General features: G+C 45.9%; 9 protein-coding genes and 1 long non-coding RNA gene across 21 annotated transcripts; 6 read left to right on the top strand and 4 right to left on the bottom strand.

Annotated features, from left to right (window-relative positions):
• Window positions 1-23,897: 23,897 nt before the first annotated feature.
• LOC102080683 (hepatitis A virus cellular receptor 2 homolog) lies at window positions 23,898-30,803 on the top strand. Of its 2 annotated transcripts, XM_013265243.3 has the most exons (8): window positions 23,898-24,083; window positions 26,118-26,170; window positions 27,854-28,055; window positions 28,143-28,285; window positions 28,364-28,435; window positions 29,237-29,310; window positions 29,386-29,488; window positions 30,108-30,802. In XM_013265243.3, exons 2-8 carry the CDS (start codon window positions 26,134-26,136, stop codon window positions 30,182-30,184), a joined length of 708 nt encoding a protein of 235 aa, XP_013120697.1. In that variant the 5' UTR covers window positions 23,898-24,083; window positions 26,118-26,133; the 3' UTR covers window positions 30,185-30,802. The 2 variants fall into 2 exon arrangements, with proteins under 2 accessions (XP_013120697.1, XP_025766889.1); XM_025911104.1 differs by lacking the exons at window positions 23,898-24,083; window positions 26,118-26,170 and adding an exon at window positions 26,741-26,979 and having other exon boundaries at window positions 30,108-30,803.
• A 6,947-nt stretch (window positions 30,804-37,750) lies between these two features.
• Window positions 37,751-42,346, top strand: LOC100692755 (hepatitis A virus cellular receptor 1 homolog). 2 transcript variants are annotated; one of them, XM_005461781.4, is made up of 7 exons: window positions 37,771-37,903; window positions 38,330-38,689; window positions 38,892-38,960; window positions 39,328-39,389; window positions 39,992-40,073; window positions 40,280-40,307; window positions 41,590-42,346. In XM_005461781.4, the coding sequence occupies exons 1-7, from the start codon at window positions 37,870-37,872 to the stop codon at window positions 41,798-41,800; spliced, it is 846 nt and encodes a 281-aa protein (XP_005461838.1). In that variant the 5' UTR covers window positions 37,771-37,869; the 3' UTR covers window positions 41,801-42,346. The 2 variants fall into 2 exon arrangements, with proteins under 2 accessions (XP_025766622.1, XP_005461838.1); XM_025910837.1 differs by lacking the exon at window positions 40,280-40,307 and having other exon boundaries at window positions 37,751-37,903.
• Window positions 42,347-44,461: 2,115 nt separating this feature from the next.
• On the top strand, window positions 44,462-57,615 carry LOC100693028 (hepatitis A virus cellular receptor 1 homolog). The gene is made up of 7 exons (XM_005461782.4): window positions 44,462-44,590; window positions 48,869-49,210; window positions 49,617-49,685; window positions 49,994-50,055; window positions 52,251-52,335; window positions 54,002-54,029; window positions 56,788-57,615. The coding sequence occupies exons 1-7, from the start codon at window positions 44,557-44,559 to the stop codon at window positions 56,930-56,932; spliced, it is 765 nt and encodes a 254-aa protein (XP_005461839.1). The 5' UTR covers window positions 44,462-44,556; the 3' UTR covers window positions 56,933-57,615.
• A 6,338-nt stretch (window positions 57,616-63,953) lies between these two features.
• On the top strand, window positions 63,954-73,011 carry LOC100693296 (hepatitis A virus cellular receptor 1 homolog). The gene is made up of 8 exons (XM_005461786.4): window positions 63,954-64,049; window positions 64,621-64,962; window positions 65,096-65,158; window positions 65,476-65,513; window positions 70,591-70,614; window positions 71,340-71,412; window positions 72,046-72,073; window positions 72,608-73,011. Exons 1-8 carry the CDS (start codon window positions 64,016-64,018, stop codon window positions 72,795-72,797), a joined length of 792 nt encoding a protein of 263 aa, XP_005461843.1. The 5' UTR covers window positions 63,954-64,015; the 3' UTR covers window positions 72,798-73,011.
• On the bottom strand, window positions 70,591-74,286 carry LOC102081225 (uncharacterized). The gene is made up of 3 exons (XR_267467.4): window positions 73,623-74,286; window positions 71,702-71,926; window positions 70,591-70,624 (listed from the first exon to the last, which is right to left on the bottom strand). It is a non-coding gene; the product is annotated as an uncharacterized LOC102081225 (long non-coding RNA).
• A 152-nt stretch (window positions 74,287-74,438) lies between these two features.
• Window positions 74,439-77,848, top strand: LOC100697831 (cornifelin homolog B). 4 transcript variants are annotated; one of them, XM_003457020.4, is made up of 4 exons: window positions 74,439-74,571; window positions 76,176-76,285; window positions 77,036-77,190; window positions 77,302-77,848. In XM_003457020.4, exons 2-4 carry the CDS (start codon window positions 76,183-76,185, stop codon window positions 77,422-77,424), a joined length of 381 nt encoding a protein of 126 aa, XP_003457068.1. In that variant the 5' UTR covers window positions 74,439-74,571; window positions 76,176-76,182; the 3' UTR covers window positions 77,425-77,848. The 4 variants fall into 4 exon arrangements, with proteins under 4 accessions (XP_003457068.1, XP_005461842.1, XP_005461840.1 ...); XM_005461785.3 differs by having other exon boundaries at window positions 77,036-77,203; XM_005461783.4 differs by lacking the exon at window positions 74,439-74,571 and adding an exon at window positions 75,096-75,331.
• Window positions 77,849-78,389: 541 nt separating this feature from the next.
• nhp2 (NHP2 ribonucleoprotein homolog (yeast)) lies at window positions 78,390-81,641 on the top strand. Its single transcript, XM_003457021.4, has 4 exons — window positions 78,390-78,694; window positions 79,315-79,384; window positions 79,483-79,588; window positions 81,248-81,641. Exons 1-4 carry the CDS (start codon window positions 78,532-78,534, stop codon window positions 81,371-81,373), a joined length of 465 nt encoding a protein of 154 aa, XP_003457069.1. The 5' UTR covers window positions 78,390-78,531; the 3' UTR covers window positions 81,374-81,641.
• A 19,350-nt stretch (window positions 81,642-100,991) lies between these two features.
• On the bottom strand, window positions 100,992-104,513 carry LOC100693567 (forkhead box protein I2-like). Its single transcript, XM_005461788.4, has 2 exons — window positions 101,890-104,513; window positions 100,992-101,708 (listed from the first exon to the last, which is right to left on the bottom strand). The coding sequence occupies exons 1-2, from the start codon at window positions 102,410-102,412 to the stop codon at window positions 101,077-101,079; spliced, it is 1,155 nt and encodes a 384-aa protein (XP_005461845.3). The 5' UTR covers window positions 102,413-104,513; the 3' UTR covers window positions 100,992-101,076.
• A 1,225-nt stretch (window positions 104,514-105,738) lies between these two features.
• lcp2a (lymphocyte cytosolic protein 2a) lies at window positions 105,739-118,535 on the bottom strand. Of its 7 annotated transcripts, none has more exons than XM_005461790.4 (21): window positions 117,775-118,535; window positions 115,653-115,715; window positions 115,526-115,572; window positions 115,230-115,295; window positions 114,190-114,212; window positions 113,663-113,703; window positions 113,350-113,443; window positions 113,013-113,086; window positions 112,850-112,910; window positions 112,669-112,746; window positions 112,460-112,485; window positions 112,276-112,295; window positions 110,719-110,814; window positions 110,563-110,581; window positions 110,287-110,302; window positions 110,080-110,161; window positions 109,874-109,926; window positions 108,327-108,385; window positions 107,763-107,837; window positions 107,480-107,629; window positions 105,739-106,374 (listed from the first exon to the last, which is right to left on the bottom strand). In XM_005461790.4, exons 1-21 carry the CDS (start codon window positions 117,850-117,852, stop codon window positions 106,225-106,227), a joined length of 1,371 nt encoding a protein of 456 aa, XP_005461847.1. In that variant the 5' UTR covers window positions 117,853-118,535; the 3' UTR covers window positions 105,739-106,224. The 7 variants fall into 7 exon arrangements, with proteins under 7 accessions (XP_005461847.1, XP_013120696.1, XP_003457053.2 ...); XM_013265242.3 differs by having other exon boundaries at window positions 112,850-112,907; window positions 117,775-118,534; XM_003457005.5 differs by having other exon boundaries at window positions 113,263-113,443; window positions 117,775-118,532.
• A 4,180-nt stretch (window positions 118,536-122,715) lies between these two features.
• zmat2 (zinc finger, matrin-type 2) lies at window positions 122,716-125,596 on the bottom strand. The gene is made up of 6 exons (XM_003457022.4): window positions 125,486-125,596; window positions 124,397-124,496; window positions 124,160-124,283; window positions 123,715-123,788; window positions 123,407-123,552; window positions 122,716-123,326 (listed from the first exon to the last, which is right to left on the bottom strand). The coding sequence occupies exons 1-6, from the start codon at window positions 125,501-125,503 to the stop codon at window positions 123,183-123,185; spliced, it is 606 nt and encodes a 201-aa protein (XP_003457070.1). The 5' UTR covers window positions 125,504-125,596; the 3' UTR covers window positions 122,716-123,182.
• Window positions 125,597-136,535: the final 10,939 nt, after the last annotated feature.

Here is a 136,535-nt window from a genome sequence, read left to right as displayed (position 1 = left end):
AATATTTATTTCCCATAATAAGTTCAACAGGGCAGATGTACTTAAGGAACATGAGACTTCAGTTTCAGATAAATAAAGGCAAATATTGCAAACTACACAAAAGGCAGCCGCTAAAGCGTTTAAGTTTCAAAATACAACAAACAAAACAGACTAAATTGTCAATTCCACTTAGAAACAAAATATTAATTCTAAAAATAAATCTTAGTTTGTTTTACAGAAGAACAGACAAAATTGACTAACTTTTGTCAATATCAAATAAACTGAGAACTAAAAGGAAATTCTCAGTCTCTCCTTGTTGTATAGCTTAGCTTTTCAAACAGTTTTAACAGTTACTTTAGTCTGACAAAAGCCGAATGACGAATCAGCGCTTTCAGTCAGAGACTGAGCATGCACCGCTTTATTGTATTTCCAGGTGGCGCTGTCACTTGGTGTTCGCTCGCTTTGTGGTAGAGTATCACTTCCTGTTCCTGCTCAAACACAGTGGTGTTTCTGAGTAGCTTTTCTGCTTAGCAATTTAATTTAAATCTTTTGATACATCCCTTTTTCATAGTATAATCTTAACGTGCTTCATCTGAATCACCCTTTCTGTGTACTCACTACCTAATTTATAGCCAAAGTATTCACTCACTGTCTCTTTACTGTTTCGCTAGCTTAGCTTAGCTCGTAGCCGACTCGTTAGCACCATGGCTACTTCACCTGTCCCTCCTGCACTTTCCTGCTCATTGTGTCAGATGTTTAGTTACTCCTCGGCCTCCTTTAGCAGTAATGATACCTGTAACAAATGTAGTATATTTGCAGCTCTGGAGGCCAGGATTACTGAATTGGAGACTCATGAAATATTTCGGCTTCGCACCCTTCATTCACCCGTAGCTAGCCAGGCCCCTGTAGCTGGTGCAGCCGAAGATAGCGTAGGCCCCGCTAGCTGTTCCCCGGCAGACCCCAAGCAGCTGGGGAAAGAGGGCGGCTGGGTGACGGTGAGGAGGAAGCATAGTCTTAAACTGAAGCCCCAGGTACACCACCAACCTGTTCATGTGTCTGACCGTTTTTCCCCACTCGGCGACACACCCGCCAGGGGTCAAACTCTGGTAATTGGTGATTCTGTTCTCAGACATGTGAAGCTAGAGACACCGGCAACCATAGTCAATTGTCTTCCAGGGGCCAGAGCAGGCGACATTGAAGGAAATTTAAAACTGCTGGCTAAGGGTAAACGTAAATACAGTAAGATCATAATTCACGTCGGCAGTAATGACACCCGGTTACGCCAATCGGAGGTCACTAAAATCAATATTGAATCGGTGTGTAACTTTGCCAAAACAATGTGGGACTCTGTAGTTTTCTCTGGTCCCCTCCCCAATCAGACCAGGAGTGACATGTTTAGCCGCATGTTCTCCTTAAATTGCTGGCTGTCTGAGTGGTGTCCCAGAAACGATGTGGGCTTCATAGATAATTGGCAAACCTTCTGGAGGAAACCTGGTCTTGTTAGGAGAGACGGCATCCATCCCACTTTGGATGGAGCAGCTCTCATTTCTAGAAATATGGACCAATTTATTAAACCCCCCAAAATATGACTATCCAGAGTTGGGACCAGGAAGCAGAGTTGCAGTCTTACACGCCTCTCTGCAGCTTCTCTCCTCCTGCTACCCCCCCAAAAACCCATCTCCATTGAGACTGTGTCAGCTCCCAAACAGACAAAAAACAAACCAAAAACCAGCAATAAACAACTTAAACATAAAAAATCACAAAGAAAGAACAATACAGTATCCACATCTGAACCAAAGAGTAAAACAGTGAAATGTGGATTATTAAATATTAGGTCTCTCTCCTCCAAGTCTCTGTTAGTACATGATTTAATAATTGATCAACAAATCGATTTACTCTGCCTTACAGAAACCTGGTTGCAGCAGGATGAGTATGTTAGTTTAAATGAATCAACACCCCCGAGTCATTCTAACTACCAGAAATCTCGAAGCACAGGCCGAGGGGGCGGTGTGGCAGCAATTTTTCACACCAGCCTATTAATCAACCAAAGACCCAGACAGACTTTTAATTCATTTGAAAGCCTGATGCTTAACCTCGTCCACCCCAGCTGTAAAACTCAGAAACCAGTCTTACTTGTTATCATCTATCGTCCACCTGGGCCTTACACAGAGTTTCTCTCTGATTTCTCAGACTTTTTATCTGATTTAGTGCTCAGCTCAGATAAAATAATTATTGTGGGTGATTTTAACATCCATGTAGATGCTAAAAATGACAGCCTCAACATGGCATTTAATCTGTTATTAGACTCAATTGGCTTCTCTCAAAATGTAAAAGAACCCACCCACCACTTTAATCACACTCTAGATCTTGTTTTAACATATGGCATAGAAACTGAACATTTAAGTGTTTCCTGAAAACCCTCTGCTGTCTGATCATTTCCTGATAACATTTACATTTACAATAATTGATTACACAGCAGCGGAGAGTAGACTTTATCAAAGTAGATGTCTTTCTGAAAGTGCTGTAACTAAGTTTAAGAATATAATCCACCCACTGTTATCATCTTCAATGGCCTGTACCAACATAGAGCAGAGCAGCTATCTGAACGCTACTCCAACAGAGGTCGATTATCTTGTTAATAATTTTACCTCCTCACTACGTACGACTCTGGATACTGTAGCTCCTGTGAAAACTAAGGCCTCAAATCCAAAGTACCTGACTCCGTGGTATAATTCTCAAACACGTAGCCTAAAGCAGATAACTCGTAAGCTGGAGAGGAAATGGCGTGTCACAAATTTAGAGGATCATCATTTAGCCTGGAGAAATAGTTTGCTGCTTTATAAGAAAGCCCTCCGCAAAGCCAGAACATCTTACTATTCATCACTGATTGAAGAAAATAAGAACAACCCCAGGTTTCTCTTCAGCACTGTAGCCAGGCTGACAAAAAGTCAGAGCTCTACTGAGCCAACAATCCCTTTAACGTTAACTAGTAATGACTTCATGAACTTCTTCACAAATAAAATTTTTATCATTAGAGAAAAAATTACCAATAATCATCCCACAGATGTAACATTATCTACAGCTACTTTTAGTACCATCAATGTTAAGTTAGACTCTTTTTCTCCAATTGATCTTTCTGAGTTAACTTCAATAATTAATTCCTCCAAACCATCAACGTGTCTTTTAGACCCCATTCCTACAAAACTGCTCAAAGAAGTCCTGCCATTAATTAATGCTTCAATCTTAAATATGATCAACCTATCTCTAATAATCGGCTATGTACCACAGGCCTTCAAGCTGGCTGTAGTTAAACCTTTACTTAAAAAGCCATCTCTAGACCCAGCTGTCTTAGCTAATTATAGGCCAATCTCCAACCTTCCTTTCATATCAAACATCCTTGAAAGAGTAGTTGTCAAACAGCTAACAGATCATCTGCAGAGGAATGGCTTATTTGAAGAGTTTCAGTCAGGTTTCAGAGCTCATCACAGCACAGAAACAGCTTTAGTGAAGGTTACAAATGATCTTCTTATGGCCTCTGACAGTGGACTCATCTCTGTGCTTGTCCTGCTAGACCTCAGTGCTGCGTTTGATACTGTTGACCATAATATCCTATTAGAGCGATTAGAACATGCTGTAGGTATTACAGGTACTGCACTGCAGTGGTTTGTATCATATCTATCTAATAGACTCCAATTTGTACATGTAAATGGAGAGTCCTCTTCACACACTAAGGTCAATTATGGAGTTCCACAGGGTTCAGTGCTAGGACCAATTCTGTTTACATTATACATGCTTCCCTTAGGCAGCATCATTAGAAGACATAGCATAAATTTTCACTGCTATGCAGATGACACGCAGCTCTATCTATCCATGAAGCCAGGTATCACAGACCAATTAGTTAAACTGCAGGAATGTCTTAAAGACATAAAGACCTGGATGGCCGCTAACTTTCTGCTTCTTAATTCAGATAAAACTGAGGTTATTGTACTCGGCCCTGAAAATCTTAGAAATATGGTATCTAAGCAGATTCTTACTCTGGATGGCATTACCTTGGCTTCCAGTAATGCTGTGAGGAACCTTGGAGTCATTTTTGACCAGGACATGTCCTTCAACGCACATATTAAACAAATATGTAAGACTGCTTTCTTCCATTTGTGCAACATCTCTAAAATTAGAAATATCCTGTCTCAGAGTGATGCTGAAAAACTAGTTCATGCATTTATTACTTCCAGGCTGGACTACTGTAATTCTTTATTATCAGGATGTCCTAAAAACTCGCTGAAAAGCCTTCAGCTAATCCAAAATGCTGCAGCAAGAGTCCTGACAGGGACTAGAAAGAGAGAGCATATTTCTCCTGTTTTGGCTTCCCTTCATTGGCTTCCTGTTAAATCCAGAATTGAATTCAAAATCCTGCTCCTCACATACAAGGTCTTAAATAATCAGGCCCCATCTTATCTTAATGACCTTGTAGTACCATATCACCCTATTAGAGCACTTCGCTCTTGCACTGCAGGCCTACTTGTTGTTCCTAGAGTATTTAAAAGTAGAATGGGAGGCAGAGCCTTCAGTTTTCAGGCCCCTCTTCTGTGGAACCAACTTCCAGTTTGGATTCGGGAGACAGACACTATCTCTACTTTCAAGATTAGGCTTAAAACTTTCCTTTTTGCTAAAGCATATAGTTAGGGCTGGACCAGGTGACCCTGAATCCTCCCTTAGTTATGCTGCAATAGACGTAGGCTGCCGGGGATTCCCATGATGCATTGAGTTTTTCCCTTCCAGTCACCTTTCTCACTCACTATGTGTTAATAGACCTCTCTGCATCGAATCATATCTGTTATTAATCTCTGTCTCTCTTCCACAGCATGTCTTTCATCCTGTTTTCCTTCTTTCACCCCAACCGGTCGCAGCAGATGGCCGCCCCTCCCTGAGCCTGGTTCTGCCAGAGGTTTCTTCCTGTTAAAAGGGAGTTTTTCCTTCCCACTGTCGCCAAAGTGCTTGCTCATAGGGGGTCATATGATTGTTGGGTTTTTCTCTGTATTTATTATTGTGCTATCTACTGTACAATATAAAGCGCCTTGAGGCGACTTTTGTTGTGATTTGGCGCTATATAAATAAAATTGAATTGAATTGAATTGAATTGAACTTGCTTTCGGCACAATTTACAGTGCGCGCTACTCTGTTTTTTGTCAGACTTGAAATAGCCGAAATACCTTCACACTACGGAACTTCTGTGGCCCTTCCGTTCGACAAGCTCTCCGGCATTGGAACCATCATCTGTTTTTTCTTCGGTAACCTTCGCTCACGCTCTCGGTTGATTTTTCTCTAGTCGGCAAACTCCTTTCCTTCATTACCCGGGCTGCACGGCTGCAAAAACAAATACACATGTGCGCCTTGGTGCTTGTGCTGCACGTAACAAGTCACGTGACGTGACGCTGCGGCTGTGATTGGTTCGGCTCTGCGCTACTTAATTTGGATTGGCTGTTCTGTTTTTCTTTTTTTCTTTTTTTTTTTAAGAGGACAAGAGAGATGAGGCCTATCGCAATAGTTTAATTTTTCTATCGAGAAAAAGTTATTTCGCAATACATATCGTTATCGTTCTATCGCCCAGCTCTAAGCACAGGTGAGACTGAGATCACACCTGAGTGACATCATCCTCCTGACAGCAGTTCAGGAGGATCAAACACAGCTTTAATAACGATGAAACGTTCAGTGTGAACTTCGTCTTCTTCCTTCTGCAGCTCCAAACATCCACCTGGGAATCGTTTTTATTTCCACCTTCATGTTCCTGACCTTTGACCCTCGGCTCTGAGGGACACGCCTCCTGTTTGATCAGCTGACGTGATCTCTGACTCGTCCTCAGGTGATGAAAATAACCTTTATTATTAACACTTTCCACTCAGTCGATCAGCAGGCGTGTTGCTGTGTCTGCGCTCGTCTCAGGACGCCATGAAAGCGATACGTGCGGCGAGGGGCCCACATTAAACCTCTGCCCCTCGGGAGGTTAAAGAGGCGGGACCACTCCGTTAATCGAAACTAAATGTGGACGAGCTGGAAGAGGAATAAATGATGTCAGATGTTCCCGGAGCCTCGCTGCAGAGAGGAACGATTGAGCTGCAGAAAATCTAAACCCCGCCTCCGCAGTGACTCGCCGGAGCGCGAGGACGGTATTAAACCATTCAAGGTCGGCCCGTTTCAGGTGGTATAAGTATCACGCGGGGAGGCTGCCGTCTATTTTCAGGGCGGCCAGAAATGTGCACCATGCCGTTGGCAGCGCAACAACAATAACCTCCTGCAGAGGTGCTGCTGCGTGCACAGCGCAGCAGCCAATCAGAGGCAGGGATGGGCGGGCAGCGACTCCCGGCTGACGTCTCTTTGAGTCCTTGTCTGAAATAAATCCCCCGGCAGGACGGCGTGTCCTCGGGTCGGCAGTCAGAGGGAATCACCTGCTGATCCCAGAGGTCAGAGGTCAAACTGGTTGGAGCTGATGGAGCCGACCTGTTGGGGGGCAGCGTTCCCGACGGCTGCAGGAATGATTTCCTGGACTTCACTGAGCAGCCGTCACTGCACGCAGCTTTATTAATGAAGTATCCGCTCCGTGTTCTGGGGTCGACTCTGGCCCCGCCTCACAGCTCAGCCCGTGCAGGAGGACGCGGAGCGGCTCGCCAACAGGAGAAGCTTTGTGTTTTAAGCACCGCCCCCTCGCTGTGACTCACCTCAGTGTTAACACAGCAGGTTAGACTGAGTGCATCTCTTAGCGTTCCTAATAAAGCGTCTCCGTGTGGAGAACATAAATGTGACAGGTCAAAGTTCACGGGTGTTTTTCTAACGCAAGGGCTGATGGGAGTTATTTAAGGCCAAAGTCGGCGCTGCTGTTTGTGCTGTCGGCGTGCTCGGTGAGGAATGTGAGTCGGAGCGAGGTGAGGCGGTGCCTGTAAACCGAGGGAGCACAGGGGCATGATGGGAAACAGATTTACAGGCCGTCCGTGCGTCACATTCAGATCGTCTTCATTTTACTTCCTGATCCATCAGACGGTTATTGATCCTCTGCTCTCGTATCTTTGATGACATCATTTCTAAGGAGGCGAGTCTGTGGCCAATCGGGGCTGATTTACAGTTTCAGGAGCGTTTTTTTATTCACAGGTCATCGATGAAGAGCGACGCAGCGAGCGCCTGCAGCTCTCTGCTTACTCAGTGCATGACGCAGTAAACACGCTGCAGCTGGTTGGAGCTGCTGGAGCTCATCCACCCTCCATCATCGAGGCTTTCTGAAAACATGACGGCTGTGCTGGCTGATCTCGGAGCAGTGAAACCAGAGCCAGCGGCGCCTCGCACGCTGGTGTCCCATCAGTCTGGATGTTTCTCCACACCCAGAGAAGGCGGCTGCTGTTCCAGCTGTTGTCAGCGCGCGGCGCGACCATGGTCGCTCTTTAATCATACAGTGACATCACCTTCAGTCTGTGTGCTGCTGACGAGGGTGCAGGAGGACGCGACAGCGTGATGATGAGGGTTCGAGTCCTGCTGTGTTTGTGACATCACTGGAAACACGGTGTGGGTCAAAGGGTCAAAGGTTAAAGATCATGCTGATACTCAGAGCTCATGTCGGCACATCGAAGCCATACATGCTCAGAGTTTCCGTCGGAGCTCCGGGTGGAAATTTGGCTCTTTAATGATCTGTTCCAGTATTTCTGATCCCTCACAACTTCCAAAGTATCGGAGATTTCCACGTGAAGTCTTCAGGGAAGCCGATACCATGAAGGCCAGAGCCTGTGAAGAGCAGCTAGCACCGAGTGTTCGTGGAACAGGAAGTTTACAGCTGAAGCTGGCGAGCGGCGGCGAGGAGGAGACGTGCTGTCCCCCGTCTGTATTTACACGACGCTCAGAGTTTATTATATGTTTAAAGTATGTTTGTATTCTGAGCCTCAGAGAAGCTCTTAAAGTCAGAAGCAGAACAGTTTTATAGAAGTATGGAAGCCTTTTAAAATAAAGTACAGCTTTTCAAATTAAAAGCTTTCATTTGTTGATGTCTTCTTCTGTGGTGTCTCAGTCCTGACTGGTACAGATGTTCTCAGGTGTGTGCTCCACCTGCAGCTCCACGACCTGCTCGCTCTGATGCACCGTGTGACTCACTGTGCGTGTGTGTGTGTGTGTGTGTGTGCTCACTGGTAGCTGCAGGCCGCTCTGAGTGTGAGCCAGCGCTCTGTCAGCAATAATAAAGGTTTGGACGCGGCTCATCTCTCAGCTGCAGGGCGACCTCACACACACACACACACACACACACACACACACACACACACACACACGCACACACACAGAGTCCACGCAGTGCGGTGGACGGCACTGCAGCAGAGGGAGGTGCGTGCTGTAACTGCAGCGGTGGAAAATGGAGCAGCTTCTTGGGGTCGACTCGTTCTTTCTCAAACGTCTCTCGATCCTTTAATCCGAAGCACAAATACATGCGATTATCCCAGTTTTAGGGGGACGGAGCACCGAGCCCTTCCCATGACCCCGAGGCCTTCGTGTTTCTAAAGTATGTCACGAAACGTCTCACGCCGCCGCGTTCGGATACAGTCTCATAACCATCAGCGCTGACCCCCTGAGGGGCCCCGGGCACTGGTTTGTTGTTGGGCCCCCACTGACCCCATTATCCATGTCAGTCTCTTTACCCAGAATCCTCTCTGCTCTCTGCAGGATTTTAACAAAGACGACAGACTAACATCAGTCTCAGAGCTCGAGAAACTCTGTGTCTATTCAATGACACAGACCCCACCCCCCTCGCAGCATCCGTGAGAAACACGAGTGAAATGTCCCTTTAAATAGCTCCTAAAATGAGGAGAGGAGGCTCTGAGTGAATGAAGGTCACGTCAGATTAAAAATACCCGAAAATTTCATCAGCGCTCCAGCTCTGCTTATTTCTCTGCTACAGCAGCTTAGCATGAGTTCATGCTCAGCACTGCTGTGACTGCAGCACAGCCTCCAACCTTTAAAGTTAGAGCTGTAAGTGTGAGTGGGTGAAGCAGACCTGCTGTGGGTGAAGCAGACCTGCTGTGGGTGAAGCAGACCTGCTGTGGTCTCCGTGAGGACTCACTGATCGTGTTGGTCTGCAGACGCTCGTATGGATCCTGCTGCTGTTTAACAGTTAGCACACACGACTCCATCGTTCATTAAAGCAGGATTACACAAACTGATTACCTGCTCTGTGCATGCACACACATTTATTACACGTTTATTACACGTATATCTGCTGTTATCTCATGTGTCTGTTATAATTCTTCTTCTTTGGCCTTAGAGGTCATCAGATGGGGCCGCATCCCAGCATCCTCCTCTTGTCCTCCTTCCTGGCAGCTCCATCTTCATCCTCCACCCTCCCTCCTCTGCACATGCTCAGACCGTCTGATGGACTCCTGACCATCTTCAGCTCAGCCTTCTGTGCTTTTGTTGCAGTTCTGCTTTAACTGAAATAAATTATTTATATTTCATTTTTAGGACAATTTCTGTGATGATACATGAAAGCATCCTTAAAACTACATACATGTTTGTATGTGCATGCATGAGCATGCATTAGGATGTATGTGCACAAGCATGTTTTTCACATGGAATACTTCGGGACAAAGCTTTAGTCGTTTGAGGTCTTTAAAAATCAAAGCAAAACGATCTGAAGTCAGATCACAGCTACATTATAAAGAATAACTGCGGTTATTAAAGTGCTGCAGGAAACAGAGCGTCTGTGAGCTGCTGTGTGAACAGCTGGATGAACAGCTGGACCCTCCTGAAGCTGCGTTTGCTTTAGATTCAAAGATCTGCGGCTAAAGTAAACGTACTCGGCTCGTGTTACCGCCGCTCTGAAACCAAAGTGAAATAAAAGGAGTCAGAAACTGTGGACGGCGCTCAGCTGAGTGAAGCTGTCTCATAAAACAGGAACGTCTGTTAAAATAAGACGCGTGTTCTCGTGCTTTAACCCTGTAAGCTTCCACTGTTTGTTGAGATTTCACCTCTAAAAATATCCGAGCCCACTAACAGCTCCACGGCTGCCGGCCCAAACAAACAGCCCTGGATCTGCGGCTCAGCCAGCGGGAGGAGCCTCCATCCTCGGCCCGAGGACGCGACGCTGAAGCTTTGCAGCTGGTCTGAGCAGTGAGGTCAGGAGCTGTGTGATGGAGGTGGAGGGCGGCGTGGAGGAAAGCATCACGCTCGGGCACAGCGTGGACTCTGAGGGCTGACGAGGTGAACGCCGCTTCCTCCCAGAGTTCAGGGGGCTGGGGATGAAGCCACCCAATCACAAGCAGTTTGGAGAAATGAGATGTGCTTAGGTGTCAGGAGGTGAAAGAGGGCGGAGCTAAAACAGCTGGTTTCAGACGAGGAGCTGAGCAGCAGCGCCGGACAAACAACGATACTGAAAGCTCTGAGCTGATGATAAACTGATCTTCACAGAGAGGAAAACTGCCTCTAATGGTGCTGACATCACACATCCAGGAGGAGGAGGGGCGGGGAGGCAGGGGGAGGGGGGGGTGGAGGATTAGAGACTCAGAAACTCATTTCAGTGTTGGTGTTTGAGGATGTTTGAGCTGCTGCAGCTTAAACCTCACTGTGTTTATGTGGTTTAAGGTTTCACGTTATTTCCTGGATCCGAAACTCTGAAGATCATCATCATCATCATCATCAGCTAGGGAGGAAGACCCTCCAGCTCAGCTCAGCCAAAACCAGCAAAGAAAAACCACAGCCTCATCTTCATCTTCCCCGAGTCTGATTTTCTCTGACTGTCAGCCTTACAGAGTCATGTGACCCAGGTTTACAGAGTCATGTGACCCAGGTTTTACTGTTTATCATATGAAACAATAACTGACGAATAATCTCAGTAAACGAACATAATCAGATTTTTATTTTTGTTAATTTACCATAAATTAAACATGAATTAATAAAATGATTTAAAGGCTGTTGGCTTTAAATCAAACACGTGGCTCCTGTGTTTAAAATATGAATACATAAAAAGTGTGTTTTCCCACACCTGAACTTCCATACCTGACATATTTGTTTTGTTCTTTATTTATTTATGTAATTATTGACTTGTTTGTTTGACCAGCTGCTCGTCCGTACATAAGTTGTTTATTTATTTATATAATAAAAACTCAGCTGTGGTTCTGACTGTATGAACTCCATCACCAGCATGTTAAACTGGGCCTCCATACTGGGGACAGTAAACAGGTTTTTTCTCTGTGGTAATAAAACATGGCTCCTCAGGCTCCTCCCGTGACCTTTGACCCTGAGAGTTTATTTGGCTGCTTTGCCGCTCGTACATTAGCGAAGCACACAGTAAACACATGAGCTCGCAGCAGCTTCAAACGCTCATTTGTTGTTGCAGAGAAATGAAACACCCACGATGCACTGGGACAGGAGGCGGGGGCAGAGGGTTCCCCACATGACCCGAATGTGCCGCGCGTCAGGACGTTTGTGACCTCACCGAGTCCGTCCTCAGACGCCACGGCGTGCTGAAACACAGTGAAACAGGGCGAGGGTGTGAAACGTGTGGTCTGGGGACCAGAAGATGATCATGTGACTGGAACAAGCTAGTCACATGACCCTTACAGGAAGTAATAAAACAATTAAACCTCCAGTTTCAGAAGCTTCACGTGTGAAGGGTGGGTTCAAATCTGGGCTCTGTGGCTGGCGTCCTCTGGATGATGGTTTCATCTGTTTTCTGGGCTCAGATGAACTTCCATAAACAAACTGTTTGTTCCAAAAATGCTTCGTTTGCATTTTTCTGGATCAGATTTCTCCTCTTTTCTTTTTTTGAAGCAGCTCCACAGACTCGTCCCAGAGGACATGATGACCATCAGTGCAGCTCTGTGCAGTTTGCTTCATGTCTGCAGGAAGCTTCAGTCAGCTGTTATCATCTCTGCAGCCAATCACAGCGCCGCGGCGCCACAGTGAGGACTCTTGTTTCAGCTCAGGAGGTTTCCTGACTCCGCCCACTGAGGATTGCTGTTATTGATTTTATCTGACCAATGACGACAGAGTGTCTGTGTGTGTGTTTGTGTGTGTGTGTGTGTGTGTCTGTGTGTGTGTTTGTGTGTTTGTGTGTGTCTGTGTGTGTGTCTGTCTGTGTGTGTGTGTGTGTGTCTGTGTGTGTGTTTGTGTGTTTGTGTGTGTCTGTGTGTGTGTCTGTCTGTGTGTGTGTGTCTGTGTGTGTGTTTGTGTGTTTGTGTGTGTCTGTGTGTGTGTGTCTGTGTGTGTGTTTGTGTGTTTGTGTGTCTCTGTGTGTGTGTTTGTGTGTGTGTGTCTGTGTGTCTGTGTGTGTGTCTGTGTGTGTGTGTGTGTGTGTCTGTGTGTGTGTTTGTGTGTTTGTGTGTCTCTGTGTGTGTGTTTGTGTGTGTGTGTCTGTGTGTCTGTGTGTGTGTCTGTGTGTGTGTGTCTGTGTGTGTGTCTGTGTGTGTGTGTGTGTGTGTGTGTCTGTGTGTGTGTGTGTGTGTGTGTGTGTGTGTCTGTGTGTGTGTTTGTGTGTTTGTGTGTGTCTGTGTGTGTGTCTGTCTGTGTGTGTGTGTGTGTGTGTGTGTTTGTGTGTTTGTGTGTCTCTGTGTGTGTGTTTGTGTGTGTGTGTCTGTGTGTCTGTGTGTGTGTCTGTGTCTGTGTGTGTGTTTGTGTGTGTGTGTCTGTGTGTGTGTGTGTGTGTGTGTGTCTGTGTGTGTGTGTGTGTCTGTGTGTGTGTGTGTGTGTGTGTCTGTGTGTGTCTGTGTGTGTGTGTGTGTGTGTGTGTGTGTGTGTGTGTCTGTGTGTGTCTGTGTGTGTGTGATGCAGCTGTGTGGCTGCTTGTAAATATAAGAATGTAGAAATTACAGATATAAAAAAACTGATTTTTGTTTGTGATGAAAAATAAATCAGAGAAAATAAAAATAAAATAAAATCTGTGTTTTTCTTTCCTGGCATGAACAAACTTCTGTACATCCGTCAGTCTGTGAACATGTCTTTAGACATAAAATCTCATCGTGAACATGAAACTGTTCAGACGGCGCCGTCTCTCACATCCAATCACAGAGCAGTGTTTCCACTGACTGAGCGAGGGCGCGTTCTCCTCGCCGTGGCGGTTTTTGGGAGTCTGAAGGATGAAGTTTGACTTCAGCAGGAAGATCATGGCGGCTGGAGCTCCGATCGATCATCATCATCTCAGTCACTAAAATAAACAAAACCTGTTTTTAAGACTTTTTGTGTCATCAGACATAAAACTGGAGAAACTGGACGTCCTGTTTTTCTGTTTTCAATGAGAGTGTCTGATGAATACAGCCCATCATAGTCACAGTCACATGTTTGTTCCCTGCCTGTTTAAAGCCTTTATACACAGCAGGTTCTCCAAAATAAATAACTGCTGTTTCTGAACCAATCAGAGCTCAGCCTGAGGCCCTCAAACAGGAAGCTGCTGCCGAGTGTTTCCTGTTAGGAGCTCTGTCACTTTATTTGTCATATTGCTCATTTTCGTCTGCTTTTCATATTTAATCAGCACGCTTTATAACAATTAGCATAGCATTAGCATTGCATTAGCATAACGCAGTATTTTTAGGTCATTTAATTTATTTTACTCTGGCGTTTCACTCGAGTGTGATTAGTTCATTCTTTAGGTTTATTTCGTGAGACGTCTTCACTCAGACTGTCTGGACACGCTTCCTCTCAGAGGCAGCGAGCGTTTCATCCGAGCACGTTCAAAGAGACGCTCTGAGGTCATCAGCGCTCTCTCTCCCAGGTGTGATGTTCACATCTGTCAGACTTTTAGAAATAAGTTCAAGAAGAGATTAAAGTGTGTGACAGCCGCCACTGAGTCGTGCTGCGTTGTGTTTTCAGCCTGTTTGTCTTCATCGTTCAGATCAGGAAGCTTCAGCTGGTCTCACAGTGTCACCACAGCAGACCATGTGTGTCTGCGGTCATGTGATCGTCTGAACAGCGGTAATTCCCCAGGAGCTCTGATCTATGTGGAAATGACATCATCACCCCACCTGAATGATGGTCGATGTGAAACTCGGGCTCCCTGCTTTAATGCAGCTGTGTGGATGTCTCTCCAGGTGAATCCTGTGACCTTTGACCTCCTGCTGACTCAGCCTGTTCTCAGACGTCCATCTGTCTCGGAGCTGCTCTGAGAGTACAGCATGTGAACGTTAGCATGTCAGCGCCATGCCCCCCGTCCACGCCGTGACCCCGAGTTATTAACTGCCCCGGCTAAAAATGGCAGCGCGTCCCTTTAAGTTTCACATTCCTGAGATTACAGCGAGAACCGTCAGCAGCTGCAGACGACCGCGCACTCACTCCTGATGCAGTCAGGGTCAGAGGCATGCTGGGTAACGGCGTGATCACCTCTGCCTGAGCGCAAACACAGGTTAGCACAGGGTTAAACGCTGAGCTGCACAGCAGTCAGGCCTCTAGATGGAAGACTCCTTCCTCCTCCTCCTCCTCCTCCCTCTGCTCTATCCATCAGCTGAAACTCGCACCAGCTGTACAAGCGGACGCCGCTCACCGCCATAACTCAGCTCCAGCTGGAGCGGAGGAGGACAAATCGCACCCGAGAGGAACCCTGACCAACGCTCTGAGTTTACTCGCAGAGCTGAGTCAGCCGACTTAACCTGATGGGACCCTGACCTTCACATCACAGGTGACATCACAGGTGACATCACTGGTGACATCAGCAGAGACCTGGAGTGCTGCTGCAGGTTAAATCAAACAGGAAGCAGGAAGTTTGGTTTGACAGGACAAACAGCCGATTAGATCACCTGTGCATGAAGGTGACACGCCCCAGCCCCCGGCACAGGCAGCTGTGTTTCACGCATTGTCATGACAACAGTGTGATACCACCACCATGAACATGAGCTCGTCACTGTCACCACAGGAGGAAACCAGCCCTGTCCTTCGTGTCCACACAGGAAGTGATTCACTCATCGCACACTGTGTTGACATTTTGTTGCCTCGGCAACCCTCCAATGCATCAGAGGCGTGTTTCCCTTATTGGCGGTCGCTTCAGTTGTTCACCACAAACTGAGCTCAGTGCACGTCATTAACTTTCTGCGGCCGCTGGTCGTTGTTGTCACTTCCTGTTTGGACGCCTTCCTGTTTGGAAGTTCTTTAGTCGCGTTTCCTCTCGATAAAAACATAAATAATCATTCCTATAATTGACAAATATTCATATTTTATCAAAATAACAACTGTGGTGTTTTTACCCATGATGCATTTCATCTGTCCTAACTGTCACCGTGACTGTAAAAGGAAGGAGTGTGATCTGTGGTGACATCACAGCGTCCATCACTTATATACAGTCTGTGTTTCCCGCTGTGAGTCCTGCAGAGTCTCGGAGCAGCGGTTTGATGATGACATGAACACAGACGGTAATTATGTTGTTCCAGACGCTCCGATTGAAATTCTGCTCATGCAAACAGCAGCAAAACAACCATTACACTGATCAGCGGCAGGAACATGAAGTCTGAGATTTAAACCCATCAGCCCTGTGTCTGTCTGAGAGGAGCCAACAGGCTGAACAGGCCTGCAAACATCATCCCTCCTGTCACACACAGTGTTACTACAAACAGTAACATCAGCAGGGCACAGCTTTACTCACAGTAACACACACAAGCAGCTTGATCACAGCTGTTATTATAGTGTTATAATAATTATACAGCGGCTATCGTATGCTAATCAAAGCTCAATGACACCTTGTTAAAGTGAAAGTCGTTAGCAACATATAACACAGCTAATCCAACCTTTAGAAAATAGACGCCATTCCTTATTCGATATGAAACGATGACTGAGCCCATAAACTCATCGTTAACATGCTCACAGATCTCTGACAGCTTCCTGTCAGAGTTATCGGACATAGTGGACACGAGATGACCGCAGGTTGTTGGAGGTCGCTGGCTGTCTCACGGTGAAGTCGGTTGAAACGAGGCGTCTGAAACCTTCCTGTGATTTCATTGGTCTGTTTCAGTCGTCTGTAGTTTGCACAGGACACGCTAACTTATCTGCAAACACTCGGATGGATGGAGGGATGGATGGATGGATGGATGGATGGATCGATGGGTGGAGGGATGGATGGATGGATGGATGGATGGATGGATGGATGGATGGGTGGATGGATGGATGGATGGATGGATGGAGGGATGGATGGATGGATGGATGGAGGGATGGATGGATGGATGGGTGGAGGGATGGATGGGTGGATGGAGGGATGAATGGATGGATGGATGGATGGATGGATGGATGGAGGGATGAATGGATGGATGGATGGGTGGATGGATGGATGGATGGATGGATGGATGGATGGATCGATGGGTGGAGGGATGGATGGATGGATGGATGGATGGATGGATGGGTGGATGGATGGATGGATGGATGGATGGATGGATGGATGGATGGGTGGATGGATGGATGGATGGATGGATGGATGGATGGCGGGATGGATGGATGGGTGGAGGATGGAGGGATGGATGGATGGAGCGATGGGTGTATGTGAGAGTTTTGTTCTGAGTTTTGTTCCTCTCAAAGTTGAGCAGACTGTCGTTACATAACCGGGTGATTCAGCAGAGAAACAGAGAACAGATTTAGTGAGGAAGATGAAGATGGTGGTGGTGAGCAGCAGGTGGAGTTCAGATGAAGAGGCAGAGGGTGAGCATGGTGATGAAGATGAGGTGCAGCTGGAGTCTGACAGCAGACGATAAATCTCTCTTTTTTCTCTTGATTCTTTGCAGACACAGATTTCTGCCTTTCTGTCTGTGAGGACCATCATGGCATTCCCAGCATTCCCAGCATTCCCAGACCCAAACCTGCAGCTGGGTCTTACAGAAGCCCTGAGCCATCAAACAGGTCGCTGAGGGTTTATCTCACAGTCAGGACCCAATGAAGCGTCATCACTGTCCACTCTGTGTCCTCACAACGTCGGACAGTGTACCAGGTCCTCACAAAGACAGTCATGCGAGCGCACACACACTCTGTGTTTATGGCCTCTGCAGACTATTTTTAATCCCTGCTGAGACGTTTGAGAACTTTACAGCGACGTGCCCTCCTTATCACTGCTCTGTAAATCATCTCAAACCGCTCCTTCTTAAAAACAAGCCCCGCCCCCGCTGCCTTTAAACGTGACATCACTGAATTATCCCCTGTTCTTTAAAAAATGAGCCCACAGTTTGTTCAGCGTGTTGTCAGAGACGCTTAGCGCCTCCTGTTGGTTGTGAGCAACGGGGGGGGAGGGGGGTGCTGCATGGTTATGAGCCGCCCTGCAGGCTGACAGCTGAGACCTCCGTCATTGGCTCATTGGTCATTGGCTCTCGACGTATGGCTGACAGCCAATAAACATGCACTTTGTCACTCGTCACAATTAGTTTGAAAACACCAAAAAACATCATTATGAGGGTTTAAAACAGGTCACGTAGTAACTACGCCCATGTCTTACACCACCCGTGGTCCTCCGTCTGCTTCCATGAAAGTCTGGGAACTGAATGAAAAACTGATGTCAGGAATGTCAGCAGTGTTGAAATGAGGTTATATTGTTTAAGGTAAAGAAAATCAAAAAGCCGGCCGTGCCGACAGAGTCCGACTGTGAACGTCGCACCAGGACTGGGATGAACGCTGGGAAGTGGAAGGAAGTGAGCCTCAGACAGAAACTTGTGTTTGTTGTTCTTCAAACTTGCATCGAATCAAAGCTGTGAGCGTTCGGGCCGACTGTGGTTTCAGGAATGAGTGGAGGTCTCTGAGGACCCCGCTGCCTGTCTGCACGTCTCAGCAGTTTGTCCTTCAAAGGAAAGTGAATGCAGAGAATGAAACAGCGTCTCTGTGGGTTTCACTTGGTCTCCAGCCAGAAACAAAGTGCTGACCAGCAAACCCAGAGACGGAGAGCGGCGGCGGCGGCGGGCTCCGACCTCAGAGGAGCTCTGATTGGAAACAACTGTGAGCTCCGTCCTCAGAGTGACGTCGATGTTTCTCAGCCAAACTCTGATGTTAATAAGCTCCGTCTGACAGACGGGCTCAGTTTGTTTATTGGCCACGACACGCTTTAACTCAGGCTGTGATTGGATGGAAACACACAGATTAACAAGGGACCTGTGGAACATCACGATGTTGCCAGGCAACAACGACACACTCAGACATCCAATCAATCGATGCGTTTGATATGAGCGCCGGGGCCTGACCCATCAGAGGGAGGCGGACCAGGAAGAGCAGGTAGACCGCCGTGACCTGTGTGAGTCCTCACAGGTGCCGACACACCTGAACACCACCCGAGTCTCAGGCAGCCATTGATGGAGGTCACCTGTAGTGTTGGTCAAGTTACTTGAAAGAAGTAATCAGTAACTAATTACTTATTTTCAAAAGAAATTAGTTATTTAGTTATTTAGTTACTTAGTTACTTTTTAAAACAGGATTTACAACCTGAACAGGTGACAAAGCGATAGATCTTTCAGCCCAATTCTACTTTTTCTGCATAATCCATCATATAAATGTAGTCAAATGAAAAAGTCTCTTTGTAAAAACAGTTTAATTAGTTTTAATCTTTTAACTTTATGCATCAAGCGAAAGTTAAACTATATGCAACATTCTCTGACTGGACAGGTGGAGGTTTGCCCTGGTGCAGGTGCCGCAGCCGTCAGTGGGAGGATCCGCGAGTTTCTCTGTGACTGTCACATTCCCGTGGTAGCACACTCGGTCCTTGCTCGGAGGTTTGGGGGGTTTTCGCTGTAAAAACAAGTTTTCTTCCCACGCAGAAGGACGCTACTGTTTTTGTCACTTTTTATGGAATCAAACTCAAAGTAATGTGATTACTTCCATGCTTTAAACGCTGCACGCTCATACTCTCTCCGCACTCGATATATTATCCATTGTTGATCTGCACACAGCTGTTGCCACAAACGTCGCACTCGCTTACATCACTGTCATGAGACATTGTCGCAAACGATATCACGGTTTAGTAATGCAGTAACGCAGCATACTCAGGGGAAAGTAACAGTAATCTAATTACCTCTTTTTTTGCAATAGTAATCTCTTACTTTACTCGTTACTTGAAAAAAGTAATCGGATTACATCTCTGGTCACCTGTAAGGGACAAGGCCACATGTGGTATCTGAAGCCCCACCCATGGGTCATGGTGTGCGGTCCAGGTGTCTCTCACCGAGCTGAGGTCCACGTCCTCCTCAGTGATGATATCACCCCAAGTCCAGACACAGGAAGTGCTGAGGGTGAAAATCTAACACAACATTGATGTAAAGGATCAAATATTTACATTTGTTTTATATATTTGGTTTTTGTTATCGACTAAAAAATGATTCTTATTTTGGGGGCGTGGCCTGTGGACCGCTCAGAGTCAGCTGATCCTGACACGTCTGTGTGCAGATGAATCCTCACGGCTCTGTGAGGTTAAACTGCAGAGCTTTTATTGTGGCAGCGTTGGAGGAAGCTTCCTGTTGCTCTGCATGTTTCACATTCTCTCAGTTATTTATCATTTTCCTACTTCAGATGCTTTCTCACATCTCGTATCCACTGTTCCTCTGCTCTGCTGCTGCTTCACCTGAGCAGGTGAGCGCAGACACGCCTCCACCCTGTGACCCGCCCTGATGTGAAACGTTCATCTCTGAGACGTCTTCGGAAAAAAGGGAAATTTTAACCACGTGTCAGTTTTTCCACATTATAAGGAAACAGCGCTGTGATGAAACCACAGCACATCCTCCACTGTAAGAAGTGAAGAACTTTTTTTACTGTGTGAAAAAAGAGAAAATCGTTTGTGTTACTGATGTGATTTAAACACTAAGAATCAGGTTCTGTGGGTTCACTCTCCATCGGCAAGGACCGCAAACTGCAGCTAAAGGTCCACGCCCACAACCAGTGTGTGTGTGTACCTGTTTAGACGTCTTTGTGGGGACCAAAAATTGTAGGTTTAATATACTCGTGAGGACCAACAGCCCGTCCCCATGAGTATGAAGACATGTTTGAGACTCATAATGTGGTTTTAGTGTCGGGGTTACTGCTGGGTCACGGTTAGGAAGCATTATGTCAATAAGATGTTCAGAACTCGTCAGCGGGCCTCGCGCTGCTTTATGTTTCATTTTAAATGAATTTGCTTTCAGAAACACAAAAACAATTAAGGAGGAAGTGAGACGTTTACAGGGAAGTTAAAGTTTGTGAGGATGGCGGGTATCCGCTGAGGTCAGAGGTCACAGACTGAGTCTGTGGATCATTCACAGTGACAGCAGAAACACTTTCTTTCTCCTCGTCTCACCTGCTCACAGTGATCTCCGTCTCATTTATTTATGTAGTTTTTGCTCATTTGTATAAAAATCAGTCCTGATTTAAGACCATGTGTAAAATGTCAAAAAATCCTGTTTTGCATGTTTGGATTTTAACAAGTTTCCAACTCGAGCTGCAACATGAAACAAGAAGAAACGAGAGTGAGACAGAGCAACGCTTAAACTGAAGCAGGCTGTTTTACAGCTGATCAGACGTTTAGGACCACACCTCCAAATAAACCCGTAAACCAAAACAGAAATCAAAGCTCCAAACATGAACTCAGTAACGAGGAGCTCCACATTATTGTTGACCACTGCGTTGCGGCATGCTCGATGCGAGCGTTTCCATGAGGTGATGGGAACATTTCTCCAAATGGTGAAGAGGGCTATCGTCCATTTCTGTAAACTTCCCTCACCATCCGTCCCCGAACGTTCTCAGTTGGATTTAGATCAGGGGAGCACGCAGGATGGTCCAACAGAGTGATGCTGTTCTCCTGGAAGACGTCGTAGCGTTGTCCTGTTGATAAACCCAGTGGTTACCACACAGACGAGGGCTCTCAGTCAGGAGGGATGCTCTCTGCAACATCTGGACACAGCCAGCAGCTGCAGCAGCACCCCTGCACCTCCTGATGTTCCACTGAAGGAAAAACCACCCCCTCCACTGTGGAGTGTAGAAAACACGCTCAAACAGGGAGCATCATGACAGTGTGACCACCTGACAGGAAAGGACAACGAAGCCACAGATGTGGCCTTTAAAGGCATCAGCTGTAAAACCACCTGTTTCAGGTGCTCTGTCTCTCCTTTCCTCTTCTTTCATGTTGCAGCTCCAGTTGGAAACTTGTTAAGATCCAAACATGCAAAACAGGATTTTTTGACATTTTCAGATGGTTTTAAACTTTTGATCGGGACTGTTTGATGACCGTCACACACTGATTCCAGTTAATGAGTAAAATCAGTGACTGATGTGTGTGCAGGGACAGCCTGAGTAAACAAACTTTATTACTATCAGATTATTTTTATTGAACCCGTCCAGCATTACTGTCTGTGTGTTTGCAGTACTCCTACTCTGTAGCAGGACATCTTCATCCTTCAGCGTGTGTGTGTGTGTGTGTGTGTGTGTGTGTGCGTGGGTTTGAATCGTGTTGCAGTCTTATCGCCCCCACCTGAAACACTCAAACCGCCCAACTCTCAAATGTTCCTGCAGGAAGTCTGTGGGTGAAGAGCGAAAAATAGAGACTCACCTTCTACATCCTGAAGCTGTTACCTCTTACAGCAGGCCTCTGATGTGTGTGTGTGTGTGTGTGTGTGTGTGTGTGTGTGTGTGTGTGTGTGTGTGTGAGTGAGCGTGTTTTCATATCTCTGTGGGGACCAGCAGTTTGACACTCAAACTGTGTTTTTAGTGTCGGGGTTACAGTCAGGTTCAGGGTCATGTCAGCTGTGACACGTGAACACGCCCGAGCGCCCGCAGAGAGCAGCTGTCAGAGGTGACTCCATGTTAGCAGCGCTCCACATCAGGGGCGGGACGAGGCTCATTATGGCAGCGCCGCCCTTTAGCTCTTAGCTCAGGAACATCCTGACTGGCTCTCTGGTCCCTGTAGCAGTGTGAGTGGGCGGGGCCTCCCCGTGCATGGTCACAGTGCAAACACGTGCATGCATCAACGACCTCATTAACGGGGGACGTTTGAGGTTTTACTGAAGTTCTGCTTCTGCCTCCTTCATCTTCTGTGCAGACGTTCACATCTTCATCCTCACGTCCAAACGATGCAGGAAGTGGAGTCGCGATCATCCCGTCAAAATAAAACTTTTATGAAAGAAGGCGGATGCTGCTCACGTCAGGGGACCACAAACAAACCCGCTGGGACCATCTGCAGCTCTGACCCCGGGAACGATCTGGCTCCACGTGAGGATGGAGAACGCCGAGCTCCACCTCCTGGTCCAGGAATACCAGGGCGAGGGCGGGAGAGCGTGGCTGCTCGCAGTGGAGGTGGATGTTTGTTCCCACATCCATCCATTTATAGTCTGCCTGGGCGAGGACTGCACCGTCCTGCATCACAGAGCGCACACCATCGCCTCCGAGAGGAGAGAACAACCGGACAGGTGGAGTAATGCAGCCTGTCCTCATCAGGGGTTATCAGTCTTACAGACAGAGCAGGAAGGGTCAGAGCCAGCTCACAGCTACCACAGACGTCACTGTTCAGAGTGTTTCTTTCATTTGCACTGTGGGAGCAGAGTGTAATCAGAGTATTCGGTGGGGTCGTGTTCACTGATTATGTGCTAACGGGGGTGAGGGTCCAGATCCATCCGACATAATGAGTGCGGCTGCACACTCTTCACACCTGCTGCCATAGAAACGCCTGACACAGACGCCGTGCTCACATTAGCACACGGCGTCGACGCCGATGCTAATCTCATGCTCATTAAGCTGAGAGCCTGCTCGTTGACGGGTCAGAGGCAGCTTTAACCTGAACACATGCGCAGCATTCGACTCTCAGTTTCCTTCATTTGGGATAAAAATTCAGGAAAATTGAGTTTAATTGAGGTTTTAAAGCTGATCAGCAGGAAGCTCAGTGTTTCAGGCACATTCATTCATCACAGTTTCATTCACTGTCTCTGCTTCCTGGTCTGGTCTTTGTGGTCGATGCAGGTTTCCTGCTCCAGGGTTCAGGCTGTGGTCGGGTTGTGGGTTTGAATCCCTCTCGGGTCGTGACCTTTGACACGATTCATATCAGATTAACTCTCTCACGCGTCACTTTTTGAGGTTAAAGAGTTCATTTGTTGTGCAAAGTGTTTGATTGGAGCTTTTTTAATGACATCACGTCCCAGTGCGTCTTCTTCTTTGGTGTTTAATAGCAGCAGCTGCAGAATCAGCAGGTCGGATGGAGACGGACGTGTCGTCTCCTCGTCTCAGACACTGAAAGAAACAAACATGCTGCTTCCATCATCGTCGCAGTCATGGCAACCACCAATAAAGTGACATCAGCGGGTAATGAGGTCGACCTGATTTCCCGCCGCCTCCGCCGGGTTAACGAGGCTCTGACCTCCCTCTCCTCCTCAGCAGGGGGCGTGTTGTTGTTGTTAACGTCTCGGCAGCATGAATTAAATCTGAGCTGCGGCTGAGTGCGAGAGGCGAGCCTCCACCTGCTGCGTAACACGGAGATGACTGCGGGCAGAGGAGGCGGGAGGCCGGGCGGGAGCGCATCGTCAATAAATCCTGCAGAGTTTGGAGTTCAGTGAACGTAACATCTGTGTTCATGAGCTCACACACGACCCTCACCCAGCACCTGTTTCTTGTCACCATGGTTACTGCGCTTACAGGACAGTGAGGTCACAGCGCGCTGCTTTAGTGTTTGCTCCTGTTTGGCTCTGCAGAGCAAAAACACAGCAGAGCTCCACTTTTCATCCCTGCTGCAGGGCGAGAGGCGGAGCACACCTGGACACGTCACCACATGAAGAAAACAGTAACAGGGAACTGTGAGAATTGAACCTGTGGTCACATGACTGCATGTGCAGCTACTTTACCCACTGAGCCACTGAAGACTTCAGTCCAGTCTGAACCTGAGCTAACAGCAGTGTGAACCACAGAGAGCTGCACAGCTGCACGTCACCTCAGAGGCTCTGATTGGTCCTCATATGAGCACCAAACATGAACTCCTCCTCCACAGGTGACGCAGCCTTCATGCTCAGTTTGTGTGCTGAGGCTTGTTTTCCTGCTCAGACTGTGTGCAGGTGTGCAGTGAAGGACCTGAGTCTGTTTTCTGCGTCAGGCTTCATCCTGCTGAGCACTCGTCAGCGCTGAAGATGGTCCACGAGGGAACAACACTACATCAAGCCCGGAGCGTCAGCATCACAGCGTGGGTTCGACTCCCACTGCAGGTATGTAACAACTCAAACCAACAAACTCCAACCTAAAAACCTTCAAACTAATAAACAAAACAAAATAAAAACTTAAACATCAACTGAACTAAAACAAACTCTAAAGCTCGCTGCGTCTCACTTGCGTTCGCTTCGTGGATTTGCGTTGTCATCGATTTGTGACTTCCTTCGCCTGGGACACACGAGACTGAAGGTAAGACAAGGTGTGCGGGCGAGCTAGCTTGGACAAAGCTAGCTAGCTCAAGAGCTTCTTCTTACTTTCCTTAATGCCAACATGTTAGCTGTTAGCGCATTAGCTTTCTAATGAATAGCTAAGCTAGCTGTGGAGCTTTGTTGTAAATCTGAGTCCATAACTCATCAGTTTATCAAAGATCTCCAGCATCACTGACTGAGCCTCCGCCGTCTCACAGGTGGACCTGCTGCTAACACTGAGCCTAAAGACCATTTAAAACTGGTTCTTTGCTCAAGAGCACAGAAAAGACAACCAAGTGTGGCTGCCATGAAGCAAAATGTAAAGGAATAAGTACAGGACATTACACCTGATGATGCTGCTCAGGTCTAAACGTTTAAAAAGAGCAGTTCCACCTTAAAAATAATTCACTGTTATTGATAGATTGATTATTGATCAACAGCAGCAGAAATAAACTGACAGGAAAAATCTTTAAACTCTAAACAGAATGTGAAACCAGGCCAGCAGAGTTACAGCTCACTGCAACCTCAATTCACAATATTTTACTGATATTGGCAACATAATGGAAAAAGCTGCTGATGCTGTCAAAGCTTTAATAATGATTCTGCAAATATTGGACCAAATCTGACATTCCTGAGTCACTGCCATCAGCAGAGAAATGCTCCTCACAGCAGTGGGAGAAGAAACCATTGAGACTGTAAACATGTAAATATAAAACATCCACAGACTGTAAAGAAGGAATCTCAGAGCCACTGACATACATCTGCAACTTACTGTTTCAGATCAGCAAAGTAACAAACACAGTGAGAAAATGTGCTGCTGTATAACACTGGGGATAGACACACCTCACAAACTACATGACTCTGACAGACGGTGTAAAGATGAGCATCACTGTCATTACCTCAATCAGACGACAGGAATGTTTTTGTTCTGGGGGGAATCTAAAGGATTCTGGATATGACAGGTGCAGAGGTTTGAGGCAAAACTGACAAATGTTCGCTATCATCAATCTTTATATTACAAAAAAAGGGCCATGAGGATAATCCCTAAAGCTGGTTACAGAGATCACACAAATCCACTGTTCTTAAAATCAAAAATACAAAAACTGACAGATCTGTTTCATTTTCTCACTGCAGGAACAGACAGAGTGAAGCTCAGGGAGGAGGGAGGGCTGTGGTCGGGTGGATCGACCACTATCTTCACAGTAGGGGTGTGTGTGTGTGTGTGTGTGTGTGTGTGTGTGTGCAAGTATGTTTATATGAGTATATATATCTGTAAGTTGTCTAAAATAAAAAATAAATAAATACATTTCTGATGGCCGTAACAGGAAGAAAAAGTGTCGACTACTACTTACTGTTGGTTACTGTTGGTTATTGTTAGTTACTGTTAGTTAATGTTAGTTACTGTTAGTTACTGTTGGTTAGGAAACAGGGGGATGGGATTAAATAAGCTGACGCTTCTTCCTGCTGAGTTGTTTGTGATTATTGTTTGACTTTGTTTGTTTGTCTCTTTTTCCTCTGTTGTTGTTCAGAATAAAGATACAAAAAACAAAACTGACATTTGTTTGATGAAAGGTGAAAGGTCATTGTCAGGTGAGCTTTAACCTGCTGACCATGCCGTCTGTAGTATTGCCGTGAGCAGGCGAGCTTCCCTGATGCTCTGACGTGGAGACGTCGGGTGGAGCGACGTGGAGCTCTGATGGTGCGACGGCTCATCTCAAACATGTTTGCTGACCTCCGGCCTGTTTTGTGCCGGCGAGCCGACTCTATGAATAACTGAGTGGAAAGAGGAAGTCAGAGCGACGACTGAGTCATCTGACTGCTCACCCATCTGTCTGTCACCAGCAGGAACAACACCGCCATGCTGCCGCCGCTGCACGCCGTCTGCGTCCTCTCAGGTGAGTGTAACCTGTAGCTCAGGGTCGCTCAGAGCTCCTTGGGGCTGTGGATGTTTGTCTGAGACTGTTGGACCTGGATCCTCACAGAAAAGTCAGAGACTGGAATTAAAGCAGCCGAGGAGAAAATCTGTCAGGATGAAACTTTTCATGTGTCCAATGCGACACGGACGCTTCTTGAAAGCAGTGAGTTTACAGACGGAGGCCACGGCAGTCATTTAAGGAGGACCTGGTGCTGTCAGGACTTTTGTTGTTTGGAAAACTTGAAGTGTTAAACTTTTACCAGGAGAAACTCCAGACTGTGAGAAAGATGAGACCCACAGACAGAGCGCTGAACGGACCAAAGACACCGCACACCTGCAGGTCGTCAGTGGACAACGCTTTAATCAGTTCAGTCCAACTTTATTTATACAGCACCAAATCACAACAGTCGCCTCAAGGTGCTTTATATTGTAAGGTCGACCCTACAATAATACATACAGAGAAACCCCAACAATCATATGACTCCCTATGAGCAAGCACTTTGGCGACAGTGGGAAGGAAAAACTCCCTTTTAACAGGAAGAAACCTCCAGCAGAACCAGGCTCAGGGAGGGGCGGGGCCATCTGCTGCGACCGGTTGGGGTGACAGAGCCAATGAAACCATTGATGATTTGGAGTGATCCCAAAGCTGTCATCGGATTGGTCAAATCAAACCTCTAAGTTTGTTATAGAAAAAAAAATCCTCCTGGATGTAAAGGGGCGTGGCTTCGCTGTCTGTGTTAAGCTCAAGTCAAGTCAAGTTGGCTTTATTGTCACTTCAACCATATACAGTTAAATATACAGTTAAAACGAAACAACGTTCCTCCAGAACCAAGGTGCTACATGCAACGTAAATTTACAGCATAAATTAACAGAAAACACTAAACTAGAGGCCTAGTTAGCTGGCTAGCAGAGACAAGACAGACTGACCTAACATAAATTACAACATAAATTAACAAAAACAAACTATCTACATTTACAGGTTGGTGTATGCGATAGTTTGGTGGTGTAGGTCAGTGTGTTTGCGCTTGTGTTGATTAGTCAGACCGACTGAGCTTAAATGTGTTCATGCTAACATCTCCTGCAAGTATGAAGTTATGAGTGATCAAAGTCAGGTTTCTCAGATCGACACGTTTGCATGTTTCTCCACAGCAGCCTCACGTTACCGTCAGCAGCCAGGAAACAGATTTCTGTCTCTGGGCTCAAAATGAGTGAAGCAGACAAATTAGACCACAAAGCTTTGAAAGGTCACGACCCCGCCTCCTCCGGTCGCTGTGAGGTCTTCGTATCTGCAGATGATCCTTTTTCTGTGTTTGCTTTAAAACGACTCCGTGATCATTACCTGACAGGAGAACGCTCGTTCCTCTTGCTTTGCCGCTGCGTGCTCTGAATATTCATGAATAAGAGTTCAAAATAAACACGACTCACATTCTTTCTTCCTGCTGTTCGTTTTTAAACCGTTTCTGATTTTTGGGGCTGACTTTCAGTGTTTGCAGCTCGTCTGGAAGCCTCGGCGCTCAGCGGTGAGCAGTACTTCTCTGACATCGTGTCTGCTGGAGCAGCAGCTTCAGTCAGACTGGTGATGATGGTTTCCAGCATCGGCTGTCCGCTCTGACATCATCAGGTGTTACTCTTTAACTCACTCCTGTGTTTGTCTTCCTGTCAGCGCTGACCTGTGTGTCAGCGGTTACCATGGAGACAGTGGTGGGCCACGTCGGGAGGAAGGTGATGCTGCCGTGTCGCACAGGGGCGGTCAAACAGGGCGGAGTGGAGGTGTGCTGGGGGCGGGGCAAACCTTCACTGTTCACCTGCCACAATGCTGTGATCAACAGCGCTGCAGCCGGCATCACCTACAGGAAGTCACACAGGTGAGCGCAGGTGTGCGTCCCATCAGAGCAGACTGTAGCTTCCTGTCAGCACGTGGAGTAAAGCCAGCCTTCGTCCCTCCTGTGCAGGTACTCTGTGTCTGCCTCCTCCTCCTCTCTGTCCATCTTCCACTCCCGGCCGTCAGACTCGGGTTTCTACCACTGCAGAGTTCAGGTGCCTGGACTCTTCAACGACCAGACCTTCACCGTCCACCTCATCATCCTCAGCAGCCGTACGTCCACACACGCCTGTTCAGAGCGCCGAAAACGAAATGAAAACCTCAAAGACTTTGTTTGTCTGTCGCCTGCAGCTCGCTCTGTGGCCGTGACAGAAAACTCTGAGCTCTCAGACGGGGACCTGAATGCACCGCACACCGCTGCAGGTACCGGGTTCTCTTTCTCACTGCATGTCTTTACACTCATAGAAGAGTCGCCCCCTGCTGGTCATTAATAATAATAATAATAATACATTTTATTTGAAAGCGCCTTTCAGCACTCACGGACACTGTACACAGTAGAAAAAAAAAAGAAACATAAAAGCAAACAGTTTACACAATCATAAAAGCACAAGACATAAAACAAATTTAACATAGCAGAGTGGAGAGATTATGTGGGATAAACTATTTTGAATAAGTGACTTTTGAGTTGGGACTTAAAGAGAGAGAAGGAAGAGATATTTCTTAAATCAGGAGGAAGGGAATTCCAGTCGAGCAGCTGAAGGACGGGGGAGGGGACAGAGAGAGAAAGAGAAAGAGAAGAAGAAGATCTGAGACATCGAGATGGGATGGTGATCTGAACCAGATCAGAGAGAGATGGAGGAGAGAGGTGATGAGCAGCCTTACATGTGTACAAGAGTAAGAATGCAGGTTTGTCACACATCGTCTTTTCTTTGTGGTTTTTATTTGAGTAAACTCAGCGTGCAGGTGAGGTACGCCCATCCTTTAGATTAGAAATGATATTTTCGTGTTGGTTTGGAGCTTCAGGAAGCTGCTCGCTGATGCTTCATGCTGTCAGTACAGGAAGCTGTTTGTGTGACGCGGCGTTACCCTGCACCTGCTACTAACGTGAGGTCACAGCCGTGACCCTGTGAGCTTCACACAAACACGTCATCATGTTCAGCATCTTTAAATCTGAACACAAAGTCCGGTCGAGTCAGACGTAAACAATCATCATCTGTTGGTCAGGTCACATCGCCCAGGAGGCAGGAAGTGATGTCACAGGAGACGACACCACACAGCCAGTGGTGGCTCTGGTTCAGGTACAAACACTTCCTGTTTATGTGTTGATGTGTCTCTTTGTTTGTTTTTATTCGTGTTTGTTTGTTTGTTGACAGTCAGCTGAGCGGCAGGTAAACGTTCTGCAGGCGTTTGTTGGAAACACAGTGAGAGCTTCCTCCCTCATCTTCATCCCAGCTCTGCTGCTGACCGCAGCTTACAGTCAGTGCACACACACACACACACACACACACACACACACACACACACACACACGCTCGCACACATTTAAAAACAGTTTTTTGTGTTTTTCTTTTTTCGTTTTTGTCGAACCTGTGAAACAGCGCCACTGTCCTATATCTTCACATGTTGTGGTTGAAAGCGGTACTGCAGCTGTGGTCACAATAAACCTGCACTGTGGAGGAGTGGTAAACAGCGCCACCCACATATATGCAGTCGTTTAGTGGTCACAGCTGGTACTGCACAGTATGAGTATCCACGGCGTGATGTTCTTCACCTCCATTATTGACACTTGTAGAATAAAACTGCTGATTTATCGAGACATGAGCATAGACACTTCTGTCTTCATGTCTCGGCTGACCGCAGGTTTCCAACATTATAAACACTCCATCTGCATAACGACTGAGGCTAACACTGGGTCCGCTCGGGCTCATCGTTGATAATTTACACACTGTCATACCTGTTCAGCCAATCACGTTCATTCAAGGCCTGAAAGCTGATAACCACCGCCCTGACCCCTGACCCCGTTATCTCTGACTGAGGTTTAGGTTTTGGGAGAAAGCCTGGATCTGTGACAGGAAGTGTGTTTATGTTCCTGCAGGAGTCTGGAGGTCCAAACAGGAAGCAAAGAGGAGGCCAGACCAATCAGAGGAGGAGGAGGAGAGCAGCGCCGTGTGAGACCGACCTGATTATGAAAGTGTTTGAATTCCCATCTGGAGCGTCTCGGAAAGCCTCAGTCCAACGTTCTCTGCACAAGAAGCAAAATAAATCTGCTGCACTCACCTCAGGAGTGATGTCACTCCTGGGTTCTGACATCAGAGGTGTCACACGCCACAACATGACATTAATCCAGGTGGACGCTCTTGTCCCTGAGTGACACGTGTCCTCTGTGAGCTGTGACAGGGCCGACGTTTGTTAATAAACTCCATCGTCAGACTGTGTTTAATGTGTTTAATAAAGTTTTCATGTAAACAGTGAAGCATTCACTCAGTGTAACTCAGGTAACTGACTCCACCTGTCTGACATCATCAACCACGTACCTTCAGTCAGTTTTTAGCCTCATGCTCGGTCTGCGCTCCAGCAGGTCGTCTCTACACGTCTGCATTCCTAAATGCTGTGAGCTGGCCTGTGATTGGCTGATTAACTATTTGGACTAATGGTGTACCCAATAAAGTGGCTGCTCTGCCTGTTTCCTTGTTCGTGTGCTTCCCACAGTTTGCAGAACTTTGTAAGGAAGCTGCTGATAACAGTAAAAACGTTGGCTCAGGTCTCACAACAACCACGCTGAGCTGCCACTTTATTAGGTACACCTGTCCCACATCAGCAGCAGCTCACAGCAACATGTGGAGCTCAGAGCGACCATCAGGACAAAGATGGCTGAACAGGTTTGTTGACGTCACGCAGGCTGCTGTGCTGGGATTTTCAGCTCCAGGGTTTACTGGGAATGGTCCAACATGAGGAAATCTCCAGTGAGCAGCAGCTCTCTGTGAGAGGAGAATGTCACAGCTGTGACTCCAATACCAGAGTGTGCAGGAGAGCCTCCTGAAAGCACAGCACGCATTGTCAGCATCAGCAGGACAGCTGCAGGTCAGTCAGAGGGGGTGGAGTGACATGTTTGAGGTGTCTGCCCCACACTCTGATCTCATATTATTTGAGGCTCTTAGCAGCACAGCTCTCAGCCTCGTGGCCGTGCAGCCTGCAGACACCTGTCCACGTCAGGCACGTGGTACAGAAAACCTTGAGACACCTGTTAGTTTTACAGGTTTTATTGTTTTTATTCACTTCCGTTATTTTTCTTATGAGGTTGCATGTTTGCTTTTTTGTTTTTGTTTGTTTGGTTTCTTAATAAGTGAAAAGACTTCTAAACTGTCGAAATGTTCCCTCCTGCTGTTATCAGCTGTAGTACTGCTGTCAGACAGCAGAGGGCAGGCTGCCATGGCAGTTATGTCATGGTCGCTTTCAGGTTGTGGATAAAAGGAGTACTGCAGGATTAGGAAAAGAATCACTCCTTGTTAGTATAGTGGTGAGTATCCCCACCTGTCAGCGGGAGACCGGGGTTCGATTCCCCGACGGGGAGAGAATCTTTTTCACTTCCGTGATTCACACATACAGACCACAACAGGCTCTTATTGTTATTGTACAAACACACAGTGGGAGCTCCACATAAGACAGCAGGAATAACCAGAAACACCAGGTGAAGAAAATAACATACAGTTAATTACTGAAATAAAATTCAGTGGAAAAATACTGTGTGAAAAACTATATTAGAATAAAGTGGCTTCACAGAGTAAAATAAATGAGTTCATTACAGTTTATAAGAATAATGAAACAAAATAAAAGTGAAACCAAATAAAAATCAGAATGAGGTCAAAATAATGATTGATCACAAACTCATCAACTAATAATTTCTTTATAATTTCAAGTCAAACTTTATTGTCATCTCTGCTATATCCATGTGCAGCACACAGAGAGACGAGACGACCAGGCTCCGGTTACATCAGGGCAAAAAACAACAATAAACAGAAATAAAACAAGTAAGAAAATAAATATACACTTCAGACTAAGAAGATCGAGAGAAATTACAATTTAAAATTTACAGTTTACAGTTTAGAGTGGTTTAAAGTGACCAGTGTAGCGGCTTGTAAACCTGGGCAGATTTTCTTGGGAGTAAAAATTGTCCATAGGGCAGCATTCGTCTTACAGAGGCAGTGGTGTGGAGCGCATAGACTCAGCTAACGGTCTGTGTGGGTGTGTGTGTGGTGGGGGGAGAAGGAGAGCTGGTAGTGAGTTCATGAGTCTGATGGCTTGTGGGAAAAGCTGTCTCGCAGTCTGGAGGATCGGGCCCTCTGGATGGGAGGAGGGAAAAGGGACCATGTGAGTGCTGTTAACTGTCTCTACGTGGAACCGTGGATGCTGAGCAGTGTGTGGGTGGAGCGAGGCTTTCTGAAGTTGACGATCATCTCCTTGGTTGTTTTTGCTGCACCAGAGCGCCAGCTGCTGAACCTCACATCTGTACGCTGGCTCGTCGTTGCTGCTGAGGAGTCCAACCACGGCTGTGTCGTCAGCGAACTTGATGATGTGGTTGGAGCTGTGTAGGGCGGTGCAGTCGAGGGTCAGGAGGGTGAACAACAGAGGGCTGAGAACACAGCCCTGAGGAGCTCCTGTGCTCAGCCTGATGATTCGGACGGACTGACGCCTCTCTGACAGGAAATCTAGTATCCAGTTGCAGACAGAGGTGCTCAGTCCCAACTTGCTGAGTTTGGCGAACGGTTTTTGTTGAATGCTGAGCTAAAGTCTATGAACAGCATTCTGACACAGGTGTCTTTCTTGTCCAGGTGAGAGAGGGAGAGGTGAAGTGCAGTGGAAACAGCATCCTCGGTCGATCTGTTCGTCCGGTATGCAAACTGCAGCGGGTCCAGTGAGCAGAGGAGGTTGCTCTTCATGTATGACAAGTGTCTCGAAGCACTTCATGATGATGGGGGACGGTAGTCATTCAGGCAGCATACAGAGGGTTTCTTTGGCAGTGTGATGATGGTGGTGGACTTGAAGCACGCTGGGACGATCATCTGGCTCAACGACGGGTTGAAAATGTCTGTGAAGACATCAGCCAGCTGATCAGCGCAGTCTCTCAGCACGCGACCTGGGATGTTGTCTGGTCCAGCAGCTTTCTGGACCACATCAGCTGCAGGCAGAGAGACGGTCTGGTCGGTGGTGGGGGGCGTGGCTTTCTTTGCTTGTGTGTTGTTCAGTCCATCAAACTGTGTGTAGAACTTGTTCAGCTCCTCAGGAAGTGTGGCATCTCCATCACAGCTGCTTGGTGCAGGCTTGTGCTGTGTGGCGGCCTGAATGCCATAAACTGCGAGAGTCCTTTGTTTGTGGAAGCTCTGGATCTTTTGTGCACGCAATTTCTTTTCTGTATGATTTGAAAATGATAAATTTAAGATTTCATTGGAGATTTTCAGTGTTTTCATTTGAGTCTTTTCAGATCAGGTGAACAGAGCGCGGCTGAAACTTTATGTATAAATTATGAAACTGCAGAATTTAAACAGTCGTTCAACCTTTTTTATTCAAAAGCCTGTCAAACAGCGCCACCGTCCTGTAGGGTTATATGTTGTGGTGGAAAGTGGAACTGCAGCTGTTGTGAAATGTAGACAAATGTGGAACAGCGCCACTCACACGTATACCGTGTTCAGTGGTCACAGGTGGTACTGCACGGTATCACAAATCTTCACCACCATTCTTCATTAGTATAGTGACAAACAATGTTCCCTCTAATATTTCATGTGTCTGAGCGAACACACAAACTCCCTGAGCGTCCCTTGGACCACTGTGAGCGACATCAGACGTGTGCACTGTGGTCACGCCAGCATCTAATCCATCCAAGTTACATGATTTATTAAAATAATCAAATTACAGCATTTACATTTATGTTAGACTACTTTTAATTAACTGCTTTAGCCCACTTACAATGAAAATGTAAAAAAAATCCTGTTCATGACCTGTGTAGTATGTTAACACTATTGGAAGTAAAAATAACTTGAACTCCAATTTTGAAAACACAACTTTCTTTTTTATACATATATATAAAGCTCTGACTTGTATTGTGAGTCTGTGGTCTGGGAGAGAGTCTGTAACTCTGTCTGCCAAATACAGTATATAATGACCAATGCTGGGCAATTAATTATATAGTTACTTCTTCAAAAAAGTAACTGAGTTTTGCAAACAACACAGTTTTTTGCAGCTGTTTACCTAAAAATGCAGCCAAAGCGTTTTTTTAAATAAACATTTCAAACTATTTACAGAACAATCAGCTGTTCTGCATCAAATCTGATGCCACACAAATTATTTGTGCCACTCCAAAAATAATTTCTGTCCACTATGAGATAAAGGAGAACAACAGCCTGATACCTGCAGGCCTGACAACAGGAGATGTATCACTGCTGTAACACCTGTAACATTCAGCAGCCGCCTCATTGTTCTGACACACACAACAAAACTATTGACTACACTACACACTAACTACACACTAACTACACACTAACTACACAAGACAACACACTAACTCTTACATCTCATAACACCGCCGTCACTCCTAAAACTTTGTCATTAACGTGGCTTCACTCCACGTCAGCCACGCCGCTTTGCTAGCTAAAACACCGGTGTCGGCACATAAGGACGCTGTCATAGCCTGTCAGCGACGTTGATTAGCTGCGTATATACGAATGTGAATCGCATTATTGGCTGGAGCAGCCAGTCACTTACTGACTCACACTGCAAAACAAAATTTTTACGTATTTATTTTAATTTCAATTCAGGTTAGATGTTTTTTGTGTGCGCAGAGACCATGCCAGCAGTGCGCGATTGCTATTGCGCGTGCGCGCAGCTTAGAGGGAACATTAGTGGTGAGTCTTCCTGCCAGTCATGTGGGAGACGGGAGTTTGATTCCCTGATTGTGTGGGAGTGGCCTGAGGGAAGAGGGCTACTCAGATTGATGGGTGGGCAGAGATGTCAAACGTACGGCCTGCGGGCTGAAGAAGGGACGGGGGCAGACGTTCTAAGACAGCAAAGGCTTTTTCCATCAGCACTTCTTGTGTAACGGAACGGAACGAGCATCAGGCTGCAAAGCTGAGTGCAGACTTTATAAAACCAGCAGCTGGATCAAGTCAGACCTGCTCTTATTGGCCAGACCTAAACCTTGTGTGTGTCATGCGGGAGACGGGGGTTCGATTCCCCGACAGGCAGCTGTGCAGGTTAGAATTTATCAGTGTTAGCCACGTCTCACATGAGTGATCCCTCTGTGTCAGATCTACATCGTAACTCAGTGACCAGAACACATTTTAGACCCAGACGTGAACCCGGGGCGGACCTGAGAAACGTAACATCACGTCAGGCCGTCACGACCATGGTGACTCGAATGGTGTTGTGGATGTTTCCTGTTACGATGTAAGCTGAGACGAGTTCTCACAGAAGTCTAAATCAAGCTTAAGTCTAAATCAAGCTTTATAAGACGAACCGTTATCAAAATGATAAAACAATAACTAAATAAAAATGTAACCATAACGTACACAAATCAGTCAGTGCTGTACAAACAGTATCAGCACAAATACAAACTTTACTACAAAGAATCTCAGATCGTGCTCGAACAGTGAAACAGCGCCGGGGTTCCCTGCTGTGGTCAAAGGTGGTACTGCAGTGTGTGAGACACTAAGACCTCCCACAGGAAAATGTTTTTATTTTACTGAAACATAAAAATGAAACAAATTATTTCCTTTTTTTTCATTTCTGGAGGCTGAAAAAATCTTTCTTTAAAATATTTGTCATGAATCCAGCTGCAGATATTTCTTACAGCGGGCTGTCAGAGATGAAACAGGGAAGTGAAAGTGTCCAGGGTGCAGTCGCAGGAAACAGCCTCCATCAGCTGGTGCAAACAGGAAGCCATGGTGACCGCTGCTCTCCAACCACGCCACAAACTGCTCTGTGGTGGATGCTGATGGTGTTCCCTCCCTCACACGTGTAGAAATGTGGGTCAGCCCAGGAAACTGTGAAAGAGAGATAGAAACTGACCCTCAGACCTCAGGTTGCATCACTTACAGTCACATCCTGGTATTTATTCTACACACTGTGTGATAACAACGCTGTCATGGCCGACATCACTGGTTCCATCCAAAGCTCTGTCACTTTCTCCTGACCTGCAGTGAAACAAACATCTGTCAGTGGTTTCTCCACCCAGCAGCAGGAAGTCAGACACAAGGAACAACACAGGATCAGGACCTTTCAAAATAAGAGAACCAGTGGCTGTAGTGTGGTACACAGTAACTCCACTGTGCTGATGATAAAACCAGACATCCCATGAAAGCACAAACACCCCGATGAGTCAGAATGCTGCCACCACCGGGCTTCACTGTGGGGGCGTGGCCTCTGCCGTCTTCCTCCAACCACAAGCAGCGTCTCAGCTCGTCTGACCAAAGAACGCTTCAGCCTGCAGGATCTTTGTCCAGGTCGTCCTTCGTACTTCAGTCTGGCTGCAGGCGTCTGTCCTGCACACCTGAGACCTCTCAGTTGGCTCCTGTCCACGGTTTAGTGATGGTCTTCTTTAGGACTAAACCTCCCACAAGTGTCTCTCCAGTAGTTCTGGACTGTTTGCAGACACTCTGTGGCAGAGGCTACGTCCACACTAATGCGTTTTCCTTTAAAAACTCATCGTTTTCTCTCCCGTCCACACTGAGACGGCGTTTTCCTCAAGGACACATGCAGCGTTTTGAAAACGCATACATTTCAAAACGGAGCTGTCCCGTCGCAGTGTGGTCACTCGAAAACGCAGACTTTCTAAAACGATGACGCATTTTAGTCATGTGATGCAGTCATGTGACCAATTAAACAAAGACAGTGGAGGGCATTATACAGCAGCTTTGACAGCCCTGTTAAAGATTAATATCAGTTTACATGCTGCAGAGAGCTTTTCTTCAAATTCTTTAATTCTCACTTGCTTTTGCGCAGGACTGGAACGTAAACGCTTTGGACCGTTTCAATGTGGACGCACACCTCTGTGAAAACGACTGAAAACGATAGTGTGGACGGCGAGCGTTTTCAGACGAAAACGCCATTTTCAAATGTATCCGGGCTGGTGTGGCCGTAGCCTCAGTGTGTAATCGTCCTGATCCTGTTACTGTGTGAACACAAATCACTCTCAAGGAAACTGGGATATTTCAAATTCTCTGTCATTACAATAACAGGTCACATCACTGATGACTCAGGCTGTTATATTTGATATGATATTAAACACTCCACTCTAACAGTAACTATGAACGTGATCAGTGATGAGTGACCTGCAGGAACAAACACTGAGCTGTGGGTTAAACTCTGTCGTCACTGAACCACCGCAGTTTACCTCCAAGCCCCGCCCACCGCGTGGAATCGTCATATCTGTAAAAGGTGAAGGTTTTTTAGGAAGGAGTCACTAAAGAGAGAATACGTGCTGCACGTTATTGATGATAAATAAATCAGAAACATTTCATTGAGTTATTATTTTAGTTCAGCCAATAAAAACATCATCAGGTTATAAAACAATAAAATAAACACGTGTCTGAGAAATCACAATAACTACAGTCATGTGATCATAAATCATCATATATAATCTGTGAAAACCAAAGTAGTGTAAGTAATCAGAGTAAAAACAGGCTCGTCTGACTGAACACAGTAAACAGAGAGCTGCTCTCTGATTGGTCCCTGTGCTGTGTGTGGGATGTTCCTGTCGCAGCAGCGTGTGCTGCTGGTTTTTACGCGTCACTTCATTTCTTGCAGCGTGCAGCTGTGGTGGCCGTCAGCAGCTGTTGGAGCTGCTCTGAGGCTCATTCAGCTCCGTCATGAAGCTCACGCTGCTGCTCGCTCTGCTCACAGGTAACTGCCGCCTCTCTTTCTCTGAAACTCTGTAAACACAGAAACTTTAGCCGCTCTGACATCACTGCTGCGTTCTTCTTCTGCACATTTGTAGCTTTAAACTGAGTTTGCATGATGAGTCTTGTTCAGACTGCAGCGAGTAAAGACGAGGAGCTGCTGTGGTTTATTACTTATGTCAGGGCTGAGTCTCTGTGGTAGAGACGTGCAGAGGTCTGAGGACGAGCTGCTGCTGCTGCAACAGCTGTAACAGCTGTAACAGCTGTAGCGTGGGCTCGTTCCCGCTGACCTCCTGCAGGGTTACAGGCTGAGGTCAGCGAGGGTCAGAGTTCAGGTCAGAGGTGACCTCTCTGATAGTCTGACCTGATCTGAGCCCTGAGCAGAGTTTGGATCTGATGTAACAAAGTTTTCCTGTGTTTCTGTTTCCAGTCTGTGAATGTGACAGCAGCAGGGTCAAAGGTCACACAGGTCAGGACGTCACTCTGCCCTGTAAATATGACAGGAAATACTATGGCGCTCTGTCAGCGTGCTGGCAGCGAGGAGAAATACCAACCAGAGGCTGCTCCAATCAACTGATCTCCACAGATGGACTCAGAGTGGAAACCAGAGCTTCCAGCAGGTATCAGCTGCTGGGCCGACTGGAGGACGGAGACGTCTCTCTGACCATCACGAACCTCACAGAGGGAGACGCTGGACGATACGGCTGCAGGGTGGAGATACCCGGCTGGTTCAACGATGACAAACATCACTTTGACCTGACTGTTGTTGACGACCCGAGCGGCACCACAGGTGAGTCTGCAGGTTCGACCGAGCTCACGTCGGGATCATCGTCCTGCACCATCAGCAGCTCTCTGAGGACGACTCACTCATGTCGCTGACAGCAGCTCAGAGAAACACATCTGTGAGATCCAGATGTTGATTCAAAGCTGATCAGACTCGGAGTCCGCTCTGATGCTCGTTGTGTTGATGTCGTGTCAATGATCTGTTTCAGACGCTCCCACATCCACGGCCTGGACGACAGACACGCCCACAGAGTCGACATCATCCTCTCAGACTGAAGGTGACCACAGAGCTGCCGTGAATCTGTTTGATGTAGCGACAGAATCTGAAAACAGGAGAAACGAGATTCAAATGAACTCAGATAATCCAGTCAGGAGGCTCTGAGGTGAACCGTGTCAGGTGTTATCAAGGTGATGATGATCTACAGAGACCAACAGCTTCTGTATCAGTCAGAGGAAGTGCAGCTTTAAAGTTTTCAGTTAACTTTATTGGACACTTGAACATCGACGACACCTCAGTGGACGACCTCTGTGTTTGTGTCTCGTGGGTTTCGTACAGTCAGAGGTGTCAGGGTCAGGTTCAAATGAGAGCGTTATGACATCATCCTGCTGCTGACATGCTGTCCTAAAAATGTCCTTGTCCCGCAGGTCATGTGACCTCCACAGAAAGCCCCCTGACGTCCTCCTCCAGTGTGAAGTTCATCAGCAAGGTGAGAAAACACTGTGAAACATGAGAGATGTGACGTCACCGCCTCGTAAACACTGAGTCTGTGTTTTAAGACGAAGCTCAGCACGAGCGTCACACTGATGTTCTAAACAATGAAAATATTATTTGAACATATTCGGTCATAAAAGGACTTTAAGAACTCCACCCTCGCTCACACGCTGTGATTGGTGGATCAATATCAGCTGATATCATCATGTCAACGATCGGAAAGAAGGAAAAGGACAGGAAGTTAAACAGGAAGTGAAGGACAGGAAGCTCACTCTGGAACAAGGATGGAGGAGAAACTAGAACAGGAAGTAAAACCAGACAGAGACCAAAATCTGTTTATAGACCCTGAGGATGATGATGATGATGATGATGATGATGATGATGATGATGATGAAGTCAGATTGTGTCTCCGTCTTGTTTTGAAGCCTCGGCTCAGCTGATCTCTCACTCTGATAGTTTCTTTGTACGTTTTGAACATTTGAACATCAGCCTGATGCATCACACAGACTCTGATCCGTGATTGGGTGTTTCTAATAAAGTGTCAGTGTTTGAGCAGACGGGTGGGCCTCGCTGTGACGGTGATGTCGTGTTTTTCAGGTTCCACAGACGATGGCGCCTCTGATCGCCGTCCTGCTGGTCTTGGTGTTTCTGCTCACGCTCGGCGGACTCGTCGTCGCCGGTGAGTACGAGAATGAGCCCGTCTGTTCTCACGGCCTCGAAACATCGAGGACGTCGACCAGCATCAGTGTGGCGGCGGGTTCTTAATCCGGCCCTGAGCGTCAGTGATGCAGGAAACATTTTTACGTGTTTGTGTTTGAACTGTGATTTTATTCCCTGTGACGCACGGCGAGCTCGCTCCTCATCACGTCGTTTGTGTCTCTGCAGTGAGAAGACTGAAGCAGCTCGTCAGCACGTGAGTGAACTTCCTGTTTTCTGAATAAACACCGTGTCGCTGATGAACTCTGAGTCAGGTTTGACCTTCGTGGGGTCTCGGCTCGCGGGCCTTCAGCGCGCTGCGATCACCACGGCAGCGTCTTCACACGACTGAGCGCGCTCAGACTGAAACTCACAGATAAAGAAAACCACAAACCACGCGGGCGATTTCAAACGAAGGCGAGCTGAACAGGAGGTTTCAGGTGGCGTTGAGATGCTGAGCCCGCTGACTCAGACCTGCTGAGAGCGAGAACGAAGCAGCCTGATCGTTAAAGGCCAGCACACAGGCCCACGGGCCCAGATGTTACGTGTCCGGCTGTCACAGCGCCGGAGCAGAAAGGCGGAGGGTCACGCCCGAGGCTGCGTGCAGCGGGCTGGCAGCCATGTTTCAGCGCAGTCACAGGGTCGCAGCAGAAAGAGGAACTCGAGGATGTTTTATGCACGTGTGAGAGTCATGAACAGTGACCGGACGACAGGAAACAGGAAGTTGAGGTTGTGGTCGTGCAGTCATAAAAAACTTTAAATAAACTTTAAATACGTCTAAGCGAGGCAGGTGGAGCACACAGCTGTGGCACATCTGCAGAACACCTGAGGTCATCGTTCATCATCGTTTCCATAGCAACGCTCTTCACATCTCATGAGGTCAGGGTGACGTACGACCAGCTTCAGGAGCTCCACTCGTGAGTCTGCTGCAGACTCCGCCCACCTACCGCGAGAGTTTCGATTCCCTGCAGCTCGGCTTACCAGAAGCTGCGAGCGAGGAGAGGAAGCTCTGAGGTTTACACCCTGCCTCCTCCTCATCCTCACCCGGCCGAGCGCTCACCGCTGAAATGTCACAGCTTGAATTAGAGGGTCACATGACAGCTCAGCCTGAGCCGCGGTGTAATCAGAGTCAGGGCTCGCCTTGGGAACAGGAAGTGACCTTTCAGAGTCTGCTGTGACTCATTTTTAAAGTTTGAGGCTTTTACTTTGGAAAATCAAACTCATGATAAAGCAGGAAACGGATCCATCCAGCAGAAATTTAAATGATCATCGTCAATAATGTCAGGTCATCAGTTTATGATCAAACATGACCGACACAGTCGATCGGCTGCCATGGTTACTTGGTAGGATTAGTCATCGTTTTTTATACAATTTCATCTCAAAGTTTTTAAACCATGACATGTCTAATGAGAAGCTTGGAGCTTCTCTACAGGAAGTCTTTTATTGTCTACAGGAAGTCACTGTGATGATGAAACTGATGCGTGGCTCTCGTGTCTCAGCCCTCAGGAGAAGGTCGGCCCAGGTCAGCAGGTCCAGTTCAGCTCCACGGCATCCACTCTGCACCTCCAGAGCTCCACCGTGGACAACATCTACCAGATGGAGAGTGACGGTGATGGTGGCGATGATGGCGATGGTGCCAATGGCAATGGCGGCGACGGCGGTGATAGAGGTAGAGGAGAAGACGGGGGAGACTATGAGTACTGCCCCTGACAGGAAGCAGGAGCGAGGAGTGTTTCAGGAAGATGGCTTTGCTCTCACACTTTGCTTTGAAAGCGTCCAATCAGAGAGCTCCAGGTGTGCTCCCATGTGACTAACAGCACCTTCAGATGGGAGGTTCTGTAGGCAGCCGGTGTTTAACAGACTCAGAGCTAACGTGTAAATAAAGCAAGCTTTTATTCTGAAAGGTTGTTTTTTTCAGATTTAACCTATAAGAATCCACGGAGACAGAGGTGACCCCGCCCCTTTAGACACCGACGAAAGTTCCTTTTAAAGTTTTAAAGTTTCATTTGAGTGACACCTGCTGAACAGCAGTCATGTGACAAGCGAGGGACTCGTGACAACACGTCCTGTCTGACACGTGACCTGAAGCTGTCAAACTGAAGACATTCGTCAGATTTTTATTGTGACAAACACACATAATGGAAAAGGTCATGTGACGTGTTTGTCACACAGCACCAATCATCTGTTTTCTTATTGATCAATGTTTCCTGTTGTTGGATTTGAAGCATGTTTAAACAATAAAAGCATGAAAAATGAGTGAAATCGTTCAGATGTGGCTGTTTCAGTCCCCGCTGGACCCAATCAGACGAAGCACGTCACGGATGGGCGGAGCTCCTCGTGATGTAAATCTGATGGTCAGTTTTCTGCAGCAGCTTGTTGAAGGTGCGTCAGGTATGAGTTTCACAGCGTGGACATCCAAGCGACGTGAACATGGCTTTCTAAATATGGAATACATTTCTCGTGTGTGTCTCATCTGTGACATCACTGACAGTGGGAGGGGCTATTTTTAATTAGGCTTCAGTCATGTGTTAAATAATCGTTTTCAACAGTACAAATGAGTCTGCTAATTTAATAAAATGTTTTAATCGTCGGTTTGAACTCAAACACTGTGAGTTCTTCTTGTGTTTCTCACACCTGTTTACTGCTCGTTGCCTCCACCGTGTGGCTGAACAGATGAACTGCAGCTGAACAGACTCAGCTGTGCTGTGGGGGAAAACTTCTCGTAGTCATCCTGCTGTCTGTGAGGTGGAAGTTTAATAACTTAATCATGAAAGTAGTGACTGCAGCTCAGCTCTGCCTGCTCAGCTGCAGAAACACTGAAAGATGCAAGAAAATACTGTAAATAAACAATAATTACGCATAAAATATTACAACTGTACACAGAATAAATGTTCTCTGTAGACAATAAAATAGTTTAATACACAGTAAATACTGCAGCTATTAATTAAATACTATAATATATGTTTTCTAATGACTGAAATATGATATTTAATGTTTTTCACATCAGTGGTTCACAAAGCGTGGCCTGCAGCCCCCTGGTGAGCTGTGAAGATGGGTCACGAGGTCATTTCTAGTAAATAGTTGTTTTTGATTAATCTAACTGAAATGATCCTGCTGGTTTAACGCTGAGGATTCAAAGCTTCAGTCTGGCGGCCTCGTGTTGATGTCACGTAGTTGTTAAGCTTCCTTAGTTGCCTCCTTAAGCAGAGGAGACACTGGAGCATTCTTTATAAAAGGAGAGGAGATAATGCCATCCCAGAATTCATAGTGACGGACCTTCTGACCATGACTGAGACGCCCTGCTGACAGCTGGACTCTGAACATCTGCTTCCTGTGCAGCTGTGTGACTCTGTAGTGGTGTCTGGTGTTGTGTTGCTGCCTTTGTGATCATCATGGACTCGTGTGTACTTCAGGTCAGCTGGGATAAATGAGGATGGGCTGTTCCTGTGGATGATCTCTGCAGCGGGAACAGACGAAAGCATCGTTCTGGGTCCGGCAGTCGCATGATGAAGCGCTCGTGAACAGATTTACTGTGGCAGATGCTTCAGTTTTCACAGATCTGAGAGCAGACAGAAGGAAAGCAAACGTCTGAGGTCAGCTTCATCTGAACAGCAGCACCACCCATCCTTCATGTTTACATCAACCTTCAGACGTTTGTTCTCTGTGCATAAGACGAGAGGGACGGACACAAAGACTCAGAACATAAACTGAATTCTGAACTCAAAACTATTTTTGTTTCTTTATTGTTGTTGTCTGTGACCGTTCTCAGCTCAGCTTTTTACCTGCACAGACCTGCAGGGGTCGCTGTGCTGCAAAACCACCATCTCTGCTCTATAATCTGCTCCTGACTGGTTAATCTGGTTAACAGCCCGGCCCAATAACAGTCCAACGAAGGCAACAAACTGAACCAAAGACTGAGGGAAGGACTATTTATACACCTGAGGTGATCAGAAGGGCAACAGGAAGTAAAACTAAGCACCAGACAGAAGAAAGCTAACTACCAAAATAAAACAGGAAATAACTCCAAGAATAAATACTACACAGGCTACACTGAATAGAGTGCATTAATCATAAACTCAAGTACAACAAGAACCACAGCGCTAAAAAAATGAGACCTCCAGCAAAAACCCAAACTATAAAACGTAAAGATGACAGAGAAAGAAAGAAAACGTGGTGCAGGAGGACACGAGGGGGTGAGGATGATAACCACATACTGAACCAGGACGGGAACCACAGAGGGAGCTAAATGTCAACAAAACACTGAAAAATAAAGGAAATAATCTGGAGTCAAACCAGTGGATTAACTGTTTGACTAAAAACTCAAACTGTGTCAGGAGCCCCGCCTCCGCTCTCTGTTTTCGTGGTTTCAGGATCATTTTTTGCAGCGGGCAGCTGTCATGACTCGCAGGCTGTCAGCAGCTGTTTAAACGTGTTGGCGAGCTCTGACGAGTCACTCAGGCTTCGTCATGAAGGTCGTGCTGCTGCTCGCTCTGCTCACAGGTAACCTTCACCTTTCCACTGTCTCTGATCCTGAGAGTTGTTTGTCTCGTGTCTTTAGTTAACCTTTATCCAGCACTGAGAGCGTGTGATCCACATCAGCTGTGCTGCTGGTGAAACTTTAATCTGTTGCTTTTTATCTTTCTGCCTCACACGGTGGACGTGATTTATAGTTGTGTGAAAACTCGACTGTTCCCTGTCAGCACAGCTGGGTTTCCTGAAGGTTTGGCTGGAGACTTGACTTCTGTAGAAACAACGAGAATGAGAACGTGTTAAAGGTCATGTTACCCAGCGATAACAGCTGGTTCACTGTGTGCTTCCTTTTAACCTCAGATGACCCCAAAGGTCATTTTTTTATTGAAACTGATCTCTGAAGTCTCTCCAGTGATGGACAAAAGCAGTGATTCTGTCACAAACTCGGGGTGACAGGGTCACCAGTGACGGTCTAAACCTCACTGCCATCCTCTCCACTGTGGATCCACTGTTACTGTGGATAAACGTCTTCTTCTCTCTGTCATATCTGTAGCTGTGTGAGAAATCATCTGAAAGGTCAAATCAAAGTGTGTCTGACGCTGAGCCTGGGTGAGCTGACAGAGAGCAAAGCTGGACGGAGCTTTGATTTCTAAAAAGTGAAGCCAGATGTGTCTTAAACCTGCATTCTTCTAATGACCAGCAGGGGGCCTGGGGCTGATACCTGACCTGATGAGTCTGAACTCAGTCACTGTTTTCATATTTAACCTAATGTAACATGTAGTTTGTATTTTTTTTATTCACTCCACGTGTCAGAGAGGAGGATTATCCTGGAAATGCTCATTGGCTAAAAACCTGTGACTGACAATTTGTTTCAGTCTCATCCACCTCCTGCTTCTCATGTCTGGTTTCCATGGTGACGATGGAAACGTTCATGTTGAGGCTTCACAAACACCGTCTGGGTTTGATATCCATGATTCTCATCCTTATGTGTTGTTTTTGAGTCTTGGAGGTCAAAGACAAAGTAACCTTTAATAACTCCAATAACACACAAAGAGTCAAAGGAGTTTGCAAAGAAAAGCGTCTGGACTTCTTTAAGTTGCTTGAAGACGTTTCACCTCTCATCCGAGAAGCTTCTTCAGTTCTAAGGTCAAATGGCCGAGAGTCCCAGATTTAAACCCAGTGGGAGTATCCCCCCAAGGAGGGACAAAGGACCCCCTGGTGATCCTCTAATCACATGAGCCAAGGTGTGAAAGTGGGTGTGGGACCTAATCAGCCAGAGATTCGGGTGAGCTCATTGTGAAACGTGGCCCCACCTTGTCATGTGAATTCCTGAGGTCAGATGGCCCAGGATGTGAGTGGGCGTTAAGGCGTCTGGGGAGGGAACTCAAAACTGGATTATAGATGGCAGACAGTTGGTGTCGTAAACCGCCGCCTCTGTTCAAAGATGGTCGCTCACAGTGGACATAGATGGCCTCTTTCACTCCTCTTTCAAACCATCTGTCCTCTCTGTCCAAAATGTGAACATTTGCATCCTCAAAGAGTGACCTTTGACCTTAAGATGCAGGTGGACTGCTGAGTCTTGTCCTGTGGAGGTGGCTCTTCTATGTTGTGCCATGCGCTTGTGAAGTGGCTGTTTGGTCTCGCCAATGTAGAGGTCTGGGCATTCCTCGCTGCACTGTACAGCATACACCACGTTGTTAAGTCTGTGTTTAGGAGTTTTGGAGTACAACATACTTCAAATACAACGAGGGTTTCTACAGACAAAAACATGGCTGTGCCATGGGCTCCCCCGTGTCACCTATTGTAGCCAACCTTTACATGGAGGAAGTGGAAAGAAAGGCTCTTGGCTCTTTTAAAGGGAGAGTACCCAGCCACTGGTACAGATATGTAGACGACACCTGGGTCAAAATCAAGACACAAGAAGTGGAATCCTTCACTGCGCACATTAACGCCGTGGATAAAAACATCAAGTTCACCAGGGAAGACACAAAGGACAACTGTTTGCCTTTCCTGGACTGCGCTGTGCACATTGAAGAGAACGGCAACCTCAACATTGAAGTTTACCGGAAGCCCACACACACGGACCAGTACCTCCTCTTTGACTCCCATCACCCTCTGGAACACAAACTTGGAGTAATCAGGACCCTACACCACCGGGCAGAACATGTTCCCTCCAAGCCTGAAGGGAAAAAGAAGGAACAAACTTTCCTTTTTGCTAAAGCATATAGTTAGGGCTGGACCAGGTGACCCTGAATCCTCCCTTAGTTATGCTGCAATAGACATAGGCTGCCGGGGATTCCCATGATGCATTGAGTTTTTCCTTTCCAGCCACTCACTATGTGTTAATAGACCTCTCTGCATCGAATCATATCTGTTATTAACCTCTGTCTCTCTTCCACAGCATGTCTTTCATCCTGTTTTCCTTCTCTCACCCCAACCGGTCGCAGCAGATGGCCCCGCCCCTCCCTGAGCCTGGTTCTGCCGGAGGTTTCTTCCTGTTAAAAGGGAGTTTTTCCTTCCCACTGTCACCAAAGTGCTTGCTCATAGGGGGTCATATGATTGTTGGGGTTTTCTTTGTATTTATTATTGTGCGATCTCTTGTACAATATAAAGCGCCTTGAGGCGACTTTTGTTGTGATTTGGTGCTATATAAATAAAATTGAATTGAATTGAATTGAATTGAACACACACACGTAAAGGAAGCACTGAAAACATGTGGTTATCCTAACTGGGCGTTCATAAAGTCAGCAAAGAGGCACAGAAAAGAAGATCAGACACCAGCGAGGGAGGATAAGAAAGACAGACGCAACAACATTGTCATCCCCTATGTAGCCGGTGTATCAGAGAAACTCAGGAGAGTTTTCTCCAAGCACGACATCCCAGTGTACTTCAGACCCAGCAACACACTCAGACACAAACTGGTTCACCCGAAAGACAAAACTCCAAAACACAGACTGAACAACGTGGTGTATGCTGTACAGTGCAGCGAGGAATGCCCAGACCTCTACATTGGAGAGACCAAACAGCCACTTCACAAGCGCATGGCACAACATAGAAGAGCCACCTCCACAGGACAAGACTCAGCAGTCCATCTGCATCTTAAGGTCAAAGGTCACTCTTTCGAGGATGCCAATGTTCACATTTTGGACAGAGAGGACAGATGGTTTGAAAGAGGAGTGAAAGAGGCCATCTATGTCCACTGTGAGCGACCATCTTTGAACAGAGGCGGTGGTTTACGACACCAACTGTCTGCCATCTACAATCCAGTTTTGAGTTCCCTCCCCAGACGCCTTAACGCCCACTCACATCCTGGGCCATCTGACCTCAGGAATTCACATGATAGGGTGGGGCCAGGTTTCACAATGAGCTCACCCGAAACCCTGGCTGATTAGGTCCCACACCCACTTTCACACCTTGGCGCATGTGATTAGAGGATCACCAGGGGGTCCTTTGTCCCTCCTTGGGGGGATACTCCCACTGGGTTTAAATCTGGGACTCTCGGCCATTTGACCTTAGAACTGAAGAAGCTTCTCGGATGAGAGGTGAAACGTCTTCAAGCAACTTAAAGAAGTCCAGACACTTTTCTTTGCAAACTCCTTTGACTACGATGACCTGGATGACTGAGAACCTTCACAGACAACACACAAAGAGCAGAGTCTAAATACCTAAAAACCGAAGGAACAAAGGGAACATACAAAGAACAGAAACAAACGGAAGCTTTAAATGGAAGCAGCAGGTGATCAGAGAGCATGGAAACATAAGGGTAACAAGACAGAGTTGAAAGTAATCAAGGACACTAAGATAAAGGAGGTAAAACTAAGGACAAGGACTCTAAATGAGTAACTGAACGTGACGCTCAGCTCAGAGACACAGATTGGACCACACAGCATGACAGGACACGGACCGACAAGTGAAAATATAAAACCTTGAAACTCTGACAGAAACCAGACTGAAAGTTTGACTAAGGTGACAGAAAAAAGACCGACAGGACGACAAACTCAGAGTGAAGTCGCTTTCACTTCCTCATTGTCTTTGTCATCAGTAAGTTTGCCGCAGCTTCTCTTTTAAACTTTGACATCAAACCACCGAACAAGCAGAATCTATAAAACCCATCAGGCACTGGTATCGATTAAAACGCCAGTTTAATAATGATAATGATGTATACTTTATTGATCCCCGTGGGGAAATTACTCTCTCAGACCCAGTTAAACCAGTAAAACCAGTGAAGATGATATGACATTGACCTGATCTGAGCCCTGAGCAGTTTGGATCTGATGTAACAAAGTTTTCCTGTGTTTCTGTTTCCAGTCTGTGAATGTGACAGCAGCAGGGTCAAAGGTCACACAGGTCAGGACGTCACTCTGCCCTGTAAATATGACAGGAAATATCACGGCGCTCTGTCAGTGTGCTGGCAGCGAGGAGAAATACCAACCAGAGGCTGCTCCAATCAGCTGATCTCCACAGATGGACTCAGAGTGGAAACCAGAGCTTCCAGCAGGTATCAGCTGCTGGGCCGACTGGAGGACGGAGACGTGTCTCTGACCATAAAAAGCCTGACAGAGGGAGACGCTGGACGATACGGCTGCAGGGTGCATATACCCGGCTGGTTCAACGATGACAAACATCACTTTGACCTGAGCGTCGTCACAGGTGAGGAATTATTACAACACCAGAACCATCAGACTCTGGTATCATAGCAACTACAGCTTCGTCCCAGAGAGAGTCTTCCTCACACATCTGTGAACACTGCATTCATTTTTCCTTTCTGAGTTTTCCTTGTTCAGAAATCAGCACGTCGACCGGGTCTAACCTCGGGGCTGTTTCCTTTTCCTCTTTTCATTTGCTGACATCACATCATGAAGTCGTGACTCGAGCGGGCCGCCTGTGTTTACATAAAGAAATCTCTGTTTAGCTTTAGTTCACTGATAATAGCATCAGGAGGAAGCTGCAGCTCTCTGAAGAGAGTCTGTTTATCTGCTCCCACCTGCTCATCCTCTCATTACAAAGACTCATCTGAAGCAGAGTGTGCTGATGTCATGTCAATGATCTGTTTCAGCGCCACAAACTCCCACATGGACGGCGCCAAACTCAGACACGCCCACAGAGCCGACGGCAGCCTCTGAAGGTGACCTGTGATTAATCTGCTGATGACAGCAATGAAGTGTAACACATGATTGTCAGGACTAAACACAGATGACAGGAAAGAGGATCGTTTACATTTCTGTGGAAGAAACTTTATTAGTCGTCACATATTTATAGCATCGCTTCCTGATTTTTGTCCAATCAGACTGAAAGTGACAGGAACTGTTTGATCTCAGACTCAGTGTGTTTCTGGAATAAAGGATCAGAAGCTAAAATTAAATCATCCTGACATCATGCTGCTGCTGACACAGCTGTCCTAAAATCTTCTGCTTTCGTTTCCTCATGCTGCAGGTCACATGACCTCTGCAGAAAGCCTCCTGACTTCGCCCTCCACCATGACGAGCAGCAGCGAGGTGAGGAAAGAAAAACAGCGTGAAAACATGAAGTCGCTGAGAGCGACCGAAGTCAGGGTGTCGGGACTTTCACATCCTTAAAGACACAGTTTCACATTAAAAACATTACAGTCACTGCTGTCTATAACTGTTCAAACTAATGGAGTTACGTCCTCCCTTAGCTGCCTCAAACCTGCTGCTGTTACCATGACCCCACATATTTCATATTGAGGATGTGAACAGTGAGACTCATCCAAACAATAATCCTGCAGGCTTCCAGCTGTTTGTAGAAGTCTTTCCTCTGAGTGTGTTAAATCCCTGCAGGTTCACAGAGGTACATCCAGCAGCAGGATCCATGTGAGCGACCCTCATCGAGTTACGTGAATAAACGGCTCCCAGGTGTCTGTGGGTCCTTACGTCTCACATTATATCTTAAAAAGCAGTAAATTGTATTTATTTCAGTTCGGAGGGTCTTAAATGTTTCTGATCACGTTATTTGGATTGTCTGCGCCTCACACTGCTGCTGACGCGGCCTCGTGTGATTGGACAGTCCAAACCAGAACCTGAGATAAAAAAGTATTTCTTGGTTCTTTATATATAAAATTCATTATTTTTTCCATACACACTGTATTTGTAAAAGTTAGAGCAACTTAAAGATGACTGACAAGCTGATAAAAACGATTTATACAGCCCCAAATCACAACAACAGTCACCTCAAGGCGCTTTATATTGTACAATAGATCGCACAATAATAGATACAGAGAAAAACCCAACAATCATATGACCCCCTATGAGCAAGCACTTTGGCGACAGTGGGAAGGAAAAACTCCCTTTTAACAGGAAGAAACCTCCGGCAGAACCAGGCTCAGGGAGGGGCGGGGCCATCTGCTGTGATTGGTTGGGGTGAGAGAAGGAAGACAGGATAAAGACATGCTGTGGAAGAGAGACAGAGATTAATAACAGATATGATTCGATGCAGAGAGGTCTGTTAGCACATAGTGAGTGAGAAAGGTGACTGGAAGGGAAAAACTCAATGCATCATGGGAATCTCCGGCAGCCTACGTCTATTGCAGCATAACTAAGGGAGGATTCAGGGTCACCTGGTCCAGCCCTAACTATATGCTTTAGCAAAAAGGAAAGTTTGAAGCCTAATCTTGAAAGTAGAGATAGTGTCTGTCTCCCGAATCCAAACTGGAAGCTGGTTCCACAGAAGAGGGGCCTGAAAACTGAAGGCTCTGCCTCCCATTCTACTTTTAAATACTCTAGGAACAACAAGTAGGCCTGCAGAGTGAGAGCGAAGTGCTCTAATAGGGTGATATGGTACTAACATGATGCATTGAGTTTTTCCCTTCCAGTCACCTTTCTCACTCACTATGTGTTAACAGACCTCTCTGCATCGAATCATATCTGTTATTAATCTCTGTCTCTCTTCCACAGCATGTCTTTATCCTGTCTTCCTTCTCTCACCCCAACCAATCACAGCAGATGGCCCCGCCCCTCCCTGAGCCTGGTTCTGCCGGAGGTTTCTTCCTGTTAAAAGGGAGTTTTTCCTTCCCACTGTCGCCAAAGTGCTTGCTCATAGGGGGTCATATGATTGTTGGGTTTTTCTCTGTACCTATGAAGCACCTTGAGGCGACTTTTGTTGTGATTTGGCGCTATATGAATAAAATTGAATTGAATTGAATTAATATGCAATGATTAGAATTGTAAAGTGAACAAGAGGAAACAAAACCAAATTAGACAACAAGAGAGTGAGACCAGAAAAGCACAGGAGGGCAAACAAGACCACACCACTGACCATCTGATAAACAGAGAAGCAGCAGGGCTATTTATACACCACAGATACTGAATAACACAACACAGGTGGAGACACACCTTTTACCACACCTGTCCAGGGGCAGCAGGTGGACATGAGCTTGTAGTGATTTTGTGCTCAGTCTCTGAGGGGTAAGGAGGCTAAATGGGAAATAGACTGAACTTTGTGCGTATCAATACGAGTTCATTGTGTTGTTGAACTTTTTAAAGCCATCGGACTGACTTCACTGTGGCAGCCAGATGCATGCTGGGAAAGGAGGCACCAAATATAAAAGTGTTATTTGAATAAATGCTGTGAGACCAAAGAGTAGAGTCTTTACAGACTAACTCTCTGCTGACTGCATTACAGAAGGTGAAGCTTCCCTGTAACAGAGCGATGTGGTGTTTTTCTGGGTTTACAGGGCGAGGACGGCGGTCAGCTGATAGTGGTGGTCGTCTGCGTCCTGCTGGGCCTGGTGTCTCTGCTCGCCATCGCAGGACTCCTGGGTGAGTTTAGTTAAACTGTCCTCACAGTGACAAGGTCAAGTTTGTTTATATAGCACATTTCCAGACAGCCCATGCTGCACAAAGTGCTTAACAATAAGGAAATGCCATTAAAACAGAAACAATGTAAAACAATAGTACAACAATAAACATAAAGGGACAACAAGAGAATTAAAACAAAAACTCAGACTATTGAATAAGACCAAAATGCTTTGGTCATAGTGTTAAAGGCCAGAGCATAAAAATTTGTCTTTAGAAGAGATTTAAATATTTAGGGGGAAAATATTCCAAAGTCTGGGACCTGCCAGAGAGAAGGCTCTATCGCCACGAGATTTGAGTTTAGTCCGAGGGATGGAGCGCATTCATTCTGAGCTGGACCTCGTGGTTTTTTCTGGAGCATGAACAGAAAGGAGCTCAGACAGGTACGAAGGGGCTCCGGTAAAAGTTTGAACTGGATCCTGTAGGAAACAGGAAGCCAGAGCAGAGAAGCACAAAGTAAAGGAGGACAAAGAGGAAGCTCCCCATCCATGATCTGGGAGAGTGTTTTTAGCTGAGCCAGACAGGAAACATGGAGGTCATGTGACGCAGCACGGTTTAATAAACCTGAACTTTGAATCGGGACAGTGAACAATGACGTAGGGTTTGATAACAGGGACACGTCCCGGTCAGGTCCTCTCAGATCAGCTGATTGTTTTTATTTTTGTACAATAATCGTTGGATATTTAATGGAGTTATGCAAAAGGACAAGAGGATGAAGAGTGGACAGGTGTATGTTTTCCTCGTGGCACACCTGTGCAGGTATGGAGATGTGCAGGAGACAGGAGAGTGCACTGAAACCAGACTGTTTAACACAAACATGGAGCTCGAATGAGAGGGAAGGTTAGAGACACCACAGCGCCCCCTGCAGGAGGTGAGACCACTGAGATGGTGCGGAGGCCGAGCTGAAGGTGTGAACATTTTAACAGTTTGTTTCCGAGCTTCACCTCTGCAGACAGGCCCGAGGAGCTCCGCCTTCTCCTGAGAACCAGATGTTCGGGTCTGTGTCACCGCAGAGCGAGCGCGTGGCCTGGATCGCTCATCATTACTGAGAATTGTGTGGTAGACCCTTGTGTTGACGTCAGCGCCCCCCGCTCTGTAGCAGCAGCTCTGATGGAAACGCTGAGCTGCATTAAGGAACACGTCTGTGTGACGTGACTCATCATTTCTGCAGTAAATCGTGTTAAAGTCCAGATGAAGGTGTGTCAGGGCCTCCTCCTCCCACGGGGCCGAAGCATCTGCTGCATGCATGAAGCCAGCTCCAGTCTGCTGCTGCTACGCATGCAAGACAGGAAACAATGTTAAAATAAAGAAACAAATAAGAAACTGAACAACGTTCTGAGCTCATTCAGCTCTTCATGAGCTGTAATCTGGACCCAACATGGCGTCTGCAGCGTTGACCTCGCCGCCCTCACAGAGCGACGGTGTCTGGATGTTTCAGGCGAGGTCATCGATCATCAGGAGCACCTCTCAGTGCGTTGGTCTCCGTGTTTCTCATGTTGGGCGGTCAGCACGTCGCTGTTTCGGGCTCGGTCGCTCGGTTCGGTGCTGATTTGTGTGATTTGTTCTTTTTATGTCACAAAGGTGAACGTCTCGTCATTAACATGGTTTCTGGTATTTTGTGTCTCTGCAGTGAGAAGACTGAAGCTCCTCGACACAGTGTGAGTGCACGATCTTTATCTTTGTGTTTCTGAGTAACTAACGCGTCTCCACACCTCGACCATCGAGGACGCTTCTGAGAAGTCGTGACTCATCATCTCTCAGCCTTCATCGCGTGTTCAGACTGAAACTGAGAGGTGAGAGAACCACAGAGTTAAACCAGGCAGAGGAAACTTCAAATCCAGCGGCGGCTCACTCGACCTTTAAGGCCCGTCAGAGTGGAATCATTAACGCTGACCCCTGTGTCAGAGCTCCATGTTCAGCCACAGTAGCACCAAGCACCACACCCTCCACCCCTCTGCTGCCTCCAGAAACACCGTCCATAAAAGCCCTGAACAGAGTCCACCATGATGGCGTCCAAACCCGCGAGAAAGAGTGCGACGCCACCAAAGCTCTGCCGTTTACAGGGACGGGTTGTTTTAATCTTTGGTTTGTGATTCAGTGACTGTGAGCTGAGTCCATCAGAGCCGCTCCAGCACGAGTGGGTGTGGTTGATCCACACCCTCAGTGTTTCCAGCTCCATCACTGCTGCACTGAAGCCTCAGAGCGAGGGGAGGAAGACTCTGATCCTTCATCATCATCATCATTAACACGACTGCTCGTTAATGCTTCATTTGAACTGCAGCATAATCAGAGTCACGAACAGGAAGTGACCTTTCACGCTGCTTTGAGTCAAGTTTGAGGCTTTTACTTTAGAAAATCTGAGTCATGATGAGGATGGAAGCAGGAAACAGATTCAATCAGCAGCTTAGAGTTTTAGATGTGTGGATAAAATAAAATCATAATTTTTAATATTCGGTCTATAATAAAATGTGACAATGTCACTACCCGATCAGTACCGGAAACCTGATCGGTACCACGCATGTGCGAAAGGTGTCTACTTCCACTCGAAGCATTTTACAACAGTTACAGGTCAGAGTGTCTGTTAAGATGTTAACAATAATAAGTATCTCTTAAAATGTTTGCAGTAATGAAACATTTCAATATAATGTAGACAAAAACGAAAAATAAAAAGATAGTTACGGATCAGGACTCCCCGATCCTTACTGCGCATGTGCAGATGTTTTCTTCTTCTTCTGTTTCATTTAATGGCAGTTTACTCCCCAGTGGTCGTGTCCAAATTCATGGGCTGCATCCTCCTGAGGACCCGGCCTTCGTGGTCTACGTGGGCCGGGTCCTCAGAAGGTCGGGTAGGCCGGAAGTAAACGGCTGTGAAATTGGACGGTCGAGCCTTCTGATTAACGTCACCGCTGTCTCGGTGGAGTTGAATAAACTCGACCGTCTGCTCCTTGCTATCTAAAATATAACAGGACACTGGCGTAAATTCTCGACCATCTCACACTTCTGTTTAATCAGTTTTCTGTTTGACGTTCATTCAGCTGTGTGAAAACCACCCGGGGGATTAATAAAGTTTTATTTTATCTAATCTAATCTAATAACTTTAATCTCAGCCAAACTGATTTACTCACGAACAAATAAAACACTGAAAAAAGCCAAACAATAACATTTTTAGGTTGTCTAAGTAACTTATATATTACATTTAACCTGAGTAGCGAAAGTCCGCGGTGATCTGAAAATGATGTGCCGGGAGTTGTGCCGTTCTCGGCGGCTTCAGTGAGCCTCGAGCTCTCGGCTAGCTATCAAGCTGGTGGGTAACAGACGTCTCCGAAAACGTCGAACCACTTTTGCAAATATGCGATACCTTGATAAACCGAGCAGATATTTGAAGTTTACACAGTTACTTTCTCGCCTGAAAATATGTTAAAAGTTTATTTTAGAATAGAATAGAATAATCCTTTAATTGTCCCACAAGGGGAAATTTGGTACCGAGAAAGATTAATAAGAGTAATTTTAAAACTTAGTAGCGGCCGCCATTGTTGGAAACTGGAGTTTGGCTGGGCCGCGCTATGAATTCTGGGATATGGTGGGCCACGAAGGACACACCCGACCCATCCTTCAAATTCGGGGAAAAGAAGGACGCATTTGTCGGCTGCATTCGGAGGAGTCTACGAATTTGGACAGCCTTTGGCGCGTCGCTGTGACGTAATCGGTCTACAAATGCGTCCTCAGGAGGATGCAGCCAAGAATTTGGACACGACCAGTGTACGAGGATACCGCCACCTGCTGACCGAGCGAATGAACCCTATTGTAAACTGAATTAGCGTCATTACAAACATGTGTTAATTTTGATTTAGTGATAGTCAGTGTGTTTATGGTTGTCTGTGCGGAGAGGATTGTTGGAATAGTGATGATGATGTCCGCTATCACTGTCAGTTGTCAGTAAACACTTAATCTGGCTGACGAATCTTCACGTGACATATTACAAAGTCAGTATTATTAAGTCTGTAATTAAGCGCCATTCTTCTTATTTTACGTCGCTGTTGTTCAATCGGGGGACGCTCTGTGTTGAGGAGAAAAGCATGAATTTGTTTGTATACGGATTGTCCATTGTTTAAATGTCCTGGTAGTCGAAAAGGAGGCAGAGCTGTTGAGAAATGCTAGGCGCTAACTGGGCGCTAACCGTATCATTCAAATACATTAACTGTCGCAATGTTGGCAAAGAGAGGAAGTGACATAAGATTTGCGCATGCGTTGTACTGATCGGGTTTCCGGTACGGATCGGGTAGTGACAGACAGAAGCAGCAAATCGTTTTATTTTGGAGTTTCTCTGCAGGATGTTATAATCTCCAGCAGTCGTAGTAATATTATTATAGCTAAAGGTCCTGACAGCTGACTAATGCTCTCGCTCTCGTGTCTCAGCCCTCGGCAGCAGCGGCAGATCAGCGGCTCAGTGCGGTTCAACCACACGTCGTCGACTCTGCAGCTGCACGCTCAGCCCGCCGCCGTGGACAACATCTACCAGATGGATGGTGGTGAGGGAGGCGTATACGAGAACTGCCCCTGAGCTCTAAGGCTCCACCCACTCATCTGCAGAGCCTGGAGGCGGGACGATGATGAGCTGTTCCGGACTTTGAGGAAACGTCGAGGACAGACGAGACAACAGCTTTGCCCTGAGAAGCGTCCAGTATTTTAAGAAGATGGCCTTGCTCTCAAGCTTTGCTTTGAAAGCGTCCAATCAGAGAGCTACAGCTGTGGTCCCAGCTGACTAACCCCGCCTTCAGGCTGGAGGTTTGCAGGCAGCAGGTGTTTAACAGACTCAGAGCTAACACGTAAATAAAGATGTAAAGAGCTTTTATTGTGAAAGGTTTGGAGAGGTTTCCTGTTTTTTCAGATTTAATTTAATAAAATGTTTGGAGGACTTTTAAAGGTTGGTTTGAACTCTTCTTCTCCTCCTTTAAACATGTTTACTTCTGACTGGTAACCTGGGTGCTCAGTTCTTCTTCTGCACGCTGCTTCCACCTGCTGGCCGGACAGATGACCTGCAGCTACACAGACTCAGCTGTGCTGTAAGCTCAGGCTGTTTGATGGATTGAATCCACACTATGATTAAAAAAAGACTCTGTAATATCTCTAATCACAGCCATGGGGGCGGAGTTACCTGTGAGAACCCCACACCTGTACTAGGGTACAGATGCACTTTAGTAAGATCGCTATGACGACAGTAATAAACATTATTTGTTCCTTTGATCCAGCTCAGATGTAACATCTTTGTTACTGAAAGGAAAAAAGAAAGTTGACATGTCAGAATAAAAGCACACGAGCTTTATTTCATCCATGATGGCGTTACACCAACATCACCATCATGGCGGCGTCCTCCCTCTGTCTCTCCTGTAAAGACTCTCTGCTCGAGCCCAGCAGCTCACTCAGGAAGTTCATCTCCAGCTCTCCTGCTCCACCCGCTCAGGTTGAGCTTAGGACGGAGACACCACAGCGCCCCCTGCAGGAGGAGAACGGCTCTGTACTGCTGGATTTATTCTTCCACTACCTCAGTGATCAGTTATCTTCAAAGATGTAGCCTCCTCCTCACATCACTGATTCTCTGAATATTAAGAGAGAAGATCCTGTGAAAGAACTACAACTCCCATCAGGCCACAGGCTCAAAACTACACCCCTCCCCCTTCCCCCAACCTCTTTGCAGTCTCAGAAGGTTCATGATCTGTGGGAAATCTTCAATGAGGAAAAATCACTCCTCCTTATCCTGCTCATCCACCCAGTGACCCCATCATTAACCTGCTCCCCTCCATGATGTGCTGCCTGCTGACCGTGACGTGATGGAGGCAGCTGGAGGACTCAGGTGCAGGTGTGTTTTGTGCGTACCTGATGTAGTAACGATGGCTCTCCTCTCCTCTGGTTGGCTCAGCACGTCCTCCTGACTGTGACACGTGGCGGTCGTGTAAGGATGAGCTGAAGCTTGTTTACCTGTTTAGAGCTGAGGCTCAGCAGCCTTACCTGTGTTGCTTTAACCCACCCTCACCTGTGCTGTGAGTCTACCTGCACTGCTGTTTACATCAATAACGAACTTGTGCTTAGTTAAAAAAAAATTAAGTAGACTAAACTTGAGTTGCTTAAATTAGAAGAACTAAGTAAGCTGGAAATTTAGCTTTTCAATGGTGGAAGGTAACTAAGTACATTTACTCTATACTGTACTAGGTTACAGCTCGTAGGTAGACTGCTTTACCTGAGCTTTTAGCTTCCTATATCTGACAGTTTATATTACTGTTGGACTTTTAAAACATTCGTTTTGTTTTTAGACAAAAACAAAAAAGTAGTTTGAGAGACTGAATCTTAGGTCATACAAAAACCTGCAAAATGTAAATAAAACCAGATGAAAAGCTCATTTTATTTTAATTATTTAATTATTGAATGATTTTGCAGAGAAACAGACAAAAAGCAGCCTTCCTTCGGTGGAAGGATAAAACAATATGGTTTGAGAATGCCACGTCACTACCTTCCTCCTCCCTCGCACAGATCAGTCCGCCTGTTCATGGGGCTCACAGATTTTTCTGGAATATTCTGAGCAAACCTGGAGAAGTTTCAGCTCATTGCTGTGATTCTGTTCGTGATACTCTGATTTAGAGACTAAATGTTGACTCTTATTCAAACTTTCTCAGTTTAGCACCAGGTTTATGAACATGCTAGCTAGCTAGTGTTAGTCTAGCTTGCTGCTGCCTCTCGGCTCATGTTACTTAAACATTAACCCACCGCTTTAAAAACCTAATATAAAAATCTCTCTGTGAAATTTTCTGTTGATTGTTTGAAATAGAAAAGTGAGCAGTTACTGTAATGTTCGAACTCTTATTTTGAAATCACCGGAAGTACACAGGTACGCCGGCTGTATGTGCGTGTGCTACCTTAGCAGTTGACAGTTACGTGGATGCGCTGATCCTTATGTACTGAATAAAGGAAACTGTATGACAACTCTGATGCAATTTCTTCATAAGTATTGAAGCCACAACATGGTGTCAGAGTGAGTAACTCCTGAGAAAGAACTCTATGCCGTCCTCTATGGCTGTAAAAGATTTCATGACTACATTTACGGACGTCATATTACAGCTGAGTAGGATCACAAGCCACTGGAAAGTATACTACGCAAACCACTAGCCTTGGCACCGCCCTGACTACAACGTATGCTGCTTGCTCTTCAGAAGTACAGCATAACACTTGTCCACAGGCCTGGAAAAGAGATCCCAGTAGCCGACACACTATCAAGAAAGTCAATAGACGACAGTGACAGCTCACTAAGTGAGGAAATGGAAACACAAGTACACACAATCATCCAGACAGCACCAGTGAGCACAGAGAAACTGGACTGTATCAAAACTGCCACAGCCCAAGACGAACAACTCTCTACCCTCGAACGCATCATCCGGTCAGGCTGGCCAGAGACACGCAAAAAGTGTCCAGGACTTGTCAGTGAGTACGGGAACCATCGCGATGAAATCACTGAGGCCGATGGACTTCTCCTGAAAGGCGGAAGAATAATAATTCCGCACTCACTGAGAAAAGAGATCCTGCAAGAATACACACGGGACATTTTGGAGTCGAAAAGAGCAAACACAGGGCACGAGACAGAATGTTCTGGCCAGGCATGAACAAACAGATTGAACAGCCAGTTATGAAATGTGACATTTGCCAAACGCATCGCAGCTCGAACCAAAAAGAGCCCATGCTGTCTCAAAAAATCCCAAAGAACTCTGAAAACTACATTGTCATTTGTGACTACTTAAGCAGATACTTTGAACTCCAGGGCCTGCCAAACACCACGGCAGCTGTGATTCACGAGATGAAAACCACATTCTCCAGACACGGCATTCCGAAGGAAGTCATAAGTGACAGCGGGCCATGTTACAACTCACAAGAGTTCAGACGTTTTGCAGAGCACTGGGGATTCCAGCATATTACATCAAGCCTATGTTACCCCAGAGCAACGGCTTAGATGAAAAGACCGTCCAAACTGCACAACGTATTCTGACAAAAGCAAAACAGGACAAGATGGATCCCTACTTGAGCTTGCTGGAGTACAGGAACACACCTGTTGATGGACTTAAATCCCCAGCCCAAATCCTCATGAGCCGTAGATTGCGCTCCATTTTGCCCTCAACAACTACACAGCTGCGCCCTCAGGTCACCCCACAAAGCCTTGTGCAAGAAAGACGGGAGGAATGTCAACTCTGTCAGAAAAGACATTATGACACATCCGCCCGACCCCTGCCGACACCGCGGACTGGAGCACCAACACGCTACCAGCAAGAAGATGGGACATGGCAGCCAGCTACTATCCTTAAACCGGCAGAGACCGCACGAAGCTATCACATCAAAACAGGTGATGGTCAACTCCTGAGACGCAATCGCCAACACCTCATCAGCGCCCAGGGCACCTCGCCACGCACTCCCACACAAACTGACATCTGTGACGACACGCAAACCACCCAAGACATTGTTCCAGAGACCAGGTCTCCCCACCACACTCCTCCAACTACAATGACTGAACCCTGCCCTCGCACCAGATTCGGCCGTGCCATCAAGCCAAGGCAGGTTCTTGATTTGTAAACCAAGTCAAAGTTTGAAAAGCTGTTGAAATGCCCTGAGACCTTAAGAAGTGTTGAAATGTTTAAATAAAAAATTGTTTAAAATACATATACAGCAGCATAGCATATTGCAACCTAGAAGTATATTGTTTACATCTTGTTATTATAGTCTCACTACCAGAGAAGTGTTTTTGTTTGTTAAAGGGAGATGTAATGTTCGAACTCTTATTTTGAAATCACCGGAAGTACACAGGTACGCCGGCTGTATGTGCGTGTGCTACCTTAGCAGTTGACAGTTACGTGGATGTGCTGATCCTTATGTACTGAATAAAGGAAACTGTATGACAACTCCGAGGCAATTTCTTCATAAGTATTGAAGCCACAACAGTTACTAGTGATGCGCGAATCATGAACGAATCGTTCAATACTCGAGAATCATTTTACTGACTCGTGAATCATGATTCACAAGCCCAACTGACTCACTGACTCATCCCTGTTGCTGTTAGCAAACTAATTTCATTAGTAGAAATATATCTAGCTTATAATTAAAATTGTGTGGTAAAAAACAACAGCCAGTTTCTTAACAAAAACATTTCTGCTCTGAACTGGAAGAAAAAACCCTGAGTAGAAGCTCACATCAAGACAATAGCTCCTCGGTTCACAGTAGCATCGCTCAGCTAGCATGCTAACAGAAAATTTTAGCTACTTTCCCGATTGCAGTGGAGTAGAAGAAGAATTATGGAAGGAGCAATTAATCGGGAGGACTGTAGATTTTGACCAGTTGATTGAGTAATCTGATATTCTTGCAAAAGAGTTTATCAATTCAATCACCCCAGAGATATTGGTTTGTGAATTTTGGAGAAAGAGTAACACATCATCCGCATAAAGGCTGATTTTATGTTCCACGTTCTTGCATTTTATGCCCTTAATTCCTGTATTCTGTCTAAATGCTGCTGCTAGTAGTTCAATAAAAATTGCAAACAGTGAAGGGGAGAGTGGGCATCCCTGCCTGGTGCCCCTCAGGAGACAGAAGCTGGAGGATGTCTGGTCATTTGTTTTGACACAAGCTGTTGGGGAATTATATAATATTTTTAACCAGTTAATGAAAGAAGATCCAAAACCAAATTTGTGTAAAGTTGCAAATAGAAATTTCCAGTTAACTCTGTCAAACGCTTTTTCTACGTGTATTTGTTGATGAGTGCCGACCTTTTATGAAACCAGTTTGGTCAGGATGAATTAAGAGGGGGGTTATTTTCTCTAGTCTCTTCGAGAGAGCTTTGCAGATTATTTTGAGGTCTACATTTATAAGGGATATTGGACGATAGCTTGAGGGAAATATCTGTCTGTGAAGGTTGTCAGTCATCCAGGTCATCGTAGTCAAAGGAATTGGCAAAGAAAAGCGTCTGGACTTCTTTAAGTTGCTTGAAGACGTTTCACCTCTCATCCGAGAAGCTTTTCGGAGGAGAGGTGAAACATCAAATTCCTTTGACCTTGAGGGATATACAGGGTCTTTGCCTGGTTTTAGCAGGAGATTAATGTTTGCAGAATTCATATTTGATGGAAGTCTGCCATTTTCTTTGATTTCCAACAACGTTCTGTAAAAAACTGGTGCCAGAATCGTCCAGAATTCTTTGTAGAATTCTGCTGTAAAGCCGTCTGGACCTGGAGCCTTATTATTGGGCATACTTATCAGGGCTTCCTGGAGTTCACCTGATGTCAGTGGCGAATCCAGTGCCATTGCTTGTCTATTAATTTTGGAAGAGTTATGTTGTCTAAAAACTGATCAATTTCCTTTTTAGATGGGTTTATTTGTGGTGAATACAACGTTTTATAGAAATCCCTGAAAATGTTGTTTATTTGTTTCTGGTCATATATTGTGTTCCCAGATGAATCTTGAACAGCACATATAGTTGTTTTTTCTTTATTTATTTTTAGCTATCATTATAGTCTAAATATAGAGTCCATTCTTTTTTAAAATATTTAATAAAGTCTTCATCTTTAAGCAGTGAAGTATTAAATCTCCAGTTTTTACTTGGCGTAGTATTATTCTTGTGCATTAGTGTTAAAGATACAGGAGCATGATCGCTGACAGCTATAGGGTGAATCTCAGTGTCTGAAATGTCACTCAGCAGTGAGCTGCTGACCAAAAAATAATCCAGACGAGAGTAGGAGTGATGAACATGTGAGAAAAAGTATATTCCTTACTGGTGGGGTGAAGGGAGCGCCATGCATCGCAAAGACCAAAGTCACTCATATACTGTTTGATTATATTTGTGGACTGCCAATTACGCTGAGTTCCTGCTGTATTGAGCCTATCCATTTCTTCATTTAGTCCAAGGTTGAGGTCGCCTCCAAGAACAAGTGTGCCATCTAAGTGTTCAGAGAGTGCACTGAAAAAACCGTGAAAGAATGAGGGATCATCAACATTTGGACCATATACACTTAAAATACTTAGCGTTTTATCAAGTATAGATAGTTTAATGATTAAGAATCTGCCCTCTGGATCTATAACTGTATCGAGTACTGTGAAATTAATATTTTTATGTATTAAAATGAAAATCAGGCTATTCTCGGTCAGCCTGTGTTACTTCTCGTTTCATTGGTGCTTTGGTTTGTGGAAGTTGTCTTCTGTTCTCAGACCTGAGCTATGACTGCTCTCTGCTGTTGATTCTACCAGACGTGCTGTGGAAGTAAACAAACCACAGTGTGGTGTGCGGTTATTCAAAGATCAGATCCCACAGAGGGTCCACACTGTCTGTGCAGTGACGTCTGCAGGTTTTTGTTTTGTGTCCAAATTATTCTGCAGATCATCAGAATGAACGTGATTGGCCATGTTTGCAGAGCCCTTTTTTAAAATGTACTTTCGTGACATCATTGTGTGTGCGTAAACAGAGAGCTGCTCTCTGATTGGTCCCTGCCTGCTGTGTGTGTGTGTAGGATGTTCCTGTCGCAGCAGCGTGTGGTGCTGGTTTTTACACGTCACTTCATTTCTTGCAGTGTGCAGCTGTGGTGGCCGTCAGCAGCTGTTGGAGCTGCTCTGAGACTCATTCAGCTCCGTCATGAAGCTCACGCTGCTGCTCGCTCTGCTCACAGGTAACTGCTGTGTGTGTGTGTGTGTGTGTGTGTGCGTCTGTGTGTGTGTGTGTGTGTGTGTGTGTGTGTGTCTTTCCTCTGCTTCAGTTTTGTCTGTAAAACCTTAAATCCAGATGAGCAGATCTCTAAGTGTCTCTGACTGTGAGCAGCTTCCTGTCTCTCAGTCGCTACTAAGAGCATTAAAGCAGAGCCATCAGGTCTGTGCTGCTTTCTGTTCTCGTGTTGGTCTCTGTTCTGTAATGTGTAGGTCAGCTGACAGTGGCGCTGGCACCACAGAGGAGCGCTGGTTACGTGACTCTGTCTGCAGAGCGCTCGAGCTCAGTCTGAATGAAAATGCTTTTATAGAAACGTGTGAAGGGCCGAGCGTGAGTCTCACCTGTTGATGTGTCTGTCAGGACAAACACGGCCGATGATGCTGAGACTTTGTAATGCTGTGTGAGATGGCCCAGGCTGCACAGCTGAGTTTACTGGAACCAGTGAAACCAGTGAAGATGACGAGACGCTGACCTGATCTGAGCCCTGAGCAGTTTGGATCTGATGTAACAAAGTTTTCCTGTGTTTCTGTTTCCAGTCTGTGAATGTGACAGCAGCAGGGTCAAAGGTCACACAGGTCAGGACGTCACTCTGCCCTGTAAGTATGACAGGAAATATCACGGCGCTGTGGAAGTGTGCTGGCAGCGAGGAGAAATACCGATCAACAAGTGCTCCAATCAGCTGATCTCCACAGATGGAGACAAAGTGTTAACCAGAGCTTCCAGCAGGTATCAGCTGCTGGGCCGACTGGAGGACGGAGACGTCTCTCTGACCATAAAGAGCCTGACAGAGGGAGACGCTGGACGATACGGCTGCAGGGTGGAGATACCCGGGCCGTTCAACGACGAGAAGCTTTACATCGATCTGACTGTTGTCCCGGGTGAGTCTGCAGCTGTGAGGAGAAAACAGCAGAATCCACTCGCTCCATTTGATTCTCAGACTTTAAACTGTCTGCCTGAACTTTTATATTCATGATTGTGACGAGTTCGTGTCTGCACAACGGTCTGTTTCAGCTCCACAAATTCACACGTCAACGGCCTCGACGACAAAGACCACCGCGGCCTCTCAGACTGAAGGTGACCGATTCAAAGCTGTTTGTAGTTTATAACACGCTGCACACTCGTCCGGCTCACAACAAATCTGCACATGAAACCAGGTCTTTCAGCTTAAACCCATCATTTCCTCCTTATTCTTGATCTTTGGTCAGTGACACACAAACAAACGACAGCATTTCTGTGGAGTAAACTTTATTAGTCGTCACGTGATGATGGTCCCAGTGATGCTGTGACATCAGGCTGCCAGTGTGTCTGCGATACAGCATCAGCAGGTTAAAGTGTCGGGCTGCTGCTGAAACTCCCTTTAAAGCATCTGCTTTCACTTCCTCATCCTGCAGGTCACCTGACCTCCACAGAAAGCCTCCTGACTTCCTCCCACAGTGTCACGGCGAGTGAGATGAGCCGTGTAGAGATAACGAAGTAGGATCCAAATGCAGGCACTTTGTAAAGGTGAGAAGGTGGTTTATTGAAAAACACGACACAGGGAAAACATGGCAAACGGAGACAAACTAAACTATACTGGAAACAACTATACTACGGAGGAGGAACCTGAGCATGAACATGAAAGACGGCGAGCAGAGGTGGATGACGGTAGACAGCAGGGAGACACACAGATGACGCAGGGTGGATACACAGACGGACCAGCAACTACAAACACAGAAGACGCGACTTAAATACACACAGAGAAACACAAGGAGATTACACACAGGTGGGGAACACAGCTGGGAATAATCAACAAGACGAGACAGGGGTAAAACTGAACACACTCACATGAGACGCGGACCTTCACAATAAAACAGGAAATGAGAACACAACACCAAGACGCAGACCTGACACTGAGAGACAGACAGAAAATGACACCTGGAACTAAACCCACACAAAACATGAGAACACAAATCCTAAATACCAATAAACAGAAACATGGAACTCAATAACAATAATCATCATCACCACCACCATCACCACAAAAATGAGAAAATCCAAAACACCAAGATAACTGAAACACAAAGTGCCAGAGAAACATAAGAAACAATCCATAATGCAAAAGTAAACCAAAATATAATAAACTCAAAATACTGGGTCCAACGGACCCAGAACCGTGACAGTACCCCCCCTCTAAGGGGTGGCTCCCGACAGCCCCAAACAAAAAAACAGAACAACAAAACCGAGCACCAGACCAGGGCGGGCGGAGGGGGTCAAGGACGGAGGGTCCGAAACAAAAAACAAGGAGCACAACAGTTCAAAAACACAAGAAAACAGTCCCAAAGCACAGGAAAATACAAAAACCAAAGCTCAACAAGAGTCCATAAACAGTTCAGGAGGTCGACCCGGGGTCGGCCACACAGGAGCCAAACAGGTCAGGGGGCCGGCCGTGCGGACGGCAATGGCGGCGACGGGAAAACAGTTCTGGGGGCCGACCGTGCACACGGCAATGGCGGCGGTGCGGGCAAAACCCTTCAGGAGGCCGGCCACTTGGAAGGCAGTGGCGGCCACGGGCAAACAGTTCCGGAGGCCGACCGTGCACACGGCAACGGCGGCCACTGAGCAGATCCGGAGGTCGGCTGCAATGCCAGCAGCGGCGACGATCTCCCTCCGGAGGCCGACCTCGACGGCCATGACGCCAACTTAGAGGCCTGGAAAACGGCCGGCAGAGGGGAGGCGGAACAGGACGAGCTGGGTCCCATGACGGTGTAGCAACCGCAGGACCAGACGAGGCAGGGCCAGACGTGGACAAGTCAGGACCAGATGAAGCCGGGCCAGGCGTGGACGAAGGCGTGGACGAAGCCGGGCCAGGCGTGGACGAAGGCGTGGACGAAGCCGGACCTGGCGTGGACGAAGGCGTGGACGAAGCCGGACCTGGCGAGGACGAAGGCGTGGACGAAGCCGACGAGGCAGGACCAGGCGACGGCGGAGCGGCTGCGGAACCTGACGGCAGCGAGACGGCTGCGGAACCTGACGGCAGCGAGACGGCTGCGGAACCTGACGGCAGCGAGACGGCTGCGGAACCTGACGGCAGCGAGACGGCTGCGGAACCTGACGGCAGCGAGACGGCTGCAGGCGATGATGCTGCAGGCGTGGATGAAGACACGGGGCCGGACCTGACGGCAGCGGGACGGCTGCGGAACCTGACGGCAGCGGGACGGCTGCGGAACCTGACGGCAGCGGGACGGCTGCGGAACCTGACGGCAGCGGGATGGCTGCGGAACCTGACGGCAGCGGGACGGCTGCAGGCGTGGATGAAGCTGCGGCTGCGGATGAAGCTGCGGCTGCGGATGAAGCTGCGGCTGCAGGCGGAGATGATGAAGCTGCGGCTGCAGGCGGAGATGATGAAGCTGCGGCTGCAGGCGGAGATGATGAAGCTGCGGCTGCAGGCGGAGATGATAATGCTGCGGCTGCAGGCGGAGATGATGATGCTGCAGGCGGAGATGTAGATGTCGCGGGGGATGATTTAGCCGGTGATGGCTGAACAGCCCTCCCCGGACCGCCAGCAGACGAGAGGATGTGCTGTCTGGGTCCTCCAGGACCCTCAGCTAACGAGGTGTGGTGCTGGACGGGCTCCTCGGACCCACCAGCTGACGACACAGGAGGCTGGACGGGCGACTCGGGCCCTTCAGCAGACGACACAGGAGCCTGGACGGGCGACTCCGGCCCACCAGCTGACGACACAGGAGGCTGGACAGGCGACTCGGGCCCTCCAGCAGACGACACAGGAGGCTGAACGGGCCCCTCGGACCCTCCAGCAGACGACACAGGAGGCTGAACGGGCCCCTCGGACCCTCCAGCGGAGACAGGAGGCTGAACGGGCCCCTCGGACCCTCCAGCAGACGTGGCATAAGGCTGGACGGGCTCCTCGGGCCCTCCAGCTGACGACACTTGAGGCTGGCTGGGTTCCTCCGAACCCCCAGCAGACGACACTTGAGGCTGGCTGGGTTCTCCCGAACCCCCAGCCGACGAGGCAGGATGCTGTCTGGGTTCACCTGAACCCCCAGCAGACGGAACTTGAAGCTGGCTGGGCTCTCCCGAACCCCCAGCTGACGACACTTGAAGCTGGCTGGGCTCCTCCGAACCCCCAGCTGACGAGGCAGGATGCTGTCTGGGTTCACCTGAACCCCCAGCAGACGGAACTTGAAGCTGGCTGGGCTCTCCCGAACCCCCAGCAGACGAAACTTGAAGCTGGCTGGGCTCTCCCGAACCCCCAGCGGACGAAACTTGAAGCTGGCTGGGCTCTCCCGAACCCCCAGCAGACGAAACTTGAGGCTGGACGGGCTCCTCAGGCCCTCCAGCCGACGAGGCAGGATGCTGGCTGGGTTCTCCCAAACCCCCAGCTAACGAAACTTGAGGCTGGACGAGCGACTCGGGCCCTCCAGCGGAAACAGACACTGAGGCAGCAGGTACGCAGACCTCTGCTGGTGTGGACACTGGCTGGAACTGAGCAGCACAGTGGCTAGACTCAGGCAGCAACAGTGGGATGCAGTCCTCAGAGGGCTGAAAGTGTTCCCCAATACACTCAGCAGAGGACTGAGGCGGACGGGTGAACTCACTTGAGCTCTCAGGGGGTGCTGAGAGCCGAGACTGCTCTGGTGAGTTCCCTGGTGAAACTGCTGGCGCTGGCGTCTTGACCTCTAGGGGTTCAGAGTCAGCTGGTGAGCGACACCCAGCCTCTGGGGAGGCCCTAGAGGGAGCAACTGTCTCTGAGGTGACCAGCTTAAGAGAACCAGCAGATGTCGTGGTGAAGTGTGTTCCCTGCTCGGAATGAAACAGTGAGGATGGCGGCTGAATGAATGAGTGGGCAGACAGCTGAGCTAGCGGCCACTGGACAGCAGGTAGCGAGGCCAAGGATTGACCTACAGGGGACGGAGATGATCGGAGTGGAGGCGTAACAGGTGATGGAATGGCTGACTGAACTGCGGGCAGCTGGGCTGCTGACTGAACTGCGGGCAGCTGGGCTGCTGACTGAACTGCGGGCAGCTGGGCTGCTGACTGAACTGCGGGCAGCTGGGCTGCTGACTGAACTGCGGGCAGCTGGGCTGCTGACTGAACTGCGGGCAGCTGGGCTGCTGACTGAACTGCGGGCAGCTGGGCTGCTGACTGAACTGCGGGCAGTGTTACGGGCCGGGCATTTAACTGGGATGGAAGTGAGGATGGGACAACAGAGCGGACACGGTCATAAACTCGGAACGAAGGTTCAGAACAGGCAGTCTTAGAAACTGCGGCCATAGGTGAGATTGAGGAATCATTGTTATCCTCAGTCGAAACACAAAAAATTGCCCCAGAAACAACAGTCACAGAGTGTGACGCAGCAGAAAAAGTGTCCCTTTTACTCACCACAGCCGGCTGCTTACATGTCCCGACATCCGGCTGTGGAGTGCCGCGCCGGCGGCGCGAACGTCGCTTCCTCCTTGGAGACCGCTCCGACGGGCCGGGAAACTCCTCGTCCGGCGGGTCGGACGGCACGTCCTCCATTGAAGCGAGTGGGCGAGCGGTAGCGGCGGGAGGGTGAAGGTGAAGCTCGTGAAGAAGAAATCCTGTACGAGCGGGTGCAGTGAGTCCAATAACCAGGGGTAACCGGAAATAAGCTGTTGTAGCTTGTCCTCCACAGCATAGAGAAATGCTTCTCCCTCATGCTTTAGCCACAGATCGATTAATTTTGTAGCTGAGTCCGTTATGAGCCCTCGAAGCTCCGTGGGTGAGGTGAATGCCGCTGGATCCATGGCTGGCTGGTCCGTACTGTCACGGCGAGTGAGATGAGCCGTGTAGAGATAACGAAGTAGGATCCAAATGCAGGCACTTTGTAAAGGTGAGAAGGTGGTTTATTGAAAAACACGACACAGGGAAAACATGGCAAACGGAGACAAACTAAACTATACTGGAAACAACTATACTACGGAGGAGGAACCTGAGCATGAACATGAAAGACGGCGAGCAGAGGTGGATGACGGTAGACAGCAGGGAGACACACAGATGACGCAGGGTGGATACACAGACGGACCAGCAACTACAAACACAGAAGACGCGACTTAAATACACACAGAGAAACACAAGGAGATTACACACAGGTGGGGAACACAGCTGGGAATAATCAACAAGACGAGACAGGGGTAAAACTGAACACACTCACATGAGACGCGGACCTTCACAATAAAACAGGAAATGAGAACACAACACCAAGACGCAGACCTGACACTGAGAGACAGACAGAAAATGACACCTGGAACTAAACCCACACAAAACATGAGAACACAAATCCTAAATACCAATAAACAGAAACATGGAACTCAATAACAATAATCATCATCACCACCACCATCACCACAAAAATGAGAAAATCCAAAACACCAAGATAACTGAAACACAAAGTGCCAGAGAAACATAAGAAACAATCCATAATGCAAAAGTAAACCAAAATATAATAAACTCAAAATACTGGGTCCAACGGACCCAGAACCGTGACACACAGTGTGACGAGCGGCAGCAAGGTGAGAGATCCTGTGGGAAACAGAATGAGTAACCTGTTATATTGATGTCAGGTGTGTCTAATGTTGGAGAGAGTGAAGCTGTTTGTAGAAGTCTCTCCTCTGAGTACCAGCAGCAGGATCCATGTGAGCGTCCCCAAAGGACAGAGTCAGAGTGATGTGCACAAACAGCTGTGGCTTCAGGGTGTCTATAACTACACATGTACTAATGAAAGGTCCTTAAATCAAACTGAATCCATTCACATCCTGTCATCAGGGGCCGGATATCAGCTGAAAACGGAGGCAGAGGACGGCGGGCTAAGAGTTTGGTGCTCGTTTATTATTTGATGCTTTTGATTTGTTGAGTTTGGGCGTTCAGTGCTTTCAGTCTTTGGTTCTGGTTATAATTTTGTCATGTTATCGATGTTACTGCTACTACTGCCCCGCCCCCCCCAGGGTACGAGCCACCGAAGGTTCCAGAGATTTCATTATGGATGTAGTAGTCTGGCATCTGAGTCGTGATTATGTTATTAGCGTGAGCGTCCTGATTACCTGGTGTGTGTATAAATAGTCCTGCCCTCAGTTCCTGCTCTGGATTTTGTTTCTTTGCCTTTTTGTTGTTTTGGATCAGCTCTAATAAACGGGTTGTTTTTGGTTCAGTGCAGTCTGCTGCTCACGTGTTGCTAATCTGCACAGACGTGTGACGTGTTAAACCGTCACATCTATGATGCGTGTTTGTGTGTCTGCAGAAGCAGGAGGGCGGAGCTCTGACGGGCGTTATGTTCTACGTGCTGCTGGGTTCGGTGTTGCTGCTCATCGTCGGTGAGTTCTTCACGGCCGCAACAGCAGCTCGCTCGCCACAGCTGTGTTACATGTTTGACCCACTGCTGTTTCTGATGTTACTGATCAGCTGTGATGGATTTAAAGACGACACTGAATGCTGTGGGTGACGCCCTCTGATCCATCAGCTGACGTAACTTCAGATGATCAGAGATGGAAAACATTTCAGTTCTGTTGTTGTGTTAATCAAACAAGTTTCACATCCAGCGAGTGTGAAACTCTGAAGCCAAAACAAAGTTTTAGTTCTGCACTGAGCCTGATGTGTTTTCACCTTCGTCTGATGCCAGGATCGTCTTCCAACAGAGATAAACATCCATCCTGTTCAGTTTCAACACTCGTGACTCCATGTATGACACGTTCCAACTTCCCATCAAAGTAACTGTAATGATCAGTAATGATTCTGGTTCTGACAGAAGCTTGCACAGCTGAAGCTCGGTCGCAGTGTGCGTGTCACGGCAGCTCTGTGGTTGGTAGATGGCGGGTGCAGCAGGCAGACCTGCAGGGAGAGACGCACGGGTCACTAACAGACTGGATTTATGAAAATGTGACAGGTTTTAAAATGTTGCATGAGGTCGGCTACAGCTCACGTCTGCTCTGTCCTCTGTGTCTCTGCAGCAGGAGGCCTGAAGCTGCTCTGCAGACGGTGAGTATGATCATGAACTTCTTCTTTGTGTCTCCTGAATAAATGACCCGGTTCAGCGCCTCGATCATCGACAGCACTGAAGGACGACATCTATGAGCCTTTAACCTTCATGATTTCTCAGCCTTCAGTCTGTCGATACACCTTCATCATAACGTCTTCACACGCGCTCAGACTGAAACCAGATGTGTCCAAAACCACAAACCACACAGCCGATTTCAAATGAGCGGAAACTGAGCAGCGAGCTTCAGACCCTTTAAGCGTCTTCATGCAGCTGCGCCTGCAGCCCGCTCGTTATTTTAACGGTCGCTCCACTGATGGTTTTTCTGCAGTTTATTTTCCAATTTCAAGTCAACATAGTTTCTACAAATTTCTCTGAAAGTTTAGCAGCTTTAATGAATCCTACAAATGAGTCTGGAGCTTCTCCACAGGAAGTCTTTTATTCTGTACAGGAAGTAACTATGAAGACATTTAATAATAATGATAAATAACCAGAGTAAAGCAGCTGACAGCTGACTCCCGGCTCTCGTGTCTCAGGCCTCAGAAGTTTCAGCAGTTCGACACCTCGGCCCGGTTCAGCTCCACGTCGTCTGCTGTGCAGCTTCACAGCGAAAGCTCCACCGGGGACGGCGTGTACCACATCAGCGGCAGCGAAGGCGTATATGAGAACTACCTCTGCAGCTCTGAGGCTCCGCCCACTCAGCTGCCGAGGCTGAAGATGAAATAACAACAGCCTTTCTAGAGTTTGAGCCAGAGCTGTGCCTTCATTTCTGTCCAATCAGAGAGCTTCAGGTGGTAAATCTCCCTCAGGTGGGAGGGTCTGTAGGCAGCAGGTGGTTAACAGACTAACATGTAAATACGAATGAGCTCTTATTGTGAAAGATTTGGTGTGATTTCAGGTTTTTCTCAGATTTAATAAAATACTTGAAAATCTTTTTGAACTTCTTTGATCAGAGTTTTTGTATCTGTTAGTTTTTCATCCTTCATTTTCTCTGAGGATGGAGTCAGTTTACTGCTCCAGGTGGCCCCCTGGTGGCCAAATGACTGAACTGCAATTACAGACACACCTGTGCACTGGTGGTAAATAACCCCAAAGGTGCCCGTTAGTGACTTAATCACTATAATCATACTAATAATTTTTGGCACATCTCATATAAAGTACAACATTCTTGTTTTTGACACATTGGCTCTGCCTCTCTCTACAAATATAAAAAATATACTTTATTAAATTATTATGTTTTATGCATTAAAATAATCTAAATATGTCTTACAAATATTCAGCTCCTTCCACTGCATACTCTACATTTACTCAAACTACAGTGTGACTATAAAGTAATCTATTACACATTACTTGTTCCTTAAATGTAATGCAGTGTGTTTGTTACTTTCATGTCTCTGTAAAATGACCCGAAACACACGGTCTCATAATAAACTGTAAACCTGAGGCTACACGCACCGACACAAACTCCTCGTGAGGACTCACCGCCTCTCTCAGCACAGAGAGGCGGTCGCCATGGTGATTCTACTGTAGAAACAGCAGCCTGACTGTTACCTGGTGAAGTTCAGGCTCTGGCTGCTGTGCTGGAGTCTGCATACATCACTGGGTGTGTGGCTAGCTTAGCGTTAGCTTAGCATTAGCATGCTGTCTGCAGATGTCTGCAAACAGGCGATCTGCTGATGTGTCGTTCATAACAGCAGACTCCTCAGGGAGAGCAGAGTGTTCAGCACCTGCTGCTCAGCCCTGATGAGAGCCCATGCAGGCAGGCGGTGCTTTGTACTGATGGGCACACCGTGCAGCCAATCACATGCAAAGACACACTAGGATCATACTATTATGTCAAATATGGAAGGGGGGGACAGATCCAAAGACAGCGAGTGTAGAGCTGCAGGCCTGGAGGACAAAAGAATTGAAACTGTTGTCCGGGTGTGTTCTCCATAGTAAAAGCATTCAAACAAAGCTTTTAATAAAACTTTTTCCCAAAACATTCAGAATTGATAAATGATGCTAAAATAGAGTCTTGGACTGAAGAGCCATCGGACATCATGAGTTGTGTTAGCAGTGCTGCTGCTTCTGTCCTGGAGCACTCTCCATTTTACCATCGCGCTCCTTTTGAGCAATGACATAAAAGTCACGTGCACAGCTGTGTGGCTGCACTGCTGCTCTGCTGTCCGTCCTGCAGTAATGAAATGCATTACTTTACTGCATTACTGAGAATGTGATTATAGTAACGTAGTGAGTGATGATAACACGTTACACTCAGCACTGACTAATGCAACAGTTTATGTTAAACTGCATTACAAATGTCTCAACCAGTTTAACTAAATAATCAAACTTGTTTTTAACACATTTTAAATGAACGAGATGAGACCTCTCCACAGATTTATGTATTAAATCTAAAAGTATGCAGGTGAGTCAGCAGGCCCCGCCCACCTGAACTCGTTCATCAGGTTTATCCGAAACCTTCATCTCTCCAATCAGAGCGACCACATCAGTCACACAGGTAAGATGATCACACTCTGCTTTTATATCATCTCATTATTGTTCAGGTTTCAGTCGCAGCAGCTGGGTTTGTTGGTTTGTGTGTGTGTTGGCTGGTTTGTGGGTCTGCTGCTCTTTGCTTCTTTGATGGTTTGAAACAGTTAATCTAACATTCCTGTCACGTTGCCTCACATGAATGTTGTTGTTATACCTTTAAATTGTTCCCTGAGCAGCTGGTGGAACTCCACACCAAACTCCATGCAAATATTGTCTTATTTTACCCATGTCTGTGTACATCCACTGATCCCAGTCTTGGCTTGGTGATGATGACTGTAGAGCGTGTGATGAAATATTTGGTATTTTCATTTATCCTCACTGCGTCCACAGGATACAAACGGGGGGGATTCTCTGTAGTTCTCACTCTGGGTCAGCACACCTGAATCACATGATTCGTTCATTACCAGGCCTCTGGAGAACTTCAGGACATGTTGAGGAGATAATTTAGTCATTTAAATCAGCTGTGGTGGATCAAGGACACTCGAGTCCTGGTGTAGACGGTGATGAGAACTCAGTTACACCTCAAGCTTCATGTTTTCTCAAAACTCAGCAGCAACATTTGGATTTGATAAGACTTTAATGTTGTTTGTGTGAATTGTGTACATAGTTTAACGTAACCTCATATTTCCTGTTTGTAAAATATCAAAGTAAAAGCTTGAACTCGTGATAGCTGCGTGATCATTTCAAAATAACAGGAAGTGGACCTGACTCTTTGGACCGTGGAGGTTTGTTTCTACTGTACATCTTCTCTCCTCTGTGGCTGCGTCGCGCTGTTAGTGCCGACTTTCTCGGATGTTTCTTGTTGTTGTTTCTCCCGTTGCTCACGCGGCTCTCTGCATTCCTGTAACAGTGCAGTTTGTAGATAAAGTCTCAGTGCTGGTTTCTGTGGGACTTTATCAGTGCGTCACATCTCTGTGAACGAGTTTTGGTCCACTCTTCTTTACAGCTGCAGGTCATTGAGGGTCGCAGCATCCATGCACAGCTCTCTGAGCTCTGATCTTTGGTTCAGGTGCAGCTTTGCAAACCTAAGTCAAGCTGGCGTGCTCTTTCACCTGGCAGCTCTTCCAACCACGCCATACTTTTCCATCCATTCATTTCCTGCCACCTGTGTCCGGATCGTGGCAGCAGCTGTCTAAGCCCAGGCTTCCCTCGCTCACACCAGCCAGGAGCTGTGATCCCGGCTCTGTCCTGGGGCCTCCGTCAGTACGACGTGCTTCAAACGCCCAGCAGGAGCCCAAACCTCCTCGACTGGCTCCTCTCGATGTGGAGCAGCGGTTCAGGTTGGAGCTCCTCACCCTCACCCTAACTCTAGGAGAGGATTCGATCTTTTTCTCATGTCCTGTCATGAACTTTGAACTTTGACCTTTACCCTGCTAACTCAGGGAGGCAGTGACCCATGTGAATAACTTGTACTAATGCACACTTGTGATGATTATGGAATCTGTTAATAAATGACCTTTATAACTTTCACTAACTGGAATCTTCACTGAGCTGTCTGCTGCAAACAGCTGATCACTAACGACCGGGTGCCACAGGTGTGACTGAGTCCAGGTGTTTGTGTGTCGTCAGGTGAACAATGAGCCAGCCGGTGATGACGCAGCCTCAGCAGCTCTTTGTTTCCTCGCTGGAAGCTGATTGGGCTTCAGGGATCTGCGACTGCTGCGATGACAAGAAGCAATGTAGAGTAACACACACGCTTCATCCAATCAGAGCGGACTTTACTGATCCCACACCGACACTCGGGACCAGACTAACAGCTGGACACGAGCATGCAGCTGACGCTTTAACAGCTCATAAGAATTATTATAAGAATCTAATTGAACATAGACAAACAGACTTGTTCTTTAATTTATCAGTTTTCACAGAGACAACATCAGCTGTCATCTGTTTTCCTTTGATTTTAAATAAGTTTATTGTTTTAAATACATCAGAAAATAAAGAGCGCTGAGGTCACATGTTCATTCATTCAGACTGAATCTGTTTAAACCTAAAAATGTCCCACAGCTGCTAAGGCTCTGCACCAAACTCCATTCAAAAAGCATCAAATTATCATCAGTGTGTGTGACGTGAATCCATCCAAAGACTAACACATCAGCTGATGTTGGCTTGGTTTTACTCACATCTTTAAAAAACAAACACATCGTCTGAACCTAAGTAGTGACTGCAAGTGTAAACAATACGTTTATTTGTTAAACAGAAGAAAACAAAATCATATTTTATGATTGAACTTTTTTTTAATCAATTATAAAGAAATTAATTCATTCCTGTTGTGTAATATTAAACATTTAACTGAAGTGATGCTGTTTTTATTTTTGTTATTTATAGTTTGCAATTTGTTGCTTTTTTTTTCAGTTTTTTGTGTTACTTTGTTTCATGTTGTTATTCAGTTTGTTTTTGACGTTGTGTTTGTCGTCTGCTGTCGTTCCCAGGCTGCTTTGCCTTCTGGTGCTGTCCCTGCTTCGCCTGTCGAACCACCAAACAGTTCGGTCAGTGTCTCTGTCTCCCCCTGCTGGACGTGTTCGGCTGCGTCCATCCCATCACGATGTCCATCAGGGTGTCGTTGCGTCAGCGCTACGGCATCAAAGTACGACCACGAGGTGGCGCTGAGACGCTCGTTTGGTTTGAGTTAGCAGCCGCTAAGCTAACGTTAGCCAGTGTGGCTCACTTTGTTTGTTCGTTCGTTTGTTTGTTTCAGGGGAATCTCTGTACCGACTGTTTGTGCTCCACCTTCTGTCTGCCCTGCGTTTGGTGTCAAATGGCCACCGAGATGAAGAAGCAGAAGCTCCCCACCATGTTCAGTGACATCATCAGCCAGTGATGATGTCATCAGCATGAAGTCATTGCCCCAGACCGGCCCGTCACAGCCCAGCTCCGCACCAGCAGAAATCAATAATCAATGATCATCAGTGTTTACTGCATTTATCACTTATTTGTTTTTAACAAATCTGTTGTTTTGTTCTGTTGTTCATCTGTTTACTCGATTTAAATGGTTGTTAGCTTAAATTCATTAAAATTAAATTCATGCTTGTGACTGAGCTTAAAGATGAATCGAGACTGTGGAGAGAAGCTCAGCTCAGATCTGATATTTAATCAATGCACAAATATTCAGTTCGTGTGAGCTTTGGAAGGTGATTTCAGGATTCAGAATTTACATGAAATCATTTAAATGATTTTACACAATTCAAGTTTGGCTTCTAGCCAAATTCATTACTGACAAAATAAAAACCTTTAACTTTAAAAAATGGAAATTGTATTTAACCTTTTTTTTAATTTCTTCCAGATCAAATGTAATTAAATAAATACTCTGAATAATGTGTCTGTGTATGTGGAATCAAAAGCATTCATTACTTTTCATTTAGCAGTTTTTCATTTTATTGTCGTGTCACTTTGCAATAAAACCTGATCATTAAGTTTATAAGGAAATATTAATAACGAACTCTCTTCAGATCATTCTGATGAGCAATAATTAATTTTAGTGCGCGTTTGTTTGTTAGCTTCATGTAATGAAAGAAAACTGTCGAGTGTCCACACAGTGAAGCTGGTTTTTAGGTTTTAGGGGGAAATTATTTCCTTCTTGCCGAATCCAAAACTTTCCACTTAAACTTTCACTTTTTTAAATGTTATTATTTATCTCTTTATAAACATAGATATAGATATATATTTACGCTGAATATTTCTGAAGTGTCAGTAAAATTCTGACTAAACCTAAAAAATGAAGTTTGGTATTTTATTTTGAAGGGAGGTGCTGCCGCTGCCCTCCGGGCCGCTGGTGGCGCTGTTGTGGTTCAGCGTTTTCACAAACAGCAGAGAAAGAGGCTTGAAACACGTGTGGGGTCTTTTCTGTGAGCGTGTTGTGATCAGCAGGCAGGAGTCCGAGCAGAAAACAATCAAACGGGTATCGATTACCAGTGATTATCGATCAAAAATGACGAAGGTGAAGAAGGAGAAAGTTTCGGAGGAGGGAGAAGAAGCCGGTACCGGGGGCACCGAGAGGTCGTACCAGGAGCTGATCGCTCACCTGAACCCGATCGCTCAGCCGCTGGCCTCCAAAAAGCTCAGCAAGAAGCTCTACAAATGCGTGAAAAAAGGTGAGAAGAAGAAGAATCCCGCTAACGGCCGGGAAATGTTGGAGATTACTGTTCTGTGGCGCCGAACTCTGTTTAAAAATTCACGAATTTAACGATTTCTTTCTGCTCTGCAGTTGTTAGAGTCGATGCAGGACTTTAAATAAGAAAGTGTTCGAGTCGTTTGAAGCCTCTGGTTAATTCGGCCGTAAACACGTCGCTTATAGATGCACAGTTTGTAATCTATTGGTAATTTTCTGTGGAAAATCAGCGGCTGTTTGTACAGCTTCATCCTCAGTGAAAGGTTCAGTCAGACCCGCTTCCGGTTTCACTGGGCGTTTTAAAAGGCAGCTGCATGTGCTTTTATTTTGATGCTTAGCAGAAGTGTTTTTAGTATGTGAGGAAATCTCCTTCACAGTTTGGTTTGGGAGGGAACTTTTGTTGTCGGGAATCATGTGAACGATGTGTTCACACTGCAGATGTTAAAGCTTTAAACATCCAGATGTGCTCCTCCTGACTTTAAATGCAGTTTGCAGCTGGTCTGGGCTTGAAGAAGGCGCAGAGCCTTCATGTTGCACTTGAGCTTAAAACTGCAGGTTTTTGACTGGAGTCTGGTTTAATGTGTCTCTGCTTCTATCATCCAGCCGCCAAAGTGAAGAACATCCGACGAGGAGTCAAAGAAGTTCAGAAGTTCATCAACAAAGGAGAGAAAGGGTGAGTCGCTGCTGCTGCACCTTTCAGCACGTCCTCGGGTGTGTCCAGGTGTTCGTGACGATCACAGGTGTATTTATGTGTTTCTGATGTGTCTGCAGCATCGTGGTGCTGGCGGGCGACACGCTGCCCATCGACGTCTACTGCCACCTGCCCGTCATGTGTGAGGACAGAAGCCTGCCGTACGCCTACATCCCGTCTAAAGTGGTGAGTGACAGTGGACAGGTGTGCTGAAGGTCTGTCACCTGATGGGGGCGGGCTCTGAACGCGTTGCTCTGTGAAAGTTGGATGGGCGTGGCTGAAACTCAGTCTGTGCTTGCAGAGCGCCGCTCACACAGCATGTGTGTGCACTGCTCGCTGCACTCTCCTCAGCGCAGCAGGAAAACGTTACTGCGCGCACAAACAGTCGACACCAGTGTGTCTCAGAGCGCTGTGTGTGCCACGCCCTCTGTAACAGCAGCTTAGCAAAAGTTGATTCTGTTCATCTGGATGTTTTCAGTGGGAGAAAGGTTTCATCATCATCAGGTGACTTCTTCAGTCTCAGCTGACTGCAGGTTTCCCCAATCTTATAAACAGTACATTTGCATAATGACTGAAACCAGCCCACTGAAGGAACAATGTGCTGGGAGGTCAGTTCCTTCATCATAATTATGCAAATTCTCATGACCACTGATCAGCGGCCATGAGCACCACTGAAAACGCTACGTCCAGAATCAACTTTTGCAGATTTACTTACCTGGATGATTGAGCGTGCATCGAGACGTTTTCAGTAGAAAAGCTTTCTTGCATGCAGATCAAACCACCAACCTTCTGATTAGTCGATGACCTGCTGAGCTTCAGCCAATCAACTAACGAACGTCTGATCATGTGAGACGTGAGCACGCGTCAGCTTCAGACTCTTATTTTCAAATCTTTTGTGATTTCCTGACTTTTAGTGTTGGGATAATTTCTCTTATTTTGAAAAGTCTGTGTGCTTCCAATTCAGTTTTATTTATACAGCAACAAATCACAACAACAGGCTTTTCAGGGAGTTTTTAGGACATCCTGATAATAATGAATTACAGTAGTCCAGCCTGGAAGTAATAAATGCATGAACTAGTTTTTCAGCATCACTCTGAGACAGGATATTTCTAATTTTAGAGATGTTGCGCAAATGGAAGAAAGCAGTCTTACATATTTGTTTAATATGTGCGTTGAAGGACATGTCGATGGGCGATCGTGGCTCAAGAGTTGGGAGTTCGCCTTGTAATCGGAAGGTTGCCGGTTCGAGCCCCGGCTGGGACAGTCTCGGTCGTTGTGTCCTTGGGCAAGACACTTCACCTGTTGTCTGCTGGTGGTGGTCAGAGGGCCCGGTGGCGCCAGTGTCCGGCAGCCTCGCCTCTGTCAGTGCGCCCCAGGGTGGCTGTGGCTACAATGTAGCTGCCATCACCAGTGTGTGAATGGGTGGATGACTGGATGTGTAAAGCGCTTTGGGGTCCTTAGGGACTAGTAAAAGCACTATACAAATACAGGCCATTTACCATTTTACCATTTACCATGTCCTGGTCAAAAATGACTCCAAGGTTCCTCACAGTGTTACTGGAGGCCAAGGTAATGCCATCCAGAGTAAGAATCTGCTTAGATACCATATTTCTAAGATTTTCAGGGCCGAGTACAATAACCTCAGTTTGATCTGAATTAAGAAGCAGAAAGTTAGCGGCCATCCAGGTCTTTATGTCTTTAAGACATTCCTGCAGTTTAACTAATTGGTGTGTGTTACCTGGCTTCATGGATAGATAGAGCTGCGAGTCATCTGCATAGCAGTGAAAGTTCTGACTTTAAAATCTTTTTTTATTTCCTGACTCTTATTGTGAAACTCTGTTCCAGGACCTGGGTTCCTCTGCGGGCTCGAAGAGGCCGACCTGCGTCATCCTCATCAAACCTCATGAAGATTACCAGGAAGCGTATGACGAGTGCTTGGAGGAAGTTTCCAGCCTGCCCAAACCCCTCTGAAGCCCCCACCCCTTCATAAGCCCCACCCCCAAAGGAACAGTTCTTCCTCCAGCTGTGCTAACAGTTTCCATCCACTGCCAGTGTTTGTGCTAAGCTAGGCTAATCCAGCAGGAGGATTTAAATCCAGACCAAACAGACTTCAGATAAAGAACGATGTTGATGTTTGAGTGAAAAATGTTTAGTATAATCGATGTATTGATCTGTGATCAGGTAAAGGCAGATGTTTCACAGATGTTTTTGTTTTTTCTTATTAAAGTCGTTAACGCTGTGACGCGTCTGAACTCGTTCCTGCAGCCGCACAAACATCTTCACTTTTACACTTGATGGATCACGTCGTCTCCTCTCCTTCATAAAGGATGCTTCAGTGTCTCCTCAGCTAAAGGAGGCAATGAAGGAAGCACTGAAGCTTCCTCAGAATGAGACTTAACAGCTGTTTGAAACGTTACCTGTGAAACACGAACGTGAGCTTTAATGAAACAGGTTCAGTTATTATATTTAGACGAGGACGTGCTGAAATGAACAAAAGGATCTAAAAATTATTTATTACAACATTTTTATTTTTTACATTTCATAAAATCTGAACTTAAAATTACATTGTTCTAGGGCTGCTCAATTGATCGAATTTTAATCGTGATTACGATCTGGGCTTTCAACGATCATTAAAAATGACTGAGCCGATTATTAGCTCCTCCTCTCGCGCTGCTCCGTGTGGCAAATCGAGCGCACCTCTCTGCGTTTCGAACACGCGTCACAACAATTAAGAGGACCCGAGGGAAGCTCGGAAAGCTAAGCAGAAGTTATTTGGAGAGGAGAGGATAACGGCTGCTGAAGAAAGAATGCCGCTGGTTGAAAAGAGGTAAAACGACTTCAGTGGTGTGGAAACATTTTGGGTTCACGGACTCAGACGTGGATCAAGTAGACATAGTGTGGAAACTTTGCTACGGTGTCGTAGCTGCACCACAGAGCAACACTACAAATTTATTCAATCATTTGAAGACCGCTCACAAAGTGACGATCAAACAATGAAGGAACATAGAGAAAAACTCTTGACAACACCTGCTTCATCCTCACAGACCTCCATTCACGCTACCCTGTACAACGCGACTAAATATCCCACCAGCTCCCAGAGACACAAGGAGATAACAAACGCGGTAACGTTTCCCTCACCAAAGACCACTGCTCAATTAACACAGTGAACAACCAGTATTATGCAGTATTTTGAAGTTCACTAAGCATAAATGTTTACATTTTTCATTTATTTTTTATATTGCAAATATTTGCACTGTTATCAGTATTTGCACACTATTTTATATTATTTTTTGACATCTTTAAAGCCATTATTCAATACATTGTTATTGTTAAATAAATATCGTCAAATAATCGAGATCTCAATTTCAGTGAAAATAATCATGATTATCATTTTTGCCGTAATGGAGCAGCCCTACATTGTTCAACATACTTTCTCTAATTGTTAAATTATTACAACATACATATCTGTATTTGATTATATATGTAAACAATATTGAATTAAAAGGTAATAAAAGTTTAGGAATAGTTAAAATTTCTGATTTTCTTAAATGTTTTTTTAAGGTATTATTTACCTGCTAAAGTGTAACAACAATAATACTGATGATGATGATGATGATGATCTGTATCTGTGCTGATCAAAAATCAGTTTTTCTTATAATAATAATAAATTTTATTTCTAGGCGCCTTTAAGACCTCAAGGTCACCTTACAATAACAACAGCAGCAATACAATATAAAAAATAAAAAATAAAATTTAGACATAAGGTAAAAAAAACAGAAGTATGAAAGCTGAGCGAGGTGAAGATGGACTAAGATCAGCTGTACGCAGCTCTGAATAGATGAGTTTGAGACGTGATTTAAAAGTGAGGGAGAGTTTGTGGTCTGGAGATCTGATGAAGGTGCATCCAAAGTCTCGGACCAGAACAACTCTGAGTCCCACGGTGCTCAGGCGAGCAGGTGGAGCAGACAGAAAGGTGGAGAAGAGCGGAGTGTACGAAGGAGTGGGTATGTGTGGAGCTGTTTAAGAAGAGCTGTTCTATGTTCAGTGGATCTAGTTCTGGAAATAATACGAGCAGCTGTATTTTGAACTAACTGCAGTTTATGGAGAGATTTATGAGGCAGACCATAGAGAAGAGAGTTACAGTAATCTAGACCAGATGTGACAAGAGCATCAACCAGCATGGCAGTACTGCTTGGAGGCGGTTAATATTATGGAGATGAAAGTAGGAAGGCTGAGTGATATTATTTATATGTGCTGTGAAGGACAGAGTGCTGTCGAGGATGATACCAAGACCCTTAACCTGAGGGGAGGGCGTGACAACAGAGTGATCAATGGATAAAGTTCTGGTTGGGACTTTGGTCAGTCAGTATCTGGTGCCTATTAAAATGAATTCTGTTTTATTGCCATTAAGTTTAAGAAAGTTGTGAGTAAACCAGAGCTTGATTTCACTTAAACAGTCAGAAATGGCCGTGTGCTGGAGAGTAGCTGTGGTTGCTTCTGATTCGGCTGAAGGTAAACAAACAAATCCGATCACCTCGATTGATCAGTTATAATTTGATCTGCTGAATCAGTAAATTAAGACTGAGTGTGAAACAGCTGTGCAGGGAAAACATCTGGAACACGTGGCTCAAGTTCAGCTGCTGCAGGTCTGCGGTGCAGCCACACGGGGGCAGCAGCGCCACACACAGGCTGTTACTGCAGCGCAGAGACTGTGTTTGTGTTCATGTCAAAGTTAAACATGGAGCAGCTTTGTTTATTTATGCAGCCTTGGTTTGTTACAGCAGCTCGATGATGAGCGACAGTGAAGCAACATGAAAGAGTCCTCTCATCAATAATCAATAAACACACTCATTGATCCACAGCTGAGACCCCCAAAGGCTTTTATTTTGAAGGTAAATTTGATAAGATTGGCTCCAGCACTGAACCAGACTGTGTGTGTGTGTGTGTGTGTGTGTGTGTGTGTGTGGCATGTATCACAGCACACACACAGCATTTGTAAGCAGATTCAGTCATGTGGACACTCTCACTTCACTAACTATTATTATTATTGTTGTTGTTATTATTTATATATTTGTGTTTTAGGCTACGTCCACACGTATCCGGGTATTTTTGAAAACACAGATTTTTCTGTGTGTTTGCACCTTTCGTCCACACGTAAACGGCGTTTTCGGTCACTGAAAACAGAGATTTCTAAAAACGCCTGCCAGGGTGGATATTTTCGAAAGCTCCGTTTGTGCATTTACGTGTGGACAAGAAAAATGGAGAAAACGCAGCGTCAAAGGTGTGCGCCTTTTATGACGTCACACTGTGCGCCACGTTATTGTTTCGGTGAAATGAATTTCTACAATACTGTTACTGCTAATTGTACTCTCTGCAGTGTTTACATGCTTACATATACACACACAGTTACTGTCCCTCCACACATACGACTCGGTTCTGCTTCTATGCGCCATCTTTGTTTACTATTTCCTACCGAGGCTTCTAGACTTCTGATTGGCCAACATTTCTACACGGTTAGGAATATATGGCCACCTGTTGCTTTGGCATGCTCCTAGCAGCGTTTTCCTTCATTTCTGCGTTTACGTGTGGACGGGATTATTTTTTAAAACGAAAATGGAAAATCTCCGTTTTCAAAAATACCCGGGTACGTGTGGACGTAGCCTTAAAAACATTTCACAAAAACGAGCAAAAGGACCTAAAAATGAGTAAAAAATACAAATAAATTTGATCCAAATTGAAGAAAGAATCAAATGAATATTTGAAGTTTAAAAAGCACAAACATTAAAGGGTGAGACAGGAAATGATGTCACAGCTGTTACATCATCAGCATCTAACTGGTGAGCTGGACCCGGAGCCATGTGCCAGGTCTGAAACAGGAGGACGGACACGTCTCCGGGGTCGTCTGTCACTGTGGGGTCAGTGTGGCACGGGCGCCTCAGCCACAGACTGTATATAAAAGATGGTCATCACCCGGTAACAGGCACGTGCAGAGGGGGGGGCGGAAGGGGCTTGAGCACCCGCCCCTTTCCTGATGGGTGCCCAAAGTGCCCTTTTGTTGAGGCAAATTTTTTTTTAATTTTTAATTATTTTTTTTTTAAATGTGTGTGTGCGTGCAGAGTCCTGTCTGTGCCCCTCAACAATAATATTTAACTATTAATCACAGTTTTGCTAAATAAAAGGATCTGGCTTGCATCAGTCACATGATCACCATTAACCAATGATCGCCCTTGACGGCAGAACGCGCTGGAACGAGCTCATAAAGAGCACGCGCATTTTTGCGGTCCGGAGCTGTAGGAGAAACACAAATTACCTCAGACACACAGACTGAGGCGACAGAACCAGTAAGTAGGTGAACAGCGCACACTGTAGTCTACAGCACACAGGAGTGTTAGCTTATCACGTACACGTTGGTAAGCTGTCTTGGGACAACTGACGAACTGAAACAAATGAGCGTGCTGTGTGTGCAACAGCGCGACAAACATTACCTGTCCTTTTATTAACTGCACAAGTAGTGCTGGTCACAGCTGCTGGCTCACTGGGTAAGGCTGTCATGGGTCTGTAGCTCTGTCACCGTGTTAGGGAACATATTTAGTTTTAAAGTAAGTTACAGGGCTTTTCCTGCCTTTCTGGAGGGATTATATTTCACTTAAAACGATCTAATATGCATGTCCACATAATAATGGATTATTATAATTATAATATTTTAAAAAACACGCTGTATTTTAAAGAACATACATTAAAAAACAGATTATATTAGATTTGTATTTTAAATAAGACAAAATGCTGATTTTACAGCAGCAAAATTATTGTATCTCTACAGTTTAAAAATGTAATAAGCTTTCTGCCTGCACAGAGTGGATAGTGAAACAAATGGAATCATCATAAATACATTATTATAAATTACTTTTTTCCCCTCATTGCTTTATTATTGTAGCTCTAGTAATAAATAATAAAGGAAGGATTCTGGATCAGCACCATGATGGAAACGTGCCCACAGTATATACAGTATTCTGAAGAAGGTCTAAAATGTCACTGTGTGTGCGTGCATGTGTGTGTTTTATGTATATGGATTTTTGAATTATTACTCATAATATAACATTGTCCAGACATGGCTGGTAAGGACATGAGGAGGAAACAGTAGGAGCTGTGTGAGGCTACTAAAGGCAGTGGATCCCTCAGCAGCTGGATTACAAAGAGCACAGGTAACATTAACACATGTACCAGTTGTTGGAGAGGTATTCCAGTATAAAAATAATAATAAGCACAACTGAAATGTTTTGCTTCTATAACATTTTTCTGTCATCATTTTATTATAGATTAAGTGTAAGAGTTGTTAAGTGTGGATAATTAAATAATAGTTTATTGCAATAGCAAGTTGTGCCTTGTTCTCAGATGGACAGCAAGTGGAGAGTGATAGATGAGATGAGGGGATGGAAGGAGGTAGAGAGGCAAAGAGTGATTCACAGGCAGGGTCTAGTTTATTTCTCAGTTTTTTGTTGCCTTATGGTTCCAAGTGCTGTCACCAATCTTTGCATTTTGTTATTATCTCATGACACTTGTTTAATCAGCTACCATCTCTCCTATGGACTTTTTAATGTCTACAGTCTCAGATCAACACAGCCCTGCCCTCCAGCACTATCAGCAGCAGGAGCAGCAGCAACCCCTCAACAGCAACATTGTACCCATCAGGTAAAACATAGGCAACGTTTGCTTTGCCTCACAACAGTGATATAGTATGATGCGATCCCATATTAGATTCTTGATGAATGTGTGTTGTTGTTATTCAGCCTGGTTCAATGTGCCCCTTTTTAGCTTTGAGCACCCGCCCCTATAAACGTCTCTGCAATGATGTCACAGCTGTTACATCATCAGCATCTAACTGGTGAGCTGGACCCGGAGCCATGTGCCAGGTCTGAAACAGGAGGACGGACACGTCTCCGGGGTCGTCCGTCACTGTGGGGTCAGTGTGGCACGGGCGCCTCGGCCACAGACTGTATATAAAAGATGGTCATCACCCGCTAAGGCTGCTAAAGCCATGAGCACAGTTTCATTATTAATGTTTTGTTTTTCCCCACATCATCGCTGATTACTGTCAGGAGTGTTTTCACGCTCAGTTAGCTCAACATGCCTCAACACAGCATTTAATCTGTTATTAGACTCAATTGGCTTCTCTCAAAATGTAAAAGAACCCACCCACCACTTTAATCACACTCTAGATCTTGTTTTAACATATGGCATAGAAACTGAACATTTAACAGTGTTTCCTGAAAACCCTCTGCTGTCTGATCATTTCCTGATAACATTTACATTTACAATAATTGATTACACAGCAGTGGAGAGTAGACTTTATCACAGTAGATGTCTTTCTGAAAGTGCTGTAACTAAGTTTAAGAATATAATCCACCCACTGTTATCATCTTCAATGCCCTGTACCAACATAGAGCAGAGCAGCTATCTGAACGCTACTCCAACAGAGGTCGATTATCTTGTTAATAATTTTACCTCCTCACTACGTACGACTCTGGATACTGTAGCTCCTGTGAAAACTAAGGCCTCAAATCAGAAGTACCTGACTCCGTGGTATAATTCTCAAACACGTAGCCTAAAGCAGATAACTCGTAAGCTGGAGAGGAAATGGCGTGTCACAAATTTAGAGGATCATCATTTAGCCTGGAGAAATAGTTTGCTGCTTTATAAGAAAGCCCTCCGCAAAGCCAGAACATCTTACTATTCGTCACTGATTGAAGAAAATAAGAACAACCCCAGGTTTCTCTTCAGCACTGTAGCCAGGCTGACAAACAGTCAGAGCTCTACTGAGCCAACAATCCCTTTAACGTTAACTAGTAATGACTTCATGGACTTCTTCACAAATAAAATTCTTATCATTAGAGAAAAAATTACCCATAATCATCCCACAGATGTAATATTATCTACAGCTACTTTTAGTACCATCGATGTTAAGTTAGACTCTTTTTCTCCAATTGATCTTTCTGAGTTAACTTCAATAATTACTTCCTCCAAACCATCAACGTGTCTTTTAGACCCCATTCCTACAAAACTGCTCAAAGAAGTCCTGCCATTAATTAATTCTTCGATCTTAAATATGATCAACCTATCTCTAATAATCGGCTATGTACCACAGGCCTTCAAGGTGGCTGTAGTTAAACCTTTACTTAAAAAGCATCTCTAGACCCAGCTGTCTTAGCTAATTATAGGCCAATCTCCAACCTTCCTTTCATATCAAACATCCTTGAAAGAGTAGTTGTCAAACAGCTAACAGATCATCTGCAGAGGAATGGCTTATTTGAAGAGTTTCAGTCAGGTTTCAGAGCTCATCACAGCACAGAAACAGCTTTAGTGAAGGTTACAAATGATCTTCTTATGGCCTCTGACAGTGGACTCATCTCTGTGCTTGTCCTGCTAGACCTCAGTGCTGCGTTCGATACTGTCGACCATAATATCCTATTAGAGCGATTAGAACATGCTGTAGGTATTACAGGTACTGCACTGCAGTGGTTTGTATCATATCTATCTAATAGACTCCAATTTGTACATGTAAATGGAGAGTCCTCTTCACACACTAAGGTCAATTATGGTGTTCCACAGGGTTCAGTGCTAGGACCAATTCTATTTACATTATACATGCTTCCCTTAGGCAGCATCATTAGAAGACATAGAATACATTTACACTTCTATGCAGATGACACCCAGCTCTATCTATCCATGAAGCCAGGTATCACAGACCAATTAGTTAAACTGCAGGAATGTCTTGAAGACATAAAGACCTGGATGGCCGCTAACTTTCTGCTTCTTAATTCAGATCAAACTGAGGTTATTGTACTCGGCCCTGAAAATCTTAGAAATATGGTATCTAAGCAGATTCTTACTCTGGATGGCATTACCTTGGCCTCCAGTAACACTGTGAGGAACCTTGGAGTCATTTTTGACCAGGACATGTCCTTCAATGCACATATTAAACAAATATGTAAGACTGCTTTCTTCCATTTGTGCAACATCTCTAAAGTTAGAAATATCCTGTCTCAGAGTGACGCTGAAAAACTAGTTCATGCATTTATTACTTCCAGGCTGGACTACTGTAATTCATTATTATCAGGATGTCCTAAAAACTCGCTGAAAAGCCTTCAGCTGATCCAAAATGCTGCAGCAAGAGTCCTGACAGGGACTAGAAAGAGAGAGCAGATTTCTCCTGTTTTGGCTTCCCTTCATTGGCTTCCTGTTAAATCCAGAATTCAAAATCCTGCTCCTCACATACAAGGTCTTAAATAATCAGGCCCCATCTTATCTTAATGACCTTGTAGTACCATATCACCCTATTAGAGCACTTCGCTCTCACACTGCAGGCCTACTTGTTGTTCCTAGAGTATTTAAAAGTAGAATGGGAGGCAGAGCCTTCAGTTTTCAGGCCCCTCTTCTGTGGAACCAGCTTCCAGTTTGGATTCGGGAGACAGACACTATCTCTACTTTCAAGATTAGGCTTCAAACTTTCCTTTTTGCTAAAGCATATAGTTAGGGCTGGACCAGGTGACCCTGAATCCTCTCTTAGTTATGCTGCAATAGACGTAGGCTGCCGGGGATTCCCATGATGCATTGAGTTTTTCCTTTCCAGTCACCTTTCTCACTCACTATGTGCTAATAGACCTCTTTTCCTTCCCACTGTCGCCAAAGTGCTTGCTCATAGGCGATCATATGATCTATTATTGTACGATCTAGTATAAAATAGAAAGCGCCTTGAGGCGACTGTTGTTGTGATTTGGTGCGTTTTAAAAATTGAACTGAATTAGCTCGACGACACCAGGCGCTCCTTTGGTTTCTCTGTTTCAGCCTAACTCTCCGCTGAGCGTTTTTTCGTCTCTCTCTGACACTTGATGCTCCTTTTGAACGGCTGCATTAATAAATCACCTGTGCAGGTGTGCGTCTGCAGGAGCTGCAGGACACTTTGTTATTGTTTGCAGCAGTTACCCCCATGACCGCGTGCTCGTGTCTCAGCGTGCCTCCTCGGGTCGGGACGTCCTCACGAGAACTTTACACACCAGCAGTTTCTGTGTTTGTCTGCCTGACAGAGGAAGCTCGGCAACCCCAACACCATGATAACGTTAACAATCTCTGCCTGCATGTTTCCTGATCCAGTCGCAGGAGATCGCACGACGCAAACACCTGCAGCTTCCTCGTGCCAGCGTCCTTCTCTTTGTGCTCTCTGCTGGTGTAGAAACATCACAGACAGTCCAGAGCTCAGACCTCTGCTGAGTCTCCATCAGCCCACTCTGTGACCCACGGCTGTGCAAGGCACACTACAGAGGGCGTAAATCCCCCCATGAGACATGTCATCACAGAGTCTCTGTTGCTAAAGGGCACATCAGCACGAAGGCTGACAGAGAAGCTGGCAGCGAGCGGCTGCGTGTGTGTGGTCAACCCTCTAACCGCCACACTGACGTCTGGCTGCCTCATATTTGCATAACGTCGCACAGACGGAGTCTGAGAGCCGGAGAGGGAAACTGACAGCAGCCCACCCTCATGTTTATTACATACATGACACTCTGACCTCAGTCTGACCTCAGCACAAAGCTAATCTCACCCCGACCCTGCAGATATGACCTAACCCAGTGGTCCCCAACCTTTTTTGCACCACCGACCGGTTTATGCCCAACAATATTTTCACAGACCGGCCTTTAAGGTGTCGCGGATAAATACAACAAAATAAAACTAGTACCGGTACCGAAAAAAAGAAGATTTATTCATAACACAAGTGAAAAGACCCAGGAAAACCGAGTTAACGATAAAAACGATAACAAAATAACGCTGAAAACCGATAAAAACCCTGAAAACCATACATTTCACACCTGAGCCTCAACTCTCGCGGCCCGGTACTAGTTCGAGGCCCGGGGGTTGGGGACCGCTGACCTAACCTCTTCCAACAGTCGTAACTCACCTGTGTAACACCTCTGACTCTGTTCTTACCGCTGCGCTGAGTCTGTCTGCAGGTTTCTCCTGACATCTGCCATCATTGTCTGAGCATTACTGAAAAGGACGGGGCTCTGTCCCCTCTGTCCCTCTGTCCCCTCTGTCCCTCTGTCCCCTCTGTCCCTCAGTCCCTCTGTCCCCTCAGTCCCTCTGTCCCCTCTGTCCCCTCTGTCCCTCTGTCCCTCTGCCCCCTCTGTCCCTCTGTCCCCTCTGTCCCCTCTGTCCCTCTGTCCCCTCTGTCCCTCAGTCCCTCTGTCCCCTCTGTCCCTCTGTCCCTCTGTCCCCTCTGTCCCTCTGTCCCTCTGCCCCCTCTGTCCCTCTGTCCCCTCTGTCCCTCTGTCGTCCCCTCTGTCCCTCTGTCCCTCTGTCCCCTCTGTCCCCTCTGTCCCTCTGTCGTCCCCTCTGTCCCTCTGCCCCCTCTGTCCCTCTGTCCCCTCTGTCCCCTCTGTCCCTCTGTCGTCCCCTCTGTCCCTCTGTCCCTCTGTCCCCTCTGTCCCTCTGCCCCTCTGTCCCCTCTGTCCCTCTGTCCCTCTGCCCCCTCTGTCCCTCTGTCCCCTCTGTCCCCTCTGTCCCTCTGTCGTCCCGTCTGTCCCTCTGTCCCCTCTGTCCCCTCTGTCCCTCTGCCCCCTCTGTCCCTCTGTCCCCTCTGTCCCCTCTGTCCCTCTGTCTTCCCCTCTGTCCCTCTGTCCCCTCTGTCCCCTCTGTCCCTCTGTCCCCTCTGTCCCTCTGTCCCTCTGCCCCTCTGTCCCTCTGTCCTCTCTGTCCCTCTGTCCCTCTGCCCCTCTGTCCCTCTGTCCTCTCTGTCCCTCTGTCCCTCTGTCCCTCTGCCCCCTCTGCCCCCTCTGTTCCCTCTGTCCCCTCTGTCCCTCTGTCCCTCTGCCCCCTCTGCCCCCTCTGTTCCCTCTGTCCCCTCTGTCCCCTCTGTCTCTGTCCCCTCTGTCCCCTCTGTCCCTCTGTCCCCTCTGCCCCTCTGTCCCCTCTGTCTCTGTCCCCTCTGTCCCTCTGTCCCCTCTGCCCCCTCTGTCCCTCTGTCTCTGTCCCTCAGTCTCGCCTCTCTGAGCTTCTTCATCCCCACACATCCTGTCGGTCTCTCAGGTCAGCTGACCAGCTGCTCCTGGAGGACGCTCAGAGGGGGCGGGGCTTTTCTATGGTGGCTCCTAAATGATGGAATAACCCCGCTCTGCACGTTAGAGCGGTGCCTTCACTGTCCACTTCAAAGATGTGTTAAAGCCATTTTCATTCTTTGGCTGTTGGCCTCAGAGAGACTTAGTTTCTCTTTTCATTAAATTATTCATTATTTTACTTTTTCTTATGTAATCTGAATATTTAGTGAACAGCACGTGTTTAAAGTGCTAAATAAAGATGATGATGATGATGATGATGATGATGATGCGCTGAAACAGTTGAAGGTGAGCTGGCGGGCAGCTCGTCATGCTGGTATCCTGACAGCTTTATTCAGGGCGACCCCTATCCTTCATTTCACGTCCGTTAAAGTGAAACCACATCGGCTCCTCCCCCAACCATCAGGGAGACTCACCTGCTGACAGCTTTCAGAGCAGCGACAGTTTGTTTTCAGATCAGAAGCTCGTCCGTCTGAGCACATTTCAACTCAAACTAGTGAAACCTGCAGAAACCCAAAACACTCAAATCTGCTCCATTTAAAATCTTTTCTTCAGCCTTCAGTCAAATCTGGATCACAGACCCCGAACAAGAGAACAAGTCTCAGCTGACCCGCTGCTGTTCACTAGAACCTCTGTTAGGTTTTAAGTGATTTGATTGATCTTCACTGGATCATTTGGAGACGGGTGAAACGTCTGAATGAGCCCATGGAGAAATCTGCTCCCCGTAACTTCATATCCAAACTACTGTAGGACCTTTGTTCTCTTAGAACACTTCAAGGACCCGTACAGTGCTATGATTGGTCTGTAAGGACATCTGACCCTCCCAGACCTTTAGGAAACAAGACACACAGACAAGTGAGACCTCTGAGTGACGAGTAGACCCTCTCGTATTTGGTGTGTTAATGTGTTTATATCCACCAGGTCTCCAGACACGTCCTCAGAGGAAGGCTCAGGGCTGCATGCTAAAGTTTCGTTTCATAACACTGAAGATCAGAAAGCCTCAAAGCCAAGACCAGCCAAAGACTCGTACCAGCAACCCTACGTACCCAGAAGCACTGGTGCTGTAAACCCACCACCATCACCCAGTGACCCTGAGAGGATCCAAAACCATCACAGACCTGAGCAGTGGAAAGTTTCTGTGGCCTCGGGCTGAGTGTTGACAGGAGTTTATACACATCACAGCCGAGACATCAGGAGGACAAACAGGTGAGGAGGGGGAGGAGGAGGCGGGGGGGAGGATAGAGATCAGCAGAAACCTGTTAGCAGATCCTCGGCTGCACTTACAGCTGCTCCAACAGTTCGAACACAGCGACGACCTGATGCTGTGAGCGTTAGACAGGCACAGGTTAAGATGACCTTTAACCCTGAAAGTACATGAGATCATCTCAGCGTGTCCTCGTGTAGAAAGTAACTTTGCATGAAGATCAAATAAATGAAGCTCGCATCGCTGCACAAACGCTGTCTGTCAGCGCGGAGCCACCATTGACACCTGCTGTAAATAAACGATGGACACCGCCGTATGAAGCTCAGACTCTCGTTTTGGAGCCTCCGTGAAGGTCGATCTGCACAAACATGTTTCATCCAGTACGACCTGTAAATCACCACGGTAACGGATAAACACATCACCTGGAGCAGGTTTAAACTGGACTTGAACCAGTGTGACTGGAGCTACACAGCCTGACTGTGGAGACGTCCACACTGTCGTCTTCAGTCGAACAGCTGTTCATCCACACTGAAACGTCCCCGTGCTGCGCATGCGTGAGGCTCATTATCGTCTGCCGCTTATCTACTTTCCGGCTCTTTGAAACGCCGCAGCACAACGTCGAGGAAAAGCAGCGAGTTTTGTAAATGGACTAACAATGAGGTGGAGTTGTTGCTGCGAGTAACACAAAAGGACAAAGTTGCAAAAGCGAGTGAGAATTAAAGAATTTAAAGAAAAGCTATGAGGAGCACGTACAGACTGATATTCATCTGTAACAGGGCTGTCAGACAAAACAGCTGCTGTGTAACGGCCTCTGCTGCCTTATTGGTCACATGACTGAAGTGCATCATTGTTTCCGAACACCTGCGGTTACACAGTCCACACTGCGATGCAGAAACGGCGTTTTCAAATGTATCCGCTTTGGACAGCGTCTCCAAAACGCTGCGTTTCCCTTGACGTAACACGCCACCTCAGTGCTGACGGGAGGCAAAACGCAGAGAAAACATTTTTAAACGCATTGGTGTGGACATGGCCTCTGTCTGACACTGTGACGGCCCCTGCTGCGACCACAGAGGTGTGGACCGATGAGCTCGCCTCACGCTCACAGGATGTCCTCTGTAGACGTGAGCTTCACTGTCCACAGCTGCTCCTCACTCAGGGAGGGAGCCGGGACGTCAGGGAGCAGGGAGTCTGAGGTGGAGGAGGACAGGATGCCGGTCCAGGACCACGACAGGCTGCGAGCTGCGGCCTCTGCTGAGGAGGCTCACGTGTTTATCCCTGCGTGTGCCGGGGCAGCTGATCAGGATGATCACATGCATGTCCGGACTCTGGAGGAGGATGCTGGTTGGACCGGACACAGGGGGACAGCGGTGGCTCTGTCGCCTCACAGAACTGAGGTCCCGGGTTCGGTCCAGCCTGCGTTCTTGCCCGGGGTTACCGGCTGATGTGTTAGCGCTGCCACAGACCACCGACCTGTCCGGGTGTCCTCACAGCGCAGCCTCACCTGTAGTCTGCTCCCTGCAGTCTGACCTTTGACCTCCACGCTGGGACCTGCTGTTTCAGGGGACCTCTGATTGGAGGATAATGAAGTCGAAGCTGGATGTGGCAGAGGTCAAAGGTCAGGTTTCTGTAATGACTCTGTTTATGTACATGCCATGGTTTTCATAACCGCGTTGAGTCTGTGTGTGTGTGTGTGTGTGTGAGTCTGTGTGTGTGTGTGTGTGTGTGTCTGTGTGTGTGTGTGTGTGTGTGTGTGTGTGAGTCTGTGTGTGTGTGAGTCTGTGTGTGTGTGTGTGTGTGTGAGTCTGTGTGTGTGTGAGTCTGTGTGTGTGTGTGTGTGTGAGTCTGTGTGTGTGTGTGTGTGTGTTTGTGTGAGTCTGTATTCAAAGTGTGTCATCAAACACAGTCTTTATTGTAAACGTGTCGCTCATCAATAATCAATAATCACAGTGAGGCACTGGAGGAGCTGCAGACTCATCACTGAGTCGTAGCTCGGGGCTTCAGTCATCCTGCCAGCTGAGATCATTCAGCACCACCCTCCTCCTCCTCCTCCTCTCAGTCTCAGATGCAAATGCTGTGGTTTTAATGGGGATGACTGGGGGGGTGTTTTGCCCCCACACGCTGCATGGATGAGGCCTGTGGCGGCAAACAGACGGCACACGTTTGCCCTCCACCTCCTGTTGTGTCAATAAGAGTCTGATGAAAGCTATCAGCAGCTGATCGCTGTGTGTGTGTGTGTGTGTGTGTGTGTGTGTGTGTGTGTGTGTTTGTGTGTGTGTGTGTGTGTGTGTGTGTGTGTGTGTGTGTGTGTGTGTGTGAGTCTGAGGATGTGTGAAGTATAAACAAGCGGCACACTTACACCTCGTCCACCAATCAAACGCGGCCTCAGGGGCGATTCTAGGATCAGAGCTTTGGGGGTGCTGAGCACCCAGAGAGCTGCCCAGCCAGGCAAAATAAACTTTACACGTCACGATGAGACTTCTTCCCCGTCTCTGTCAGTCCCTGCATCCTTAAATGTCTCCAGTCGTCCCGAGTTCCCTCTGACTGTCTCCTTGGTGCATTTAAACCCCTGTTCCTCCCTGTCCTCATCGTCTGTTGTCTTCATCTCCGTTATCAGTCATCATATTTTTACCATCTCTGTGCAAGTCTGCAAATTTCTTTATTAAATCATAAGATTCCTAAATTCATCAAGTCTCTCTGTGCCTGGGTCCTCGTCACACAACATGACATCACTGTTTTACATTTTAACACAATTTAATCCCCACATCTGTGAAAGAAAAGCAAAACACTTTTTTGAAAAGTCTGTAACAAAACCATCAAATCTGATAAAGTTTATTTAAATGATGCAAAAGAAGAATGGACTGGAATTAAAAAAAAAAAAATACACATCCTAACCTTAATTACTGGGGGAGAATAATGAATGATGCTCATAGTGAGTAAAAAGTAAACAGAGCATTTTTTTGGACAGAGATTCACTTTTAATGTGTGTGTTTAATATAATACAGATACATAAAAATACACTCCAAAAATAGAGTCCTTGAAATGTACAAATGTACAAAATATTGATAAAAAAATTATAAAAATGGAGGCAACTTTGCCTGTGGTACAATGTACGAAAATATCTGTACTGCAGATACTGCTATGGCCCTGCAGATTTTTTCTTTTATTTTAACCTGTGTGCCTCACCTTGAGGTTGGCAAATCTGTCGATCACATTTTGGTGGTCAAGTCTCTCAAGCAGTTTAACAGTTTCTGTTTTGCCTGTCACTGTTCCCTGTCTGTTTCCTTACCTGGTTCTTCCTGACCTTCTACTTTCTCCTCACGTTCCCTCTTTCCTCTCTCCCTCTTTGGACTGACAATCATACACAAATAGATTGTATTCAATTAGATGAAAAAATTACATTAATATGAAAAAACAAATACTATTAAGAACACTAATAAAAAAAAGTCCTCTCTCAGTGTACTTTCAACCAAAAGGCAAATAACCAAACCACATGAACATCTAATAAAAGATATAAATATTGAAACACTGATCCAACATTATCCTTTATTGATGGATCATTTGTTCTTACACTTTTACCTGAATGTTGCTCCTGGGTTTAATATCGGCACATATGACAAAATAACCAGCTTCTCTCCTTCCATTTCAAACAGGACAGTGGCAACAACAGAAGCTACAGACAATTTAAAATTTTAGATTTTAAATAGGCTGTATACATTTCAGTGGGAGCAACAGGACGGTCAAATATCGCTGATTTTACTACAGAGCAGGACGGATTGTAGGGTAGCAAACATCGTTGGAAAACACGTTTCCAACACTGCAGGTTACCTGGTGTAATGTTTTTCAGCTAAAAAGAAACATGGTCTGACTCCTACCTAACTATATAAAGAGTAACTGAAGGTTAAATGCAGCTAACATGTCCTGTTTTAAGCCAGGCACTCCACCTCCGCTCCACCATCGCTCTGGCAGCAACGGTGCTAGAGCCAGAACAGGGGGAGAGGCGAGCTGGAACAAACCATTTTGGGAGAGGGGGGTATCTAGGTATCTATACTTTTGTTGTCAAAATGTTACGTCTCAAACAAGTACTGAATGCTTTTTATATTTTTAGTAGTGTGTCACACAAACAGCAAATATTGTCCAAAAAAGTTAGAAATCTTTGGGGGTGCTTTGATTCATTTTTGGAGTGCTTCAGCACCCCCCAAAAATGGGCTAAAATCGCCCCTCCCTGTTCGCTGACGGCGTGATGACGATCAGTCATTTCTACATTTATGTCGTATATTTGAAATCTGCCTCAGAAAAAGCTTTAAAACTAAGAGTGTAACTCCTGAGCGCGCTCAGACTTCACCCTGCAGGTAAACCCGACAGCAGCTCAAACGTGTCGGGAGGACGGTGGGGTCAAAGGTCAGGAATGTCAGAGGAGGAAGGAAAGTCCTCCTGGGGAAAGTTTATGAGCACATTCAATTCAGTTCAGTTTTATTTATAAAGCACCAAATCACAACAACAGTCTACCTTATTAAGTGGACTAGTACCTGATTACATCACCTTACAATGACACACACTCTATGAGCGCGCACTTTGGCCACAGTGGGGATCCCAGCTCACTGACTCACAATGATACCACATCACATGGATAACACTGTGTGCAGGGCTAAATGTAAGCGCCATGGTAGCATCCTGCTGTCCCAGGAGAGCTCAGTCTGAGCTTTAGTCACGGATGCAACAGGTTTACGCAGTCCTGACCTTTGACCTGTAGAACCTAAAAGTCCGCTCTGTGTCAGGAAGTCGTGCTTTTTGATTCAGAGCTTCCTTTCTGCCTAGAAGAGACGTCAAATACACAGCTGAGCCTGCTGCTGATGCTGAAGTTTCCTGTCTCAACATTTGAACCTGTGCTGATTTATTTTCACTACAAAACAAGAATAAACAGTCACACACCACGTCCTCCAGTTTGTTCTGATTAAGTTCATCATGAAGCTGTAACTGTGACCTTCATGCATCCTGACTAAAGATGGCAGATTTCCAATGGGACTTTTGTACTGAGCTGCTAACACGAGCCCTGCTGGATGTGGAAGTTCATGATTGTTGTGCTGTCAGTTGTGCACATCAGCAGGATGCAGTGACAGGTTTATACATTTTTATTAGTGGTTCTAAACCAAAGTACGGGTAAGCACCAGCTACAGAGGAGAATTTGTGTGTTTGTAAAAAATATTTATACGAGTTACAAATATTTTTGTTAAGCTCTGCTTACAAAGCAAAAACTACGAGTAAAACTCTGCGCTCAGGTTTCCTGGCTGCGTGTGGATTTCAACTTACGAGTACTAATTTTGACCCGATTTTTCTTCCTTTCACCTGATTGGTCAATGTCATGTCAATCACAAATTTAACAATCCAATCAGAGAACAGATGGGTTTGGCTGTTGGAGGGGTGCTTTACGGAGACCTACAGAAACCCCCAATGCTAACACAGACTCCCAAACAGTGTTGCCAACTTAGTGACTTTGACGCTATATTTAGCGAGTTTTCAGAGCCCCTTAGCGGCTTTTTTTCTAAAAAGCAACTAGCGACAAATCCAGCGACTTTTTCTGGTGTGATTGGAGACTTATGACGACTTTTTAACATGAAAGCATGTATCGCTCTTACTCTCAACAAGCAGCGGGTGCTGCCGTGGGGACCTCGGCCGTGCCAAAGCGCTCACAGGCAGCAGGTAGTCCTCACTCAGCAGTCCCCCCTAGCTGATGTCAGAGCAGGTGATATTCACCCCTACACGTACAAACTGCAAATGAATCGCGCATGAGCGAAGCTGCTGCCCCCCCGACTGTAACGCATGGTGGGAGCAGCGGTTCATATACATTTTTCTTTGTCAAAAATAAATCCGTGCACTAAAATACATCATTCCCATCACTGCAAACTTAGAAATCGGATGTCCTTGCAAAGCCTCCTTTTACTGTTACTTTTTATGGATCACAAGCTTAAAAAGACACACACACACACACACACACACGGAAAGTAACTCCGCCAGAGCGCCTATTTCGGGTCACTTTTGCCGGTGTTCACGGTCCCAAGTCCAGATAAAAGAGGAGGGTTAGAATTGTGACATTTAAAAAAAACAATAATTGCTAAAAGAAATTTAATTTGTAGTTTTAAATATATTCTAAATGCTTTTAGGGTGGTTTTTACTCACTTTATGTCTCTTCCACAATGTTATTTCTCTCTCCTACAGCGTCTGTTACAATTACATAGGCATGAGCAATTATGCAAATTAGGCAATGATGTCATTTAGGACAGCCAATAGCAATTTTCCTTACTGAGGAGTTGGCAACACTGCTCCCAAACAGAAACCTATAAAAACTCCCAAAGACCCCAAAAGGACCACAGACCTTCAAAGACTCGTCTTAATCTTACTGGACGACTTTTGCTCAAGAACTGTGAGATTTTAAACAGCTGCTGATAAAGCAGCAGCTGTTTAAACAGACAGACACACTTTTAAGCTAAAACTACATAAAGATGCTAACGTCTTATACACTCATAGAAAGAGGCCATCTTTACAGCTAAAACTGGATAACATAATCATAGAAATCATTTAAATATGCTAGCTGTACAGCTAACATAAATATTAACTAAAGTTATAAAACGGGGCTAGCTACACTGCTATGCTACACTGCTAATGTTATAGAGACATTCTAATTGAAAAGCTGTAAGCTAAATGCTAATTTCATTGCTAAAGTTATGCAAAGACAGCTGCTCACACGCTAAAACTAAAGAACTAGCTTAGCAGCTAAAGTTACCCAGAGATGCTAATCAGCTTCATATCAATTCAATGTTAGCTACACAAAAACAGCAGAAGCTAAAATAAAGCGTTGCTATTCATTTTCCCCTTTTAATTTGTATAAATAGCAAACATCCACTGTAATGAAGTTTAGCTAGTCAGTATTGTTTTAAAAAAGCCTGCAGCAAAACTCATGCTAAAGCTAAACTTAGCCGCTTTTGTTCATATAATTTAAATATAACCTGTAATAAGTTATAATTTAATGCAGTGTAGAAGTTTAATTATGCTTATTTTTATTTTAACAGTTAAAAATATTAAGACACTGATTAAATCTTATTTACTTCAGTCTTTTCTTCTCTTTACTTTTTGGTATCTTTTGAATCTTTTTGGGTTTAAAAGTGACTTTTTACAAATTTTGTTTTTGTGCAGTTAAAAGTTTCATTGACATGTTTGGAGACATTGAACAAATACATAGTTTTAAACTTAAATGTTTTCTTTAATTCCAAACACCAACATTCACTTATATTTACATGTTTTCTCACTTATCCTAAAATTGTGAAAGTATAAAAAAGATAAATAGAAACTGTTCAGGGCGGACAGGTAAGTCTGTTTCAGTGCTGGAGGACCAGCGAGTCGAGGGTCAGAGAGTCACTGAAGCCCCCCAAGAACAGAGGCTGGCTCTGGGCCTGCAGCTGCTGTATCTCCTGGAGCTCCACCTGAGGACAGGATGCCGTCTGCAGCTCAGCGTAGAGCGGTGGCGAGCCAGTCTGAGGGTCAGGGAGCGGGCAGAAGTTAAAAGGAGTGGCCTGGGAGGACGAGAAGAGAGGAGGCGGCGAGGTGTAGAAGGATGGAGAGGAGCAGCTGGTGTCCCACTGCGGCACCACGGCGCCGGGCGAATAAGACGACGTGTACCCCTGAGGCGACGGGGAGGCCTGCTCTGGTAACTTCATGTAAGGTACAGAGGAGTGAGGAGGAGCGAGGAAGAGGGAGTCCTGGAGGTGGCAGAGGAAGCTGTTGAGGTTGGACGCAGCGTCTGAGAGAGGAGGCGGCTCTGTGCTGTAACCGCTGCTGCTGTGCACACTGGGAATTTTTGGGCTGGGCTCTGAGGAGGACGGAGAGGAAGAGGAGGAAGATTTCTTCTCATTGGTCTCGCAGTCGTTCTTCCTCTTCCTCTTGCGGCGGAAGTTTCCGTTGTCGAACATTTTCTCACAGTTCGGGTCCAGAGTCCAGTAGTTCCCTTTACCTGCAGGGACGAAGAGGAGGAGGAAGGTTAATCAAAGCGCGAGCGTCAGGCTTTTGTCAGACTTGTTTCAGACAAAACCTGGATGGACAAACTGAGTTTATACTGGAAACAAAGCACAAAAACATCTTCCTGTCTCTGACCAATCAGAGCCTCAAACAGAGCTCAGGTGTGCTCGCCTCACCTGGATCGCGCTCGTCTCGGGGAACTTTCTGGAAGCAGTCGTTGAGCGACAGGTTGTGGCGGATGGAGTTCTGCCAGCCGGCCTTGCTGCGGCTGTAGAAGGGGAAGTTGTCCGAGACGTACTGGTAGATCTGGCTGAGGGTCAGCCGCTGCTCTGGAGCGCTCTTTATTGCCATGGCGATGAGGGCAGAGTAAGAGTATGGCGGGCGGACCAAGCTCAGCATGTCGTCCTGGGAGAACCAGGACATGCTCCTCTGGAGCCCGTAGAGATAAGGGTGGAAGTCCCTGAAGGGCGGGGGCAGCCCCGGTGCACATCCTCCGGCGAAGCTCTGGTCCAGGCTGGAGGCGAAGCTGCGACTGTGGGCCGGCTGGAGCCACGCCGACGGGCTGGGCGCAGGTGGAGACAGAGGGCCGTACAGGCTGAAGTCGGACGGGTCGAGGGCCAGAGACGGGAGCTCCTGCTGGGGGAGCGAGCGTCTGCAGACTGGGGGGGACGGGCCACGCTCTGGCACAAAGGACGCCATGCTGCTGCTTCTTCCGGTCTGCCTGCACCTGTCTGCTCCATACACCTGCTGCTCACCTGAGACACTTATACCCTGCTGCCCCGCCCCCTGTACGAGCTGATTGGCTGCTGGGGCATGAGCGCGAGGAGGGGGCTGATTTGAATAAGAACAGGTTGAATTGTTGCCCCGGGGCAGATCAGGAGGATCGAATGCTGACAAACGACTCAGTGAGCAGACGTCAGCTCGACCCTGCGACAGGGGAACAGACGCAGCTCTGATCTCACAGCTGCATCTCTGCAGAGCTGTGTCGCTGCTTTCTTCAGCTGCATTTGAGACATTTTAAACTCTGAAAATTCAAATCTGTTCATGGTTTCAGTTCTTAATTCTGAGGCTTTTTCATGTTGAATCTCTGTTTTCCGTTGTTCACAGCTGGCCGTGTGAGGCTGTGGATGAGGGTTAAAGCTCACTCACAGCTTCTGCAAAACACTGAAACACTGATATTTGTTTATTGGTGTGTTTATGGTGATTTCCTGTGACCATGACTTTCCCACTCGATGAACTTTCTGAGCCATAAAATGCTGAAAGCGTCGTCGTGTTCCTAAAGAGCGTGTGTGTGACCCCTGCCCGTTCTCCTGGACTCTGATTTGACGAGCTTTTCGCTGATCCTGCACACATAAACTCCACGATGGAGCTTTTATAAATATAGAAATAACTTCATTTGTAACTGCGGCTGCTCGGAGCTACTTATCTCCTCACAGACTCTGAGTCGTTTCTGCAGCTGCTGTTTGAGGCGTCGCCCGAGCGCTTTGCTCTGCAGACGTCCCCCGACACGCTGACAGTCAGCATGTCTGCAGGCCCGATCAAAATAACTCACATTCTCATGTAAATGCTTCAGCGCGCTCCCAACGAGGGCTCGTTTTCACCGTGGCTCTAACTGCTCAGCTGATCTGTGGCAGACGCCCCGACGATCGTCTGTCAGCAGACACCAGCTCAGGTCTGAGGCTTCAGTCCAGCAGCTCCATCATAAAGACCCGAGTGATGGAGCAACACGGAGGTCATGATCCTGATGCTGCAAAGCTGCCTCACACAAGTAACTTTCTACTTTACTCAGTTACTTTACAGCCTGAAGGAGTTTGTTCAGAGTGAGCAGATGCATGAGGACGGAGCTGAGCCCATGTTTGTGTAATAACTGTCCTCATGGCTGTCATGTGACTGCGCTGTCATGTGACCGTCCTCCTGTCAGAGCCTGCAGCTCCTCCGACATCCAGCAGAGGCAGCAGAGTTCAGATAAAGCCGTTTACAGCCTGATGCAAAAACTGGTTTCTATAGCAACTGTGTTCGATAACTCACCTGTATTAGGGTTCATGTTTACATTATTAGGGGCGTGGCCTCTCTGACTGACAGGTGGATGGCGACACAGTGTACCCCCACTGAGTGGTGTGCAGGACATGATCACTCCGTCAGTGTGGTGGAGGAGATCAGCACCATGAGGAAGATCCTCCGATGAAAGGCTCGTGGAAGCTGAGACAGCGAGAAGAGAAAACATGACTTACGGCGCAACGACCAGAAAGAAAAAGGAGGCAGAAGAAAGTTTCTAGATGGTGGAGCTGGTGTAGAAGCTGCTGGTGTAGAAGCTGCTGGTGTAGAAGCTGCTGGTGTAGAAGCTGCTGTGGACTGTGGGTGCAGTGGGAGCTGCAGGGCTCGAGACTAATGTTTTCCCACAGTTGCACTTTTTCTCTCCCAAATTTTTCAACCGCATCACTGAACACTTCAGCTTTACATGTTCACTTTTTTAAATTGCTGCCCATACAGACAGTATTGATGAATGATGAACAATCTGTCAACACAAAGTTCTTTATTTGAGCTCATTTCTACAAGAAAGATACGTTACTGTCTTTTTGGGGCACCGGACTATAAAAACAGTCAAACTTGGCTCTTCTTGCTTCCTCCACTTCGTGCCATTGATTCATTCATGTTCAACTCTCTCACAGCTGCTCTGTTCTCATGTTCTGCTGCGCGACTGATAGTTTGAAATCTGCACCTTATAGTCCAAAAAACACGTCACTGAAAAAGTTCTTGTGCTTAAAGTGCTTCACTGAGCTGAAATTTAAACTTAAAATATCTCAAGACATCCATCCATTCGCTTCCGCTTATCCTTTCCAGGGTCGCGGGGGGCGCTGGAGCCTATCCCAGCTGTCATAGGGCGAGAGGCGGGGTACGCCCTGGACAGGTCGCCTGTCTGTCGCAGGGCCAACACACAGAGACAGACAACCATTCACGCTCACATTCACACCTAGTGACAATTTGGATTATCCAATTAACCTATCCCCTGAACATCTCAATATCTGAACATCTTACCTTGGGCATCAGAGAGGTCCCGCCCCTGACTATTTCTGATTGGTTTAGACCATGATATGGGCATGATGTGTGTGTCTATGTGTGTGTGTGTCAGCAGTAATCTTCTCTGGGTGACGGTTTAGACAAAACAACAGGATCTGGACTATAACTGATTCCCGGGATTACGGCGTGGACGTGGCGGTGGGGCCCATGGGAAAAACGAGCACCTGTAACCGTCACAGTGTTGTTTCACAGCAGCACCAACTCTGCCCACAGGCCTGTCAGCGAGCAGATTTAAGGTGATTTGCTTATCTTGAGCTCATTCACATGTTTGCATGAACAGTTTTTACTGCAAAGAGCAAACACAGAAAACCAAAATCAGACCAAATGAAACCGTCGCTCTGCTGGAGGCTGACGGGAGAACGGCTCAGTTTGGGTCAATAAATCATTCTAATGATTACCTGCAGTGTGCTCATTGGCTTATAACCTGTCAGACCCGCCCCTCCTCGTACCATCTGCGTCTGAACACACTCTTCACACAGCTTTGATACTGTGTGTGTCGTTCATTTAAAAATAATGATTTACATGAACAGATGACTAAGTATGTTTTCTCTTCCTCCATTTCTGCTGCACCGTCTTGCGCCGCGCTCTGCTGCGCTGCGGGTCCAGGTCCTGTGACGACGTCACGTTTGAGCTGCGAACACAGAGCTGCTCTTCTGCACATCTGCAGCAGCTGTGATGATGTCATGATGATGTCATGTCTAAATAGAGCAAAGCTCTGATGAATGTTTCCTGCAGCGTGTTGAGTCTGAATCATGAAGAATTACAGCAGCTCTGAAGAAAGGAGGCCAGACGTTTGTACAGTCGCCCCCTGCTGGACATTACAAAGAATGCAGGTTTAAGGCATGTCAGCATTGGCTGCTTCCGTCTTTTATCATCAGGTGATACAGAAGGCTGAAAAATATTAAAATGAAGGTTTTTGTGCTTTGTTAGAGAAACCCAGACACGAGTGACATTTCACGATGGTTTTATTGAGGACAGCTGAGAGACAGACAGGTGAACAGTGAAGCACAGGTTACGTGGAGGTGAGGACGTACAGGAGGCTTCGTTAAACTCTTCTGACAGAAACAGTCGGCTTAGTTTGAAAGTATTTTAAGTGACCGCTGTAGATTTGGCCCAGCGTCATCGAGTGTTGACAGAAATCCCAAAGTGAAGCTAAAACTTTTAAGAACTCTTCTTAAGATTCAAAGTGACGTTTTTTTGTCACAAACCCGTAAAAACTGAGGAACACAAAAAGGCAAACAAACAACTGAAGCAACATGTGCAAAAATCCAACATTTTCCTCTGGCGCCACACAGCACGCCTTCCTGGAAACAGGAAGACATTTAGCACAGCCGCTAGTGGCGTTTGAACATTCATTGTAAATCTAACCGTTTCCCTCTGCTGCAAAATTCAGCCGTGCCGCTTCGATCCAAGTTTGATCCGGTTCAGTCCGGTCAGGACCAGTTCTGGCCACCCATGTAGTATCCTGCTGGGTCTGAGAGCATGCACTGGTTCTGCTGACTGGCACTCCGGTTTTTGGCATCGATGAGCAGCAGAGGAGACTGGGAGTAATGGCTGATGATGTCACTGACTGACGGAAAGGACTGGACACACAAGACACAGTTAGATTATACCGCCCCCTACAGGTCAAACGCAGTTATTACAGGTGAACGCTGAAGATGGAACTTAAACCCTCCGAGTGTGTTTACTGATGTTGTGAAGTAACCTTTGTATTCGCTCTGACATCACAGCACAGCATTTATATCAACAACCCCTCAAATTTTACTGGACGAGTTATGAAGGCCAACAAAAGTCTGGATGCTTCTCAGTATTTATAAGAAACCCAGCAACTGGACCTGGAGTCACTGGATCAAGTGGACTACGGTCACTTTCAGGTATTACCCTGATCTTTATTACATTTTCATATTAACACATCTCTGTGCATTATCGCTTATATTGTCACATATGCAATAAAATGGCCTGTATTTATATAGCGCTTTACTAGTCCCTAAGAACCCCAAAGCGCTTTACATATCCAGACATCCACCCATTCACACACAGGTGATGGCAAGCTACATAGTAGCCACAGCCACCCTGGGGCGCACTGACAGAGGCGAGGCTGCCGAACACTGGCGCCACCGGGCCCTCTGACCACCACCAGTAGGCAACAGGTGAAGTGTCTTGCCCAAGGACACAACGACCGAGACTGTCCAAGCCGGGGCTCGAACCGGCAACCTTCCGATTACAAGGCGAACTCCCAACTCTTGAGCCACGATCGCCCCAATAACACAGAGAACAACATGTAGTGACTTGCTCGTGTCCAAGCATTGTGTGTTTCTGCCCGTAGGTGCTGCTGCTAGCTACTCTTAGCTACTGTTAGCACATGTAAGTGGAGCTACCACGGGCAGACTCACACAGCTGATCAGGGGAAAGCGGTTTAAGTTTTAGTGTAATGTTAGCTGCCGTGATGTTAGCTCGTAACGTTATGATGGTGTTTAGTCGTCTCTTGTCAGCTGTCCAGAGACGGAGGGTCGCATGTCTACACTGTGATAACTGAGCTCTTGAGTGAGCTGAACATGACGTCATGTGGAAAACCTCTGTAGCTGATTATAGTGCCCTGAACACTGAAATCTGCTGTGAGCATGAATAAGAAAGTCTGAAGTAAACAGACATGTTGGCTGTATGACTGTGAAGAATCCAGAATTTTACCTCCTGGACTTTGAGTCCGGTTCCCAGCACGAACTGCTGGTTCTGCTGCCTGATCTGGATGTTGTAGACTTTGTCCTGGTAGTAGACCATGAGGGTGAAGGGCTGGTTCGCCTGCTGCCGGGTGCTGTCCCTCACCAGGTACGCCCCATCCTAGATGAGACACAGGATTTAAAATGTTTAGACCATAGTGTAAGCGTGCTGGGTATGTGACTGCTGCTCCACTGAGTCCTGATAAACAGCCTGAATAACAGAAACTTTTATTATGACGCTCTGTTCCTGGTACCTTGCAGACTCGTTTCAGACATCCTTCGGCCTGACCTCGGGTCACTTTACCCACATACCAGCGAGGGTCCAGCTCCTGCACACAAACACACACACACGCACGCACACACACACACACACACACACACACACACACACAGACACGCACAGTAATAAATCCTCTGATGGCGAGCTCTGTGTGTTTCAGCAAAGACAAAGGAAACAGCACAACCTGCTGTTCACACTGAAGAACATCACCCAAAATATTGTTATTATTATTATTATTATTGTTGTTGTTGTTGTTGTTGTTGTCATTAAAAGTACATATAATTAAATCAAATACAAACAAAAACATATGTGCCGTTTCCTGTATTTTAAATTAAAAGCTCTTCGTCTGATAGAAACCATCATTTCTTGATGAGGCTTTTATTGTGACACACTTCCTCTGTGTGCAGTACTGACTGTGGGTCAGTAACTCATGCTGCTCCTCTTTAAAAGGTTCTGATCAGTATGGACCTCATAATGTTTATGTGACCCACAGTCCCCACGTGTCACAAAGACAAGCGTGTGTGTATTTTAGTGTTACCTGTGTGTATCCTGCTGCAGGTGGAGGAGGACGAACTGACTGTCTGCCCGACGGCATCGCTGCAAAAACCCAGACACACTACCATCACTTTACATTCATTTATCATGTCTATGTACAAAGACAATAAAGGGCTATTCTACTCTGTTCTATTCTATGTCCTGAGGACTTAACCAAACCACAGCTAACCTCACATGACCTTTTCACCCACTGTGTGTTTCAGCCACAGACTGTTCACAGAAACTGTAGCTGTGTCCCAAAACGTCAGCTGCATCCTTCGGAGGACCCGGCCTTCGCGGTCTACGTGGGCCGGGTCCTTCGAAGACCGAGAAGGCCGGAAGTGCGAGGCTGAGAAATGGGACGGTCTAGCCTTCAGATTTGTGTCACCGCTGTGTCGGTGGAGTTTAATAAACTCGGCCGTCTGCTCCTTGCTATCTAAAATATAACAGGACACTGGCGTAAATTCTCGACCGTCTCACACTTCGGTTTAATCAGTTTTCTGTTTGACGTTTATTCAGCTGTGTGAAAATCCCGGAGGAACCCACCCGATGGATTAATAAAGTTTTATTTAATCTAATAATCTAATAACTTTGATCTCAGCCAAACCGATTTACTCCGGAACAAATAAAACACCGAAATAAGGCAAACAATTACATTTTTTTAAGTTATCCGAGTGACTTATATATCATGTTTAACCTGAGTAGCGAAAGAGCGGGGGTCTGAAAACGATGAAGCCGGGAGTCCGCTGCTCTCGCCGGCTGGAGTGACCATTGAACCCCCCGGTTTGCTATCGAGCGGGTGGGTAACAGACATCTCCGAAAACGTCGGCGCACTTTTGCAAATATGCGATGTCTTGATAAACTGAGCAGATATTTGAAGTTTACACAGCTACTTTCTCGCCTGAAAATATGTTAAAAGTTTATTTTGTGACCCAGAAAGATTAATAAGACTAATTTTAAAACTTAGTAGCGGCCGCCATTGTTGGCAGCTGAAATTTGGCTGGACCGCGCTATGAATTCTGGGATATGGTGGCGAAGGATACACCCGACCCATCCTTCAAATTCGGGGAAATGAAGGACGCATTTGTTGGCTGCATTTGAAGGAGTCGACGAATTGGGACAGCCTTCGTCGCCTGGCTGTGACGTAATCGGCCTTCAAATGCGACCTCCGGAGGATGCAGCCGACGTTTTGGGACACAGCTTGTGACTCTGATGGAGCCATAGTCAAATATTTTATTTAAAAGATCTCAAACTAGGAGTCGTCGCCCCCTGCTGGACATCAGTGCACTTCCATGTTGATTTTACTTTTAAGAAATCATTTTGTATAAATTTGTGCTGTTATTCAAAAATCTGATTATTCTAATGTATGAATCATTAAAGCTGTTTCAGCTCTGGTCTGCTGGTCAAACTGAGCACGCTCACAAAGGCATTTTAAACCTTTTCACTGGTTTCAAATCGATTTCTGGAGTTTTATTGTGAAAGGACAGATGTATTTACACTCTGAGACAAAGTATATTTCACAAAATGTCAAAGTAATTTTTTTCTTCTTACAAGGTGGCAGTTTGTGTGGCAGAGATCCAGTAGGCGGGACACTGAAACCCAAACTGTTAAAAGCAATAAAAAAAAATAAGTTTACAATGAAATATTCTCTATTTTTCACTTAAAATTAAACTTGTAAAGGTTTGTGTTAAATAGTTAAAGTGTTTTTGTAAACCACCACAAACAGAAATCTTATGGTCTAACGGTCACTCACATACCTGTCTCCAGTGGGAAGGCCCGGGGGTCCGGGCCGGGGAGGCATGCTTTTATTGTGAAGGGGGAAGGTGTTGCCCTTTGGCACTGAAGGGGAAAAACAGTGAGAACAGATTTAAACACACGTTTTAAACAAGTAACAAAGTTTAAATGTTTATTTTTAAAGTTTTTTTATTTAAGAAATCAATCTGGAAAAACTGAATAAACCTCACCTTCGTCTGGCAGCTGCTGAGGAAAAAAAGAAAAACACAAGAATTTAACTTTTATTTCCCAATGTTACAAATCTCAGACGAGGATTTCTCTGAATACAAACACAGACTGATGTCTTCATATAACTCAGTGAAACACGATTTAAAATGTTCATTTGTTTAATAAGAGATATTAAACCTGGTGACAGTAAATAAATAAACTATATTTACACGTAAGTGTGCGTGTGTGTGTGTGTGTGTGTGTGTGTGTGTGAGTGTGTGTGTGTGTGTGTGTCGTACCGCTCTCCTCTCCGTCCTGCTGAAACAAACAAACAAAACGTGACTATTTTTCAAACATCGTCCTTCAGCTGTTAAATAAAAATATTTTGCTACAAATAAACGTTGAATCAAATAAACTGTAAACATCAAAGTGAATCGTTTATCTTCAGGTGATACCTGCTGGGTGGGAAGTGGACGGAGGAGTTGCTCCTGTTGATGTTGGTGGAGGGCAGAGGAGGTTTGTTAAAGGTGGGTGGATCCTCCTGCGGTGGCCTGCGTGCACCAACACACCAACAATTATTTACACAGCACAAACAACATGTGTGTACAGCACAAACATGACAGTAACAAACACAATAACAATAAATAACAAGTCAGCGAATAAAATTTAACCTGGATTTAAAGACCAGCACTGAGGTAGACTGCCTGATGTGAAGAGGAAGATCGTTCCAGAGCTTCAGTTTCAGCTGTGATGTAGCAACAACAGCTGACCGGCGTGAACGAGGGGGGGCTTAGGGTGAATATACAGGAGCCAGAGCATTTAAGGATTTAAAACCCAGTAAAAGGGTTTTAAATTGAATTTGAAGCCAACGTAAGGAGGCCAGAACCAGAGTAATGTGCTCAGATGTTCTTTTACCAGTTAAAAACTGCAGCATTCTGCACCAGCTGCAGGCGTGACAGACAACCCCGGGCAGCCCATATTAATCCAGGTTATAAAAGCATGGACGACAGTTTCCAAATCACACCTGGAGAGAAAAGGCTCGACCTTCCACAAACATCTGAGGTGAGAGAATGAAGATTTCACCACTGCCATCAAAACTAAGCGCGGAGTCGATTTTTACTCCAAGATTAGTAACTGAGCTCTTCAGGTTCAGAGCAGCAGAGTCAACATCTGGGGTACCAGAGGAATTCAATTTAACTTTACTTATATAGCGCCAAATCACAACAGCAGTCTCCTCAAGGTGCTTTATATTGTACAGTAGATCCTACAATAATAGATACAGAGAAAACCCAACAATCATATGATCCCTATGAGCAAGCACTTTGGTGACAGTGGGAAGGAAAAACTCCCTTTTAACAGGAAGAAACCTCCGGCAGAACCAGGCTCAGGGAGGGGCGGGGCCATCTGCTGTGATTGGTTGGGGTGAGAGTTGAGGAATGACTGGGACTGGATAAAATTCATTTTACGTTCATTAAAATGTAAAACATTTAGAGCCTCCATGACTTAACATGACTGAGACAATCAAGCAGCAGACCCACAGAGACGATAAAGCTGCCAGTCGTCAACGTATAGATGAAATGTTGTGTTTTCAGAAGATCGCACCCAGTAGCAGGAGATACAATGAAAACAGGAGTGGCCCAAGAATAGATCCCTGTGGTACACCCCACGGCAGAGCTGCCACAGAGGATGAAACTAACCCAACTCTACACAAACATTCCTGTTAGAAGGTGCCGAGATGGAAATTCTCACACGACGCTGTAGTCAGTGTACACAGATATATACACTGTCTTATTACCTTAGTGTAGGACAGGAGCTACGCATGTTTGATTCTTTGTAAAAGACGTTAAATATAAAAGTATAAATCTGTTTATTTACAATCTATTAAAAGATTAAAGAATTACTGAAAACTGAACGTAGGAGAAGTGTGTGTGTGTGTGTGTGTGTGTGTGTGTGTGTGTGTGTGTGTGTGTGTGTGTGTATGTGTGTGTGTGTGTGTGTGTGTGTGTACACACCTCCAAGATTGTCCGCCCGGCTGCAATAAGCAGAAAATGAATGAGAGTAAATGTTTGAGTATGAACATAGTGAAACATTAGTTCAGAGTTGGCGTGTGACGTGTGGAGCTGCTCGGGGTCTAACTCTTCATCCGTGTGTTGTTTTTCTGGTTTGTCATGTGAACAAAGTGTTTTGTAAACTCACCCTGTCCAGCGTGCTGGGGTGCGGTCCTGTGACGATGATAAAACAAACGTCATTCACAATGAGAAAAGAAGTTTGATTCCAAACATAAAGATCAGTGGCGTTGTTTGTTTTTCTTTGTGTTTCTGTGGGACAGACCACCGTGGGAGGGATTTCCTCCAGCCCTTTAGGCCTGCACAGGTGAGTCAGGAGGCCGAGATCAGGTCAGTTACCTCTGATGGGGGACGCGTTGGATCCTGGACCTCTGCCTGGTTTGGTGTCACGACGGATCTGCGGTGGCTCAGGAGGCACTGAACACAAACACATGAAGAGCAGCTTTAACGAGGTGCCCAGAGGAATCACATGACCTGAGAAGATGTCATTTGATCAGCGTGTTTGCAGGAAGTTACTCACGCTTTCCAGGAGGTCGTGGACCACAGTGAGGGGAGGGGTCTCTGCGAGCGTCCATGGGCTGCTTGGATAACATACACACACACACACACACTTAACAAACTATTCTAAAGTATGTGTGGCGCCCTCTGTGGAGACACTCGGTACTACGATAAGCTTGACTCACCATCCGAGATGGTGGCGTAGAGACGGGGGGGCGGGGAGACACAGCGGGGGGCTGCCTTGGGGACACATGGTTGTCTACACACACACACACACACACACACACACGTTTATAAAGCGTGTTTGTTTCATCGTTATTTTCGTCTCTGTTACAAACACTGAAACAAACTCGATGACTGCCTCTGGAGTCAGAAATGACCCAAATGATGATTCGATGATAATATTTTCTGGTGTGTGTGAACTCGTGAGGGTACCAATGTAATCCCCGTCCCCGATGGGCCGGGGGGGGCACAGCTTGTGGTCCTCTGCTGGTTCAGAAGGAGGCGGCTCGTAATCGTTACCCGCATCCTGGTCATCGTTTGGGGACTCGTAGTCTCCCCCGCTGCCGTCATCGTCGCTGTACGGACTCTCGTAGTCATCGTCAAATTCATCGTCCTGACCGAGGAAACGCAGAGAGAAGCTTGTGTTGGGTGGACGTCTAACACATGTATATCCTTTAAAATGTAAATGTGTACAATAATGAATCATCTTTGTGTAATTATTATTTATGTGTTGTATCTAATATCACCTCCGTCATCGCTCTCATGTGTATTTTTTGGTGTTTGTGACATTATGAATTTTGTTTTTATTTAGTAAATAAATCGATAAACTCACAAACTCGTCTTCGCCCCATCCCTGAGGCTCAGAGTTGATTTCTGCAGAGGAGAAAGCAGCAGGTTAACATCTGTGTATCCAGATGTAACAAAGAAATAGTCACAAAGACTCAAACCCCTGACGACACGTAATAATACTGCAATTAGGTAAATATCTATTACAGATCTTTACTCATCATCGTGAAACTATGTGGTAATGCTAACCTGCTTTTATTGTTGTTTCTATTTCCTGTGAAATTTTATTCCAGCTTTGTCAAAATAAAATATTTACACTTCATCACAAACACTTCCTGCTTCTGTTTGATTGGAAAGTCCCCGTAAAACGACAGCACACCCAACGTTATGTTAAGTTTCACATATCAGGAACTCTGATCTGGTCTGACGGAGGTGATCGCAGTCTGATGGAAACTACACTGAAAATTTCACCACATTACCAAGGATTTTATTCTGAAACAACTAAAACATGTGACGATTATTCAAACCATCCATGGCTCTGTGTAAAAACATTAAACATTAATAAATTCTTACCTGGTTCTGGATATTTGGATGTCCTGTGAGAAAAAAAGGTGTGAGAAAGTCAGAGCTGAGTCAAACCTCAGCGCTGCTCAGGTGATGTTTTTAAATAGATGTAAAATAACCACAAAGACAAAAAACAGCATGCAGGAAACACGAACAAAGCTCTGTTATGAAGGCAAATCAACTTTAAAAGTTTTAGCACCTTCTTCTGATGCTAATTTAAATTTTATCAAGCAAACATCCAGAAAAATAGTCTTTAAGCAACAACAGAAGTCAACTTTCCCTTTTAGACTTTACTTAGAGATAAACTCTTATATAAAGAAACGTGAGCCTGTATGTTGTTATTCGTATAAATAAGCTGGCCGTGACAGAGCTCCCAGTACAGTGTGTGCCTCTCAGACAAACGACAGCCAGCATCAAATGTTGGCTCGCAGGAGCTTTTTAAAGCATTCATTTAGCAAACCATTTTTACGCAAACCACATTATAAGAGCAACCAGCGAGCTAATGTCAGCGTGCTGCTCAGAGTCTGCATCAGTTTCATGAACTCAGCAAAGTCTTGATAAATCTTTGAAATCATTAAAAACAAATCAGTGCCCGGAGGCGTTTCAGGTGGTTGTTTGTTCAGACATGTGATGCTAAAATCGACCCCATTTAACGTTACGATCATTTTAGCTGCTAAAGTAGTTTGACAGGTTGGTCAGTCGCTAATTCAGACAGTGTTTTACCAGCAATAAAGTTAGCAAGCAAATAAGCTAATGTTAGCCAGCTAGCCATTGCTTAGCAACACAACATGAATTTTGCGATTAACATGAGGTGATGCGTTTCTCAGAAAACTCATTTACAACCAAGACGAGCTCTAACAGCCTTTCAGAATAAAATAAAGGTTCTTCTGTGAACACAGTCCAGCCTCTGTTTCACTCCAACTGTATTCTGGCCCTATCTGGACTTTGTGCTTGAACAGATGTATTGGAGACAACAGTGGTTACCAGACTGTAGTTTTATTGCCACGATTGAAGCACAGGCTGTTCTTATAAGCAGAACATGAACGTACTTTTTACTAAAGAAGCCTCCCCTCTTCTCCTTCTTGTTGATTTCACTGCTGAGCTTGGAGATCATCCTGCAGAGACATGGATACACGGCGTCACAGTGTGGTTAACCCCCGCCTGGGTCTCCCTCAGCGTTCAGACTGTAGCACACAATCAGCACATCTAACATATCAAACATCAGCTGTGGTTACAAGTGAAGACTTTCTGTTAACAGTACTGATCCAGTAAAATGTCTCTCAATCAAAACTGCAGCCCAGGCCGACTGCAGTACCACAGCGCAGCAGCAGGGGGCAGTACTTACGGAGTATGAAGTTTAGGGAATTTCTGAAGGTCGTTGTCGCTCAGATTCTGCAAAAACAAACAGGGTCACATCCTTCCCTACACCCTTCTTTCCTTTTCCAGTTTTATTTTCTTGTTGTTGAACTCACCACAAATCTGGAACCAGAGATGGAGTGCTTCAGCACGACTTTGTCACAGCCGGACAGACTCATCTGTAACAGGGACGTCACAGCTGACATATCATTCAAATATGAACACATCTATTTATTATTATTATTTTATTATCACTGTTTCTTATGCGATTCTTTTTTGTCTTCCAGGAAATACTGATTCTTCCTCACATATGGACGTGATGTTCTCCGCAGACGATTCTGTGAATGTGAAACATCTAAACTAACACACGCAGTGACGCAAAGCAAAGATAAGAATCAGTTTCTGATGTCACAGTTGCTGGCCACACCGCCTCACTCCAGACTTTCAGCTGTAACTGGTTATGGACGGGACTAAAGCGTTAGCGTCATTTTGTCCCACACAGATTTCCTCAGCTTTCCTGCTGATTCTCAAAAAATAGCCAAGCACGAGCAGCTCGTCAGCATCAGTGAGATGAGCTCACAGAGCTGGTTCGACACAAACAGGCATCAGCCTCTTTTCCACGTGTCGTGTTGTCAAGGCGATTCTTCTTCTTGGTGCAGAACGAGCCCACGTTTGAACAGATTTGATAAATGAACATGATGCAGCCTGAGTGGTAAAGGAGTCTGTGGGCTGCATCCACCAATCATTAAAAGCCTCTGACATCAGACGCTATAAAAGAATCGCTCGGAAACGTTGTGTCGCGCTGATAGAACCAGTCTTTTATGCTGATGAAGCACAGAGTGCAGGCAGGGTGGAGTAGGTGGAAGATGGAGATAAGAGACGAGTGCATCAGAGTGGCTGAGGTGGTTTGGAAGATGGAGGATAAAGGTGGAGCTCAGAGGAGGTTCATGGATGTAGTGAAGGAGGACATGCACAGAGTGTGACAGAGGAGGATGCTGGGAGGAGGTGGACGGTCTGCACGGGACTGAAGCGTCTCCGCTGAGCGAACGTCCCGCAGGCTTGTTGTGCAGAGATCAGTGAGGAGACATTCAGAGTGAAAATAAGCCCACAGGGATTTCTTCTACGGTTCACCCCATGATTTGAATGTTTGGCCGCGTCTGTAACAAGTTACAGTTATTATCTCCCACCTGTTGCTATTTTTGCCTCCGCTGAGAGCACGCATGCTGAAACACCGTAGGCCTTAAATAACCTCATCAAACCCCAAATGGAAAATAACGACACTTCCTGCGGCTCTGCGCCAACGTACAGCTTTCATCTGCTCCACCTGCCTGCTCCGATACTTTGTACCATCAAACTGCTGCTAAGTGACCTAAAAATAATCAGTCGTGATCAGATGTTAAAGTCAGTTGAAGTAAGACAAACTGTTTAGATTATAAGAGATGCACAGGAAGGGGAAACCCAGCAGTTTGTCACATCTCACTCCTCTTCATGCAGCCGCCTTCAGACGCGAGCAGCTAACGGCTAACGCTGCTGCTGCTGACACCCGGCTGCCTTTGTCCCTGTTCTCGGGGACTTTTATCCAAACGCATCACAAACACTTCCTCGTTAAAGCCGCTGTTTCTCTGAGTCGTTACGTCACAGTGTTTGAACTTCTGCAGAAAAATGTCACCATCTCTGCGATCAGCAGGAAAGCTGTATGCAATCACGCTGAGCGGTGGCAGAGACAACCACAGTTACTCAGTCCAGCCTTTAATTACAGGTGCACAAAGCACCTGAAGCATCGGGCTGACACATGAAGCCAGCTGCACGTCTGACGCTTCAGAAATAAATAGCCTCACCTGTTTGAATCGCATGAAAGTTTGCATTATTACCATTGTTTGACTGAGCGTCTGAACTGCACCTCTGCATTTTGAATGACATCATCACTGAGGTCACAGCACTAACAGCGAGGTCTAAGCCAGAGCTTTACTGAAATGTTGTTGATCAGCACGCTACGCCAACGTTCCAAACACAGGGCATCAAACACTGAAGCTGCGGTCGCCACGTGTCATCGAGCTCCGTGTCGGGCAGGTGCAGCAGCTCACCTGAGCCTCTGCTGTTTGTGCTCACTAACGTTCTGGTTTGGGTCACGGCGCCGTCTGAGCATGAGTCAGCTGACCCCGCCGCTCGGAGGATCCCGAGGAACTTAAAACGAAGACATACACGAGGACGCACGAACAGTACGGATGGAGGCCTCACCCTTCTCAGGTAGTCCGCCAGCTGCTGCGGGCTCCACCCCATCACGTCCGACCTGGACGGCATGCGGTCCGAACTCATCCTGCTCGATGCTCAAAGGCACGACGTCAGCCCGGCTGCTGTCAGACCCAGAGCACGCTAACATCTGAGAGAAGGAGGCGATCTTTGAGCTCGCTCCTCGGCCTCGGAGGAAGTGATCGGGCTCGTAGTTTCTGCGCCGTTGTTCTCCTTCAGCCCACCGTCTGACTAATGGGCCTCGCCGCCGCTTCCTGTGAAGACTCAGACGTCTCTGAAAGACAGAAAAGCAAAGAGCTGCGAGCGTCTCAGCTTTTACTTCCCCAAACCGAGTCGTCCGGTCTAACTGCACGAGCGTCCGTCCGGCAGCGCAGGCAGCAAAGAGCAGGCAGACATGTCACTCGGGCCCAAAATGGCTTCCTCCTCCTCCACTCCTTCAGTCTCTCTCTCTCTGCGTCTCTCTTTCCTCTCTCTCTCTTACTCAGAGGAAGTGAAGTGGGGGATGGATGAAGGCAGCATCACCCCCACCCCCCGTCTGACCACAGAGCGGAACAGCGTCTGCAGCTGCACCCACTCGCTGCAGCGACGCTGTCGAAATGCCAAACAGAGGAACAAACGAACCCCGGATCAGCTGGCACCGCCCCGACCCCAGGTCAGCCCGACGGAGGACCTCCATCAGTGCTGAAGGCCAAGGCCGTTACCCAGCATGCATCTGTGCAGTCAAGCCACCTCTGCACGCTCTGAAAAATGTACTCCAAGTATTCAAAGTAAAAGTATTGTTTACCCAAACAGTTTGTGTGTCGGGCTGTGAAATGTTTACTTCTGCTGTTTAACATGGGGGTCTATGGGGACGGGCTCACTGCTGCCTCTGCTGCACGTCAGAGGAACTGCAGCTCTCAGAACAAACCTGAAAAAGTCGGGACGAAAACAAGAGCTCATATTTTATTCGTGATCGAACACAGAAAACAAAAGATTAAAGTGAGAGAACGAGCCGTCTCAGAAAAGCTCGTGCTGAAGAGAAGATTTACCAGCTGATCATGTGACCTGTCAGCAGCTCGGTCACATGATCGGGGATAAAAAGAGGCTCTCAGAGAGGCAGAGCTTCACCAACCTGAATCATGTTCCTCACCGTGAACAGCTCATCATCTACGCAGCGTGACCTCATCTGCATACTCAGAGAACCTGGAGGAATCTCTGTGGGACGAGGCCGATGACCGTGAGCTTCAGCAGATGAGCCTCAGGAACACTCCCAGAAACCTGCTCGGCGTGCCGTCCACACGTGCAGGTTACAGCTCCACCATGATGGAGGTGGTCCATCCCAGCCAATCATGGACAGGGAGCGTCCGGCTCGTTCTCAGCGCTCAGGTCAAAGCCTGCAGCTCTGTGTTGCCCTCATGTTTGAGCAGCACGATGCTAACCTGCAGCGCGGGAGAGGGGACACACGGACCTGTCCCACGTTGTTAGACCTGTGGTTGTTCTTCAAGAGCTTATTTATCACAGGACCAACATTTGATTTTATATGAAAGAGCAAACACAGAGCTCATACTTCAGAGGGCGAGCCGGTGCAATGACACTGATGATCTGTTTTAAAACGCCAGTTTTAAATGAAACGATAAACTGAGATCATTGGGCTCATGGATGCTTTGGCACTAATGTGTCTCCATACAAACTGGAGATAGGGATGGAGTGATGGATGCGCTCATGTTTCACTTCTTCACACTAAGTTTAGCTCAGGAAAGCCCCTCGTCTGCTTCCTCCTCCTTCCCTGAGGTCACATGGCTCAGTGAATCAGGACCATGCAGCACCATGGCAGAGGTGCATGATGGGAGAGCAGACATGTAAAAGAGGCGGTGGCAGCTGACGGTAACGGCTCGCCGCAGCGTGAAAAACAGTTTCACAAAACCCCGCCTCCATCTTCTGGCTTCTGGTCTTCTGGCTCCTGATTGGACCGTATCAGGAAGCTACAGAGTTTCTCTGTTTTTTATTTACTTTATTTTAAAAAATGACGAATGAGTCACAAACAAACAAAAACATCAAAACACAACATCTGCAAACAAACGTTGCTGTGTTCAGTTGTAGATGTTGCTGTGTTTAGTTGCTTATATTTGTTTGTTTGATTGCAGACGTTGCTGTGTTTCTTTATTTAGTGTCAGACGTTGCTGTGTTTAGTTGCAGACGTTGTGTTTATTTGAAGACATTGCTGTGTTTAGTTGCAGATGTTGTTGTGTTTCTTTATTTAGTTGGAGACGTTGCTGTGTTTAGTTGCAGATGTTGCTGTGTTTCTTTATTTAGTTGCAGACGTTGCTGTGTTTAGTTGCAGACATTGCTGTGTTTAGTTGCAGATGTTGCTGTGTTTAGTTGCAGATGTTGCTGTGTTTCTTTATTTAGTTGGAGACGTTGCTGTGTTTAGTTGCAGATGTTGCTGTGTTTCTTTATTTAGTGTCAGACGTTGCTGTGTTTAGTTGCAGACATTGCTGTGTTCAGTTGCAGACGTTGCTGTGTTTAGTTGCAGATGTTGCTGTGTTTCTTTATTTAGTTGGAGACGTTGCTGTGTTTAGTTGCAGATGTTGTGTTTGGTTGCAGATGTTGCTGTGTTTCTTTATTTAGTTGGAGACGTTGCTGTGTTTAGTTGCAGATGTTGTGTTTGGTTGCAGATGTTGCTGTGTTTCTTTATTTAGTTGCAGACATTGCTGTGTTTAGTTGCAGATGTTGCTGTGTTTCTTTATTTAGTTGCAGACGTTGCTGTGTTTAGTTGCAGATGTTGTGTTTGGTTGCAGACGTTGGTGTTTCTTCCTTGCATGATGACCTTTGTTTCAGTCAAAAATTGTCATCACATCGTCACATTTCTGATTTCCTCATCTCAGTTGCACAACGATCTGTTGACTTCATGTTAGTTGATAGTATCATATTTCCCTTAAATTGGTCGTTCGGTGTCTGTACGTGCGATGTGGCGCCTGCAGCAAGCGTGAACCAGCTGCTGCAGCTGCTGTTCGTTCTGGTCATTAATCAGCAGCGCTGAGAGGAAACAAACCACACTTCCTGTTCTACTTCCTGTTGATCAAACTCAGTTTCAACCGCGGTGCCAAGAAAAGAAAACAGTGCGCATGAGGTCTGACACAAGCGACCTGATAAAAACCACAGTCCAGAGAATGAGCTCAGAAGGTTTTAATTTTAAACCAATGAGTGATCGGTTAATAAATAATAATCAGTAATGAGATCACGATCAGTCGGAGCGAGTGATGAAAACAAAAAAGAAAAATGTACCAAAAGTATGTGGACACGTAGTTAGCGTCTTTCTTTAGCTGTTGTCTGAACCACATACTTTATACAAAAGGTGGACATGGCCACCATGAGGTCACCTGAGTCCATGCGGCCGACTCGCGGTGGAGCCGCTGATGTTTCTCTGTCCAATGCGTGGATCCTTCAGTCCCACTAACTTAACCTTTGACCTCACGGCTGTTTGACAGATGACATGGCTGAGCAGTTTCAGTTTACACTGAGGACCAGTATTCTGTGTGATCAGCGGCCTCGGCGTTCATGTTTTGATGGCGCTGCAGAAATCTTTCAGCGCTCTCGCTGACTCATTCTTTAATTCCAGTTTTGACGATGTGGAAGTAAAAATGTAAGTTTCTGCAGCAACTTCTCGATCCGAGCTGCTGACACGGGCCTCAGCGCGGAGCTGAAGGCTTCCTCAGTAACTTGAAGTCGTCTTCGTGGGTCACCTGACCTCACACTCACTCTGCTGCAGACTCGGGTGAGAGAGGCAGACGTACGATGGAATCTGGAATCTGTTTGTTTTGTGGATTCACGTCAGAAACACGAGTCAAATAAAAGGCTGCACAGGTTGGTGGGAGTAGAAAGGGTCGCTCAGGTGTCGCTGCGTCGGACCGCAGCAGGCGATGTTTGGTAAACGCACCGCTGCTTCTAACATTCACACTCCGATGGAGGCATCAGAGAGGAAGGATGCATGCGGGCTGAGCAGATGGGAATCGAACCACCAACCTTCCGATTAGTAGGTGACCTGCTCCACCTACAGCCACCCTGATCAATCTCTCTTTATGATGAAGTGAGAAACTCACTTCCTGCTGCATCTTCTTCACACACTTCCACAAACATCATAAAGGAGCTGAAATCTGCAGGAGGCTGACGGACCAACAGCTCTGCGTGGTGCCCTCTAGTGTGTCGGCCCTGTAACTGCACCTGTTGGGTCAGAGTGACCCGACCCCACAGGTGTGAAAAACGTTTGCACACCTGAGCGAGCAGCAGGGATGCAGCTGGTTTTCTCAAATGCTTCACCATCGTTTCAGCTCTGAATGATCCTCATGTCTGCTGACCCTGATCATGGTCGACTGTTTTAAACAAGTGATTTTTCTGTTAATGCTATTGGCTGATGGCTGACACACACACAGAGGTGAAAGGTTAATCTCTGTCCTGTGATTGGATGTCGAAACGGTTGCAGCACTTCCTGTACGATGAGGAGTCGTTGCTGATGAAGGCGAGGTGAGCTCAGCTCACCGAGTTTAACCTGCACTTTCACATGAAAGGGGCGGAGCTGGCAGCATCTGACCAATCACAGTAAACAATCAGTGTAACGACAGCAGAATGACCGATGTCTCAGAGGACGAGAAACAGAGTAACAGCTGCTGCTGGCTGATTTGGCCTGTGTGAGTGACTCAGGATGATCTGATTATTACTGAGTATTTAATTAACTTGGCTCTGCTGTCAGCACATTCATCCATGTTTGTGGTTTGCTGGTGCTGTCAGCTCCGCCCCCTTTCACGTGAACGCAGTAAACTGATGACCAGCTTCAGGTGACCTCTGATCTTGAATGAGTGTCACATCTGAAATAAAGGCAAGCGTCACTCTGATGTCTGGAACAAACAGCCTGGGTTCTGTGGTGCGTTCACTGACACAAGCAACAATCAGAAATTTAAAAAAAAACAACTGTTTATTACAATCTGAATTTCCCAGCATGCCTAGGGGCTGATACAGACGGGGATCAAACTGTCTGAGCTGTGCTTTAAATAAAGTTTTATGTTTTGTGTGTTTGAATCAAAACTTTATGTGAAGAAGCTCAAACACAAACCCGGGAAATCAAAATTTAAAATTTCAGATTTTTTCTGTGCAGCCTTGAATGCCTTCTCACTCCTGACAGCTACTTCCTGTCTGACCTCTGACCTGTTGCGTTTACTGCCTGCAGGATTTAACAAACACTTAATCAGCATCCTGTGAGCAACAGGAAGCAGCTGATTACATCTAGATGAACTAACAAAATAAGAGTCTGGCTGTGAATAACAAAATAAGAGTCCAAGATGAGCTCCGCCTAAGTCCGAACTTCCGCCTGATGTAGAGAGGGCGGGGCAGAAAGCTGCTTCCTGCCTCAGAGAGGCGGAGCTTCAGTGGCTCTTCTTGGACGAGCCGAAGCCGGAGAAGCCCATCACTGCCGCCATCTCGTCGTCCTCCTCGAAGTCCACGTCCTCCTCCGCCCGTCGTTTCCGCTCCTTCTGCTTCTCCTTCTTGTACGCCTTCGCCTTCTCCTCCTAAAAAGACGCAGCAGAGACACCTGTGAGGAACACGCTTGTCCCGAAAACCTCACGAGATCCATAAAACTCCTCCTCACCTCCTCCCGCAGCTCCTTCATGCGCTCCTCGAAGTCGTACTCCTTCTGCTTCTCCTCCAACTTCTTCTTGTTCACCTCGAATCTTTTCTTCACCTGATCCAGAGACGAGCGCTCCACCCGCATCGACATGCCCAGGTTCCTCTGATCTGCTCTCACACACACACACACACACACACACACACACACACACACTCGACTTTCAGAGTTGGAGGAAGTTGCAGCAACACTGACTGAAATCTGACATGATTTTCAAAATAAAAGCCTCCTCTCTGATCAGATTATTTTGGCGTTTTCAGCTGTGAACTCACGTTTTTTGCCGTTGATGTGATCCAGGAAGTTGATGGAGTCTTTGACCACACAGTCGCACACGTTACAGTAATACCTGAAACACCAGAAGAAGAAAAAAAGGTCACCCGTATGTCCTTGCACCACCTGTATAACGAGGATGGCGGCAGCAGCTGCGCAGCCCAAACTTTGAGCGAGATCATCAGACACGTTTGTTTGACAGAACAGAGCTAAACTGATTTCAGCTGACGGTGTGGGCGGAGCTTGTCCTGACACTGACCTCCACTTGTCAGCGAGTCACAAACAGCTGCCTGCTCGAACCTTCAGCCTTCATCACGCCATATTTTCACCTGCAAAGCAGCTGCAGCTGACTTGTGACGTCACATGTCAGCGGTTGCTTTCGTTCAGCTTTTGTTTTGGTTTCAGTCTGCGTGACAACTTGAAGATGGCGTGTGAATCTGGTCTTACCCGCCCATCTCGGCCTGCGGCGTGGTCTTGGTGATGACGATGGTCTTCCCCAGCTTGGACTCCAGGTCCACCTTGTAGTCCCGGTGACGCAGGAGGTCCCGCTTGACCGGCGGCGCCGTTTTCCCTGAAGGTGCCAACATGTGACAGGTTAATACAGAAATTAAAAGCCTAAGCTCCTCCCTCTGAGCAGGCACAGTATGTTCAACTCGGAACAATCAAAGCGGCTGATGTTCTTACCATCTCGCCGCTCGCGCTCCCTCTCCTCCGCCAGACGTTTCTGGGCGAGGTTCTCGTACTCGTCTTTGTCCCATTTCCGTCGGAAGTCGTTTTTACTCGACTGGAAGAGAAAAGAGAGACGCCGCCGTTACCGCGCGCACTTCCTGTAGAGCTGACCACAAAGTGGAAATCACAATCCACAGAAACATTGATTCAGTGACATGAAATCAATATTGGGATTATTGATTATTCCCCATTCAAAGGTTAAAACACTGTCTGAGCTTCAGCTTTTATTTTTAACTGCTAATCGTGTATTTTATGTATATAAGATTTAGATTGGTTATTTACAGTTGGTTTATACACCTTTGTGTATGTATGTGTGCATGTGTACGTGTATGTCTGTATATACAGAGATGTGTGTGTGTGTCTGTGTACTGGGTCGTTTACATATTGTTGTGATTTACATTGCTGTGCTTGAGAGTCACCATCTACCGGAGCCAAGTTCCTTGTATGTGTTTGCTCATATACATGGCCAATAAACGCGATTCTGAAAATAAAGACGTGTAACTTTCACCTCCACCTGCTGCCTCCTCTCTCTACAAATCAAACATGTGGCTTATCACTAAAATACAGATCATCTTAAAGTCAGAAAAGCAGCAGGTCTTTATATCTGAAATAAAAACATTTTAATTCAAGCCTGAGCTGAGTTCCTTGTTTTGAGGTGAAGCTTTTATTTTGACAGGCCGATGACGGGGAAGCTATACTGCTTGTGCTAACAGGCTAACACTGATCAGCTGATCTGTTTCAGAGCTGCGGGAGGGACAAAAACAAACACGAAGTGCCCGGCAGCACAGAGCGGGTTAACGAACACTGGAATAAGGTTTAGAAAACGTCTGAAATGAAACCGGAAACGCTGAACATGGTCACGGTTAGCATGCTAGCTTCTGCTAGCTAAGCGCGCTGCAAACAGCTGTCTAAAGACGGAGAACCGGCCTGAACCGGACCCGGTAACAACCCCGACTACCACACACCCCGAGAGTGAAACACGCCCTGCTCACACCGCCGAGCTTTCATGTTTTTACTCTAAACAAGAAACGCTCAGAAACTCACCCCGCTGCCTGACGCCATCTTGTTTACTTTGTGACCGGAAATGACGGCAGCTTCGTCTTCTTCTTCCTCTTCTGTATAGGGTTTTTTGGCGGTTGGCAAACAGCAAAATGATGCATTACCGCCACCAACTCCACCAGCTCATGCGAAATAAATCAATCAAGTCCAACTTCACTTTCATATCGTCCAGCTTTTTGATCAGTTGTCTCCTTTCAATATCATACTTCTGACAATGCAACAAAACATGTTCTATTGTTTCCTGTGCCCTACTGCAGTCACACTCCCCTGTACAGTGTTTACCTATTAAAAACAATGTGCTATTTAAACCAGTGTGTCCGAATCTCAGTCGAGATATAATCGTCTCCTCTCTCCTGTTTCGTCCTGTACTTCTCATTTCCTCCACTTTCCTTTGGATTTTGTAAAACCATCGCCCTTTCCTCTCTTCCCATTGCTTTTGCCACCTTTCCTTCATTTTGTATCGTATTCTACTCTTGAACTCCGTCCTACTCACACTATTAACCATATCTACCATCGCTCTTCTTGTTGCAACTTTTGCTGTCCTATCTGCCGTTTCATTTCCTTTAACTCCATGATGCACTGGTACCCATAAGAATGTGACCACAAGCCCCATCATAACAAGTCTGAACAATGTTTGCTGGATCTCTATCAGATTGTCAGGTCTGCAGTCTGAGTGGCTGTCTTGCAGACTGGCCAGTGATGAGCTCGAGTCTGAACATATCACAGATCTTAGTGGTTTCATTTCTTCAATCCACTGGACAGCTAACAATACTGAAACCATTTCACCTGTGTACACTGATAAATCGCCACTGATCCTTTTCCCCACCTTGATACCAAACTCAGGAACTATAAATGCTATCCTGCTTTGGTTGGCTGTATTCTTTGATGCATCTGTGATTAATATATTCCTGTGCTGTATGTGAATTTAAAATAAAACCCCTCTCCTTGTTCTTTTTGTTTAACACTGTGAAATCTACTATTGCATCAGGGAGCATCCATGGTGGTATCCATGGTGGTATTGTAGGCAACGGTGCTGTTTGACTTATGTTGATCTTGTCCAGATTAAGTTCAGCTGCTTTCTGTCCCACTGTCCACCCAAAGCTCTTCAATTCACTTCTCTTTTTCCCAGCATGGTTGGAAAACAGATTTTGTCGGATGATCGTGACCATGTCCTTGTAAACTTGCCCAGTAATTCAATGTCAGTTGCTCTCTTCATATTTGTAACGGCATTTCCCCCATTTCTACCTGTAGTGCTGCTGCAGATGTTGTTTTGAATGCACCTGAGCAAAGTCTTAACACTTGATATTGGACACTATCTAACTTACGAAGACTTGTTCTGGCAGCAGAATTAAATACTACACACCCATAATCCAGTACTGACCTAATCAACCCAGTTTAAATAGCTTTTAAAGATTTCCTATCAGCCCCCCAATCAGTTCCCACTAGGCACCTCATTACATTCAACACTTTCTTGCATTTATCTATTATTTTCAGAATATGTATAGTCCATGTCATCCTTTCATCAAACCACAACCCCAAATATTTAAATTGTTTTACCCTTTCTAATGCTTGTCCATATAATCTGACCCTGACATTTATCAGCAATGAAAACAATAACGGGCTAACTATGCTTCCTTGTGGCGTTCCATTTTCTATTGGCAAACTCTCCGAATAACTCCTCCCAATACTTACTACTATTTGGCGTCCTTCCAAAAGATCCTTAATCCATCTGAACATTCGACCATTTATACCCATTTCCCTCATTTTTATTAATAGACCTTCCCTCCACATCATATCATACGCTTTATATCAAAAAGACCGCCAGCACACTCTCCTTGTTCACTTGTGCCTTCCTTATCTCATGTTCTAAACATAAAGCTGGATCCATTGCACCCCTCCCTCTTCTAAAACCACTCTGATACTGAGCCAGATATCCCTTCTTTTCTACATAAAACACTAATCTTTCATTTCTCATTCTCTCCATTATTTTACAGACGTTGGATGTTAAAGCTGTTGGTCTGTAGTTTCCTGGTTTCGTATCGGTATTCTCACTGCCTCCTTCCAGCTTTGTGGCAACTTCCCTCCCTCCCAAACTCTATTATACAGTCTAGTAAAACTTCTTTAGCCGAGTCTCTCAAGTGACTTATCATCGTGTAACAAATCTGATCCTTTCCAGGTGCTGAAAGGTTAAATTTCCTAAGTGCCCGGTTCAATTCTGTCTTTGTAAACAGCATATTCAATGAAACATTTGTGTCATCAACTTGCTGCAGTATCTCCCTGTTTGCTGCTACTGTAATTCCTCTTCCCCTTTGACCTTCTTCACTAATATTACTTGAGCTATGGATTTTAACAAAGGTTCTTGCCATCATATCTGCCTTTTCTTCTTCTTTCACCGCTGTGACTTCCCCTTCACTTAATACTGGATACCCACATTTCCTTGTAATGCCATTCATCCTTCTGATCATTGACCACACCTTACCAATGTTTGTCTCTCTCCCCACAGAACTACAAAAGCTCCTCCAACTGTCCCTCTTTGCAGTTTTAATGGTTCTTCTCACAATAGTTTGTGATTTTTTATATTCAACAAAATACTGATAATTCTGATTCCTTTTTAACACCCTAAAAGCTTTATTCCTGCACCTAATTGCTTCATCACATTCCTTTGTCCACCAGGTTACAATCGTCCTGTTTCTGCCTCTTTTCAGCTTTATAGTCTGGTTTGCTGCTACCAGAATTGCACCACACACAGGTGAATTTAGATCATCAACACTAACATTCATATCAATTTGCTGCATCTCCAGATCACTAACTCATTCAAACGTCTCCCAGTCTGCAGATCCAAAACACCATTTGTGCACACCTCCTGTATCACACCTCTCCACAGTCATTGCTATCTCAGTCTGTACCGGATAATGGTCCCCACCATTGTCTCTTTAACTACTCGCCATGAACAAACACCCGCTGTTAGAGTGAATTGTTAAATGTTTGTCATTTTTATTCTTACCATTTGTACTTTAACTGTGTGTTGAAAGGAATTCTTTTGTTCTCCCCTCCCCAGATTCTCGAGGTTCTGGGTGAGGGGCTATAGTGTTTTATTGCAGATACATCCTATCTGGAAGATCTGCTTCTTTTGATGTGGTAAAACTTCCTGCCCTTTGTATGGCTTCACTGTGTTATCTAGGGTGAACCATAGATTGGGTGTGGGGAGGTTACCCTCTTTATGACCTAGGATGTTGTTCCTGCTTTATGACCCTTTTGGTCAGCAGTTTACACACACACACACACACACACACACTTACAAAACCACAGGCAGGGTATTCCTTGTTCACATGTATACCCATGTAAGCCGTTATATGTTAATGACCCTATGCATATTCAAGTAACCACAATAAAAGAAGTGCTATGGGGAACCTGGCTGAGAGTCTGATGGAGGTCAAGTAGGTGGAACGACACTTGGCTCCAGGCAGGCCTCCCTCATGCATGAGTAACACAACGAACGTTGCCTACTTGTGTCTTGTTCTTGCTGTGTAGCAAATTGTCCTGAACGTTCCAGCGAATAGGTTTACGCTACAAACCTATCACCCGCCAAAGAATCTGACACTAATGTGAGATCAATTGATGATTCTGTCCCTACTGTTGACCCTTGTACTGCTTCCATCATTTAGGCACACCAAGTTTTTAACTTCCATTAATTCTTCAATCACTGCTCCATTTTGGTCATTGTAATCTCCCCATAATGAGCTATGAGCATTGAAATCTCCACACCAAATTACTTTCCCCCCTAAGTGCCCCCCAAGTTCTTCCATTACTTCCAGTGACAGTCTTTTACATGGGTTATAAAAGTTTACTACGCTTATGCTTCCATTTTTTGTCCAAGTTTCAACTACAATATACTCCAGCTGTGTCCCTTCTCCCAACACTCTATACTGAACTCCCTGTTTGATAAATATAACACACCCTCCCCCTCTGCCCTCCCTTCTATCCCTCCGAATACTCTCATACCCTTTAATAACAAAATCCAAATTTGGTCTGAGCCAAGTTTCCTGAACACAGATAATATGCAGTTTCTTTCTAAGATTCTTAATAAATCCCTTAAATTCTTGTCCATTTCTTATTAAACTTCTAGCGTTCCACTGTATAACGATCAGACTGTCCTCTCCCCTGGTCCTCCTGCCTTCTCGTCTCCCCACAGTCTCTTATGAACTTGCTCCCAGGAAATATCTTTTATACCAAAAGATTTCTCAGCCCCTTTTACAATTATTTTAATCTTTTCCATTTTGTGTTTAACTTGGTCTGTACAATTTATTACATATGCAGTGAACAAAATCATCTTCTCCACTGTGATTGCTGGATGGGTTTCATCAATCTGTTGTCGGTCAACCTTTGTGCTTCTTCTTCTTCTTCTTTATAGATTTTATTGGCAAAGAGCAAAATGGTGCATTACCGCCACCAACTGGTGTGGCAGCTGCTGTAGTGTCATGTTTTTCAACAGAGGTAGAAAGAGCGCCCCCCGCAGGAGAAGAGGAGGTGAGGCTATGAGGCCCCAGCGTGGACAGGAAACAGATTTGATCCCTCCCAAACGCTCAGTGACAAAATAAATCCCATCAACACCCACGAGGACAGATCACACTACGAAGACTTTATCAAACCCATCACTGCTTCAGTCTCAGCAGGTTTACCAACCTTTACATCCGCACGACGACTGAAACCTGCAGCACTGACGGCAGCGAGTTCTGAGCTCAGCTTCAGGATCTTTAACACGAGAACTGTCAGGACCACTGAGCGCTGGGTGGGAAGTTTCCCTGTCAGGACTCTCAGTGCAGCATTGTGGATTAACTGAAGGCTTTTCAGGGAGTTTTCGGACTTCCTGATAATAATGAATTACAGTAGTCCAGCCTGGAAGTAATAAATGCATGAACTAGTTTTTCAGCGTCACTCTGAGACAGGATATTTCTAACTTTAGAGATGTTGCACAAATGGAAGAAAGCAGTCTTACATATTTGTTGCAATGTGCGAAAGTCACGTGGTCTGTCAATCTCTATTGTGTCAGATGTTTAGTTAGTCCTCGGCCTCCTTTAGCAGTAATGATACCTGTAACAAATGTAGCATATTTGCAGCTCTGGAGGCCAGGATTACTGAATTGGAGACTCGGCTAGCGTAGGCCCTGCTAGCTGTTCCCCGGCAGACCCCAAGCAGCTGGGGCGACACACCCGCCGGGGGTCAAACTCTGGTAATTGGTGATTCTGTTCTCAGACATGTGAAGTTAGAGACACCGGCAACCATAGTCAATTGTCTTCCAGGGGCCAGAGCAGGCGACATTGAAGGAAATTTAAAACTGCTGGCTAAGGGTAAACGTAAATACAGTAAGATCATAATTCACGTCGGCAGTAATGACACCCGGTTACGCCAATCGGAGGTCACTAAAATCAATATTGAATCGGTGTGTAACTTTGCCAAAACAATGTGGGACTCTGTAGTTTTCTCTGGTCCCCTCCCCAATCAGACCAGGAGTGACATGTTTTGCCGCATGTTCTCCTTAAATTGCTGGCTGTCTGAGTGGTGTCCCAGAAACGATGTGGGCTTCATAGATAATTGGCAAACCTTCTGGAGGAAACCTGGTCTTGTTAGGAGAGACGGCATCCATCCCACTTTGGATGGAGCAGCTCTCATTTCTAGAAATATGGACAAATTTATTAAACCCCCCAAAATATGACTATCCAGAGTTGGGACCAGGAAGCAGAGTTGCAGTCTTACACGCCTCTCTGCAGCTTCTCTCCTCCTGCTACCCCCCCAAAAACCCATCTCCATTGAGACTGTGTCAGCTCCCAAACAGACAAAAAACAAACTAAAAACCAGCAATAAACAACTTAAACATAAAAAATCACAAAGAAAGAACAATACAGTATCCACATCTGAACCAAAGAGTAAAACAGTGAAATGTGGATTATTAAATATTAGGTCTCTCTCCTCCAAGTCTCTGTTAGTACATGACTTAATAATTGATCAACAAATCGATTTACTCTGCCTTACAGAAACCTGGTTGCAGCAGGATGAGTATGTTAGTTTAAATGAATCAACACCCCCAAGTCATTCTAACTACCAGAAACCTCGAAGCACAGGCCGAGGGGGCGGTGTGGCAGCAATTTTTCACACCAGCCTATTAATCAACCAAAGACCCAGACAGACTTTTAATTCATTTGAAAGCCTGATGCTTAGCCTCGTCCACCCCAGCTGTAAAACTCAGAAACCAGTCTTACTTGTTATCATCTATCGTCCACCTGGGCCTTACACAGAGTTTCTCTCTGATTTCTCAGACTTTTTATCTGATTTAGTGCTCAGCTCAGATAAAATAATTATTGTGGGTGATTTTAACAATCATGCAGATGCTAAAAATGACAGCCTCAACATGGCATTTAATCTGTTATTAGACTCAATTGGCTTCTCTCAAAATGTAAAAGAACCCACCCACCACTTTAATCACACTCTAGATCTTGTTTTAACATATGGCATAGAAACTGAACATTTAACAGTGTTTCCTGAAAACCCTCTGCTGTCTGATCATTTCCTGATAACATTTACATTTACAATAATTGATTACACAGCAGTGGAGAGTAGACTTTATCACAGTAGATGTCTTTCTGAAAGTGCTGTAACTAAGTTTAAGAATATAATCCACCCACTGTTATCATCTTCAATGCCCTGTACCAACATAGAGCAGAGCAGCTATCTGAACGCTACTCCAACAGAGGTCGATTATCTTGTTAATAATTTTACCTCCTCACTACGTACGACTCTGGATACTGTAGCTCCTGTGAAAACTAAGGCCTCAAATCAGAAGTACCTGACTCCGTGGTATAATTCTCAAACACGTAGCCTAAAGCAGATAACTCGTAAGCTGGAGAGGAAATGGCGTGTCACAAATTTAGAGGATTATTGTAAGGTTATTGTACTCAACCCTGAAAATCTTAGAAATATGGTATCTAAGCAGATTCTTCCTCTGGATGGCATTACCTTGGCCTCCAGTAACACTGTGAGGAACCTTGGAGTCATTTTTGACCAGGACATGTCCTTCAACGCACATATTAAACAAATATGTAAGACTGCTTTCTTCCATTTGTGCAACATCTCTGTGAAAAGATTTTGTTTATTATTCAAATATGCTTTGCTTGTGATTGTGTAAACTCTGAATGACGATTCACTCTGATAAACATGAAACCTTGCCTATGCTTATCAAATGCCTGTGAAGACAAGTTCCTGTGCAAAGAGCAACGGAAAATGACACTTAAGCAGACGTTTAGTATAGTACGGACAGAATGTTTAGTAAGATATGCATTTGTCAGTTAAGCAATCTATATTCTGAGAACAGGCGGAGACTGCCTCCGTCTGCTGTGTAACCTACATGCCTATATAAACTGCAATAAAGAAGAGTACTGGTGTGACTGTCTCTTCAGACGCTCACCCCATGTACATGTGATTTTTATATTGTCTCATTGTGTCTCTGTTTTACTTTGGCAGCCTTCTATTTGGGAATTTTCCCCTAACATTTCTTGGTCCTTCGAAGCCGGATGAGACGGCCTATTTAAAGCAGCTCTCACAGAAAGCGCCTCACCAGGTCCCGTCGGTGCGAGAAGCCCACGTTGAAGTCTGCCGGCAGCTCACATACTAGGTGTGTGATAAAACCCAAGAGCGTGAATTCGGGTCTTGGTCAACGTTTTACAAGCGGTCCGCACCGTCGGGGGCTGATCAGGTGCATCTGAAGAAACCAGCGCCAAGGTAGGACAGACTACTTTGAGATAATAAAGGTTTGCGCAAAAACGAAAACGAAACTTAAGACTCGTCCAAGACAGACTGGAAGCATTAAGCTCGTCCTGAGGACTGGTAGTCAGCTCGCCCGCAGAGGGTTGGAAGCAGTAAAATAAAGATTGAGCTCGTCATAAGTGATTGGTAGCTCCCCGAAAGGGTAAAATAGGCCTAGCTCGCCCACAGTGGCTGGAAGCAGTACGCTCGCCTTAAGAGGCTGGTAGCGTGAACGCGCGTTAAAACTGTCTGTCTTTTATTGTCTTTTTTGGTGGAATAAGTTGATTTTTACAGCACAATAAGGAGGCTGAACTATTCCACTGATTTGTTTACTGTTGGTCGCTGAAGTACTGGTGAGCTGAGAGGAAGGTCGTGTTTTATCACGTAAAGGTGACACCGCTTTCAAGAATAGCTGAAAGTAGAAGGGCGTGTCAGCCACCTCTCTCTGTTCTCGTGCCAGTGAAAGCGCCGCAGGTGTGTGTGTATTACTAAGCGCTAAAAGAAGCATAAACTAATAATGGGTAATAAAGCAACAAAACTCACTGCTGACGAGCAGTGGCTAGAAAAGAAATGTCCAGGCGCCGGACAAATTAGTGCATATAGATGGAGAAATCCAAAGAAAACCTAAATGTCCCACGTGAGAGGGAAAATGTAGCCCCTCCGCATTAACTAAATTATAAGAAACCCTCCAAGCAGAAATAAATACTGAAAAGGAAGCTAAAAAGAAATCAAAGCATACACAAGAGTTGTAATATTTTAAAGCATGGAAAGTGGAATAAACAAAAGGTTAAATTAAGGTTAACTTAAATTAAAGCAATGAAACAAAATTGGGAAGACAACCAAGCTGAATGAATAGGATGCGTGAAACCAGATAATTCACACAAAATATATCAAATAAAAAAGAGAGATGCATAAGGTATATTAAGGCTGTGTCATTGTTCAGCCAAGGAAAATGTCTCCAGCTTGGGAAGGTGTGAAGCTGCAGGTTCACACAAACCCGTGATGGATACATAATAAAATATAAACTAATATACTATTGTATATTAGTAGTAAAGTAGTGTATTGTGATATACTATTGCTGTTATAAAAAGGAAAAACAATACAATGATAACATTAATAATGACATACTATTAATAGGAAGAGGCACCTCAGTCAGTTATGATGTGAGGTGGAAGATTGTTAAAAGTAGTCTGATTCAAGCTTAAGGTTTGCTCAAACTCAGTACAATGATATAGGAAATGAAGAAAATAAGGAAATAACTACACTAATCAGGTGCATAGAGACACTTGACCTGCTTGTAAACCTGTCATCTTAGATGAGACTTTGTTAAGATGAAGAGCAAACCTATACTAACAACTAATGAGCCAAACCCTGTATACAACAGCTAAAGCTACAGGTTTGAGAAGCTGAATAAAATGAATTAAATATGTGGACACTACCAAGCTGATGAGCAAGTTACACATTTTTATTTGTTTTTTAGAGCAGAAGCTGCATATTAAAGGTCACACATGCAGCTGTCTGTGAGCTCAGTTTTTTCCTCACACTTCTGCTCTGTTTCTGGCAGCAGCTTTTTCTTTTTTCTTTTTGTGTCCTGACTCATGTGTGTAAAGCCTTCATGCCATCGACAATTTGTTTTTTTGTCTTTGTTTTTGTTTTGTTGGTTTGAAAAATGAATAAATCTGTGATCATACTTGTGGATCACAGTGGCACATAATGATTAGGCACATGATTTACTAATGCAGATGTAATAACTTTATTCTAAAATTCAAGGAGAACAAACAAGAACAACATCTTCAGTTATGTCTTGTTGTTGTTCTCTGTGCAGTGTGCTTAGTTTTGTTTTTGTTTTTTTGAAATGTTGCTTGAGTGATGAGTACTGTAACTTCTGAAGTAGCTCTCACCATGTGTCCTTGATGATGATAAGTCCAGAGCCAGCTGAGAGCTGGGTTATCTGTTTTGTTTTATGTGACAAGGCTGAGAGATTAAAACTTAGGTTCTTGTTTTGAAAGAAAAAAAAAAAGGAGAGGTTTTGTGTTTCTCAGCCAAGAACAACTACAATTTCATTTTCTGTTTTGAGACAGGATAATAATAATAATAATAATAATAAAACAAAGAGTGATGTTTTGTTTAAGTGTTGAAGCAGGCTAATACTGCAACATATCGTCTAGTGCATGATCTGCGAGCAATATATGAAATCATCTTATTTATCTTTAAATAAACTCCAATTATGGAGACCTGAAGTCACATGCTTAGGGCACACCCTCAGGTGAAGGCAGAAAGCTACTAAACAAAGAAAAGAAGCTATACAAAATGCACCACAGCCACAAAACTAAGTATTCACATTCTTTCTGACTCTTAGTGAGCCTGAGTTATCACCTTGGCTCCCTGTTTTTCTGCTTCCACCAAAGGTGGGGGTGACGCTCCCGTGGCATGTGCTCTGTTCTCTTTACTATCACAAAGAAAAACAAAAAGAGAGAGGCCCCTACTGTCTGAATACAATATTCTTTTCATAACTCAGCAGTATGAAATGTCATGAAACAGTGTAACTCACTCACAGTAAATCAGCAGTAAATCAGCAGTATAGAATAATACAAACCTATCTAATAAATCTAATGATTTCCACATTCTTTTAACTCAGAAGTGTGATGCAAACTAAAACTACATACTGATTACACAAGAAGTATGATGTGGCCTACAGCAGTATCATGATTCACTCATTTTGATTACAGGTATAATGTAATATATGACAGCATAATAATCTCACAACTGCTACAAGCACATTTGCCTTTCTTAACACACGCGAGTGAAAGGCAACTGTTAAGAAAATGCCCTTTTGGGTGAGACAGGCCCAGAGGCCCTGCATGCAAGCGTACTAACACACATACATGCAATGAAGAGCAGCTTACACTAGAGCACACACTATATGTGCACCTCTATATCTCACATTGGTGTTAAAACAGGAAAAACTTAATAGTTTTGTTATCAACTGCTGAATTTACCCACTACTGACATTTAACTCTCCAGCTTGCAGGAAACGTTTGTGAAAACAGAGAAGGAAAAATAAAGACACAGAGAGAGTCTGGTATGACCAAGCAGTGACCAGACAATAAATTTAGTTGGTAATACAATAAATTGTGAGATGCTTTCTCCTTGATTGATGCAACACAGGTAATTTACATGGGAGGAAACTCCTCATGTGATGCGACATTTAGCAATTTGCAAGTGTGCAGCACATCAG

This window comes from Oreochromis niloticus, linkage group LG10 (assembly GCF_001858045.2).
Source record: "Oreochromis niloticus isolate F11D_XX linkage group LG10, O_niloticus_UMD_NMBU, whole genome shotgun sequence".
Taxonomy (NCBI): Eukaryota; Metazoa; Chordata; class Actinopteri; order Cichliformes; family Cichlidae; genus Oreochromis; species Oreochromis niloticus.
This window is presented reverse-complemented; position numbering and strand designations above follow the sequence as displayed.

Coding starts and splice junctions, on each gene's coding strand:
- LOC102080683 (XM_013265243.3), top strand. CDS start 26,134: ATGCTGCCGCCGCTGCACGCCGTCTGCGTCCTCTCAG. Junction 26,171..27,853: donor CGCCGTCTGCGTCCTCTCAG/GTGAGTGTAACC, acceptor TCTTCCTGTCAG/CGCTGACCTGTGTGTCAGCG. Junction 29,489..30,107: donor GCTGCTGACCGCAGCTTACA/GTCAGTGCACAC, acceptor ATGTTCCTGCAG/GAGTCTGGAGGTCCAAACAG.
- LOC100692755 (XM_025910837.1), top strand. CDS start 37,870: ATGAAGCTCACGCTGCTGCTCGCTCTGCTCACAG. Junction 38,690..38,891: donor CGACCCGAGCGGCACCACAG/GTGAGTCTGCAG, acceptor GATCTGTTTCAG/ACGCTCCCACATCCACGGCC. Junction 38,961..39,327: donor ATCATCCTCTCAGACTGAAG/GTGACCACAGAG, acceptor CTTGTCCCGCAG/GTCATGTGACCTCCACAGAA.
- LOC100693028 (XM_005461782.4), top strand. CDS start 44,557: ATGAAGGTCGTGCTGCTGCTCGCTCTGCTCACAG. Junction 49,686..49,993: donor GCCGACGGCAGCCTCTGAAG/GTGACCTGTGAT, acceptor CTCATGCTGCAG/GTCACATGACCTCTGCAGAA. Junction 54,030..56,787: donor CTGAAGCTCCTCGACACAGT/GTGAGTGCACGA, acceptor CTCGTGTCTCAG/CCCTCGGCAGCAGCGGCAGA.
- LOC100693296 (XM_005461786.4), top strand. CDS start 64,016: ATGAAGCTCACGCTGCTGCTCGCTCTGCTCACAG. Junction 64,050..64,620: donor GCTGCTCGCTCTGCTCACAG/GTAACTGCTGTG, acceptor TTCTGTTTCCAG/TCTGTGAATGTGACAGCAGC. Junction 65,514..70,590: donor AAAGCCTCCTGACTTCCTCC/CACAGTGTCACG, acceptor AGAACCGTGACA/CACAGTGTGACGAGCGGCAG.
- LOC100697831 (XM_003457020.4), top strand. CDS start 76,183: ATGAGCCAGCCGGTGATGACGCAGCCTCAGCAGCTCTTTGTTTCCTCG. Junction 76,286..77,035: donor CTGCGATGACAAGAAGCAAT/GTAGAGTAACAC, acceptor TGTCGTTCCCAG/GCTGCTTTGCCTTCTGGTGC. Junction 77,191..77,301: donor GTCAGCGCTACGGCATCAAA/GTACGACCACGA, acceptor TGTTTGTTTCAG/GGGAATCTCTGTACCGACTG.
- nhp2 (XM_003457021.4), top strand. CDS start 78,532: ATGACGAAGGTGAAGAAGGAGAAAGTTTCGGAGGAGGGAGAAGAAGCC. Junction 79,385..79,482: donor ATCAACAAAGGAGAGAAAGG/GTGAGTCGCTGC, acceptor ATGTGTCTGCAG/CATCGTGGTGCTGGCGGGCG. Junction 79,589..81,247: donor CCTACATCCCGTCTAAAGTG/GTGAGTGACAGT, acceptor ACTCTGTTCCAG/GACCTGGGTTCCTCTGCGGG.
- LOC100693567 (XM_005461788.4), bottom strand. CDS start 102,412: ATGGCGTCCTTTGTGCCAGAGCGTGGCCCGTCCCCCCCAGTCTGCAGA. Junction 101,709..101,889: donor CCGAGACGAGCGCGATCCAG/GTGAGGCGAGCA, acceptor TCGTCCCTGCAG/GTAAAGGGAACTACTGGACT.
- lcp2a (XM_003457005.5), bottom strand. CDS start 117,852: ATGAGTTCGGACCGCATGCCGTCCAGGTCGGACGTGATGGGGTGGAGC. Junction 112,747..112,849: donor TCCACGACCTCCTGGAAAGC/GTGAGTAACTTC, acceptor GTTTGTGTTCAG/TGCCTCCTGAGCCACCGCAG. Junction 108,386..109,873: donor GCCACACAAACTGCCACCTT/GTAAGAAGAAAA, acceptor GGGTTTTTGCAG/CGATGCCGTCGGGCAGACAG.
- zmat2 (XM_003457022.4), bottom strand. Junction 124,284..124,396: donor GGAGCGCGAGCGGCGAGATG/GTAAGAACATCA, acceptor TGGCACCTTCAG/GGAAAACGGCGCCGCCGGTC. Junction 123,789..124,159: donor CCGCAGGCCGAGATGGGCGG/GTAAGACCAGAT, acceptor CTGGTGTTTCAG/GTATTACTGTAACGTGTGCG.